Here is a 142,230-nt window from a genome sequence, read left to right as displayed (position 1 = left end):
AAGCCCAACCCCCGAGCAGCATCTGCACCAAAGGTGAGCCCTCCAGCATCTCCACGATCTGCGTGGGGCCCTTCTGCATTTTGCCACTCGACGCGCCTAACCGGTTGCTGGCCCGCTGGCTAGTGGCCATCTTGGCGACGAACTCTACGAAATACACTGCTGGTCTGGTTGCTCCAGACTGGCCCTTGCTCCCCTCCAAAGGAGCAATCCCTCTGACCTTGCTGGTCAGAACCAACAGCTGATTTCCGAATCCTCCTACAATTGCTTTTGCCAAGGCTTGTTTGCTTCGATCAAGTCGCCGACACTGCCGACAGCGAGAGCCTGCGTGGGACAGCTCGTGAGCCGACTCCTGGACGTCGTTGACCTTCAGGGACCACGTGGCTGCGGAGACAAGCTACCCCTCATCACCTGTTTGCACCCGACATCGCCTGGTACCCACCTGGTGCCACGCTGGTCACTGGCTAGTGACTGTGAACACTGTCCCCTCTGCTTACAGGTCTTCAACATCTCCGATCCACTCTTGGATCCACTGCATCTCTCCCGGACCGACCGCCTGCAGCATCTTTGTCTTCAAGCTCCACGGAACAGATAGAAGAAACCCGACGCACTTCGAGGCCTATGCACCCGCTTCCTGTGGGTGAGGTAAAGCTGGCACACCTGTGCCCAAGTGTAGTATTACATCTCTAGTGCCTGTGTTCCAAATCTTGAGTTCCTAGTCCATCCGGAAGATCCTCTTTGCAGTAACTTTGTACTTTTTACGCACCCATTGAAACCTATGGGAGCACGCGTGTGACTATTTGCTCTGCACACGCCACCCGTGGACCTCCTGGTCACTAACTGACGTTAGCTCCTTGTAGGCCCAGCGATTCTAGAGGCCCTAGGCCTTTTCCCTTTTCTGTTCGTGGTACTTATACCACTATTTTAGTATATGGTTTGAGTGGCCACCAGGGCCTATCCATATAACGTGCAACTTCTGTGTATTCTGTGATAATCTTGTTTGACGATTTGTGCTCCTGTGCTCATAAAGAGACTAGGGGTTACTTTGAGAAATAAATACATATATATTTTGAATATATATCTGTGTGGTGTCCTTTCATTGGTATAAAAGGGGGTTACATTTGGTAAAACAGCTGGCTTAACACGCTTCACGAGTTTAGCCTCAAAGACTGCTTAGCCTACGCTACCACTAGGGCAGCTAGTCCGAAAAGGTTGACTTACAACCACACCATAAGGGTTGCTTGGCATGGTACAAGGTGATCACTTTAACTAGTGAGCATCATATACCAGGCCAACTTCTCACATTGGTGAGCAGCGGTTGGATTTGAGCTTGCTGTGTTTTACCATTGTAATCTCTTGGTTACCAATTGAAAGATCACATAGGTACCTGTAGGTACATATAAAACAAGATTAGATATACATAAGTTCTACTGAACTTAGTTGTTGTAGAGCAAAGGGAGTAGCACACCCTGACTACAACTACTAGATAGGTTTAGTAGGTAAACACAAGTGTAGGTAGATTGCAACACATCCACCCACACTTAAGAGCAATGGCCGGGGCAGAGGGGTCCACTGTACCCATCTCTGTTGAGAGTGACCCCCAGAGGGCAACATCCAGCTTTGCTACCCTTAATCAGAATGAGCTCAGGCATTTGGCAACTCTTAGAGGCCTTAAACAGCCCAAGAACCCAAACTCTGCTGAGCTCAGAGAGCTCTTACAGAATGATGAGAATCAGAGAGCACTCAAGAAAGCTTCCCAGTTAGCCCCCTTAGGGTCAGGAACAGGAGGCCCCCCTTCTGAAGATACTACAGAGGTACCCAGTTCCAATAGCCATCCCTTAGATGAGAACCATACTACAGGGGAGGAAAGTGGTGAGGATACAGAAAGTAGTGATGATGAAGGGAGAACTAGCCCAGTGCCAAGTATTATACTTGGCCCAGCTAAACTAAGGCTATTGGGGACTGACAATGGGTTCACCCCATTGGATCTCCCCAGTGGACTTAACACAGGGCTTGGGAGGCAAAGGAATCGCTCAGGTGACTCCAATGCTTCTCATGGCTCTAGAGGCTCTCAAGGTCACTCCAGGAAAAGGATGACCACCCCTCAGAGGAGGGAACATGAGGCCAGAATGCAGGAAGCCCAGCTGAGGATCAGGAAGCAGGAGCTAGAAGTAGCCCTGATGGAAGAAAAACTGAACAAGGCTAGGCAACCTAGAGAGAGTGGGTCTATACCCACTGGTGGCAGCATTGTCCCTAAGGACAAAGATAGGGTCTTTGACAATAGGAACCTGTCTAAGGTTGTGCCCCCCTACAAAAGTGGGGATGACATCCACAAATGGATAACTGCTCTTGAGAGAGCCTGCAAAGTACAGCAGGTTCCTGAAGACCAGTGGGCAGCAATCCTCTGGCTCTCCTTTGAAGGAAGAGGCAGAGACAGACTCCTCACTGTTAGAGAAGAGGATGTCAGAAACTACAGAGTCCTGAAGAGTGTTCTGGTAGATGGGTTAGGCTTAACCACTGAACAGTACAGGTTAATGTTCAGAGACACCCAAAAGACACAGACTCAGGACTGGTCTGAATATGTTGAATGTGCCACTAAGGCTTTGGAGGGTTGGTTGCTGGGAAGTAAGGTATCTGATTTTACAGGATTGTATAATTTGATGATGAGAGAACAGATTTTAAATAACTGTCAAAACCAGCAACTGCATCAACACTTGGTTGACTCTGATCTGACCTCTCCCCAAGAATTGGGAAAGAAGGCAGGCAAATGGGTCAGAACCAGGGTTAAGCAAAAGAACCAGAACCAGGGCCAAGGGGGTGATCAGAAAAAAACAGACCAAAAGGGTGGAGATCAGAAACCTAAAGACCAGAAGTCTTCAACAGGGCCCCAAACTACTGCTAAGGAGGGTGGGTCCCAACAGTCCAAGAAGAAGAAAGAAGGTCAGAAGAAACCCTGGTGCAATCATTGTAAAAATACAACTCACTGGACTAGTGATTGCAAAAAGGGTGGAGCCCCCAACACTGTTGCCCCTAAGGCACCTGCTCCCAGTACTACTGTTAGCAGTGTTGGTCCCCAGACAAAGGGTGTAGTGGGAATCACTATGGGAACTGAAGGAGATTCTGACTTAGACAGAACCCTTACACAGGCAGTCTTGATCTGTGATGGGGACATTGATTTGTCCCTGACTGTGAGCCCCAGTAACCTGGGCAAGTACAGACAGACTCCTTTAATTAATGACAAAGTGGCTCAAGCCTACAGGGACACATGTGCCAGTGTCACTATGGTGACACCAGGCTTTGTGGACCCTGGACAGTACATACCAGGTGAGAACTACCTGGTGACCAATGCCAGCAATGCCACTACTTCACATAGTGTGGCAGTTGTTAACTTCTCATGGGGAGGGGTAACTGGCCTCAAAAGGGTTGTGGTTAGTGCAGACCTCCCAGTAGAATGTTTGTTGGGCAATGACCTAGAGAGTTCTCTATGGTCAGAAGTGGAGTACAGGACTCATGCAGAGATGTTAGGTATATCATCACATGTCCTTGCTGTGACCAGGTCACAGGCCAAAAAGTGCCTCACTGAACCTCAGGTCTTGGATCCTGGAACAATGGACCAAGCACCTACCAAGAAGAAGAACAGGAGGGTCAAGGCTGTGCCTTCCCCCCTGCCTCAGAGTGATGATCAGCCTTCCCAGGAAGCTGATCTAGAGGACCCTGAAGGAACTGTCCCTGAAGAGCTTGAACCTGATCAGGTTGAGTTTCTGGGGACAGGGGGACCTTCAAGGGCTGACTTGAGGCAGGCTCAGTTATCCTGTCCCTCTCTTGAACCCCTCAGACAGCTGGCTGCTGCTGAGGCTGCTGGGAATGCTCAAGGTACCCATAAAGTGTATTGGGATGAAGGGCTCCTTTATTCAGAGGCTAGAGACCCCAAGCCTGGTGCTACCAGGAGGTTGGTCATACCTCTGCAATTTAGGGGCTTCCTTCTTACCTTGGCCCATGACATTCCTTTAGCAGGACACTTAGGCCAGAACAAGACTTGGGACAGGCTTGTCCCTCACTTTCACTGGCCTCATATGAATGAAGATACAAAGGAGTTTTGTCGCTCCTGTGTCACCTGCCAAGCCAGTGGCAAATCAGGTGGCACAACAAAGGCCCCCCTAATCCCACTACCTGTGGTGGGGGTCCCCTTTGAAAGAGTGGGAATAGACATAGTGGGTCCCATGGATCCTCCCACTGCATCTGGGCACAGATTTATACTGGTGGTAGTGGATCATGCCACCAGGTATCCAGAGGCAATTCCCCTTAGGACCACTACAGCACCTGTTGTGGCCAGGGCCCTGCTGGGAGTATTCTCCAGAGTGGGGTTTCCTAAGGAGGTAGTATCTGACAGAGGTACCAACTTTATGTCAGGATACTTGACAGCTATGTGGAAGGAATGTGGTGTCAACTACAAGTTCACCACCCCTTATCACCCACAATGCAATGGGCTTGTTGAGAGATTCAACAAGACCCTAAAGGGTATGATCAAAGGATTACCTGAAAAGCTCAGGCGAAGATGGGACATCCTTCTACCCTGCCTTCTGTTTGCTTACAGAGAGGTCCCACAAAAAGGAGTTGGCTACAGCCCCTTTGAATTGTTGTTTGGGCACCCTGTGAGAGGCCCACTGTGTTTGGTGAAGGAAGGATGGGAGTTACCTCTCAAAAAGCCTAAGCTAGACATAGTGGACTATGTACTTGGTCTCCGCTCCAGGATGGCTGAGTGTATGGAGAAGGCATCCAAAAACCTTGAGGCAAGCCAGGCCTTACAGAAAGCTTGGCATGACCAAAAGGCTGTCTTGGTTGAGTATCAGCCAGGACAGAGGGTATGGGTGTTGGAGCCAGTGGCCCCAGCAGCACTCCAAGACAAATGGTCTGGACCCCATACAATCCTGGAAAAGAAGGGGGAGGTCACCTACTTGGTGGACCTAGGAACTCCCAGGAGTCCCCACCGGGTACTCCATGTTAACAGGCTTAAAGCATATGTTGACAGGGCAGACATGGGCTTGCTCATGGCTACAGATGAGGGACAGGAGGAAGAGAGTGACCCTCTCCCAGACCTGTTGTCTCAGAACCCTGAAGATGGCTCAGTTGAAGGAGTGACCCTTGGAGGCAACCTCACTGCCCATCAGCAGACTGAATGTAGACAGGTTCTACAATCATTTTCACATATGTTTTCCTTGATACCTAGTCAAACTGACTGGTGTACCCATGTGGTGGACACTGGTGACAGTCTGCCTGTAAAGAACAAGCTTTACAGACAACCTGACCACGTCAGGGACTGTATAAAGGCTGAGGTACATAAAATGCTGGAATTAGGTGTCATTGAACCCTCAGAGAGCCCCTGGGCTAGCCCAGTGGTTCTGGTCCCCAAACCTCACACCAAAGATGGCAAGAGAGAGATGAGGTTCTGTGTGGATTACAGAGGACTCAATGCTGTCACCAGGACAGATGCACACCCTATTCCAAGGGCAGATGAGCTCATAGACAAACTAGCTTCTGCAAAGTTTTTGAGCACATTTGACTTAACAGCTGGCTATTGGCAAATCAGATTAGCTAAGGAGTCTAAGGCCAAAACAGCATTCTCAACCCCAGGTGGGCATTATCAGTTTGTGGTGATGCCCTTTGGTCTGAAGAATGCACCTGCCACCTTCCAAAGGCTGGTGAACCAAGTCCTTACTGGGTTGGATGACTTTTGTGCAGCATATCTTGATGACATTGCTGTCTTTAGCTCCACCTGGGAGGATCACCTGATCCACCTGAAGAAGGCTCTTGAGGCCCTGCAGAGGGCAGGCCTCACTATCAAGGCTACTAAGTGCCAGATAGGGCAGAGTAAGGTTGTATATTTGGGCCACCTTGTAGGTGGAGGCCAAGTTCAACCACTGGAGAGTAAGATACAATCCATCAAGGACTGGTCCCCTCCAACCACCCAGACTCAAGTTCGAGCTTTCTTGGGCTTGACTGGGTACTACAGGAAGTTTGTTAAGAACTATGGGTCCATTGTGACTCCTCTTAATGATCTGACATCCAAGAAGATGCCCAAAAAGGTTCAGTGGACAGTAAGCTGTCAAAAGGCATTTGATGACCTGAAGAAGGCCATGTGCTCTGCACCTATCCTGAAAAGTCCTGACTACTCCAAAGAGTTTATTGTCCAAACAGATGCTTCTGAGTTGGGTGTGGGAGCTGTGCTGTCACAACTTAATGTAGATGGTCAAGACCAACCCATTGCTTTTATTAGCAGAAGGTTGACCCCCAGAGAGAAGAATTGGTCAGCTATTGAGAGGGAGGCCTTTGCTGTGGTGTGGGCCCTGAAGAAGCTGAGGCCATACTTGTTTGGCACTCACTTCAAGATTCAGACCGACCATAAGCCCCTCTTGTGGCTAAATCAGATGAAGGGTGAAAACCCCAAACTGCTTAGGTGGTCCATTTCCCTACAGGGGATGGACTTTACAGTGGAGCACCGGCCAGGTACTGACCATGGGAATGCAGATGGTCTCTCCAGGTACTTCCACTTAGGACATGAAGACGAGACTGGTCAAGGCTAGTTTAATGTCCCAGCGTTTGGGGGGGGGGGTTGTGTAGGAGAGTAGGGTCTGCTATCCTATGGTCACCCCAAATGTTTGCTTTTTGCTTCACTGGTTTTTGACATATTGAGGCTGTGGGCCTGCCAATCAGACCCCCAGCCTGCTGTTCTCTCTACTAAATTAAAACTATGCACCCTAGGTGCATAACCAATTGGAAGTGGATCACCCTGTCAGCCCCTGTACCAGTGTACACTAGGTACCCAGGGCATTGGTGTACCCAAGGCCTGCCAAGGGCTGCAGCATGTATTATGCCACCCCAGGCTTGGCCTAACAATCTGACACAACTGGCGGATCACTCAGCTGGGGTAAGTTGGTGTAATCACCTCTTACTTAGGTGTAGTATACCTATACCTAACCTTAAATGGGACACCTGGAAACCTATAAGTCACTCCTATGGCAGGCCTTAACAATCCTGAAGGCAGAGTGCTTGGTTCCATGTGAGATGGTGCTCTGGCATGAGCTGAGCCTGTCTGCAGTGGTCGGAACAACTTCCTTCTACTGTTTCCAGATATCGTCATACCATATACTCTTAAGTGCATTATGAACCTCGCGGTTAAATGCTATCTTTGGTTTGGCTTTATCAAAACATGTCGAGTAAGGTGTCATACGAATTGGAATACTAACCCCTCGCCAATTCTGGCGACGGGGTTAGCATTCCACCCTTCTAGAGGGACACGACATGTACAGTACCTGAAACCCGGGTAAAATCAGACATAGCCTCAGCTCCACAAAATGGATGCTGCCACCACAGACACAAGTCTGCCCTCCTGCTGCTGGGAGTCCTTCCAGCTTGGGAGGTGTGGACAAAGGGTTTCCTGCCAGGGGAGGTGCGTGCACCACCCCAGACAGGATTTTGTGTATTGGTCAGGTAGGGCTTGAAAGAAACCAGACATGCCTGTGGCTCACAAGGAGCCTCGGTGCATATGCCAGTTCAAACCGGTCCTGGGGCACACCAGTCCCGGGCCTGGGGCGAGCTGGACAAAGGATTGGGGGTGTAACCACCCCCCTTCCTGGTCCCACCCTTAGGGAGGGACCTAGCAGGTAGTCCGGCCCCTAGAATCCGCTTAAAGGTAGGAGCTGTGTCCTAAGACTTCAGACATCCTGGAATCAACTTGAAACTAAGAAGAAGACAGGAACTTCGACATTCTGCTGCACAGAAGACTGAAGAAAATCTCCCCTGTGGTCAGGGAGTGACCACCTTGCTAACGCAAGCACCATCCAGCGCATCAACGTCTGCTTTGCCGCCGCCTCCCGCCGGAGCCCGAGCCCAGAGACTGACAAGACCTGGACCTCCAGACCTCTCACCGCCCGATCCACAGTCCCTGAGAAGAAGAGACCCGTGGAGGCACCGAGACACGTGGAGCCAGCCATCTTGGAACGACTACGACAAGCTGACAAGTGCAACAACCGAGGCTCCCTCCAAGTTGTGCTTTGGGATCTGAGAAGCCCAACCCCCGAGCAGCATCTGCACCAAAGGTGAGCCCTCCAGCATCTCCACGATCTGCGTGGGGCCCTTCTGCATTTTGCCACTCGACGCGCCTAACCGGTTGCTGGCCCGCTGGCTAGTGGCCATCTTGGCGACGAACTCTACGAAATACACTGCTGGTCTGGTTGCTCCAGACTGGCCCTTGCTCCCCTCCAAAGGAGCAATCCCTCTGACCTTGCTGGTCAGAACCAACAGCTGATTTCCGAATCCTCCTACAATTGCTTTTGCCAAGGCTTGTTTGCTTCGATCAAGTCGCCGACACCGCCGACAGCGAGAGCCTGCGTGGGACAGCTCGTGAGCCGACTCCTGGACGTCGTCGACCTTCAGGGACCACGTGGCTGCGGAGACAAGCTACCCCTCATCACCTGTTTGCACCCGACATCGCCTGGTACCCACCTGGTGCCACGCTGGTCACTGGCTAGTGACTGTGAACACTGTCCCCTCTGCTTACAGGTCTTCAACATCTCCGATCCACTCTTGGATCCACTGCATCTCTCCCGGACCGACCGCCTGCAGCATCTTTGTCTTCAAGCTCCACGGAACAGATAGAAGAAACCCGACGCACTTCGAGGCCTATGCACCCGCTTCCTGTGGGTGAGGTAAAGCTGGCACACCTGTGCCCAAGTGTAGTATTACATCTCTAGTGCCTGTGTTCCAAATCTTGAGTTCCTAGTCCATCCGGAAGATCCTCTTTGCAGTAACTTTGTACTTTTTACGCACCCATTGAAACCTATGGGAGCACGCGTGTGACTATTTGCTCTGCACACGCCACCCGTGGACCTCCTGGTCACTAACTGACGTTAGCTCCTTGTAGGCCCAGCGATTCTAGAGGCCCTAGGCCTTTTCCCTTTTCTGTTCGTGGTACTTATACCACTATTTTAGTATATGGTTTGAGTGGCCACCAGGGCCTATCCATATAACGTGCAACTTCTGTGTATTCTGTGATAATCTTGTTTGACGATTTGTGCTCCTGTGCTCATAAAGAGACTAGGGGTTACTTTGAGAAATAAATACATATATATTTTGAATATATATCTGTGTGGTGTCCTTTCATTGGTATAAAAGGGGGTTACATTTGGTAAAACAGCTGGCTTAACACGCTTCACGAGTTTAGCCTCAAAGACTGCTTAGCCTACGCTACCACTAGGGCAGCTAGTCTGAAAAGGTTGACTTACAACCACACCATAAGGGTTGCTTGGCATGGTACAAGGTGATCACTTTAACTAGTGAGCATCATATACCAGGCCAACTTCTCACACCAGGCTAGTGCTGTGCTCTCAATGCCGATCATAGTCAAGCGTTCGATTAAGATTTTATGGGATATCGTATCGAACGCTGCCGACAAATCTAATAGTACCAGGATAACAGAATATCCTCTGTCCTGGTACATGTGAAGATCATCTGTCACCGATAACAGGGCAGATTCGGTACTATGTTTTGGTCTAAAGCCAAACTGAGAGTTGTCTAGCCTACCAGTCTGTTCAATATAGTTTGATACATGTTTATTGACGTGTTTCTCTATAAGTTTCCCCAAAAAAGGAAGTAGGGAGATAGGCCTAAGATTAGACATATCAGTCCAGGGAATGGAGGGTTTTTTCCTGATAGGCCTTACTAATGCTTTCTTCCATTCCCTAGGAACTTGACCCTCCATCAATGAGAGATTCACGAGACATTGAATCTGTGGGCTAAGAATCTTACCTACTATCGGTACAATTCTGGCCGGGATGATGTCTGAGGGGCTCCCACTCCTAATCTGGCCTAAATAGCATTCAGTCTCTACCAGGGAGATGGGGGGAAAGGAGTCCAAGGCCATCGATCCTAATTCTTTTCCTTCTTCCCAGAGTGAGGGCGTATCTCCTGTGATGGATAGATTGGATCTAGTAATGTCATCATGTATCCTATTTATTTTGTTGGTGAAAAACTGAGCGACTTCGTTGCATAGTTGTTGTGATGCTAGTTCAGAAGTTTCGCAAGCAGCTGGTTTCACAAACGACTGGAGGGTTTGGTATAGAATCCTGGGAGTATTTCCTGCGGCAGAGAGAAGAGACTCTATATGAGCTTTTCGGGCGCATCGAATTTCTTTGTGATAGGTGGTGAGAGCTGCCCAATAATGATTCCTGTCAGTTTCACCATGGGTCGTTCTCCACACCCTTTCTAGCTTTCTAGCCAGTTGTTTAAGTGATTTTAAATGCTCCGAAAACCATGCTTCTTGTTTACGAGCTAGGCGTGGTTTAAACGTTTTCATAGGGGCAATGCAATCGACCGCTTTAAGAATGGCCTGATTATAATTGGCTAAAACCGTATCAACATCATCTGCAGAGCCAATGAGAGGTACAGTAAATTGCTCCTGGAATACTTCAGGAGAGACCTTATGAAATTTGCCTGCGTCTAGTAGGAAAGGTTTGCACCTGCGAGGGGGCTTTACCTTGATGGGAGGTATGGAATTCCAGAACGAAATGATCTGCCCAATTTACTTGTGTTGGAGGAACACATGTCATGGTGGTAGATTTATTTGTAAAAATGAGATCCAGGGTCTGACCTGCTAAGTGTGTGGGACCAGTGTTCATATGAGCATCATGGGAAATGTAGTTTTATTTGCATACAAAACGTTGTTTATTGGCTGCTGTGAGTAGCAAATATAAGAAAGAGAAGCATAATCCTCGCCTCCGTGTCCTTAATAGAATTGAAAATTCTTGGCGCGAATGCTAGCTAATTTTTTATTCTTTTTATGATGCCGGTCTCTTAAGAGGTTGGTCCGAGAAGTGCTGTTTGCGTTCTAAATGTGGCACCCTAGTGTAGATGAAGCGCTGGCATATTAGATACTGCGTGCTCTGTGGGAACCCTGTATCCCTCGGGCTCTGCTGGCAGTCAGAACGAGCCTTATCAGATCAGAGAAACGACGAGAACAGTGCGAGTATAAATGAGCGCCAGGACTGCACTGTATAATAATGAGAAACTCTTGTGTACGCTTGGCAGACCACTTCAGCTTTTATACGACAGAGCCCAGCTATGTGTTTGCCAAAGATTTTGTGTTTCTGGAGCTTAGCAGCCAGAACGTTTGAAACCCTCTGTGGTGCCTCACATCGACTTAACTTTCATTGGGAGGTGGCTGCGAGTGTGGCTTCACTGTGCGAGGAAGCGGCTGCCTGTAGTGTGTGCCTTCACAGATGGGGAGACCTCTATTGTATGTCGCTTCACTCCTCTCGGATGGAGACCTCTGCAGTTGGTGACTCCGCTGCACGAAGGGAACTGTCAGACTCAGAGCGCGCCCATCACTGTGTAACTTCACGGGGCATGAGGTCTCTGCAGCGTGTAACCTCACTGCACAGAGAGGAAGCTCTCGGGCTGCTATGTGCGACACAAGTAAAGAGGAGTTAACTTGTGTCTGCAATGACTTGCCAGCAGAAGAGGGTAGCTCTATACAATGCGACCCCCAGATCTCTGTCTCCTCCCTTTCCCCCCGGCATTCTCTCCTGCTCTTCCGCTGTGCCTTATATTTCTTTTCCTTTTCACGCTCTCCCCCTCCTGTTCTCTCTGTCTGTCGACCCTCTTTACGTTTTCTTCCATCCCGAACTACTTCGAGTCCTTCTTCTAGTGTAGTTTGGTATTTCATCTCCTCCTCCTTTGGGTCCCCCACCACCCTTCAGTGGATTACCTGCATAGGGTACAGTACCTGGCCTTTCTTTCCAGATTGGGCTTCCTTGCGGATGACCGTTTCCTCTTATGCCAGTGTCAGCTGATAAGTTTTGTTCCTCCAAAACGGGCTTGTGTGCTTACAATTCAGAAGTTTATTCATTCATATATGCTCTAGTGCATTAACCTGAATTATTTATTACTGCTTTTGAAAACTTTGATGCTTTTATTTTTAATTGGCATTGTCATTGTGCTTGTGTGCTTTTGCTTCTCACTTGCCCCCCACCCCGTTGCAATCTAGGCAAGCACCAGACACTCCTCTGAAATGATGATGTTATATTCTCCATTTCTATCTATTCTCTTCTACTTTTTCTTCCTCCTTCTCTTCCTCTCCACCGTTTCCCTCACTTTGTTTTTGTCTCAGCCCTCACCTCTTTCTCACATACATTTCTTCCACATCTATTTCTTTGTTTTTTTGCCATTTATTCCTTTCCTTCCTTTCACTCCATTTCTGTCTCCTCTTTTTCCTTTTTCTCTCCAAGCACACCGTCTCTCCGTTCCCACTTTCTCTCTTCACTCTGTTTCCTGCCCGCCTCTGACCCAAACTCCCTTTCTCCCCAAAAATAAGTTCACTGCACAGAAGCAGATCACAGTAGTTTTTTTTTTTTTAAACTTTGTGATAATTTGAAACACCTTATGTGCAACTCCCTGCTTTTTCCATTGTGCCCAGTAAGTCAGTTAGATGTTTATTAACAACAGGGTGGTTCTAGATTAGCCCCACCAGTCTATAGCATGTAGGGCTCCGATTGGACACTGGCCATGTGATTGCTAAATTTGTGCCCCTATTAAATTTGGAATCTAGGCGTGTCCAGCAGGGGCATCTAGGTGAAGGATGACAGTTTAAGGATATTGCCAGTTTGGTCCTGGAAAGAGCCTATCACCTGAAACGGGTTCTCCTTTCATCCACCACTGATGATCTTCTAGGAGGCAGTTGCTGCTTTGTGCGTCACATAGATGCCTGCTGCAGAGTTGTTGCTGCTTTGTGCGTCACATGGATGCCTGCTGCACAATAGTTGCTGCTTTGTTTGTGAGTCACATGGATGCCTGCTGCAGAGTAGTTGCTGCTTCGTGCATCACATGGATGCCTGCTGCAGAGTAGCTGCTGCTTTGTGTGTCACATAGATGCCTGCTGCAGAGTAGCTGCTGTTGGGCACAGTCTGCCGAGGTGTATTTGCTTCTGGTCATAGACCATAGCTACTTGTCGAGGAACAGTTGCTCCTGGGTAAAACTCATAATTCAATTTTATAGTTGCCCCTGTTGCTCCTGTGGATGGCTCTCAGAACAGGTAAGACCCCAATATTTCTATTCTAAAAAAAATAGAGATACAAAGTACAGTACCATGGAAACTCCGAGAACGCTCAGTAAATGAATAAATCACTAAGGGGCCGATTCCGAATCCGGTCGGAGTCCTTCCGACCGATTCGGATCATGTCGGCCGGATTCTTTTCCGACCGAGCCATTCCGATGGGATCGGTTGGAAAGGAATCCGACACAGATTTCCGGATTGCGGACGACAGGTTCGGAGAACCCGTCCCCCGTCCGGAAATCTCCCAGTACTACCCCGGCCGCCTCTTTGTGACCGAGGGAGTACGATGGCAGTTTTTCACTGCCTTTTCGTGCCGGTTTTACCGGCATGAAAAGGCAGTCGGAAACTGTCTTTGGCGGCCCCAGTAGGGCCCCCATGGCTGTTGGTTGCCCCGAGTTGGCTGTTGGTTGCCCCGAGTGGACGCTTTGCTGACTTTGGAGGGTGGCACTGACGAGGCTCAACACACGGGACTGCGAGGCCCAGGGTGCAGGCTGCTAATTCTCTCAGCACACCTGGTGCCTCTTCCCGGCCCCGCCTCCCTTGACCAATCCGCGCCTCGCGGCCCCCGCTTCGCGGGAGCCGCTCGTAGGCTTCATCACTTCCTCGCCGCCATAAGTGCTGGTTCCTTCCTGGGATTGCTGTTGCTGTTGGTTGCCCCGAGTGGACGCTTTGCTGACTTTGGAGGGTGGCACTGACGAGGCTCAACACACAAGACTGCGAGGCCCAGGGTGCACGCTGCTAATTCTCTCAGCACACCTGGTGCCTCTTCCCGGCCCCGCCTCCCTTGACCAATCCGCGCCTTGCGGCCCCCGCTTCGCGGGAGCCGCTCGTAGGCTTCATCACTTCCTCGCTGCTATAAGTGCTGGTTCCTTCCTGGGATTGCTGTTGCTGTTGGTTGCCCCGAGTGGACGCTTTGCTGACTTTGGAGGGTGGCACTGACGAGGCTCAACACACGGGACTGCGAGGCCCAGGGTGCACGCTGCTAATTCTCTCAGCACACCTGGTGCCTCTTCCCGGCCCCGCCTACTCCTTGACATTGTAACTATTAGTAGTGCTCCCTCCCCATTCGCGCAAGCGGAACGCGCGCGGGACGTAGCTCGGGGCGAAGACCGGGCAAAGAGCGGGCCGTTTGTGGCCGTTCGTGGACGGGTGTGGACGGGACGGGCTACCCCTCTGAGATCGTTTGGACTAGAGTATAAACGGTAGCCTAACACTGTGCGCAAGTAGTATACAAGTTAGGTTGCTACCTGTGCGTTCCGAATATTCTGCTACTGTTTCGTTTAACATCCTTCACATTTGCAGGTAATTGTAATAGTTTGTACTTTTAGGGTTCTTGGTTACTGTCATAAGCAGTCCCCCCTCTTGTCCTTCTTCCTCCCTCACGAAGATGACATCACTAAGATCCGGTAGGAAGTTTGTGCAGGGTAACACGGGGGGTAGTATTTCAGGGACCCTAGATAATTTCATCACCAGAGCTGCTCGGGTCCTTGAACAAGAAATTTCTTTGACTGAAAAACGATTGTCATTAGAAATATCCGCCAAGAGATCGTCGCTTGGCAACATTATGGCAGCCACTTCCCCCGAACGCAGGAACTTACCTCTGGTGTCTGATTTGCCGCACAGTAATGCGCCTGGGTTGTTAAATATATCTTTACATAGTTCTCTGGACGATATTTCTTTGTACTATAACTATTCCCGAAGATAGTGGTATTCCCCCAAACCATAGTGCTATTCCTATACCGTCCCTTATTGAGCAGCCACGTTTAGTTACCCCGATTTTGACCAAAAAGTCCAAACCTATCAATGGGAAAAGCAAGTTAGCTTACTATTGGATTCTATGGGCCTAGGTATTCTTTGGACCGATCCAGTTTCCAACCTCTTCCCCCCCAAAAAAGTTTTTAAAAGCCTTTACTGGGCAATGGTCTACCAAAAACAACTTACCTTAGTCTCAGCGGAGTCCTTGTCAGGCAGGTTCCTTGTGGAGAAAAACGCCCCTATTTTAGAAGCATATTGGGACACTGTTACTAGGCCCATCGATAGAAAACTCTATCATCAATTTAGGGTTGGCAGCCTTCCTATTAAATCATTCACCAAAAATTGGAAGGGTGCGACCTCTGATTCCTGTCGCTGGTGCACAGAATGTAAAGAAACAGTGGGTCATATATTCTCCGTTTGTCCGGCTTATGCCGCTCCCCGGACTAAATGGCTTAAACCCATATGTCGCACTTTGGGCTCTAGACAGAGACTTGAGGCACTAAAAATCTTAAGATTTGATTCTAGTGAATGTATCGTAGTGGCTGTGGCCAAATTCTTGGGATGGGCCTGGATTATTAGAAACAAGAAACATTAGTCTGTAGAGTGTGTTTAATCATGGTTCTTATTTGATTTGTGTCTCTCAGACTTCTTTTTATACTTAATATTGTATGTATTGATCATTTTGTAAACTGTCTTTTTATGATGAAACTAATCGACAATAAAGACTAATGAAATGAAATGAATAAATCACTAAGGGGCCGATTCCGAATCTGGTCGGAGTCCTTCCGACCGATTCGGATCATGTCGGCCGGATTCCTTTCCGACCGAGCCATTCCGATGGGATCGGTTGGAAAGGAATCCGACACAGATTTCCGGATTGCGGACGACAGGTTCGGAGAACCCGTCCCCCGTCCGGAAATCTCCCAGTACTACCCCGGCCGCCTCTTTGTGACCGAGGGAGTACGATGGCAGTTTTTCACTGCCTTTTCGTGCCGGTTTTACCGGCATGAAAAGGCAGTCGGAAACTGTCTTTGGCGGCCCCAGTAGGGCCCCCATGGGTGCGAGGCCGCCAAATGGCAGCCTGGGGGCACCTATGGTGCCCCACTGTGGATCCCTGCACCCGGTGGCAGGCACCTTGGGGTGCCGCCCACAGGGTGCAGGGATGAACTGCACCCCTGCTTTCAAGGATGCAGGCATGCATTCCGCTCGGAATGCATGGCTGCATTGACTTGAATACGAGTGCGACCGAACCCTGTTCGGTCGCATCGTACTAGCAGGGCCGTAACCAACGACAGCAGGTCGGTCGGTTACGGCTCCCGGACCTTCCTTCCGACATCGGAATAGGCCCCTCAGAATTAAAAATAAATACCAAACTGAACTCGACTCTGTTAATTTCTGCTAATTCCTGTAGTACTTGTGCTGGCAGCATAAAACCACATAGGAACCTGACCTGTCCATAATTCCTCTGTCCATATTACTACACCTATTACCTGAACCTGTCCATAACTCCTCTGTCCATATTCCTGCACCCACCTATTACCTGAACCTGTCCATAACTCCTCTGTCCATATTCCTACACCTATTACCTGAACCTGTCCATAACTCCTCTGTCCATATTCCTACACCTATTACCTGAACCTGTCCATAACTCATCTGTCCACATTCCTACACCTATCACCTGAACCTGTCCATAACTCCTCTGTCCATATTCCTACACCTATCACCTGAACCTGTCCAGAACTCCTCTGTCCATATTACTGCACCTATTACCTGAACCTGGCTATAACTACTCTGTCCATATTCCTGCACCTATTACCTGAACCTGTCCATGACTCCTCTGTCCATATTCCTGCACCTATCACCTGAACCTGTCCATAACTCCTCTGCCCATATTCCTACACCTATTAACTGAACCTGTCCATAACTCCTCTGTCCATATTCCTGCACCTATTACCTGAACCTGTCCATAGCTCATCTGTCCATATTCCTGCACCTATTACCTGAACCTGTCCATAACTCCTCTGTCCATATTCCTGGCTAAACCCCACTGCATACTCGCTCTAGTTGTAATGACCCAGCATGAATAAGTATGTGCTAAAACACGTACATCTATACAACAAAGCTAACACAGTGCCCATTCCATAGCACAGTGCACTAGGCAACTAAAGAAGTACGGTAGGGCACACACACTTGAGAGCTTGCTCCCTCTTTACCGCCAAATCACAGATATCAAGAATTGCAAACTATCCATAACTAAAACATTAGCGTAAATTAACGATAACAACTAACTTCAATTTTTTACTATAAACACCATACAATAATTGGTCAGGCATTGTCTAATACTGTGACTTAATAAAGGGCTCACTGACATACTTGCAAGTAGCATTAGAATCTAACTCTGGACTCCATTGAGTAGCGTGCTACCAGTCTGCAAAGTGCTTCAAGGCCACTTCAGGATAGTAAGCACTTTATGAATTCACAATACCATATAATAACTACATTACTAATATTCTTTAAGGGACTTGAAGTTGTGTCTAGAGGACAAGAAGGATTGAAACTTTCTCAGTGCCCTTCAGAAGCATCTCCAAAAAGAACGGTCTTTTTGCCAATGTACGTGCCAAAAGTGCTTTTAAAGCCAGCACTGAATATTTTACTGAATATGAGAACATAGATGCCTCGGCTGATGCTGCATCTATTGTATAACTCTCCTGTCTCAGACGAGTGCCTCTTTCATAGAACTAGAGACGTGTCAACTTCTGGCCAGAGATTGGAACCCGCACAGCATCTCACGGCGCCTTCAGCTGCGCTTTGTGTGACCTTCAGTTAACAGGCTCGGTTCTTAGGGAAAGAGCAGCAGGTGTTTGCCAGGTTATTCACGTCTTCTACTCCTTGTCATCTTGCTTAATACGGCTCTGATCGTGCTGTTGATACATTGGATTCATTGTACGCATCATCTTGAGGATTACAGTGAGGTACCGATGTGTGTTCGTGAGGAACAGCTCAGCGCTTATAGCAGGTGTAGTACAGTATTGTAACTCTTCTGGCCGGTCTCCCCAAAACCCATCTCACCCTCTTCAAATGATTCTACACTCAGCAGCGCAGTTCGTCTGCGGGCCGAGAGAAAAGACAGCATTACCCCCATGCTGACCACTCTCCAAAGGCTGCCAACTGAAGCAGTCGGCGTGAACTAGAAAGCTATGGCAAAAACATAAATACCCAATTAAAAGGATCCTGTCGTGAGGTACATTAATTCATGCTAAGTGCTATTAATTTCTCCTGTGTCCAGCTTTCCACACACTGCCTGCCACCCATACTACCTACCTCCTCCATGTCCTTCTGCCCACACAGAGATTGGTCCATAGAAATTGTCTTCCACGCGCACCCGTAAATAATAATATTTTTTTCAAATCTTGTATTCCGAGTGATATGACCACGAAGGCCCTGATTCTATATTAAAAACACAGCTTTGGACTATACCATTTTCCGCTACAAGGCAATATTTCTCTCCACGTGTTCCCATACCTGAAGTGTCATGCAGTTTGGTGCTCTCGTTCCCTCCATATTAAAGAACAGTAGTGATTTCAGCACCCAGGCTAATGCGCTGCATAGATAAATACATATAAGGTCCCAAAGGCGAGACCGATGCATTGCAAATGCTTTTTATTCTTTGGCAGTGATTAGTGGCTTTGTTTCTTGCACAGGGTCTTCACCACCCTCACCTCTTTGCATTCTACCTGGATTCTCCACATATATCTGCTTCTAACCACAGCATTCTCTTGCACCTGGCTGATTCCACTCAGTGTAAATTCTGTGCCTAGTTATCACTGCTTCACGGTGCTTCTAATCGCAGCGTTACTTTGCAATTTACTGTCACTCTTTGTTGCTCTTTGAAAAATTGGTTGCATCCGCCTTTAGCATTATTGATTCGTATGATGTACAGCTCTATGTTGCATAGTGGCGGGGTGCCTCATTTTACAGCCATACCAGCAGGTTCATGGCCAATGATGTGCTGACTTCTCAGTGAAGCTTCGATTATTGTAAGTTGCTTCCGACCAGCTGGAGTGGGGGATTTTGACTCCACATACGGCAAATGTTGATTCTCCACTTCAACAGAGGCACACTTGGCACACGCAAGCAGTTTGTTGTCCCAAGGTAAAATCTCTGAGAGAGCCCTGTCAGGTTAAGTAACCCCTATCTTGTTGCCAGTTGTAGAGTCCTCCGAGCCTGGTTATATGCCACCGTCTACACCACACACTGAGCTTGGTATCACACATCTTTATACTTCTGCGTGCAACAGCGAACTCAGCATTCTAAACCTACATTCGCTTCACTACATTCGAACACTTACTTCACAGATCTACAGAGTCCATCAGGAGACAAAAGGGTTAATTCATTGCTAACTCACACAACACTACAGGCAGGCAGACAGTGGGGTGGTGTGGCGGCCAGTGATTGGTTGCTGATTTCGGGGTCAACGGGGTGCCTTGACACAGCAGGTTCAGGTCTAGGTTAGGGGGTCCAGTGTTTTATGCTGTGCTTGGGCTCCACTATGGCACAGCAGGTTCAGGTCTAGGTTAGGAGGTCTCAAAGTGTTTTATGCTGTGCTTGAGCTCCACTATGGCACAGCAGGTTCAGGTCAAGGTTAGCGGTCTCACAGTGTTTTACCTTGTGCTTGGCCTCCACTATGGCACAACAGGTTCAGGTCTAGGTATGGGGGTCTCACAGTGTTTTATGCTGTGCTTGGGCTCCAGTATGGCACAGCAGGTTCAGGTCTAGGTTAGGGGGTCTCACAGTGTTTTATGCTGTGCTTCGGCTCCACTATGGCACAGCAAGGTCAGGTCTAGGTTAAGGGGTCTCAAAGTGTTTTATCTTGTGCTTGGGCTCTAGTATTGGACAGCAGGTTCAGGTCTTGGTTAGGGGGTCTCGCAGTGTTTTATGCTGTGATTGGGCTCCAGTATGGAACAGCAGGTTCAGGTATAGGTTAGGGGGTCTCACAGTGTTTTATGCTGTGCTTGGGCTCCACTATGGCACAGCAGGTTCAGGTCTAGGTTAGGGGGTCTCATAGTGTTTTATGCTGTGCATGGGCTCCACTATGGCACAGCAGCTTCAGGTTTAGGTTAGGGGGTGTCACAGTGTTTTATGCTGTGCTTGTGCTCCACTATGGCACAGTAGGTTCAGGTCTAGGTTAGGGGGTCTCATTGTGTTTTATGCTGTGCTTGGGCTTCAAGATGGCATGGCAGGTTCAGGTCTAGGTTAGGGGGCCTCACAGTGTTTGACCTTGTGCTTGGGCTCCACTATGGCACAGCATGTTCAGGTCTAGGTTAGGGGGTCTCACAGTTATTTATGCTGTGCTTGGGCTCCACTATGGCACAGCAGGTACAGGTCTAGGTTGGGGGTCTCACAGTGTGGAATGCTGTGCTTGGGCTCCACTATGGCACAGTAGGTTCAGGTCTAGGTTAGGGGGTCTCATTGTGTTTTATGCTGTGCTTGGGCTTCAAGATGGCATGGCAGGTTCAGGTCTAGGTTAGGGGGCCTCACAGTGTTTTACCTTGTGCTTGGGCTCAACTATGGAACAGCAGGTTCAGGTCTAGGTGAGGGGGTCTCACAGTGTGTTATGCTGTGCTTCAGCTCCACTATGGCACAGCAAGGTCAGGTCTAGGTTAAGAGGTCTCAAAGTGTTTTATCTTGTGCTTGGGTTCTAGTATTACACAGCAGGTTCAGGTCTAGGTTAGGGGGGTCTCACAGTGTTTTATGCTGTGCTTGGGCTCCACTATAGCACAGCAGGTTCAGGTCTAGGTTAGCGGGTCTCGCAGTATTTTACGCTGTGCTCGGGCTCCACTATGGCACAGCAGGTTCAGGTCTAGGTTAGGGGGTCTCACAGTGTTTTATGCTGTGATTGGGCTCCACTATGGCACAGCAGGTTCAGGTCTAGGTTAGGGGGTCTCGCAGTGTTTTACCTTGTGCTCCACTGTTAGACCTGGCACCTTGGCGTGAGTTTCCCTTCCACTTTTTGCTGATGTGCCTCATGTGTTTTGTTGGTGTTGGCTGCTCAGAGCACTGTGCCACTGCCAATCAGTGCCACAGTGCAAGTGCTCCCTTATGAAAAATGTATACATTGATTGGTGTCCATGTTTGGCTTATTTGGTTTATTATCAGCCCCTAGTAAAGTGCACCAGGAGTGCCAGGGCTTGTAAATACAAATGCTGCTGGTGGGCTTGCAGCACTGGTTGTGCCACCCACAGAAGTGGCCTAGTAAAATGTGTCTAAGGCCTGCCACTGCAGAACCTGCGTGCAGTCTGGTACGGTTACGCTGACTGCGCAAGTGCACATACTTGCCAGTCCCTAAACCTTCCCTTAACTACATATTAGTCACCCCTATGGTAGGCCCAAGGGCAGGGTGCGTTGTAGGCATAAGGTAGGACATGCCCTGATGTGTGTGGCTTGTCTTAATAGTGAATTACAGCAATTTTTGTTTTTCACTATTGAAGGCTACCTGCTCTCCATAGGCCAGAATGGGCTGCTGGAATTACTACACGCTGTAATCCCAGTGGACTCATAGAGCATGGTAGAAAGTCAAGTTTAGTATGCCTGAACTCAGAATAATAAAATACTTCTTTTAGTAAAGTTTATTTTAATATCCTGTGTTTGTAAATACTACTTTTAGAAAGTTAGTATTTACTGACCTGGCCATTTCAGTCCGCCTCTGCTGTGTGTGTGTGTGCTGCCTAGTTTCAGTGGGCAGCAGGGCTGGGGAATTCCATGAGACAGGCTGGCTGCCAGGTGGTGGGTAGAGAGATTACACCAGGATGGGTGGGAGGAGTACACCTTGACTCTGAATAGATCTGTGCTCTGCCACCACAATGCCGGCTCCGCCCCCTTTGGAGCGGCTGATGTCTCTGCCCTGCTGCTGAAAGGAAAGAGCAGAGTCACCGCAACAAAGTGCTCCAAAACCGGAGTGAGCCAGGCCTAGACCCCTGGCAACAAAGAACAAAAGAATTGCTGTATAAAAGAAGGAGCCCTGCTCCTAAGAAATCAGATCCTGTTTGCGCCAAGAAGAAACTCTGCCTGAAGAGAAGGACCTGGGAAAGCTGCATGGAGGAGTACTGTCTCTAAGCCTGAGAGACAGTCTGTGGTGGGTGCCTTGCTGCTGGAAGGAGAGGAAAAGACTGAAGAAAAGACTTTTATTCAACTTGTGCTTTACAAACAATCTCCAAGGGCTTGCGTGTGAACTTGCCCCCTGAACTGCGTCCCAGGAACATTGGGCGCTACCTTTCCATGGAAGAAGAGGAAGCTGCTGTGGGTGACCCTGCAACGCTGACCCCAGAGAACCTGTGTGCCCCCATCTCGCTGAGCACCGTGATCTCTGGCTGCCCGGGCTGCTGTGAGCACTGTGAAGACCAGCCCGCCTGGCCTGACCAAAGCAAACAACTGCCCTCTCGAGCCGTAGCTCGCAACGTGAAGGGAGACGACCTGCGTCCAAGCGCCGAGCCTCTGCGACCCTGAGCCGCCGAGACCACTGTAAGGACCCAAGGTGCACTGTTCGCTGATCCTGGTGTCTGCCGACAGCGCGACGCGCTGAGAATCACCCCCGAGCTGCCCCTCCTCCTCCTGACCTCCGTGGTGTGCTGAGACATCCCCGAGCGCCCCCGAAGCATCGCCGTCCACGGAAGAGCCGGGACTGCAACGCGACGCGGGAGGCCCTTTGCGGGACTGCTGAGGCCGCCACGAACTTCCTAAAAAGATCCCAGGTACTGTGAGCTGAAAGCGCCCTCGTACGAACCGTACTTGCCTTTGTACGGTCTGTACCAGCGCTGGCATCGCGCTACGCTATTCACGCGTGAAGCGTGAGCTTGGGTACAGGTCGCACCAGCTGTACGGAGCGTCCCAGCGAAGGTACGGTCCGTACCGTTGAAAATATATAGACGTTGCTCACGCGGGAAGCGTGAGGAATGGCACGACGCGTCCAAGAACTCATCCGAAGCGTACCGAAGGCGCTACGAAGCGCACAGACCTCAAATAAGTATATTTTGAACCAAGACTTGCCATTTTAAGAACTGTGGACTCCTGAAAAGTCAGTACAAGTAACTGGAACCTGCTGTAAAGTGAAGAACTGTATTTTTAAAGCCTGCTTGAAGAAACCTTTTATATAAAGAGTTTATTTTTACAAAAATACAGTCTTGTGTCTCTGTGTGGTGGGTTGGTGGTTGTTGTGTGGGACATCTTGAATGCTTAACCTAATGCCCTCTGGAATCTAGCCTGACTGCTCGTGCCACGTTACCTAGAGGGTGAGCAGGGGTTATTTTCTCAGAGTAATCCTTCGCCCTGACTTAGAGGAAAGGGTCCCTGCTTGTCGCAAGTGCATACCTGCGCCAACCAGAGACCCCGGATTCTAACATTGGTGGCAGCGGTGAGGATTTACGGATTTGCATTCTTGGTGTCTGCGCCGTAATTACTAGCCATTACACAGTGAGGACAGTCCAGTAGCTTGAGCCACAGAACTTTAAATTTAATTTTCCTTGCCAAGAAATAAGATCCCTTGTGTTCGGAGTCATGCCGGGCCCAAACAGCATTGAGAAATCGGTCTCTGAAACCTCTGAAATAGCCGGAATGGAATGGGATGAGTCAAAGATGGACAACTACAAGAGAGATGAACTCAAATACTTCTGCAGGAAACTCAAGGTTCCCGATGCAGGGTGCAAGAACAAAACAGATCTCTACAAGGCGCTGAAAGCCTGGATTGAATCAAGGAATGCAACTGAGGAGATTATAGTAGTGGAACCAGCGGAGAGCGTCCATAGTTTTGGCAGAGGCCTGTCACCAGAGGAGCTGGCAGACAGACAGGCCGCCAGAGAACAAGAGGTCACTTTGGCAAAGCTGAAATTAAATGGCCAATTGGAACTAGAGAGCAAGAAAATGGCTCTTGAAGAAAGAAGAATGGAGTATGACCTGAAAATGAGGGAGCTGGAGATAAAGGCCAAAAGTTTGGAAAACCCTCCCTCTGGTGGCAGCGCAACGCCGGTGCAGGTAGAGTCAAGGGTGTACATGCCAAAAGATGTAGTTAAGGAATACTTTAAGAATGACGACATATCGATCGGCTGGGAGGAACTTAACCGGTCCCACTAAGATTGCGGTGCGCGTGTGGAGGGCTGCGAATGTGGCCATGGGCTGGAATGAGCGTTTGACGCGTGCGACCCCTCTGTTTGCGTCTGAAAGATTGGGAAGCCTCTGGACGACGAAGGGCTTCGAGCGTTGGGACACGATTGGCATCAGTAGAGTAGGTGACCTTTGGGTGAAGGGTGCGGTTAAATCCTTTGCTGCGTTGCAGAGTGAGTACGAATTGAGTGAGCGGGAGTTCTTTCGGTACGTCCAGGTTCGGCACGCCTTGCTCTCGGCCTTCGGGGCTGGGACTGCAGTCCCTGTGTCTTCGCCACTCGAGGACCGCATACTTGACGGTCACTTGCCCGACAGTACTATTTCCCTTATCTATAAAAAACTAATAAACGTGCGGGCGGATCTCCTCGTGCGCCTTCGGGAGGCGTGGACCGGGGATGGTGTGGAACTGGACGATGAGGACTGGCAGTCTGCGCTGTCCTCCCCTAAGGAAGTGGCCATACCCGCGCGTCTCCGTCTTGTCCAGCTTAAAATTCTCCACCGTGTCTACGTGACGGGCCCTCGTTTAGTTTTGATGGGTTTTTCTGAAGACGGGCTCTGTAGGCGCGGCTGTGGGCTCAGCGCCACTTTTCTCCATGTTCTCTGGGAGTGCTGTGAGGTAGCGGAGTATTGGCGCCGGGTGCATGCTGTCATGGAATGCGTCACTGGGGTCGCTTTGTTGCCCGAGGTTCGCCGATGTTTGTTGAACGTGTGGGAGCCTAATGACTATAATGCGGCTCAGGCTCGGTGGGCGGCCCTTGGGAACATTATTGCTAAGAGGGACATCGCACAGCGTTGGGGTTCCCGACGGCCTCCCACCGTGTCGGTATGGAAGGAGAGCATGGATTGGTGCATGTGCAGAGAGAAGACTGTGTATGTGTCTCGGGGTAAGCTGGGGGCGTGGGGTAGAATCTGGGGTCAGTGGAACGCGTACCGAGGGAACATCTGCACGCCCCCCCTCGTGGACACATCTGATGCTGCCTTGTCCCCCTGATCCTGAGGTTCCCGGACTATTACACTTTACCTGTAGACGGTTGTGGTTCTCCCGTCGCCCCCACCTCCCTCTTGCTCATCCTCATTGTCCACCTGCGGGTGGAGTTTGTATTGTGCAGTTCCCCGGATGTGGTTAGACGCCCCCTTTTTCGATGGTTTCCGCCTTGTTTTTTGGTGTTATTTTCTTTTTCTTTGTTTGTATTTTTAAAATCTATGTATCCTGATAATCTCTGTGGTGTACTCAGTAACTCGTTAATTCGGCTGGGCCCCAGGGGACTTGTTGCTGCCCTGATGTTGTTGATCATGTACATATTAGCGGCCGGCCCTGGTGGTTGTAGGCCCATGTTTGTATTGATTTTTATGTACAATAAAGGTTTTCGCAAAAAAAAAAAAAAAAAAAAAAAAAAAAGAATGACGACATAGGGCAATGGTTCAAAGCCTATGAGGTAGCCATGTCTTCCCACCGGGTCCCTGAGAGAGATTGGGGAGCGGGGTTGTGGGGGCGGTTCCTCAGTGAGGGGCGGGACACACTTTTAGATTTGCCCTCTGATGTCTACAATTCTTACCCCCACATGAAGGAAGCTTTAATGAATAGATATGGGCTAACTCCTGAATTATATAGACAGAGGTTCAGGGGGTGTACCAAGATTGCGGGGAGTACGTATGTGGAGTATGTAACCTTTTTCTGCAGAGCACTGGATGGCTAGGTGAAGGGTAGCAAAGTGGATGATTACCAAGGTCTCTTTGATTTGATTGCATGGGAGCACTTGTCGCTTAATTGTTTTCCTGAGCTACGCCAACACCTGATAGATAGCAAGCTGACCAACCCTAGGAAGCTTGCTGAAGAGGCGGACCGCTGGGTCAGCACCAGGGTCCACAAGGGTCAAGTGGGAGACTCCGCCAAGGGTGGGCAGGGTCCCCAGCAGAAGAGTGGGGGGGACAGGGGAAAACAGAAAGGGTTTCCAAAAGGCCCCCAAAGTAATACCCAAGGGAACCAGCAGAAAGGTTCTCAGCCTCCCCCACCCCCAAAGCCGACAGGGGCCCAGACAGGTAAACCTGTTCCCAAGGGGCCCCCTCAATGTTATAAATGTGGTGAACTAGGTCACTTTGCCAGTGATCCCAAGTGTCGCCAGTATGTGAAACCAGCACCCACTGGTGCTCTACCGAAGCAAGTGGCTACAGTAGCCTTTGGGGAGGAGGTAGAAGTCCCAGGTGGGTGGGACCCCATCCAGCTGACCTTAGTCTCACTAGGAGACAGTGAGATGGTCCCTAACGCCGACTTGCCCTCTAACACTAAGAAATATGGGCAAGTGGTTACCGTCAATGGGAAGAAGGTAGAGGCTCTTCGAGACACAGGCGCCAGTGTGACTTCAGTGCGGCAGCACCTGTTATCTCAAGAGCAGGTTGTACCCCATGCCTATTGTCGGGTTGTCAATGCTGACAACACAGAGAGTCATTGTCCAATGGCTCAAGTTCCCTTTGAGTGGGGGGTGGTCTCTGGTACTCTGCAAGTCGCTGTGAGAACTGCCATGCCTGTAGACTGTCTCCTAGGGAATGAGTTGGAGAGCTCCCCTTGGGAAAAGGTGGAGAAGACAGCTCACCTGGGATGGTGGGTTTACCTGATTGGGCGTGCGTGACCACCCCGTCAATGGCAGCCAGTAGGGGTGTGCAAGAGAACCTGGAGCCTGAGGGAGAGGCCCAGGAACCGGCTTTAGGGAGAGGGCGCAGGAGGCGCGGGAAACCGGCCCCTAAAGTTCCCACGGCCCAGGAGGAAGCAGACCTTGAGGGGGATGCCCTGGAGCCTACCGGGGACCAGATAGCCGAACTGGGGGACCTGCCTGAGCTGACCCATTGGCAGCAAGAAGGAGGCCCCACCGGGGAGGAATTCTGCAGGGACCAGAAAGAGTGCCCCTCTCTAGTAGGTATGCAGCAGCAGGCTGCAGCCCAGGCCAATGGTGATCAGTCCGGTACTCACTTAATCTACTGGGAGAACGACCTCCTGTACTCAGAGCCTAAGGTTGCTGAACCTGGGTCAGCCCGTGCGCTGGTGGTACCCCAGAAGTTCAGAGCCTTCCTACTGGGGCTGGCTCACGATGTGCCATTAGCAGGGCATTTGGGGCAGGACAAGACCTTTGAAAGGCTTGTCACCCACTTTTATTGGCCTCAAATGCGCAGGAGTTCAGACACTCACTGCAGGACCTGCCAGACTTGCCAGGCAAGTGGTAAGAGTGGAAGGAAGCTAAAGGCTCCTCTCCAACCTTTCCCTATGGTCAGTACCCCATTCCAGCGTGTGGGGATTGACATTGTGGGGCCACTGGACCCCAGGACAGCCATGGGCAACAGGTTTATCCTGGTCTTGGTGGACCATGCCACCCGGTACCCTGAAGCCATCCCTCTGAGGACAGTGACGGCCCCCGTGGTGGGACGGGCACTGATGGGAATTTTCTCACGAGTATGATTCCCTCTAGAGGTGGTGTCTGACAGGGAGACCAATTTCATATTGAAATATATGAAATCCCTTTGGCAAGAGTGTGGTGTGACATACAAGTTCACCACCCCTTACCATCTCCAAGGAAACGGGTTGGTTGAGAGATTCAACCGAACCATAAAGGGCATGATTATGGGTCTTGAGGAACCCATGAGGCGTAAGTGGGACGTCCTCTTACCATGCCTTCTCTTTGCATACCGTGAGGTGCCGCAGAAGTCTCTGGGGTTCAGTCCCTTTGAGCTTCTGTATGGCCACCCAGTACGAGGACCTCTTAGTCTGGTCAAGGAAGGCTGGGAGCAATCTCCCAGGAAACCTCCCCAGAATGTATATAGTTACATGCTGGCCTTTCAGAACCAGACTAGGCGTTTCAGGCAACTTGCTGAGGCAAATCTGGAAGCCAGCCAGGAAGAAATGAAGCGGTGGTACGACCAGAATGCCACTCTGGTTGAGCTTCAACCTGGGCAAAAGGTATGGGTCCTGGCCCCTGTGGAGCCTTGTGCACTCCAAGACAAGTGGACCGGACCCTTTGAGATTGTGGAGCGCAAGAGTTCTGTCACCTACTTGGTGGACTTGCAGTCTCCCAGGAACCCCTTGAGGGTCCTCCATGTCAATCGACTGGAGCCCCACTTGGAGAGGTCCGAAGTGGGCATGCTCTTGCCCACAGATGATGGGACGGAGGAGGAGTCTGAGCCTCTTCCTGTCCTCCTGGTAGCCTCAGAGCGAGACTGGTCAGTGGATGGAGTTAACCTCTCCCCCATCCTGACCCCTGAGCAACAGGATGACTGCCGCCAGCTGCTGGGGCAGTTTCCTGACCTGTTCTCCCTGGTTCCTGGTGTCACAGATTGGTACGTCCATGATGTGGACACAGGAGACAGCTTGCCTGTGAAGCACAAAGCTTACAGAGTAACTGACAGGGTCAGAGCCTGCATCAAAGAGGAAGTCTGAAAGATGCTTACTCTAGGGGTGGTTGAGTCCTCCAGCAGTCCTTAGGCCAGCCCAGTGGTCTTGGTCCCAAAGGCTGCAGCGACGGGTGCCACACCCGAACTCCGGTTCTGTGTGGACTACAGAGGACTCAATTCGGTCACCAAGACTGACGCGCACCCCATCCCCAGAGCTGATGAACTCATCGATCGGTTAGGGGCTGCACAGTACCTCAGCACATTTGATTTAACGTCTGGGTACTGGCAGATCGCCTTGACTGATGGGGCCAAGGAGAGGTCCGCAATCTCCACACCAGATGGGCATTTCCAGTTCCGGGTTATGCCATTTGGGATGAAGAATGCCCCTGCTACCTTCCAGAGGTTGGTCAACCAGGTGTTGGCTGGGATGACCGAGTTCAGCGCCGCCTACCTGGATGACATCGCAGTGTTCAGTGGTCTTCCTTAGTATCTAGGTCCCCACCTGTCACGATGGAGTTCCGGTTAGGCGACCTCGAGGGGTACACTGTAAGGCAACTGAGGGAATTCGGGCAGGGGATGGGGGTGCCTGGGGTGCGGAGGGCCAAAGGACTGGAACTCCGTACCGCCATAAGGGCATGGGTAGAGGCCCACCCAGAAGGGAGAGAGGATGAGGGACAGGAGGCGCCAGCTGCACCTCAGGAGGAGAGCGCCCAGGAATTCCTAGACATACTCAATGTGGATATGTCCGAAAATGTGCCCCCAGGGAGACGTTCTGGGGCCAGTAGTAGGACAGGGTCCAGGAGGAGCGCGTCTCCAGAGGAGTACGAGGACAGGAGGGAGGAGAGGCAGTTAAAGTGGGAGCTGGCCAAGTTGGAACAAGACAGAGAAAACAAGAGATGGGCAATGGAGGAAAAGAAGCTGGCGCACGAGCTTCAGCTGAAGGAGTTGGAGCTACGCCCCCTCCAGTTAAATGCGTCCAATAAGGACAATGGTGGCAGCGTACCAAGAGAGTCCCATGAGTCAAAATGTTATTTACCCAAAGAAGTCATTGCCAGCTACACAGTGGGGGATGATATTGCCAAGTGGTTGGAGGCATACGAGGTGGCCTTGACCGCCCATGGGGTTCCCGAGAGCAATTGGGGAGGGGGCATGTATCGCTATATACCTCCCAATGTCAGGGACACCCTGTTATACTTAGCCAAGGCGGACCAGGTCAGGTATGCCCCCATGAAAGAGGCCTTACTCAAGAAATTTGGTCTTAACCCCGAGAGGTACAGGCAGAAGTTCCGTGGCAGCCATAATCTGTCCACACAGACGTGGGTGGATTTTTTTGACTATGCCCGTAAGGCACTAGATGGTAGGGTGCGAGGCAGTGAGGTGCAGGACTACCAAGGGGTGTACAATCTTTTTTTACGGGAGCACCTCTTGGATAAGTGCTTTCCGGAGCTGCGCCAACATCTGGTGGACCGCAAGTTAACGGATTCCGTGAGCTTGCGGAGGAGGCAGATATTTGGGTGAGCACCCGGGTGTCTCACAAGGGCCCCGGGGGAGATGGCTCGAAAGGCGGACAGGGTTTCTCCCAGAAGAAAGAGGGGGAGATAAAAAGGTGGAGTTCTCAAAAGACCCCCAAAATAAGTTTGGGAAAGGAGTAGGAACCCCACCCCCGTCCAATTCCACAAAACCCACTTACCCTGACAGGAGTCAGCAGCCAAGGATTGTGAGGTGCTACGAATGTGGGGAGATTGGACACTACAAAGGAGATCCCAAGTGTCGCAAGCGACCCCCAGCCCCACCGGGCGGGAAGAGCCCGGGGTAAGTAGTGTAGCGCTTGGGGTGGAGCTGCCCTTAGATAGGGAAGGGGAGTGGACAGGCATGACCCTGGTTTCACTCGAGGATAGAGAGGTGGTCCCCGTAGTGTCCCTGACCCCGAACACTGCTAAATATCAGCAGAGGGTGAGAGTTAACGGGGAGGAGGTGGAGGCTCTGAGGGACACAGGTGCCAGCATGACCACCGTAGTAAGGCGGCTGGTGTCCCCAGACCAAGTAGTCCCCGAGGAGTTCCATCCGGCTGTATTGGCTGACGGCAGTGTGAGTCACTATCCAGTGGCTCGGGTTCCATTTGAGTGGGGAGGAGTCAAAGGCCTACTGAGAGTTGCGGTGAGCCCTGCATTGCCTGTGGGGTGCTTGCTAGGGAACGACCTGGAGCACACCAAGTGGAAAGATGTCGAGTTTCGAGCTCATACCGAGATGCTGGGATTACCAGGGTGGACTTGCGTAGTCACGCGGTCCATGGCTGCCTGGCATGGAACTCACCCCGGGTTGGAGCCTGGAATCATGGCCCAACCCAACGCCAAGTGTGGAGAGAAGAAGGTGGTAGAGGACACGCCCCGTGAGGTGGATGGGGAGGCCGCAGAGGTGCCTCCGGAGTCCGCGGAGGTGGATGTCATTCCCGTGGGGGACTTGCCGACCCTTGCCGACTGGCATGTGGAAGGAGGGCCTACCCGGGAGGAATTTTGTCAGGCACAAAGGCCGTGCCCCACGCTTGAAGGCATGCGGCGACAGGCCGAAGCCCAAGTGGCCAGTCAGGAGACGGGCGGGTATCATGTGTATTGGGAGGATGGCCTCCTGTACAGTGAGCCTAAGGTGCCGGTACATGGATCTTCGAGGGCCATAGTGGTCCCCCAATGTTACCGGGCCTTCCTGCTGGAGTTAGCGCACGAGATACCCTTAGCCGGACATCTGGGCCAGGACAAAACCTTTGCGCGGTTGGTCTCACATTTTTATTGGCCCAGGATGAGAATTGCCTCAGACACCTTTTGTAAGACCTGTAAGTCTTGTCAGGCAAGTGGCAAGACTGGGACTAAATTGAAGGTCCCGTTGGAACCGCTCCCAGTGGTCGGGACCCATTTTGAGAGGGTCGGCATAGACATTCTTGGGCCGTTGGACCCTCCGACCTCTGCGGGACACCGGTTCATTCTGGTATTGGTGGACCACGCCACTCGGTACCCAGAGGCTATTCCTCTGAGGACCATCACTGCACCGGTGGTGGCGCGGGTACTGTTGGGGATTTTTACCCGAGTGGGATTCCCCAAGGTCGTGGTGTCGGACAGGGGCACGAATTTCATGTCGGCCTATATGCAGGCCATGTGGAAGGAGTGTGGAGTGACCTACTCCTTACCACCCCCAGACTAACGGGCTCGTAGAGCTCTTCAACAAAACCTTGAAGGGAATGATCCGGAGCCTGTCAGAGGGCTTGAGGGGTAAATGGGACGTCCTCCTCCCTTGCTTGTTGTTCTCCTACCGGGAGGTACCGCAGAAGGGAGTCGGGTTCAGCCCATTTGAGTTGCTCTATGGCCATCCCGTTAGGGGTCCCCTCACCTTAGTGAAGGAGGGGGGGGAGAAGACTTCGCAGAAGCTTCCCCGTGACATTGTCAGCTACATGCTGGCGTTCCGCAGCCAGATGGCCAGGCTGTGGAAGGCGGCCTCAGAGAACCTAGAGGCTAGCCAGACCGTTATGAAGGAGTGGTATGACCGCAACGCTCGGACGGTAAAGTTGGACGTTGGACAAAAGGTGTGGGTCATGGAACCTGGGGAGCTTTGTGCCCTCCAGGACCGGTGGACTGGCCCGTATGACATTGTGGAGCGACGAGGCCAGACCACATACGTTGTGAATCTAAAGACCCCCCGACAGCCCCTGAGGGTGTTCCACGTCAACCGCCTGAAGCCGCACCATGAGCGATCAGAGCTTGCTCTCCTTATGGTGACGGATGGGAGCGATGAGGAAGAGAGTGAAGCTCTTCCTGACCTTCTAGCGGTATAGGAGAAGGATGGTACGGTAGAAGGTGTAGTCCTTTCCCCATCCTTGACCCCAGAGCAACAGAGGGACTGCCACCATGTCCTGGGACAGTTCGCCTCGTTGTTCTCCCTCACGGCTGGAATCACTCATTTGTGTACCCATGATATGGACAGAGGGGACAGCCCCCCGGTAAAGAACAAGTCTTACCGGCTCTCTGACCGAGTGAAGGATAGCATCCAGCGTGAGGTAGCCAAGATGTTGGAGCTGGGGGTGATAGAACCTTCCAGCAGCCCGTGGGCTAGTCCGGTGGTGTTGGTGCCGAAAGCGGCCCCACCGGGTACGACGCCGGAGCTTCGGTTCTGGGTGGACTACCAGGGGTTGAACTCTGTCACAAAGACTGATGCTGACCCCATGCCACGAGCGGACGAGCTGGTGGACCGGCTGGGAGCAGCCCGGTACCTCAGCACCATTGACCTGACATCCGGATATTGGCAGATTGCCATGGCCGATGGAGCAAGGGAGAAGACAGCATTTTCCACCCCGAGGGCCACTTCCAGTTCCGAGTGATGCCCTTTGGGCTCAAGAATGCTCCAGCCACATTCCAGCGGTTAGTGAATCAGGTACTATCTGGTCTGGAGTCCTTCTCAGCGGCCTACCTGGATGACATAGCTGTCTTCAGCAGCACCTGGGAGGACCATCTGCAGCACCTCCAGGAGGTATTGCAGGCGCTGCAACGCGCTGGCCTAACCATTAAAGCCAGCAAGTGACAGATTGGACAGGGATCTGTCGTGTACCTGGGACACCTGATGGGCGGAGGTAAGGTGCAACCCATCCAGGCCAAAATAGAGACCATCTTGGCTTGGGAGCCCCCCAAGACCCAAACAGAGGTCCGAGCTTTCCTCGGCCTCACTGGGTATTACCGCCGGTTTGTCAAGGGATATGGTACCATCGTAACCCCCTTGACAGAATTGACCTCGAAGAAGCAACCTCGCAAGGTTATATGGACAGCTGCTTGCCAGGAAGCCTTTGACACGCTGAAACATGCGATGTGTACCGCTCCAGTACTCGCCACTCCAGATTTTAGTAAGGAATTCATTGTACAGACGGACGCCTCAGAGCACGGCATAGGTGCGGTGCTCTCGCAACTCAACACCGAGGGCCAAGATCAACCAGTGGCCTTCATATCCAGAGGACTCCTCCCTCGGGAACGGCGATGGAGCACCATTGAGAGAGAAGCCTTCACGGTGGTCTGGGCGCTGAAGAAGTTGAGGCCATACCTCTTTGGAACTCACTTCCTAATTCAGACTGACCACCGCCCCCTTCGCTGGCTCATGCAGATGAGAGGCGAAAACCCCAAGTTGTTGAGGTGGTCCATTTCCCTACAGGGGATGGACTTTCGGGTGGAACATCGGCCCGGAGTTGACCACGCCAATGCTGACGGTCTCTCCAGGTTTTTCCGCCTTAGCGATGAGAACTCCCTAGAGGTTGGGTAGCTCTCCCCTCTTTCGGCTGGGGGGGACGCGTGTTAGACCTGTCAGCCCTAGGGTGGTCTCCCATCTATTTTTGATCGTGCCTCATTTTTTCCACCCTCATTTTTATGTTGGACTTAGGTCCCCGGGCGCCTTTTCATTGCCAACCAGTGTTAAGGTGCAGGTGCTCCCTTCTCCCAAGATGGCTGCCACAGGCCCCTGCTACTACGGAGTGGTCTTTATTAGTAGCACCCTAGCTGCCAGGAGCTGGCTGGAACCCCACAACAATGTTGCAACACCAGCCCACCTTTTTTGTCCCATAGGTAGAATGGGGAATCTCCTGGAATGTGCTGGAACCTTCTAGAAGGGAGGTGTGATTTTTACTTGTGCCGCCTTGGATAGAGGTCACCTGACCTAGGGCTACTTAACAGAGGGAGGGAACTTTTTCTGGTCAGTTGGCCAGTGGGAGTGAAGCAGACCTGGGGAACATCCATGCAGGAGTTTTAGGCGGTAGGGCCTAGCCAGGGACTTACGCCTCTGAAAGTGACAGGACTTAGGTACTGCCTTTTAAGTGAGTGAGGGATCCTGTACAGCCCACTGATCTAGCCCAGTGATAGGAGAACCCAGGGGCCATCTGCTAAGCTTGACTAGGAAGGAACTAGTCGCCAACTCAATCCCTAACCCCAAGGAACAGAACCCCCCAAGGGCGCCAGTGACATCTGCGCCACAAAGAACTGAATGCTGAAACTTCATGCCAGAACTGAATGCTGAAACCTCATGCCAGAACTGAATGCTGAAACTTCATGCCAAAACTGAATGCTGAAACCGATTACTGAAACTTCAAGTTACAACTGATTGCTGGACTGCTGGGGAACAAACAGGTACTAGCGCTGTGACCCCTGCGCTCCCTGACCTGGCCTGGGAACCCCTGTGTCAGTCCCACGCTGAGCGCTGAGCGCTTAATCATCGCGCTTAATTTGTCAACCCCCCCCTGGCGCGGGGACCAGAAGCGCGCTCACCGCCGCGGCCCAGAGGCCAGAGGTTGCCTTCAGCGAGTCGGGGCCCGCGGAGAAGCCCGGGGCTCTGTTGCTGCCGTCGCCGCCGCTGCCGGGGTCGTAAGAGGCTGTGGACCGTCCCCCGTCGCCGAGCGCATCACCTGTGGGGCCCGAAGCGGCGAAGAACGCCTGCCGCAGTAAAGACTCCGAGGACGCCGAGATCAAGGTAACTCCCGGGGGCTGGGAGGTAGCGTGGCCGTGCGGAGGCCTGGGACTCACCCCCCTGCTCTCCGGGAGGCTTGGGAAGGACCCGGTGCGCCCCCTGTCGACCGGGAGCGGCACCGCACTCGGAGACTCGGGATCCCCTCCGCAGCTTTCCCTCCTTGCATCAGAGACCCGGATTCCCCTCCGAGGGATTGCCCCCCCTTCCTTGAGACTGCCGCGTATCAAGAGACCGCCTGCTTGAGGCCTGTTAAGTACGGGTAGCGCTGAAGGTTCACGAACTGCTCAGAAGGGTGCAATGCTTAACGCCTGATTATTACGAGTAGTGCTATGTTCTTAGATCCTGCTCACAAGTGTTTAATGCTTGATTATCACGAGTAGCACTGTGTTCTTAAGGTCTGCCCAGAAACGTTTAATGCTTGATTATTACGAGTAGTGCTATGTTCTTAGATCCTGCTCAACAGTGTTTAATGCTTGATTATTACGAGTAGTGCTATGTTCTTAGATCCTGCTCAACAGTGTTTAATGCTTGATTATTACGAGTAGTGCTATGTTCTTAGATCCTGCTCAAAAGTGTCTAATGCTTGCTTATTACGAGTAGCGCTATGTTCCCAGTTCTGCTCCAACGCGCTTGACGCCTGATTAGTTCGAGTAGCGCTGCGACCTCCAGTCGAAGCGCCAGTGGTATCACGAGTAGCGGTAAGCCTGCGAAGTGTGCCCTGAGTCGCTACTAGTTCCCAGGTGTGGCGCTACGGTTCCCAGTCATATTTCATCGTGCTGATCATTACCAGACGCTGCGCGAAGTACCACGGCAGAGCGAAACGGCAGAGGTGGGAGGGGCGCAGCGCCAAGACTAACCGCTGTGTTTACCGCTCCCCCCAGGTTTGCCATGTATCACTAGTGAAACTATGAAGAAGGGCTCACGAGTCTGATGCTAAGGTTTACAGGTTCGGCCTAGTGCCTCTTAGTGAATCACTGGTGAATAGAATGCTGATGTATTCAGGTACTGCCTATGGCACCATCATGAAATGCTGGAGAATCATATGCTAATGTATTCAAGGAATGCCATTGCCATCTAATGAACTGCTTTTACATCTGACTGCTTAGATAAACTTGAGACATTTGCATAAATCCTACTGTGTGGCGTCCCTTATTGTGTGCATCTCCTGCTTCAGAGGATGTGTGTGTTGTATGGTCGCTTTACCCATAAGCCTTCGGGTGCCCAGCCGCTCGAGTCACGTTACCCCCTTAGGGCTTGGTGACCCCAGGTCTTACATGGTCAATCTCCCTACAGGGTATTGACTTTACGGTGGAGCATCGCCCTGGCACAGATCACGCCAATGCTGACGGTCTGTCCAGGTTTTTCCGCCTTAGTGAAGAGGAACTCCCTGGGGTAGGGTAGTTCCCCCCACATTTCAGCTGGAGGGGACACGTGTTAGACCTGGCACCTTGGCGTGAGTTTCCCTTCCACTTTTTGCTGATGTGCCTCATGTGTTTTGTTGGTGTTGGCTGCTCAGAGCACTGTGCCACTGCCAATCAGTGCCACAGTGCAAGTACTCCCTTATGAAAAATGTATACATTGATTGGTGTCCAAGTTTGGCTTATTTGGTTTACTATCAGCCCCTAGTAAAGTGCACCAGGAGTGCCAGGGCTTGTAAATACAAATGCTGCTGGTGGGCTTGCAGCACTGGATGTGCCACCCACAGAAGCGGCCTAGTAAAATTTGTCTAAGGTCTGCCACTGCAGAACCTGCGTGCAGTCTGGTACTGTCGCGCTGACTGCGCAAGTGCACCCACAGAAGCGGCCTAGTAAAATGTGTCTAAGGTCTGCCACTGCAGAACCTGCGTGCAGTCTGGTACTGTCGCGCTGACTGCGCAAGTGCACCCACTTGCCAGTCCCTAAACCTTCCCTTAACTACATATTAGTCACAACTATGGTAGGCCCAAGGGCAGGGTGCATTGTAGGCATAAGGTAGGACATGCCCTGATGTGTGTGGCATGTCTTAATAGTGAATTACAGCCATTTTCGTTTTTCACTATTGAAGGCTACCTGCTCTCCATAGGCCAGGATGGGCTGCTGGAATTACTACACGCTGTAATCCCAGTGGACTCATAGAGCATGGTAGAAAGTCAAGTTTAGTATGCCTGAACTCAGAATATTAAAATACTTCTTTTAGTAAAGTTTATTTTAATATCCTGTGTTTGTAAATACTACTTTTAGAAAGTTAGTATTTACTGACCTTTTCCGTTTCAGTCCGCCTCTGCTGTGTGTGTGTGTGCTGCCTAGTTTCAGTGGGGAGCAGGGCTGGGGAATTCCAGGAGACAGGCTGGCTGCCAGGTGGTGGGTAGAGAGATTACACCAGGATGGGTGGGAGGAGTACACCTTGACTCTGAATAGACCTGTGCTCTGCCACCACAATGCCGGCTCCACCCCCTGTGGAGCGGCTGATGTCTCGGCCCTGCTGCTGAAAGGAAAGAGCAGAGTCACCGCAACAAAGTGCTCCAAAACCGGAGTGAGCCAGGCCTAGACCCCTGGCAACAAAGAACAAAAGAATTGCTGTATAAAAGAAGGAGCCCTGCTCCTAAGAAATCAGATCCTGTTTGCGCCAAGAAGAAACTCTGCCTGAAGAGAAGGACCTGGGAAAGCTGCATGGAGGAGTACTGTCTCTAAGCCTGAGAGACAGTCTGTGGTGGGTGCCTTGCTGCTGGAAGGAGAGGAAAAGACTGAAGAAAAGACTTTTATTCAACTTGTGCTTTACAAACAATCTCCAAGGGCTTGCGTGTGAACTTGCCCCCTGAACTGCGTCCCAGGAACATTGGGCGCTACCTTTCCATGGAAGAAGAGGAAGCTGCTGTGGGTGACCCTGCAACGCTGACCCCAGAGAACCTGTGTGCCCCCATCTCGCTGAGCACCGTGATCTCTGGCTGCCCGGGCTGCTGTGAGCACTGTGAAGACCAGCCCGCCTGGCCTGACCAAAGCAAACAACTGCCCTCTCGAGCCGTAGCTCGCAACGTGAAGGGAGACGACCTGCGTCCAAGCGCCGAGCCTCTGCGACCCTGAGCCGCCGAGACCACTGTAAGGACCCAAGGTGCACTGTTCGCTGATCCTGGTGTCTGCCGACAGCGCGACGCGCTGAGAATCACCCCCGAGCTGCCCCTCCTCCTCCTGACCTCCGTGGTGTGCTGAGACATCCCCGAGCGCCCCCGAAGCATCGCCGTCCACGGAAGAGCCGGGACTGCAACGCGACGCGGGAGGCCCTTTGCGGGACTGCTGAGGCCGCCACGAACTCCCTAAAAAGATCCCAGGTACTATGAGCTGAAAGCGCCCTCGTACGAACCGTACGGTCTGTACCAGCGCTGGCATCGCGCTACGCTATTCACGCGTGAAGCGTGAGCTTGGGTACGGGTCACACCAGCTGTACGGAGCGTCCCAGCGAAGGTACGGTCCGTACAGTTGAAAATATATAGACGTTGCTCACGCGGGAAGCGGGAGAAACGGCACGACGCGTCCAAGTACTCGTCCGAAGCGTACCGAAGGCGCTACGAAGCGCACAGACCTCAAATAAGTATATTTTGAACCAAGACTTGCCATTTTAAGAACAGTGGACGCCTGAAAAGTCAGTACAAGTACCTGGAACCTGCTGTAAAGTGAAGAACTGTATTTTTAAAGCCTGCTTGAAGGAACCTTTTATATAAAGAGTTTATTTTTACAAAAATACAGTCTTGTGTCTCTGTGTGGTGGGTTGGTGGTTGTTGTGTGGGACATCGTGAATGCTTAACCTAATGCCCTCTGGAATCTAGCCTGACTGCTCACGCCACGTTACCTAGAGGGTGAGCAGGGGTTATTTTCTCAGAGTAATCCTTCGCCCTGACTTAGAAGAAAGGGTCGCTGCTTGTCGCAAGTGCATACCTGCGCCAACCAGAGACCCCGGATTCTAACATCCACTATGGCACGGCAGGTTCAGGTCTAGGTTAGGGGGTCTCACAGTGTTTTATGCTGTGCTTGGGCTCCACTATGGCACAATAGGTTCAGGTCTAGGTTAGCGCGTCTCACAGTGTTTTATGCTGTGCTTGGGCTCCACTATGGCGCAGCAGGTTCAGTTCTAGGTTAGGGGGTCTCACAGTGTTTTATGCTGTGCTTGGGCTCCACTATGGCGCAGCAGGTTCAGTTCTAGGTTAGCGGGTCTCACAGCGTTTTATGCTGTGCTTGGGCTCCACTATGGCACAGCAGGTTCAGGTCTAGGTTAGGGGGTCTCTCAGTGTTTTATTCTGTGCTTGGGCTCCAGTATGGCACAGCAGGTTCAGGTCTAGGTCAGGGGGTCTCACATTGTTTTATGAAGTGATTGGTCTCCACTATGGCACAGCAGGTTCAGGTCTAGGTGAGGGGGTCTCACAGTGTTTTATGCTGTGCTTGGGCTCCACTATGGCACAGCAGGTTCAGGTCTAGGTCAGGGGGTCTCACAGGGTTTTATGCTGTGCTTGGGCTCCACTGTGTCGCAGCAGGTTCAGGTCTAGGTTAGGGGGTCTCACAGTATTTTATGCTGTGCATGAGCTCCACTATGGCACAGCAGGTTTAGGTCTAGGTTAGGGGGTCTCACAGTATGTTATGCTGTGCTTGGGCTCTACTAGGGCGCAGCAGGTTCAGGTCTAGGTTAGGGAGTCTCATAGTGTTTTATGCTGTGCCTGGGCTCCACTAGGGCACAGCAGGTTCAGGTCTAGGATAGAGGGTCTCACAGTGTTTTATGCTGTGCTTGGACTCCACTATGGCGCAGCAGGTTCAGGTCTAGGTTAGGGGGTCTCATAGTGTTTTATGCTGTGCATGAGCTCCACTATGGCACAGCAGGTTCAGGTCTAGGTTAGGGGGTCTCACAGTATTATATGCTGTGCTTGGGCTCCACTATGGCACAGCAGATTCAGGTCTAGGTTAGGGGGCCTCATAGTGTTTTATGCTGTGCTTGGTCTTCAAGATGGCACGGCAGGTTCAGGTCTAGGTTAGGGGGCCTCACAGTGTTTTACCTTGTGGTTGGGCTCCACTATGGCACAGCATGTTCAGGTCTAGGTTAGGGGGTCTCACAGTTTTTTATGCTGTGCTTGCGCTCCACTATGGCACAGCAGGTACAGGTCTAGGTTGGGGGTCTCACAGTGTGTTATGCTGTGCTTGGGCTCCACTATGGCACAGCAGGTTCAGGTCTAGATTTGGGGGTCTCGCAGTGTTTTACGCTATGCTTGGGCTCCACTATGGCACAGCAGGTTCAGGTCTAGGTTAGGGGGTCTCACAGTGTTTTATGCTGTGCTTGGGCTCCACTATGGCACAGCAGGTTCAGGTCTAGGTTAGGGGGTCTCGCAGTGTTTTACCTTGTGCTCCACTATGGCACAGCAGGTTCAGGTCTAGGTTAGGGGGTCTCACAGTGTTTTATGCTGTGCTTGGGCTCCACTATGGCACAATAGGTTCAGGTTTAGGTTAGGGGGTCTCTCAGTGTTTTATGCTGTGCTTGGGCTCCACTATGCCGCAGCAGGTTCAGGTCTAGGTTAGGGGGGCTCACAGTGTTTTATGCTGTGCTTGGGCTCCACTATGGCGCAGCAGGTTCAGGTCTAGGTTAGGGGGTCTCACAGTGTTTTATGCTGTGCTTGGGCTCCACTATGGCGCAGCAGGTTCAGGTCTAGGTTAGCGGATCTCACAGTGTTTTATGCTGTGCTTGGGCTCCACTATGGCGCAGCAGGTTCAGGTCTAGGTTTGGGGGTCTCTCTGTGTTTTATGCTGTGCTTGGGCTCCACTATGGCACAGCAGGTTCAGGTCTAGGTTAGGGGGTCTCTCAGTGTTTTATGCTGTGCTTTGGCTCCAGTATGACACAGCAGGTTCAGGTCTAGGTTAGGGGGTCTCATAGTGTTTTATGCTGTGCATGAGCTCCACTATGGCACAGCAGGTTCAGGTCTAGGTTAGGGGGTCTCACAGTATTTTATGATGTGCTTGGGCTCCACTATGGCACAGCAGATTCAGGTCTAGGTTAGGGGGCCTCATAGTGTTTTATGCTGTGCTTGGTCATCAAGATGGCACGGCAGGTTCAGGTCTAGGTTAGGGGGCCTCACAGTGCTTGGGCTCCACTATGGCACAGCAGGTTCAGGTCTAGGTTAGGGGGTCTCGCAGTGTTTTATGCTGTGCTTGGGCTCCACTATGGCGCAGCAGGTTCAGGTCTAGGTTAGGGGGTCTCACAGTGTTTTATGCTGTGCTTGGGCTCCACTATGGAGCAGCAGGTTCAGGTCTAGGTTAGGGGATCTCACAGTGTTTTATGCTGTGCTTGGGCTCCACTATGGCACAGCATGTTCAGGTCTAGGTTAGGGGGTCTCACAGTTTTTTTTGCTGTGCTTGGGCTCCACTATGGCACAGCAGGTACAGGTCTAGGTTGGGGGTCTCACAGTGTGTTATGCTGTGCTTGGGCTCCACTATGGCACAGCAGGTTCAGGTCTAGATTAGGGGGTCTCGCAGTGTTTTACGCTATGCTTGGGCTCCACTATGGCACAGCAGGTTCAGGTCTAGGTTAGGGGGTCTCACAGTGTTTTATGCTGTGCTTGGGCGCCACTATGGCACAGCAGGTTCAGGTCTAGGTTAGGGGGTCTCGCAGTGTTTTACCTTGTGCTCCACTATGGCACAGCAGGTTCAGGTCTAGGTTAGGGGGTCTCACAGTGTTTTATGCTGTGCTTGGGCTCCACTATGGCACAATAGGTTCAGGTTTAGGTTAGGGGGTGTCTCAGTGTTTTATGCTGTGCTTGGGCTCCACTATGGCACAGCAGGTTCAGGTCTAGGTTAGGGGGTCTCGCAGTGTTTTATGCTGTGCTTGGGCTCCACTATGGCGCAGCAGGTTCAGGTCTAGGTTAGGGGGTCTCACAGTGTTTTATGCTGTGCTTGGGCTCCACTATGGAGCAGCAGGTTCAGGTCTAGGTTAGGGGATCTCACAGTGTTTTATGCTGTGCTTGGGCTCCACTATGGCGCAGCAGGTTCAGGTCTAGGTTTGGGGGTCTCTCAGTGTTTTATGCTGTGCTTTGGCTCCAGTATGACACAGCAGGTTCAGGTCTAGGGTAGGGGGTCTCGCAGTGTTTTACGCCGTGCTTGGGCTCCACTATGGCACAGCAGGTTCAGGTCTAGGTTAGGGGGTCTCACAGTGTGTTACCTTGTGCTCCACTATGGCACAGCAGGTTCAGGTCTAGGTTAGGGGGTCTCCCAGGGTTTTATGCTGTGCTTGGGCTCCACTATGGTGCAGCAGCTTCAGGTCTAGGCTCGGTCGTCTCATAGTGTTTTATACTGTGCTTTGGCTCCACTATGGCGCAGCAGGTTCAGGTCTAGGTGAGGGAGTCTCACAGTGTTTTGTGCAGTGCTTGGGCTCCACTATGGCACAGCAGGTTCAGGTCTAGGATAGAGGGCCTCACAGTGTTTTATGCTGTGCTTGGACTCCACTATCGCGCAGCAGGTTCAGGTCTAGGTTAGGGGGTCTCATACTGTTTTATGCTGTGCATGGGCTCCACTATGGCACAGCAGGTTCAGGTCTAGGTTAGGGGGTTTCACAGTGTTTTATGCTGTGCTTGGGCTCCACTATGGCACAGCAGATTCAGGTCTAGGTTAGGGGGTCTCATAGTGTTTTATGCTGTGCCTGGGCTCCACTAGGGCACAGCAGGTTCAGGTCTAGGATAGAGGGTCTCACAGTGTTTTATGCTGTGCTTGGACTCCACTATGGCGCAGCAGGTTCAGGTCTAGGTTAGGGGGTCTCATAGTGTTTTATGCTGTGCATGAGCTCCACTATGGCACAGCAGGTTCAGGTCTAGGTTAGGGGGTCTCACAGTGTTTTATGCTGTGCTTGGGCTCCACTATGGCACAATAGGTTCAGGTTTAGGTTAGGGGGTCTCTCAGTGTTTTATGCTGTGCTTGGGCTCCAATATGCCGCAGCAGGTTCAGGTCTAGGTTAGGGGGTCTCACAGTATTTTATGCTGTGCTTGGGCTCCACTATGGCACAGCAGATTCAGGTCTAGGTTAGGGGGCCTCATAGTGTTTTATGCTGTGCTTGGTCTTCAAGATGGCACGGCAGGTTCAGGTCTAGGTTAGGGGGCCTCACAGTGTTTTACCTTGTGGTTGGGCTCCACTATGGCACAGCATGTTCAGGTCTGGGTTAGGGGGTCTCACAGTTTTTTATGCTGTGCTTGGGCTCCACTATGGCACAGCAGGTACAGGTCTAGGTTGGGGGTCTCACAGTGTGTTATGCTGTGCTTGGGCTCCACTATGGCACAGCAGGTTCAGGTCTAGATTAGGGGGTCTCGCAGTGTTTTACGCTATGCTTGGGCTCCACTATGGCACAGCAGGTTCAGGTCTAGGTTAGGGGGTCTCACAGTGTTTTATGATGTGCTTGGGCGCCACTATGGCACAGCAGGTTCAGATCTAGGTTAGGGGGTCTCGCAGTGTTTTTCCTTGTGCTCCACTATGGCACAGCAGGTTCAGGTCTAGGTTAGGGGGTCTCACAGTGTTTTATGCTGTGCTTGGGCTCCACTATGGCACAATAGGTTCAGGTTTAGGTTAGGGGGTCTCTCAGTGTTTTATGCTGTGCTTGGGCTCCACTATGCCGCAGCAGGTTCAGGTCTAGGTTAGGGGGTCTCACAGTGTTTTATGCTGTGCTTGGGCTCCACTATGGCGCAGCAGTTTCAGGTCTAGGTTAGGGGGTCTCACAGTGTTTTATGCTGTGCTTGGGCTCCACTATGGAGCAGCAGGTTCAGGTCTAGGTTAGGGGATCTCACAGTGTTTTATGCTGTGCGTGGGCTCCACTATGGCGCAGCAGGTTCAGGTCTAGGTTTGGGGGTCTCTCTGTGTTTTATGCTGTGCTTGGGCTCCACTATGGCACAGCAGGTTCAGGTCTAGGTTAGGGGATCTCTCAGTGTTTTATGCTGTGCTTTGGCTCCAGTATGACACAGCAGGTTCAGGTCTAGGGTAGGGGGTCTCACAGTGTTTTACGCCGTGCTTGGGCTCCATTATGGCACAGCAGGTTCAGGTCTAGGTTAGGGGGGTCTCACAGTGTGTTACCTTGTGCTCCACTATGGCACAGCAGGTTCAGGTCTAGGTTAGGGGGTCTCCCAGGGTTTTATGCTGTGCTTGGGCTCCACTGTGGCACAGCAGATTAAGGTCTAGGTTAGGGGGTCTCACAGTGTTTTATGCTGTGCTTGGGCTCCACTATGGTGCAGCAGCTTCAGGTCTAGGCTCGGTCGTCTCATAGTGTTTTATACTGTGCTTTGGCTCCACTATGGTGCAGCAGGTTCAGGTCTAGGTGAGGGAGTCTCACAGTGTTTTGTGCTGTGCTTGGGCTCCACTATGGCACAGCAGGTTCAGTTCTAGGATAGAGGGCCTCACAGTGTTTTATGCTGTGCTTGGACTCCACTATCGCGCAGCAGGTTCAGGTCTAGGTTAGGGGGTCTCATACTGTTTTATGCTGTGCATGGGCTCCACTATGGCACAGCAGGTTCAGGTCTAGGTTAGGGGGTTTCACAGTGTTTTATGCTGTGCTTGGGCTCCACTATGGCACAGCAGATTCAGGTCTAGGTTAGGGGGTCTCATAGTGTTTTATGCTGTGCCTGGGCTCCACTAGGGCACAGCAGGTTCAGGTCTAGGATAGAGGGTCTCACAGTGTTTTATGCTGTGCTTGGACTCCACTATGGCGCAGCAGGTTCAGGTCTAGGTTAGGGGGTCTCATAGTGTTTTATGCTGTGCATGAGCTCCACTATGGCACAGCAGGTTCAGGTCTAGGTTAGGGGGTCTCACAGTGTTTTATGCTGTGCTTGGGCTCCACTATGACACAATAGGTTCAGGTCTAGGTTAGCGCGTCTCACAGTGTTTTATGCTGTGCTTGGGCTCCACTATGGCGCAGCAGGTTCAGTTCTAGGTTAGGGGGTCTCACAGTGTTTTATGCTGTGCTTGGGCTCCACTATGGCGCAGCAGGTTCAGTTCTAGGTTAGCGGGTCTCACAGCGTTTTATGCTGTGCTTGGGCTCCACTATGGCACAGCAGGTTCAGGTCTAGGTTAGGGGGTCTCTCAGTGTTTTATTCTGTGCTTGGGCTCCAGTATGGCACAGCAGGTTCAGGTCTAGGTCAGGGGGTCTCACATTGTTTTATGAAGTGATTGGTCTACACTATGGCACAGCAGGTTCAGGTCTAGGTGAGGGGGTCTCACAGTGTTTTATGCTGTGCTTGGGCTCCACTGTGTCACAGCAGGTTCAGGTCTAGGTTAGGGGGTCTCACAGTATTTTATGCTGTGCATGAGCTCCACTATGGCACAGCAGGTTCAGGTCTAGGTTAGGGGGTCTCACAGTATGTTAGGCTGTGCTTGGGCTCCACTATGGCGCAGCAGGTTCAGGTCTAGGTTAGGGAGTCTCATAGTGTTTTATGCTGTGCCTGGGCTCCACTAGGGCACAGCAGGTTCAGGTCTAGGATAGAGGGTCTCACAGTGTTTTATGCTGTGCTTGGACTCCACTATGGCGCAGCAGGTTCAGGTCTAGGTTAGGGGGTCTCATAGTGTTTTATGCTGTGCATGAGCTCCACTATGGCACAGCAGGTTCAGGCCTAGGTTAGGGGGTCTCACAGTATTTTATGCTGTGCTTGGGCTCCACTATGGCACAGCAGATTCAGGTCTAGGTTAGGGGGCCTCATAGTGTTTTATGCTGTGCTTGGTCTTCAAGATGGCACGGCAGGTTCAGGTCTAGGTTAGGGGGCCTCACAGTGTTTTACCTTGTGGTTGGGCTCCACTATGGCACAGCATGTTCAGGTCTAGGTTAGGGGGTCTCACAGTTTTTTATGCTGTGCTTGCGCTCCAGTATGGCACAGCAGGTACAGGTCTAGGTTAGGGGGTCTCGCAGTGTTTTTCCTTGTGCTCCACTATGGCACAGCAGGTTCAGGTCTAGGTTAGGGGGTCTCACAGTGTTTTATGCTGTGCTTGGGCTCCACTATGGCACAATAGGTTCAGGTTTAGGTTAGGGGGTCTCTCAGTGTTTTATGCTGTGCTTGGGCTCCACTATGCCGCAGCAGGTTCAGGTCTAGGTTAGGGGGTCTCACAGTGTTTTATGCTGTGCTTGGGCTCCACTATGGCGCAGCAGTTTCAGGTCTAGGTTAGGGGGTCTCACAGTGTTTTATGCTGTGCTTGGGCTCCACTATGGAGCAGCAGGTTCAGGTCTAGGTTAGGGGATCTCACAGTGTTTTATGCTGTGCGTGGGCTCCACTATGGCGCAGCAGGTTCAGGTCTAGGTTTGGGGGTCTCTCTGTGTTTTATGCTGTGCTTGGGCTCCACTATGGCACAGCAGGTTCAGGTCTAGGTTAGGGGATCTCTCAGTGTTTTATGCTGTGCTTTGGCTCCAGTATGACACAGCAGGTTCAGGTCTAGGGTAGGGGGTCTCACAGTGTTTTACGCCGTGCTTGGGCTCCATTATGGCACAGCAGGTTCAGGTCTAGGTTAGGGGGGTCTCACAGTGTGTTACCTTGTGCTCCACTATGGCACAGCAGGTTCAGGTCTAGGTTAGGGGGTCTCCCAGGGTTTTATGCTGTGCTTGGGCTCCACTGTGGCACAGCAGATTAAGGTCTAGGTTAGGGGGTCTCACAGTGTTTTATGCTGTGCTTGGGCTCCACTATGGTGCAGCAGCTTCAGGTCTAGGCTCGGTCGTCTCATAGTGTTTTATACTGTGCTTTGGCTCCACTATGGTGCAGCAGGTTCAGGTCTAGGTGAGGGAGTCTCACAGTGTTTTGTGCTGTGCTTGGGCTCCACTATGGCACAGCAGGTTCAGTTCTAGGATAGAGGGCCTCACAGTGTTTTATGCTGTGCTTGGACTCCACTATCGCGCAGCAGGTTCAGGTCTAGGTTAGGGGGTCTCATACTGTTTTATGCTGTGCATGGGCTCCACTATGGCACAGCAGGTTCAGGTCTAGGTTAGGGGGTTTCACAGTGTTTTATGCTGTGCTTGGGCTCCACTATGGCACAGCAGATTCAGGTCTAGGTTAGGGGGTCTCATAGTGTTTTATGCTGTGCCTGGGCTCCACTAGGGCACAGCAGGTTCAGGTCTAGGATAGAGGGTCTCACAGTGTTTTATGCTGTGCTTGGACTCCACTATGGCGCAGCAGGTTCAGGTCTAGGTTAGGGGGTCTCATAGTGTTTTATGCTGTGCATGAGCTCCACTATGGCACAGCAGGTTCAGGTCTAGGTTAGGGGGTCTCACAGTGTTTTATGCTGTGCTTGGGCTCCACTATGACACAATAGGTTCAGGTCTAGGTTAGCGCGTCTCACAGTGTTTTATGCTGTGCTTGGGCTCCACTATGGCGCAGCAGGTTCAGTTCTAGGTTAGGGGGTCTCACAGTGTTTTATGCTGTGCTTGGGCTCCACTATGGCGCAGCAGGTTCAGTTCTAGGTTAGCGGGTCTCACAGCGTTTTATGCTGTGCTTGGGCTCCACTATGGCACAGCAGGTTCAGGTCTAGGTTAGGGGGTCTCTCAGTGTTTTATTCTGTGCTTGGGCTCCAGTATGGCACAGCAGGTTCAGGTCTAGGTCAGGGGGTCTCACATTGTTTTATGAAGTGATTGGTCTACACTATGGCACAGCAGGTTCAGGTCTAGGTGAGGGGGTCTCACAGTGTTTTATGCTGTGCTTGGGCTCCACTGTGTCACAGCAGGTTCAGGTCTAGGTTAGGGGGTCTCACAGTATTTTATGCTGTGCATGAGCTCCACTATGGCACAGCAGGTTCAGGTCTAGGTTAGGGGGTCTCACAGTATGTTAGGCTGTGCTTGGGCTCCACTATGGCGCAGCAGGTTCAGGTCTAGGTTAGGGAGTCTCATAGTGTTTTATGCTGTGCCTGGGCTCCACTAGGGCACAGCAGGTTCAGGTCTAGGATAGAGGGTCTCACAGTGTTTTATGCTGTGCTTGGACTCCACTATGGCGCAGCAGGTTCAGGTCTAGGTTAGGGGGTCTCATAGTGTTTTATGCTGTGCATGAGCTCCACTATGGCACAGCAGGTTCAGGTCTAGGTTAGGGGGTCTCACAGTATTTTATGCTGTGCTTGGGCTCCACTATGGCACAGCAGATTCAGGTCTAGGTTAGGGGGCCTCATAGTGTTTTATGCTGTGCTTGGTCTTCAAGATGGCACGGCAGGTTCAGGTCTAGGTTAGGGGGCCTCACAGTGTTTTACCTTGTGGTTGGGCTCCACTATGGCACAGCATGTTCAGGTCTAGGTTAGGGGGTCTCACAGTTTTTTATGCTGTGCTTGCGCTCCAGTATGGCACAGCAGGTACAGGTCTAGGTTGGGGGTCTCACAGTGTGTTATGCTGTGCTTGGGCTCCACTATGGCACAGCAGGTTCAGGTCTAGATTAGGGGGTCTCGCAGTGTTTTACGCTATGCTTGGGCTCAACTATGGCACAGCAGGTTCAGGTCTAGGTTAGGGGGTCTCACAGTGTTTTATGCTGTGCTTGGGCTCCACTATGGCACAGCAGGTTCAGGTCTAGGTTAGGGGGTCTCGCAGTGTTTTACCTTGTGCTCCACTATGGCACAGCAGGTTCAGGTCTAGGTTAGGGGGTCTCACAGTGTTTTATGCTGTGCTTGGGCTCCACTATGGCACAATAGGTTCAGGTTTAGGTTAGGGGGTCTCTCAGTGTTTTATGCTGTGCTTGGGCTCCACTATGCCGCAGCAGGTTCAGGTCTAGGTTAGGGGGTCTCACAGTGTTTTATGCTGTGCTTGGGCTCCACTATGGCGCAGCAGGTTCAGGTCTAGGTTAGGGGGTCTCACAGTGTTTTATGCTGTGCTTGGGCTCCACTATGGCGCAGCAGGTTCAGGTCTAGGTTAGGGGATCTCACAGTGTTTTATGCTGTGCTTGGGCTCCACTATGGCGCAGCAGGTTCAGGTCTAGGTTTGGGGGTCTCTCTGTGTTTTATGCTGTGCTTGGGCTCCACTATGGCACAGCAGGTTCAGGTCTAGGTTAGGGGGTCTCTCAGTGTTTTATGCTGTGCTTTGGCTCCAGTATGACACAGCAGGTTCAGGTCTAGGTTAGGGGGTCTCATAGTGTTTTATGCTGTGCATGAGCTCCACTATGGCACAGCAGGTTCAGGTCTAGGTTAGGGGGTCTCACAGTATTTTATGATGTTCTTGGGCTCCACTATGGCACAGCAGATTCAGGTCTAGGTTAGGGGGCCTCATAGTGTTTTATGCTGTGCTTGGTCATCAAGATGGCACGGCAGGTTCAGGTCTAGGTTAGGGGGCCTCACAGTGCTTGGGCTCCACTATGGCACAGCAGGTTCAGGTCTAGGTTAGGGGGTCTCGCAGTGTTTTATGCTGTGCTTGGGCTCCACTATGGCGCAGCAGGTTCAGGTCTAGGTTAGGGGGTCTCACAGTGTTTTATGCTGTGCTTGGGCTCCACTATGGAGCAGCAGGTTCAGGTCTAGGTTAGGGGATCTCACAGTGTTTTATGCTGTGCTTGGGCTCCACTATGGCACAGCATGTTCAGGTCTAGGTTAGGGGGTCTCACAGTTTTTTATGCTGTGCTTGGGCTCCACTATGGCACAGCAGGTACAGGTCTAGGTTGGGGGTCTCACAGTGTGTTATGCTGTGCTTGGGCTCCACTATGGCACAGCAGGTTCAGGTCTAGATTAGGGGGTCTCGCAGTGTTTTACGCTATGCTTGGGCTCCACTATGGCACAGCAGGTTCAGGTCTAGGTTAGGGGGTCTCACAGTGTTTTATGCTGTGCTTGGGCGCCACTATGGCACAGCAGGTTCAGGTCTAGGTTAGGGGGTCTCGCAGTGTTTTACCTTGTGCTCCGCTATGGCACAGCAGGTTCAGGTCTAGGTTAGGGGGTCTCACAGTGTTTTATGCTGTGCTTGGGCTCCACTATGGCACAATAGGTTCAGGTTTAGGTTAGGGGGTGTCTCAGTGTTTTATGCTGTGCTTGGGCTCCACTATGGCACAGCAGGTTCAGGTCTAGGTTAGGGGGTCTCGCAGTGTTTTATGCTGTGCTTGGGCTCCACTATGGCGCAGCAGGTTCAGGTCTAGGTTAGGGGGTCTCACAGTGTTTTATGCTGTGCTTGGGCTCCACTATGGAGCAGCAGGTTCAGGTATAGGTTAGGGGATCTCACAGTGTTTTATGCTGTGCTTGGGCTCCACTATGGCGCAGCAGGTTGAGGTCTAGGTTTGGGGGTCTCTCTGTGTTTTATGCTGTGCTTGGGCTCCACTATGGCACAGCAGATTTAGGTCTAGGTTAGGGGGTCTCTCAGTGTTTTATGCTGTGCTTTGGCTCCAGTATGACACAGCAGGTTCAGGTCTAGGGCAGGGGGTCTCGCAGTGTTTTACACCGTGCTTGGGCTCCACTATGGCACAGCAGGTTCAGGTCTAGGTTAGGGGGTCTCACAGTGTGTTACCTTGTGCTCCACTATGGCACAGCAGGTTCAGGTCTAGGTTAGGGGGTCTCCCAGGGTTTTATGCTGTGCTTGGGCTCCACTATGGTGCAGCAGCTTCAGGTCTAGGCTCGGTCGTCTCATAGTGTTTTAAACTGTGCTTTGGCTCCACTATGGCGCAGCAGGTTCAGGTCTAGGTGAGGGAGTCTCACAGTGTTTTGTGCTGTGCTTGGGCTCCACTATGGCACAGCAGGTTCAGGTCTAGGATAGAGGGCCTCACAGTGTTTTATGCTGTGCTTGGACTCCACTATCGCGCAGCAGGTTCAGGTCTAGGTTAGGGGGTCTCATACTGTTTTATGCTGTGCATGGGCTCCACTATGGCACAGCAGGTTCAGGTCTAGGTTAGGGGGTTTCACAGTGTTTTATGCTGTGCCTGGGCTCCACTAGGGCACAGCAGGTTCAGGTCTAGGATAGAGGGTCTCACAGTGTTTTATGCTGTGCTTGGACTCCACTATGGCGCAGCAGGTTCAGGTCTAGGTTAGGGGGTCTCATAGTGTTTTATGCTGTGCATGAGCTCCACTATGGCATAGCAGGTTCAGGTCTAGGTTAGGGGGTCTCACAGTGTTTTATGCTGTGCTTGGGCTCCACTATGGCAGAATAGGTTCAGGTTTAGGTTAGGGGGTCTCTCAGTGTTTTATGCTGTGCTTGGGCTCCAATATGCCGCAGCAAGTTCAGGTCTAGGTTAGGGGGTCTCACAGTATTTTATGCTGTGCTTGGGCTCCACTATGGCACAGCAGATTCAGGTCTAGGTTAGGGGGCCTCATAGTGTTTTATGCTGTGCTTGGTCTTCAAGATGGCACGGCAGGTTCAGGTCTAGGTTAGGGGGCCTCACAGTGTTTTACCTTGTGGTTGGGCTCCACTATGGCACAGCATGTTCAGGTCTAGGTTAGGGGGTCTCACAGTTTTTTATGCTGTGCTTGGGCTCCACTATGGCACAGCAGGTACAGGTCTAGGTTGGGGGTCTCACAGTGTGTTATGCTGTGCTTGGGCTCCACTATGGCACAGCAGGTTCAGGTCTAGATTAGGGGGTCTCGCAGTGTTTTACGCTATGCTTGGGCTCCACTATGGCACAGCAGGTTCAGGTCTAGGTTAGGGGGTCTCACAGTGTTTTATGCTGTGCTTGGGCGCCACTATGGCACAGCAGGTTCAGATCTAGGTTAGGGGGTCTCGCAGTGTTTTTCCTTGTGCTCCACTATGGCACAGCAGGTTCAGGTCTAGGTTAGGGGGTCTCACAGTGTTTTATGCTGTGCTTGGGCTCCACTATGGCACAATAGGTTCAGGTTTAGGTTAGGGGGTCTCTCAGTGTTTTATGCTGTGCTTGGGCTCCACTATGCCGCAGCAGGTTCAGGTCTGGGTTAGGGGGTCTCACAGTGTTGTATGCTGTGCTTGGGCTCCACTATGGCGCAGCAGGTTCAGGTCTAGGTTAGGGGGTCTCACAGTGTTTTATGCTGTGCTTGGGCTCCACTATGGAGCAGCAGGTTCAGGTCTAGGTTAGGGGATCTCACAGTGTGTTATGCTGTGCGTGGGCTCCACTATGGCGCAGCAGGTTCAGGTCTAGGTTTGGGGGTCTCTCTGTGTTTTATGCTGTGCTTGGGCTCCACTATGGCACAGCAGGTTCAGGTCTAGGTTAGGGGATCTCTCAGTGTTTTATGCTGTGCTTTGGCTCCAGTATGACACAGCAGGTTCAGGTCTAGGTTAGGGGGTCTCACAGTGTTTTACGCCGTATTTGGGCTCCACTATGGCACAGCAGGTTCAGGTCTAGGTTAGGGGGTCTCACAGTGTGTTACCTTGTGCTCCACTATGGCACAGCAGGTTCAGGTCTAGGTTAGGGGGTCTCCCAGGGTTTTATGCTGTGCTTGGGCTCCACTGTGGCACAGCAGATTCAGGTCTAGGTTAGGGGGTCTCACAGTGTTTTATGCTGTTCTTGGGCTCCACTATGGTGCAGCAGCTTCAGGTCTAGACTCGGTCGTCTCATAGTGTTTTATACTGTGCTTTGGCTCCACTATGGTGCAGCAGGTTCAGGTCTAGGTTAGGGGGTCTCACAGTGTTTTATGCTGTGCTTGGGCTCCACTATGGAGCAGCAGGTTCAGGTCTAGGTGAGGGGGTCTCACAGTGTTTTATGCTGTGCTTTGGCTCCAGTATGACACAGCAGGTTCAGGTCTAGGGTAGGGGGTCTCACAGTGTTTTACGCCGTATTTGGGCTCCACTATGGCACAGCAGGTTCAGGTCTAGGTTAGGGGGTCTCACAGTGTGTTACCTTGTGCTCCACTATGGCACAGCAGGTTCAGGTCTAGGTTAGGGGGTCTCCCAGGGTTTTATGCTGTGCTTGGGCTCCACTGTGGCACAGCAGATTCAGGTCTAGGTTAGGGGGTCTCACAGTGTTTTATGCTGTTCTTGGGCTCCACTATGGTGCAGCAGCTTCAGGTCTAGACTCGGTCGTCTCATAGTGTTTTATACTGTGCTTTGGCTCCACTATGGTGCAGCAGGTTCAGGTCTAGGTGAGGGAGTCTCACAGTGTTTTGTGCTGTGCTTGGGCTCCACTATGGCACAGCAGGTTCAGTTCTAGGATAGAGGGCCTCACAGTGTTTTATGCTGTGCTTGGACTCCACTATCGCGCAGCAGGTTCAGGTCTAGGTTAGGGGGTCTCATACTGTTTTATGCTGTGCATGGGCTCCACTATGGCACAGCAGGTTCAGGTCTAGGTTAGGGGGTTTCACAGTGTTTTATGCTGTGCTTGGGCTCCACTATGGCACAGCAGATTGAGGTCTAGGTTAGGGGGTCTCATAGTGTTTTATGCTGTGCCTGGGCTCCACTAGGGCACAGCAGGTTCAGGTCTAGGATAGAGGGTCTCACAGTGTTTTATGCTGTGCTTGGACTCCACTATGGCGCAGCAGGTTCAGGTCTAGGTTAGGGGGTCTCATAGTGTTTTATGCTGTGCATGAGCTCCACTATGGCACAGCAGGTTCAGGTCTAGGTTAGGGGGTCTCACAGTGTTTTATGCTGTGCTTGGGCTACACTATGGCACAATAGGTTCAGGTTTAGGTTAGGGGGTCTCTCAGTGTTTTATGCTGTGCTTGGACTCCACTATCGCGCAGCAGGTTCAGGTCTAGGTTAGGGGGTCTCATACTGTTTTATGCTGTGCATGGGCTCCACTATGGCACAGCAGGTTCAGGTCTAGGTTAGGGGGTTTCACAGTGTTTTATGCTGTGCTTGGGCTCCACTATGGCACAGCAGATTCAGGTCTAGGTTAGGGGGTCTCATAGTGTTTTATGCTGTGCCTGGGCTCCACTAGGGCACAGCAGGTTCAGGTCTAGGATAGAGGGTCTCACAGTGTTTTATGCTGTGCTTGGACTCCACTATGGCGCAGCAGGTTCAGGTCTAGGTTAGGGGGTCTCATAGTGTTTTATGCTGTGCATGAGCTCCACTATGGCACAGCAGGTTCAGGTCTAGGTTAGGGGGTCTCACAGTGTTTTATGCTGTGCTTGGGCTCCACTATGGCACAATAGGTTCAGGTCTAGGTTAGCGCGTCTCACAGTGTTTTATGCTGTGCTTGGGCTCCACTATGGCGCAGCAGGTTCAGTTCTAGGTTAGGGGGTCTCACAGTGTTTTATGCTGTGCTTGGGCTCCACTATGGCGCAGCAGGTTCAGTTCTAGGTTAGCGGGTCTCACAGCGTTTTATGCTGTGCTTGGGCTCCACTATGGCACAGCAGGTTCAGGTCTAGGTTAGGGGGTCTCTCAGTGTTTTATTCTGTGCTTGGGCTCCAGTATGGCACAGCAGGTTCAGGTCTAGGTCAGGGGGTCTCACATTGTTTTATGAAGTGATTGGTCTCCACTATGGCACAGCAGGTTCAGGTCTAGGTGAGGGGGTCTCACAGTGTTTTATGCTGTGCTTGGGCTCCACTGTGTCACAGCAGGTTCAGGTCTAGGTTAGGGGGTCTCACAGTATTTTATGCTGTGCATGAGCTCCACTATGGCACAGCAGGTTCAGGTCTAGGTTAGGGGGTCTCACAGTATGTTAGGCTGTGCTTGGGCTCCACTATGGCGCAGCAGGTTCAGGTCTAGGTTAGGGAGTCTCATAGTGTTTTATGCTGTGCCTGGGCTCCACTAGGGCACAGCAGGTTCAGGTCTAGGATAGAGGGTCTCACAGTGTTTTATGCTGTGCTTGGACTCCACTATGGCGCAGCAGGTTCAGGTCTAGGTTAGGGGGTCTCATAGTGTTTTATGCTGTGCATGAGCTCCACTATGGCACAGCAGGTTCAGGTCTAGGTTAGGGGGTCTCACAGTATTTTATGCTGTGCTTGGGCTCCACTATGGCACAGCAGATTCAGGTCTAGGTTAGGGGGCCTCATAGTGTTTTATGCTGTGCTTGGTCTTCAAGATGGCACGGCAGGTTCAGGTCTAGGTTAGGGGGCCTCACAGTGTTTTATGCTGTGCTTGGGCTCCACTATGGCACAGCATGTTCAGGTCTAGGTTAGGGGGTCTCACAGTTTTTTATGCTGTGCTTGCGCTCCACTATGGCACAGCAGGTACAGGTCTAGGTTGGGGGTCTCACAGTGTGTTATGCTGTGCTTGGGCTCCACTATGGCACAGCAGGTTCAGGTCTAGATTAGGGGGTCTCGCAGTGTTTTACGCTATGCTTGGGCTCCACTATGGCACAGCAGGTTCAGGTCTAGGTTAGGGGGTCTCACAGTGTTTTATGCTGTGCTTGGGCTCCACTATGGCACAGCAGGTTCAGGTCTAGGTTAGGGGGTCTCACAGTGTTTTATGCTGTGCTTGGGCTCCACTATGGCACAATAGGTTCAGGTTTAGGTTAGGGGGTCTCTCAGTGTTTTATGCTGTGCTTGGGCTCCACTATGCCGCAGCAGGTTCAGGTCTAGGTTAGGGGGTCTCACAGTGTTTTATGCTGTGCTTGGGCTCCACTATGGCGCAGCAGGTTCAGGTCTAGGTTAGGGGGTCTCACAGTGTTTTATGCTGTGCTTGGGCTCCACTATGGCGCAGCAGGTTCAGGTCTAGGTTAGGGGATCTCACAGTGTTTTATGCTGTGCTTGGGCTCCACTATGGCGCAGCAGGTTCAGGTCTAGGTTTGGGGGTCTCTCTGTGTTTTATGCTGTGCTTGGGCTCCACTATGGCACAGCAGGTTCAGGTCTAGGTTAGGGGGTCTCTCAGTGTTTTATGCTGTGCTTTGGCTCCAGTATGACACAGCAGGTTCAGGTCTAGGTTAGGGGGTCTCATAGTGTTTTATGCTGTGCATGAGCTCCACTATGGCACAGCAGGTTCAGGTCTAGGTTAGGGGGTCTCACAGTATTTTATGATGTGCTTGGGCTCCACTATGGCACAGCAGATTCAGGTCTAGGTTAGGGGGCCTCATAGTGTTTTATGCTGTGCTTGGTCATCAAGATGGCACGGCAGGTTCAGGTCTAGGTTAGGGGGCCTCACAGTGCTTGGGCTCCACTATGGCACAGCAGGTTCAGGTCTAGGTTAGGGGGTCTCGCAGTGTTTTATGCTGTGCTTGGGCTCCACTATGGCGCAGCAGGTTCAGGTCTAGGTTAGGGGGTCTCACAGTGTTTTATGCTGTGCTTGGGCTCAACTATGGAGCAGCAGGTTCAGGTCTAGGTTAGGGGATCTCACAGTGTTTTATGCTGTGCTTGGGCTCCACTATGGCACAGCATGTTCAGGTCTAGGTTAGGGGGTCTCACAGTTTTTTATGCTGTGCTTGGGCTCCACTATGGCACAGCAGGTACAGGTCTAGGTTGGGGGTCTCACAGTGTGTTATGCTGTGCTTGGGCTCCACTATGGCACAGCAGGTTCAGGTCTAGATTAGGGGGTCTCGCAGTGTTTTACGCTATGCTTGGGCTCCACTATGGCACAGCAGGTTCAGGTCTAGGTTAGGGGGTCTCACAGTGTTTTATGCTGTGCTTGGGCGCCACTATGGCACAGCAGGTTCAGGTCTAGGTTAGGGGGTCTCGCAGTGTTTTACCTTGTGCTCCGCTATGGCACAGCAGGTTCAGGTCTAGGTTAGGGGGTCTCACAGTGTTTTATGCTGTGCTTGGGCTCCACTATGGCACAATAGGTTCAGGTTTAGGTTAGGGGGTGTCTCAGTGTTTTATGCTGTGCTTGGGCTCCACTATGGCACAGCAGGTTCAGGTCTAGGTTAGGGGGTCTCGCAGTGTTTTATGCTGTGCTTGGGCTCCACTATGGCGCAGCAGGTTCAGGTCTAGGTTAGGGGGTCTCACAGTGTTTTATGCTGTGCTTGGGCTCCACTATGGAGCAGCAGGTTCAGGTATAGGTTAGGGGATCTCACAGTGTTTTATGCTGTGCTTGGGCTCCACTATGGCGCAGCAGGTTGAGGTCTAGGTTTGGGGGTCTCTCTGTGTTTTATGCTGTGCTTGGGCTCCACTATGGCACAGCAGATTTAGGTCTAGGTTAGGGGGTCTCTCAGTGTGTTACCTTGTGCTCCACTATGGCACAGCAGGTTCAGGTCTAGGTTAGGGGGTCTCCCAGGGTTTTATGCTGTGCTTGGGCTCCACTATGGTGCAGCAGCTTCAGGTCTAGGCTCGGTCGTCTCATAGTGTTTTAAACTGTGCTTTGGCTCCACTATGGCGCAGCAGGTTCAGGTCTAGGTGAGGGAGTCTCACAGTGTTTTGTGCTGTGCTTGGGCTCCACTATGGCACAGCAGGTTCAGGTCTAGGATAGAGGGCCTCACAGTGTTTTATGCTGTGCTTGGACTCCACTATCGCGCAGCAGGTTCAGGTCTAGGTTAGGGGGTCTCATACTGTTTTATGCTGTGCATGGGCTCCACTATGGCACAGCAGGTTCAGGTCTAGGTTAGGGGGTTTCACAGTGTTTTATGCTGTGCCTGGGCTCCACTAGGGCACAGCAGGTTCAGGTCTAGGATAGAGGGTCTCACAGTGTTTTATGCTGTGCTTGGACTCCACTATGGCGCAGCAGGTTCAGGTCTAGGTTAGGGGGTCTCATAGTGTTTTATGCTGTGCATGAGCTCCACTATGGCATAGCAGGTTCAGGTCTAGGTTAGGGGGTCTCACAGTGTTTTATGCTGTGCTTGGGCTCCACTATGGCAGAATAGGTTCAGGTTTAGGTTAGGGGGTCTCTCAGTGTTTTATGCTGTGCTTGGGCTCCAATATGCCGCAGCAGGTTCAGGTCTAGGTTAGGGGGTCTCACAGTATTTTATGCTGTGCTTGGGCTCCACTATGGCACAGCAGATTCAGGTCTAGGTTAGGGGGCCTCATAGTGTTTTATGCTGTGCTTGGTCTTCAAGATGGCACGGCAGGTTCAGGTCTAGGTTAGGGGGCCTCACAGTGTTTTACCTTGTGGTTGGGCTCCACTTTGGCACAGCATGTTCAGGTCTAGGTTAGGGGGTCTCACAGTTTTTTATGCTGTGCTTGGGCTCCACTATGGCACAGCAGGTACAGGTCTAGGTTGGGGGTCTCACAGTGAGTTATGCTGTGCTTGGGCTCCACTATGGCACAGCAGGTTCAGGTCTAGATTAGGGGGTCTCGCAGTGTTTTACGCTATGCTTGGGCTCCACTATGGCACAGCAGGTTCAGGTCTAGGTTAGGGGGTCTCACAGTGTTTTATGCTGTGCTTGGGCGCCACTATGGCACAGCAGGTTCAGATCTAGGTTAGGGGGTCTCGCAGTGTTTTTCCTTGTGCTCCACTATGGCACAGCAGGTTCAGGTCTAGGTTAGGGGGTCTCACAGTGTTTTATGCTGTGCTTGGGCTCCACTATGGCACAATAGGTTCAGGTTTAGGTTAGGGGGTCTCTCAGTGTTTTATGCTGTGCTTGGGCTCCACTATGCCGCAGCAGGTTCAGGTCTGGGTTAGGGGGTCTCACAGTGTTTTATGCTGTGCTTGGGCTCCACTATGGCGCAGCAGGTTCAGGTCTAGGTTAGGGGGTCTCACAGTGTTTTATGCTGTGCTTGGGCTCCACTATGGAGCAGCAGGTTCAGGTCTAGGTTAGGGGATCTCACAGTGTGTTATGCTGTGCGTGGGCTCCACTATGGCGCAGCAGGTTCAGGTCTAGGTTTGGGGGTCTCTCTGTGTTTTATGCTGTGCTTGGGCTCCACTATGGCACAGCAGGTTCAGGTCTAGGTTAGGGGATCTCTCAGTGTTTTATGCTGTGCTTTGGCTCCAGTATGACACAGCAGGTTCAGGTCTAGGGTAGGGGGTCTCACAGTGTTTTACGCCGTATTTGGGCTCCACTATGGCACAGCAGGTTCAGGTCTAGGTTAGGGGGTCTCACAGTGTGTTACCTTGTGCTCCACTATGGCACAGCAGGTTCAGGTCTAGGTTAGGGGGTCTCCCAGGGTTTTATGCTGTGCTTGGGCTCCACTGTGGCACAGCAGATTCAGGTCTAGGTTAGGGGGTCTCACAGTGTTTTATGCTGTTCTTGGGCTCCACTATGGTGCAGCAGGTTCAGGTCTAGGTTAGGGGGTCTCACAGTATTTTATGCTGTGCTTGGGCTCCACTATGGCACAGCAGATTCAGGTCTAGGTTAGGGGGCCTCATAGTGTTTTATGCTGTGCTTGGTCTTCAAGATGGCACGGCAGGTTCAGGTCTAGGTTAGGGGGCCTCACAGTGTTTTACCTTGTGGTTGGGCTCCACTATGGCACAGCATGTTCAGGTCTAGGTTAGGGGGTCTCACAGTTTTTTATGCTGTGCTTGGGCTCCACTATGGCACAGCAGGTACAGGTCTAGGTTGGGGGTCTCACAGTGTGTTATGCTGTGCTTGGGCTCCACTATGGCACAGCAGGTTCAGGTCTAGATTAGGGGGCCTCGCAGTGTTTTACGCTATGCTTGGGCTCCACTATGGCACAGCAGGTTCAAGTCTAGGTTAGGGGGTCTCACAGTGTTTTATGCTGTGCTTGGGCGCCACTATGGCACAGCAGGTTCAGATCTAGGTTAGGGGGTCTCGCAGTGTTTTTCCTTGTGCTCCACTATGGCACAGCAGGTTCAGGTCTAGGTTAGGGGGTCTCACAGTGTTTTATGCTGTGCTTGGGCTCCACTATGGCACAATAGGTTCAGGTTTAGGTTAGGGGGTCTCTCAGTGTTTTATGCTGTGCTTGGGCTCCACTATGCCGCAGCAGGTTCAGGTCTGGGTTAGGGGGTCTCACAGTGTTTTATGCTGTGCTTGGGCTCCACTATGGCGCAGCAGGTTCAGGTCTAGGTTAGGGGGTCTCACAGTGTTTTATGCTGTGCTTGGGCTCCACTATGGAGCAGCAGGTTCAGGTCTAGGTTAGGGGATCTCACAGTGTGTTATGCTGTGCGTGGGCTCCACTATGGCGCAGCAGGTTCAGGTCTAGGTTTGGGGGTCTCTCTGTGTTTTATGCTGTGCTTGGGCTCCACTATGGCACAGCAGGTTCAGGTCTAGGTTAGGGGATCTCTCAGTGTTTTATGCTGTGCTTTGGCTCCAGTATGACACAGCAGGTTCAGGTCTAGGGTAGGGGGTCTCACAGTGTTTTACGCCGTATTTGGGCTCCACTATGGCACAGCAGGTTCAGGTCTAGGTTAGGGGGTCTCACAATGTGTTACCTTGTGCTCCACTATGGCACAGCAGGTTCAGGTCTAGGTTAGGGGGTCTCCCAGGGTTTTATGCTGTGCTTGGGCTCCACTGTGGCACAGCAGATTCAGGTCTAGGTTAGGGGGTCTCACAGTGTTTTATGCTGTTCTTGGGCTCCACTATGGTGCAGCAGCTTCAGGTCTAGACTCGGTCGTCTCATAGTGTTTTATACTGTGCTTTGGCTCCACTATGGTGCAGCAGGTTCAGGTCTAGGTTAGGGGGTCTCACAGTGTTTTATGCTGTGCTTGGGCTCCACTATGGAGCAGCAGGTTCAGGTCTAGGTGAGGGGGTCTCACAGTGTTTTATGCTGTGCTTTGGCTCCAGTATGACACAGCAGGTTCAGGTCTAGGGTAGGGGGTCTCACAGTGTTTTACGCCGTATTTGGGCTCCACTATGGCACAGCAGGTTCAGGTCTAGGTTAGGGGGTCTCACAGTGTGTTACCTTGTGCTCCACTATGGCACAGCAGGTTCAGGTCTAGGTTAGGGGGTCTCCCAGGGTTTTATGCTGTGCTTGGGCTCCACTGTGGCACAGCAGATTCAGGTCTAGGTTAGGGGGTCTCACAGTGTTTTATGCTGTTCTTGGGCTCCACTATGGTGCAGCAGCTTCAGGTCTAGACTCGGTCGTCTCATAGTGTTTTATACTGTGCTTTGGCTCCACTATGGTGCAGCAGGTTCAGGTCTAGGTGAGGGAGTCTCACAGTGTTTTGTGCTGTGCTTGGGCTCCACTATGGCACAGCAGGTTCAGTTCTAGGATAGAGGGCCTCACAGTGTTTTATGCTGTGCTTGGACTCCACTATCGCGCAGCAGGTTCAGGTCTAGGTTAGGGGGTCTCATACTGTTTTATGCTGTGCATGGGCTCCACTATGGCACAGCAGGTTCAGGTCTAGGTTAGGGGGTTTCACAGTGTTTTATGCTGTGCTTGGGCTCCACTATGGCACAGCAGATTGAGGTCTAGGTTAGGGGGTCTCATAGTGTTTTATGCTGTGCCTGGGCTCCACTAGGGCACAGCAGGTTCAGGTCTAGGATAGAGGGTCTCACAGTGTTTTATGCTGTGCTTGGACTCCACTATGGCGCAGCAGGTTCAGGTCTAGGTTAGGGGGTCTCATAGTGTTTTATGCAGTGCATGAGCTCCACTATGGCACAGCAGGTTCAGGTCTAGGTTAGGGGGTCTCACAGTGTTTTATGCTGTGCTTGGGCTACACTATGGCACAATAGGTTCAGGTTTAGGTTAGGGGGTCTCTCAGTGTTTTATGCTGTGCTTGGGCTCCACTATGCCGCAGCAGGTTCAGGTCTAGGTTAGGGAGTCTCACAGTGTTTTATGCTGTGCTTGGGCTCCACTATGGCGCAGCAGGTTCAGGTCTAGGTTAGGGGGTCTCACAGTGTTTTATGCTGTGCTTGGGCTCCACTATGGAGCAGCAGGTTCAGGTCTAGGTTAGGGGATCTCACAGTGTTTTATGCTGTGCTTGGGCTCCACTATGGCGCAGCAGGTTCAGGTCTAGGTTTGGGGGTCTCTCTGTGTTTCATGCTGTGCTTGGGCTCCACTATGGCACAGCAGGTTCAGGTCTAGGTTAGGGGGTCTCTCAGTGTTTTATGCTGTGCTTTGGCTCCAGTATGACACAGCAGGTTCAGGTCTAGGGTAGGGGGTCTCACAGTGTTTTACGCCGTGCTTGGGCTCCACTATGGCACAGCAGGTTCAGGTCTAGGTTAGGGGGTCTCACAGTGTTTTACCTTGTGCTCTACTATGGCACAGCAGGTTCAGGTCTAGGTTAGGGGGTCTCCCAGGGTTTTATGCTGTGCTTGGGCTCCACTGTGGCACAGCAGATTCAGGTCTAGGTTAGGGGGTCTCACAGTGTTTTATGCTGTGCTTGGGCTCCACTATGGTGCAGCAGCTTCAGGTCTAGGTTGGTCGTCTCTTAGTGTTTTATACTGTGCTTTGGCTCCATTATGGCGCAGCAGGTTCAGGTCTAGGTGAGGGAGTCTCACAGTGTTCTGTGCTGTGCTTGGGCTCCACTATGGCACAGCAGGTTCAGGTCTAGGATAGAGGGCCTCACAGTGTTTTATGCTGTGCTTGGACTCCACTATCGCGCAGCAGGTTCAGGTCTAGGTTAGGGGGTCTCATACTGTTTTATGCTGTGCATGGGCTCCACTATGGCACAGCAGGTTCAGGTCTAGGTTAGGGGGTTTCACAGTGTTTTATGCTGTGCTTGGGCTCCACTATGGCGCAGCAGGTTCAGGTCTAGGTTAGGGTGTCTCATAGTGTTTTATGCTGTGCCTGGGCTCCACTAGGGCACAGCAGGTTCAGGTCTAGGATAGAGGGTCTCACAGTGTTTTATGCTGTGCTTGGACTCCACTATGGCGCAGCAGGTTCAGGTCTAGGTTAGGGGGTCTCATAGTGTTTTATGCTGTGCATGAGCTCCACTATGGCACAGCAGGTTCAGGTCTAGGTTAGGGGGTCTCACAGTATGTTATGCTGTGCTTGGGCTCCACTATGGCACAGCAGATTCAGGTCTAGGTTACGGGGCCTCATAGTGTTTTACCTTGTGCTCCACTATGGCACAGCAGGTTCAGGTCTAGGTTAGGGGGTCTCCCAGGGTTTTATGCTGTGCTTGGGCTCCACTGTGGCACAGCAGATTCAGGTCTAGGTTAGGGGGTCTCACAGTGTTTTATGCTGTGCTTGGGCTCCACTATGGTGCAGCAGCTTCAGGTCTAGGCTCGGTCGTCTCTTAGTGTTTTATACTGTGCTTTGGCTCCACTATGGCGCAGCAGGTTCAGGTCTAGGTGAGGGAGTCTCACAGTGTTTTGTGCTGTGCTTGGGCTCCACTATGGCACAGCAGGTTCAGGTCTAGGATAGAGGGCCTCACAGTGTTTTATGCTGTGCTTGGACTCCACTATCGCGCAGCAGGTTCAGGTCTAGGTTAGGGGGTCTCATACTGTTTTATGCTGTGCATGGGCTCCACTATGGCACAGCAGGTTCAGGTCTAGGTTAGGGGGTTTCACAGTGTTTTATGCTGAGCTTGGGCTCCACTATGGCACAGCAGATTCAGGTCTAGGTTAGGGGGTCTCATAGTGTTTTATGCTGTGCTTGGGTTCCACTATGGCGCAGCAGGTTCAGGTCTAGGTTAGGGTGTCTCATAGTGTTTTATGCTGTGCCTGGGCTCCACTAGGGCACAGCAGGTTCAGGTCTAGGATAGAGGGTCTCACAGTGTTTTGTGCTGTGCTTGGACTCCACTATGGCGCAGCAGGTTCAGGTCTAGGTTAGGGGGTCTCATAGTGTTTTATGCTGTGCATGAGCTCCACTATGGCACAGCAGGTTCAGGTCTAGGTTAGGGGGTCTCACAGTATGTTATGCTGTGCTTGGGCTCCACTATGGCACAGCAGATTCAGGTCTAGGTTACGGGGCCTCATAGTGTTTTATGCTGTGCTTGGTCTTCAAGATGGCACGGCAGGTTCAGGTCTAGGTCAGGGGGCCTCACAGTGTTTTACCTTGTGGTTGGGCTCCACTATGGCACAGCATGTTCAGGTCTAGGTTAGGGGGTCTCACAGTTTTTATGCTCTGCTTGGGCTCCACTATGGCACAGCAGGTACAGGTCTAGGTTGGGGGGTCTCGCAGTGTTTTACGCTATGCTTGGGCTCCACTATGGCACAGCAGGTTCAGGTCTAGGTTAGGGGGTCTCACAGTGTTTTATGCTGTGCTTGGGCTCCACTATGGCACAGCAGGTTCAGGTCTAGGTTAGGGGGTCTCGCAGTGTTTTTACCTTGTGCTCCACTATGGCACAGCAGGTTCAGGTCTAGGTTAGGGAGTCTCACAGTGTTTTATGCTGTGCTTGGGCTCCACTATGGCACAATAGGTTCAGGTTTAGGTTAGGGGGTCTCTCAGTGTTTTATGCTGTGCTTGGGCTCCACTATGCCGCAGCAGGTTCAGGTCTAGGTTAGGGGGTCTCACAGTGTTTTATGCTGTGTTTGGGATCCACTATGGCGCAGCAGGTTCAGGTCTAGGTTAGGGGGTCTCACAGTGTTTTATGCTGTGCTTGGGCTCCACTATGGAGCAGCAGGTTCAGGTCTAGTTTAGGTGATCTCACAGTGTTTTATGCTGTGCTTGGGCTCCACTATGGCGCAGCAGATTCAGGTCTAGGTTTGGGGGTCTCTCTGTGTTTTATGCTGTGCTTGGGCTCCACTATGGCACAGCAGGTTCAGGTCTAGGTTAGGGGGTCTCTCAGTGTTTTATGCTGTGCTTTGGCTCCAGTATGACACAGCAGGTTCAGGTCTAGGTTGGGGGTCTCATAGTGTTTTATGCTGTGCATGAGCTCCACTATGGCACAGCAGGTTCAGGTCTAGGTGAGGGGGTCTCACAGTATTTTATGCTTTGCTTGGGCTCCACTATGGCACAGCAGATTCAGGTCTAGGTTAGGGGGCCTCATAGTGTTTTATGCTGTGCTTGGTCTTCAAGATGGCACGGCAGGTTCAGGTCTAGGTTAGGGAGCATCACAGTGTTTTACCTTGTGGTTGGGTTCCACTATGGCACAGCATGTTCAGGTCTAGGTTAGGGGGTCTCACAGTTTTTTATGCTGTGCTTGGGCTCCACTATGGCACAGCAGGTACAGGTCTAGGTTGGGGGTCTCACAGTGTGTTATGCTGTGCTTGGGCTCCACTATGGCACAGCAGGTTCAGGTCTAGATTAGGGGGTCTCGCAGTGTTTTACGCTATGCTTGGGCTCCACTATGGCACAGCAGGTTCAGGTCTAGGTTAGGGGGTCTCACAGTGTTTTATGCTGTGCTTGGGCTCCACTATGGCACAGCAGGTTCAGGTCTAGGTTAGGGGGTCTCGCAGTGTTTTACCTTGTGCTCCACTATGGCACAGCAGGTTCAGGTCTAGGTTAGGGGGTCTCACAGTGTTTTATGCTGTGCTTGGGCTCCACTATGGCACAATAGGTTCAGGTTTAGGTTAGGGGGTCTCTCAGTGTTTTATGCTGTGCTTGGGCTCCACTATACCGCAGCAGGTTCAGGTCTAGGTTAGGGGGTCTCACAGTGTTTTATGCTGTGCTTTATGCTGTGCTTGGGCTCCACTATGGAGCAGCAGGTTCAGGTCTAGGTTAGGGGATCTCACAGTGTTTTATGCTGTGCTTGGGCTCCACTATGGCGCAGCAGGTTCAGGTCTAGGTTTGGGGGTCTCTCTGTGTTTTATGCTGTGCTTGGGCTCCACTATGGCACAGCAGGTTCAGGTCTAGGTTAGGGGGTCTCTCAGTGTTTTATGCTGTGCTTTGGCTCCAGTATGACACAGCAGGTTCAGGTCTAGGGTAGGGGGTCTCACAGTGTTTTACGCCGTGCTTGGGCTCCACTATGGCACAGCAGGTTCAGGTCTAGGTTAGGGGGTCTCACAGTGTTTTACCTTGTGCTCCACTATGGCACAGCAGGTTCAGGTCTAGGTTAGGGGGTCTCCCAGGGTTTTATGCTGTGCTTGGGCTCCACTGTGGAACAGCAGATTCAGGTCTAGGTTAGGGGGTCTCACAGTGTTTTATGCTGTGCTTGGGCTCCACTATGGTGCAGCAGCTTCAGGTCTAGGCTCGGTCGTCTCATAGTGTTTTATACTGTGCTTTGGCTCCACTATGGCGCAGCAGGTTCAGGTCTAGGTGAGGGAGTCTCACAGTGTTTTGTGCTGTGCTTGGGCTCCACTATGGCACAGCAGGTTCAGGTCTAGGATAGAGGGCCTCACAGTGTTTTATGCTGTGCTTGGACTCCACTATCGCGCAGCAGGTTCAGGTCTAGGTTAGGGGGTCTCATACTGTTTTATGCTGTGCATGGGCTCCACTATGGCACAGCAGGTTCAGGTCTAGGTTAGGGGGTTTCACAGTGTTTTATGCTGTGCTTGGGCTCCACTATGGCACAGCAGATTCAGGTCTAGGTTAGGGGGTCTCATAGTGTTTTATGCTGTGTTTGGGCTTCAAGATGGCACAGCAGGTTCAGGTCTAGGTTAGGGGGCCTCACAGTGTTTTACCTTGTGGTTGGGCTCCACTATGGCACAGCATGTTCAGGTCTAGGTTAGGGGGTCTCACAGTTATTTATGCTGTGCTTGGGCTCCACTATGGCGCAGCAGGTTCAGTTCTAGGTTAGGGAGTCTCACAGTGTTTTATGCAGTACTTGGGCTCCACTATGGCGCAGCAGGTTCAGTTCTAGGTTAGGGGGTCTCACAGTGTTTTATGCTGTGCTTGGGTTCCACTATGGCACAGCAGATTCAGGTCTAGGTTAGGGGGTCTCATAGTGTTTTATGCTGTGCTTGGGCTTCAAGATGGCACAGCAGGTTCAGGTCTAGGTTAGGGGGTCTCACAGTGTTTTATGATGTGCTTGGGCTCCACTATGGCTCAGCAGGTTCAGGTCTAGGTTAGCGGGTCTCACAGTGTTTTATGCTGTGCTTGGGCTCCATCATGGCACAGCAGGTTCAGGTCTAGGTTAGGGGGTCTCTCAGTGTTTTATGCTGTGCTTGGGCTCCAGTATGGCACAGCAGGTTCAGGTCTAGGGTAGGGGGTCTCACAATGTTTTATGCTGTGCTTGGGCGCCACTATGGCACAGCAGGTTCAGGTCTAGGTTAGGGGGTCTCACAGTGTTTTACCTTGTGCTCCACTATGGCACAGCAAGTTCAGGTCTCGGTCAGGGGGTCTCACATTGTTTTATGAAGTGCTTGGACTCCACTATGGCACAGCAGGTGCAGTTCTAGGTTAGGGGGTCTCACAGTGTTTTATGCTGTGCTTGGGCTCCACTATGGCACAGCAGGTTCAGTTCTAGGTAAGGGGGTCTCACAGTGTTTAATGCTGTGCTTGGGCTCCACTATGGCGCAGCAGGTTCAGGTCTAGGTTTGGGGGTCTCTCTGTGTTTTATGCTGTGCTTGGGCTCCACTATGGCACAGCAGGTTCAGGTCTAGGTTAGGGGGTCTCTCAGTGTTTTATGCTGTGCTTTGGCTCCAGTATGACACAGCAGGCTCAGGTCTAGTGTAGGGGGTCTCACAGTGTTTTACGCCGTGCTTGGGCTCCACTATGGCACAGCAGGTTCAGGTCTAGGTTAGGGGCTCTCACAGTGTGTTACCTTGTGCTCCACTATGGCACAGCAGGTTCAGGTCTAGGTTAGGGGGTCTCCCAGGGTTTTATGCTGTGCTTGGGCTCCACTGTGGCACAGCAGATTCAGGTCTAGGTTAGGGGGTCTCACAGTGTTTTATGCTGTGCTTGGGCTCCACTATGGTGCAGCAGCTTCAGGTCTAGGCTCGGTCGTCTCATAGTGTTTTATACTGTGCTTTGGCTCCACTATGGCGCAGCAGGTTCAGGTCTAGGTGAGGGAGTCTCACAGTGTTTTGTGCTGTGCTTGGGCTCCACTATGGCACAGCAGGTTCAGGTCTAGGATAGAGGGCCTCACAGTGTTTTATGCTGTGCTTGGACTCCACTATCGCCCAGCAGGTTCAGGTCTAGGTTAGGGGGTCTCATACTGTTTTATGCTGTGCATGGGCTCCACTATGGCACAGCAGGTTCAGGTCTAGGTTAGGGGGTTTCACAGTGTTTTATGCTGTGCTTGGGCTCCACTATGGCACAGCAGATTCAGGTCTAGGTTAGGGGGTCTCATAGTGTTTTATGCTGTGCCTGGGCTCCACTAGGGCACAGCAGGTTCAGGTCTAGGATAGAGGGTCTCACAGTGTTTTATGCTGTGCTTGGACTCCACTATGGCGCAGCAGGTTCAGGTCTAGGTTAGGGGGTCTCATAGTGTTTTATGCTGTGCATGAGCTCCACTATGGCACAGCAGGTTCAGGTCTAGGTTAGGGGGTCGCACAGTGTTTTATGCTGTGCTTGGGCTCCACTATGGCACAATAGGTTCAGGTTTAGGTTAGGGGGTCTCTCAGTGTTTTAAGCTGTGCTTGGGCTCCACTATGCCACAGCAGGTTCAGGTCTAGGTTAGGGGGTCTCACAGTGTTTTATGCTGTGCTTGGGCTCCACTATGGCGCAGCAGGTTCAGGTCTAGGTTAGGGGGTCTCACAGTGTTTTATGCTGTGCTTGGGCTCCACTATGGAGCAGCAGGTTCAGGTCTAGGTTAGGGGATCTCACAGTGTTTTATGCTGTGCTTGGGCTCCACTATGGCACAGCAGGTTCAGGTCTAGGTTTGGGGGTCTCCCTGTGTTTTATGCTGTGCTTGGGCTCCACTATGGCACAGCAGGTTCAGGTCTAGGTTAGGGGGTCTCTCAGTGTTTTATGCTGTGCTTTGGCTCCAGTATGACATAGCAGGTTCAGGTCTAGGGTAGGGGTTCTCACAGTATTTTACGCCATGCTTGGGCTCCACTATGGCACAGCAGGTTCAGGTCTAGGTTAGGGGGTCTCACAGTGTTTTACCTTGTGCTCCACTATGGCACAGCAGGTTCAGGTCTAGGTTAGGGGGTCTCCCAGGGTTTTATGCTGTGCTTGGGCTCCACTGTGGGACAGCAGATTCAGGTCTAGGTTAGGGGGTCTCACAGTGTTTTATGCTGTGCTTGAGCTCCACTATGGTGCAGCAGCTTCAGGTCTAGGCTCGGTCATCTCATAGTGTTTTATACTGTGCTTTGGCTCCACTATGGCGCAGCAGGTTCAGGTCTAGGTGAGGGAGTCTCAGAGTGTTTTGTGCTGTGCTTGGGCTCCACTATGGCACAGCAGGTTCAGGTCTAGGATAGAGGGCCTCACAGTGTTTTATGCTGTGCTTGGACTCCACTATCGCGCAGCAGGTTCAGGTCTAGGTTAGGGGGTCTCATACTTTTTTATGCTGTGCATGGGCTCCACTATGGCACAGCAGGTTCAGGTCTAGGTTAGGGGGTTTCACAGTGTTTTATGCTGTGCTTGGGCTCCACTATGGCACAGCAGATTCAGGTCTAGGTTAGGGGGTCTCATAGTGTTTTATGCTGTGCTTGGGCTCCACTATGGCGCAGCAGGTCCAGGTCTAGGTTAGGGAGACTCATAGTGTTTTATGCTGTGCCTGGGCTCCACTAGGGCACAGCAGGTTCAGGTCTAGGATAGAGGGTCTCACAGTGTTTTATGCTGTGCTTGGACTCCACTATGGCGCAGCAGGTTCAGGTCTAGGTTCGGGGGTCTCATAGTGTTTTATGCTGTGCATGAGCTCCACTATGGCACAGCAGGTTCAGGTCTAGGTTAGGGGGTCTCACAGTATGTTATGCTGTGCTTGGGCTCCACTATGGCACAGCAGATTCAGGTCTTGGTTAGGGGGTCTCATAGTGTTTTATGCTGTGCTTGGGTTCCACTATGGCGCAGCAGGTTCAGGTCTAGGTTAGGGTGTCTCATAGTGTTTTATGCTGTGCCTGGGCTCCACTAGGGCACAGCAGGTTCAGGTCTAGGAAAGAGGGTCTCACAGTGTTTTATGCTGTGCTTGGACTCCACTATGGCGCAGCAGGTTCAGGTCTAGGTTAGGGGGTCTCATAGTGTTTTATGCTGTGCATGAGCTCCACTATGGCACAGCAGGTTCAGGTCTAGGTTAGGGGGTCTCACAGTATGTTATGCTGTGCTTGGGCTCCACTATGGCACAGCAGATTCAGGTCTAGGTTACGGGGCCTCATAGTGTTTTATGCTGTGCTTGGTCTTCAAGATGGCACGGCAGGTTCAGGTCTAGGTTAGGGGGCCTCACAGTGTTTTACCTTGTGGTTGGGCTCCACTATGGCACAGCATGTTCAGGTCTAGGTTAGGGGGTCTCACAGTTTTTATGCTCTGCTTGGGCTCCACTATGGCACAGCAGGTACAGGTCTAGGTTGGGGGTCTCACAGTGTGTTATGCTGTGCTTGGGCTCCACTATGGCACAGCAGGTTCAGGTCTAGATTAGGGGGTCTCGCAGTGTTTTACGCTATGCTTGGGCTCCACTATGGCACAATAGGTTCAGGTTTAGGTTAGGGGGTCTCTCAGTGTTTTATGCTGTGCTTGGGCTCCACTATGCCGCAGCAGGTTCAGGTCTAGGTTAGGGGGTCTCACAGTGTTTTATGCTGTGCTTGGGATCCACTATGGCGCAGCAGGTTCAGGTCTAGGTTAGCGGGTCTCACAGTGTTTTATGCTGTGCTTGGGCTCCACTATGGCACAGCAGGTTCAGGTCTAGATTAGGGGGTCTCGCAGTGTTTTACGCTATGCTTGGGCTCCACTATGGCACAGCAGGTTCAGGTCTAGGTTAGGGGGTCTCACAGTGTTTTATGCTGTGCTTGGGCTCCACTATGGCACAGCAGGTTCAGGTCTAGGTTAGGGGGTCTCGCAGTGTTTTACCTTGTGCTCCACTATGGCACAGCAGGTTCAGGTCTAGGTTAGGGGGTCTCACAGTGTTTTATGCTGTGCTTGGGCTCCACTATGGCACAATAGGTTCAGGTTTAGGTTAGGGGGTCTCTCAGTGTTTTATGCTGTGCTTGGGCTCCACTATGCCGCAGCAGGTTCAGGTCTAGGTTAGGGGGTCTCACAGTGTTTTATGCTGTGCTTGGGATCCACTATGGCGCAGCAGGTTCAGGTCTAGGTTAGCGGGTCTCACAGTGTTTTATGCTGTGCTTGGGCTCCACTATGGAGCAGCAGGTTCAGGTCTAGGTTAGGGGATCTCACAGTGTTTTATGCTGTGCTTGGGCTCCACTATGGCGCAGCAGGTTCAGGTCTAGGTTTGGGGGTCTCTCTGTGTTTTATGCTGTGCTTGGGCTCCACTATGGCACAGCAGGTTCAGGTCTAGGTTAGGGGGTCTCTCAGTGTTTTATGCTGTGCTTTGGCTCCAGTATGACACAGCAGGTTCAGGTCTAGGTTGGGGGTCTCATAGTGTTTTATGCTGTGCATGAGCTCCACTATGGCACAGCAGGTTCAGGTCTAGGTTAGGGGGTCTCACAGTATTTTATGCTGTGCTTGGGCTCCACTATGGCACAGCAGATTCAGGTCTAGGTTAGGGGGCCTCATAGTGTTTTATGCTGTGCTTGGTCTTCAAGATGGCACGGCAGGTTCAGGTCTAGGTTAGGGAGCATCACAGTGTTTTACCTTGTGGTTGGGCTCCACTATGGCACAGCATGTTCAGGTCTAGGTTAGGGGGTCTCACAGTTTTTTATGCTGTGCTTGGGCTCCACTATGGCACAGCAGGTACAGGTCTAGGTTGGGGGTCTCACAGTGTGTTATGCTGTGCTTGGGCTCCACTATGGCACAGCAGGTTCAGGTCTAGATTAGGGGGTCTCGCAGTGTTTTACGCTATGCTTGGGCTCCACTATGGCACAGCAGGTTCAGGTCTAGGTTAGGGGGTCTCACAGTGTTTTATGCTGTGCTTGGGCTCCACTATGGCACAGCAGGTTCAGGTCTAGGTTAGGGGGTCTCACAGTGTTTTACCTTGTGCTCCACTATGGCACAGCAGGTTCAGGTCTAGGTTAGGGGGTCTCACAGTGTTTTATGCTGTGCTTGGGCTCCACTATGGCACAATAGGTTCAGGTTTAGGTTAGGGGGTCTCTCAGTGTTTTATGCTGTGCTTGGGCTCCACTATGCCGCAGCAGGTTCAGGTCTAGGTTAGGGGGTCTCACAGTGTTTTATGCTGTGCTTGGGCTCCACTATGGCGCAGCAGGTTCAGGTCTAGGTTAGGGGGTCTCACAGTGTTTTATGCTGTGCTTTATGCTGTGCTTGGGCTCCACTATGGAGCAGCAGGTTCAGGTCTAGGTTAGGGGATCTCACAGTGTTTTATGCTGTGCTTGGGCTCCACTATGGCGCAGCAGGTTCAGGTCTAGGTTTGGGGGTCTCTCTGTGTTTTATGCTGTGCTTGGGCTCCACTATGGCACAGCAGGGTCAGGTCTAGGTTAGGGGGTCTCTCAGTGTTTTATGCTGTGCTTTGGCTCCAGTATGACACAGCAGGTTCAGGTCTAGGGTAGGGGGTCTCACAGTATTTTACGCCATGCTTGGGCTCCACTATGGCACAGCAGGTTCAGGTCTAGGTTAGGGGGTCTCACAGTGTTTTACCTTGTGCTCCACTATGGCACAGCAGGTTCAGGTCTAGGTTAGGGGGTCTCCCAGGGTTTTATGCTGTGCTTGGGCTCCACTGTGGCACAGCAGATTCAGGTCTAGGTTAGGGGGTCTCACAGTGTTTTATGCTGTGCTTGAGCTCCACTATGGTGCAGCAGCTTCAGGTCTAGGCTCGGTCATCTCATAGTGTTTTATACTGTGCTTTGGCTCCACTATGGCGCAGCAGGTTCAGGTCTAGGTGAGGGAGTCTCACAGTGTTTTGTGCTGTGCTTGGGCTCCACTATGGCACAGCAGGTTCAGGTCTAGGATAGAGGGCCTCACAGTGTTTTATGCTGTGCTTGGACTCCACTATCGCGCAGCAGGTTCAGGTCTAGGTTAGGGGGTCTCATACTTTTTTATGCTGTGCATGGGCTCCACTATGGCACAGCAGGTTCAGGTCTAGGTTAGGGGGTTTCACAGTGTTTTATGCTGTGCTTGGGCTCCACTATGGCACAGCAGATTCAGGTCTAGGTTAGGGGGTCTCATAGTGTTTTATGCTGTGCTTGGGCTCCACTATGGCGCAGCAGGTCCAGGTCTAGGTTAGGGAGACTCATAGTGTTTTATGCTGTGCCTGGGCTCCACTAGGGCACAGCAGGTTCAGGTCTAGGATAGAGGGTCTCACAGTGTTTTATGCTGTGCTTGGACTCCACTATGGCGCAGCAGGTTCAGGTCTAGGTTCGGGGGTCTCATAGTGTTTTATGCTGTGCATGAGCTCCACTATGGCACAGCAGGTTCAGGTCTAGGTTAGGGGGTCTCACAGTATGTTATGCTGTGCTTGGGCTCCACTATGGCACAGCAGATTCAGGTCTAGGTTAGGGGGTCTCATAGTGTTTTATGCTGTGCTTGGGTTCCACTATGGCGCAGCAGGTTCAGGTCTAGGTTAGGGTGTCTCATAGTGTTTTATGCTGTGCCTGGGCTCCACTAGGGCACAGCAGGTTCAGGTCTAGGAAAGAGGGTCTCACAGTGTTTTATGCTGTGCTTGGACTCCACTATGGCGCAGCAGGTTCAGGTCTAGGTTAGGGGGTCTCATAGTGTTTTATGCTGTGCATGAGCTCCACTATGGCACAGCAGGTTCAGGTCTAGGTTAGGGGGTCTCACAGTATGTTATGCTGTGCTTGGGCTCCACTATGGCACAGCAGGTTCAGGTCTAGGTTAGGGGGTCTCACAGTGTTTTACCTTGTGCTCCACTATGGCACAGCAGGTTCAGGTCTAGGTTAGGGGGTCTCATACTGTTTTATGCTGTGCATGGGCTCCACTATGGCACAGCAGGTTCAGGTCTAGGTTAGGGGGTTTCACAGTGTTTTATGCTGTGCTTGGGCTCCACTATGGCACAGCAGATTCAGGTCTAGGTTAGGGGGTCTCATAGTGTTTTATGCTGTGTTTGGGCTTCAAGATGGCACAGCAGGTTCAGGTCTAGGTTAGGGGGCCTCACAGTGTTTTACCTTGTGGTTGGGCTCCACTATGGCACAGCATGTTCAGGTCTAGGTTAGGGGGTCTCACAGTTATTTATGCTGTGCTTGGGCTCCACTATGGCGCAGCAGGTTCAGTTCTAGGTTAGGGAGTCTCACAGTGTGTTATGCAGTACTTGGGCTCCACTATGGCGCAGCAGGTTCAGTTCTAGGTTAGGGGGTCTCACAGTGTTTTATGCTGTGCTTGGGCTCCACTATGGCACAGCAGATTCAGGTCTAGGTTAGGGGGTCTCATAGTGTTTTATGCTGTGCTTGGGCTTCAAGATGGCACAGCAGGTTCAGGTCTAGGTTAGGGGGTCTCACAGTGTTTTATGATGTGCTTGGGCTCCACTATGGCTCAGCAGGTTCAGGTCTAGGTTAGCGGGTCTCACAGTGTTTTATGCTGTGCTTGGGCTCCATCATGGCACAGCAGGTTCAGGTCTAGGTTAGGGGGTCTCTCAGTGTTTTATGCTGTGCTTGGGCTCCAGTATGGCACAGCAGGTTCAGGTCTAGGGTAGGGGGTCTCACAATGTTTTATGCTGTGCTTAGGCGCCACTATGGCACAGCAGGTTCAGGTCTAGGTTAGGGGGTCTCACAGTGTTTTACCTTGTGCTCCACTATGGCACAGCAAGTTCAGGTCTCGGTCAGGGGGTCTCACATTGTTTTATGAAGTGCTTGGACTCCACTATGGCACAGCAGGTGCAGTTCTAGGTTAGGGGGTCTCACAGTGTTTTATGCTGTGCTTGGGCTCCACTATGGCACAGCAGGTTCAGTTCTAGGTAAGGGGGTCTCACAGTGTTTAATGCTGTGCTTGGGCTCCACTATGGCGCAGCAGGTTCAGGTCTAGGTTTGGGGGTCTCTCTGTGTTTTATGCTGTGCTTGGGCTCCACTATGGCACAGCAGGTTCAGGTCTAGGTTAGGGGGTCTCTCAGTGTTTTATGCTGTGCTTTGGCTCCAGTATGACACAGCAGGTTCAGGTCTAGTGTAGGGGGTCTCACAGTGTTTTACGCCGTGCTTGGGCTCCACTATGGCACAGCAGGTTCAGGTCTAGGTTAGGGGCTCTCACAGTGTGTTACCTTGTGCTCCACTATGGCACAGCAGGTTCAGGTCTAGGTTAGGGGGTCTCCCAGGGTTTTATGCTGTGCTTGGGCTCCACTGTGGCACAGCAGATTCAGGTCTAGGTTAGGGGGTCTCACAGTGTTTTATGCTGTGCTTGGGCTCCACTATGGTGCAGCAGCTTCAGGTCTAGGCTCGGTCGTCTCATAGTGTTTTATACTGTGCTTTGGCTCCACTATGGCGCAGCAGGTTCAGGTCTAGGTGAGGGAGTCTCACAGTGTTTTGTGCTGTGCTTGGGCTCCACTATGGCACAGCAGGTTCAGGTCTAGGATAGAGGGCCTCACAGTGTTTTATGCTGTGCTTGGACTCCACTATCGCCCAGCAGGTTCAGGTCTAGGTTAGGGGGTCTCATACTGTTTTATGCTGTGCATGGGCTCCACTATGGCACAGCAGGTTCAGGTCTAGGTTAGGGGGTTTCACAGTGTTTTATGCTGTGCTTGGGCTCCACTATGGCACAGCAGATTCAGGTCTAGGTTAGGGGGTCTCATAGTGTTTTATGCTGTGCCTGGGCTCCACTAGGGCACAGCAGGTTCAGGTCTAGGATAGAGGGTCTCACAGTGTTTTATGCTGTGCTTGGACTCCACTATGGCGCAGCAGGTTCAGGTCTAGGTTAGGGGGTCTCATAGTGTTTTATGCTGTGCATGAGCTCCACTATGGCACAGCAGGTTCAGGTCTAGGTTAGGGGGTCGCACAGTGTTTTATGCTGTGCTTGGGCTCCACTATGGCACAATAGGTTCAGGTTTAGGTTAGGGGGTCTCTCAGTGTTTTAAGCTGTGCTTGGGCTCCACTATGCCACAGCAGGTTCAGGTCTAGGTTAGGGGGTCTCACAGTGTTTTATGCTGTGCTTGGGCTCCACTATGGCGCAGCAGGTTCAGGTCTAGGTTAGGGGGTCTCACAGTGTTTTATGCTGTGCTTGGGCTCCACTATGGAGCAGCAGGTTCAGGTCTAGGTTAGGGGATCTCACAGTGTTTTATGCTGTGCTTGGGCTCCACTATGGCACAGCAGGTTCAGGTCTAGGTTTGGGGGTCTCTCTGTGTTTTATGCTGTGCTTGGGCTCCACTATGGCACAGCAGGTTCAGGTCTAGGTTAGGGGGTCTCTCAGTGTTTTATGCTGTGCTTTGGCTCCAGTATGACACAGCAGGTTCAGGTCTAGGGTAGGGGGTCCCATAGTATTTTACGCCATGCTTGGGCTCCACTATGGCACAGCAGGTTCAGGTCTAGGTTAGGGGGTCTCACAGTGTTTTACCTTGTGCTCCACTATGGCACAGCAGGTTCAGGTCTAGGTTAGGGGGTCTCCCAGGGTTTTATGCTGTGCTTGGGCTCCACTGTGGGACAGCAGATTCAGGTCTAGGTTAGGGGGTCTCACAGTGTTTTATGCTGTGCTTGGACTCCACTATCGCGCAGCAGGTTCAGGTCTAGGTTAGGGGGTCTCATACTTTTTTATGCTGTGCATGGGCTCCACTATGGCACAGCAGGTTCAGGTCTAGGTTAGGGGGTTTCACAGTGTTTTATGCTGTGCTTGGGCTCCACTATGGCACAGCAGATTCAGGTCTAGGTTAGGGGGTCTCATAGTGTTTTATGCTGTGCTTGGGCTCCACTATGGCGCAGCAGGTCCAGGTCTAGGTTAGGGAGACTCATAGTGTTTTATGCTGTGCCTGGGCTCCACTAGGGCACAGCAGGTTCAGGTCTAGGATAGAGGGTCTCACAGTGTTTTATGCTGTGCTTGGACTCCACTATGGCGCAGCAGGTTCAGGTCTAGGTTCGGGGGTCTCATAGTGTTTTATGCTGTGCATGAGCTCCACTATGGCACAGCAGGTTCAGGTCTAGGTTAGGGGGTCTCACAGTATGTTATGCTGTGCTTGGGCTCCACTATGGCACAGCAGATTCAGGTCTTGGTTAGGGGGTCTCATAGTGTTTTATGCTGTGCTTGGGTTCCACTATGGCGCAGCAGGTTCAGGTCTAGGTTAGGGTGTCTCATAGTGTTTTATGCTGTGCCTGGGCTCCACTAGGGCACAGCAGGTTCAGGTCTAGGAAAGAGGGTCTCACAGTGTTTTATGCTGTGCTTGGACTCCACTATGGCGCAGCAGGTTCAGGTCTAGGTTAGGGGGTCTCATAGTGTTTTATGCTGTGCATGAGCTCCACTATGGCACAGCAGGTTCAGGTCTAGGTTAGGGGGTCTCACAGTATGTTATGCTGTGCTTGGGCTCCACTATGGCACAGCAGATTCAGGTCTAGGTTACGGGGCCTCATAGTGTTTTATGCTGTGTTTGGTCTTCAAGATGGTACGGCAGGTTCAGGTCTAGGTTAGGGGGCCTCACAGTGTTTTACCTTGTGGTTGGGCTCCACTATGGCACAGCATGTTCAGGTCTAGGTTAGGGGGTCTCACAGTTTTTATGCTCTGCTTGGGCTCCACTATGGCACAGCAGGTTCAGGTCTAGGTTAGGGGGTCTCACAGTGTGTTATGCTGTGCTTGGGCTCCACTATGGCACAGCAGGTTCAGGTCTAGATTAGGGGGTCTCGCAGTGTTTTACGCTATGCTTGGGCTCCACTATGGCACAGCAGGTTCAGGTCTAGGTTAGGGGGTCTCACAGTGTTTTATGCTGTGCTTGGGCTCCACTATGGCACAGCAGGTTCAGGTCTAGGTTAGGGGGTCTCGCAGTGTTTTACCTTGTGCTCCACTATGGCACAGCAGGTTCAGGTCTAGGTTAGGGGGTCTCACAGTGTTTTATGCTGTGCTTGGGCTCCACTATGGCACAATAGGTTCAGGTTTAGGTTAGGGGGTCTCTCAGTGTTTTATGCTGTGCTTGGGCTCCACTATGCCGCAGCAGGTTCAGGTCTAGGTTAGGGGGTCTCACAGTGTTTTATGCTGTGCTTGGGATCCACTATGGCGCAGCAGGTTCAGGTCTAGGTTAGGGGGTCTCACAGTGTTTTATGCTGTGCTTGGGCTCCACTATGGAGCAGCAGGTTCAGGTCTAGGTTAGGGGATCTCACAGTGTTTTATGCTGTGCTTGGGCTCCACTATGGCGCAGCAGGTTCAGGTCTAGGTTTGGGGGTCTCTCTGTGTTTTATGCTGTGCTTGGGCTCCACTATGGCACAGCAGGTTCAGGTCTAGGTTAGGGGGTCTCTCAGTGTTTTATGCTGTGCTTTGGCTCCAGTATGACACAGCAGGTTCAGGTCTAGGTTGGGGGTCTCATAGTGTTTTATGCTGTGCATGAGCTCCACTATGGCACAGCAGGTTCAGGTTTTATGCTGTGCTTTATGCTGTGCTTGGGCTCCACTATGGAGCAGCAGGTTCAGGTCTAGGTTAGGGGATCTCACAGTGTTTTATGCTGTGCTTGGGCTCCACTATGGCGCAGCAGGTTCAGGTCTAGGTTTGGGGGTCTCTCTGTGTTTTATGCTGTGCTTGGGCTCCACTATGGCACAGCAGGGTCAGGTCTAGGTTAGGGGGTCTCTCAGTGTTTTATGCTGTGCTTTGGCTCCAGTATGACACAGCAGGTTCAGGTCTAGGGTAGGGGGTCTCACAGTATTTTACGCCATGCTTGGGCTCCACTATGGCACAGCAGGTTCAGGTCTAGGTTAGGGGGTCTCACAGTGTTTTACCTTGTGCTCCACTATGGCACAGCAGGTTCAGGTCTAGGTTAGGGGGTCTCCCAGGGTTTTATGCTGTGCTTGGGCTCCTCTGTGGCACAGCAGATTCAGGTCTAGGTTAGGGGGTCTCACAGTGTTTTATGCTGTGCTTGAGCTCCACTATGGTGCAGCAGCTTCAGGTCTAGGCTCGGTCATCTCATAGTGTTTTATACTGTGCTTTGGCTCCACTATGGCGCAGCAGGTTCAGGTCTAGGTGAGGGAGTCTCACAGTGTTTTGTGCTGTGCTTGGACTCCACTATCGCGCAGCAGGTTCAGGTCTAGGTTAGGGGGTCTCATACTTTTTTATGCTGTGCATGGGCTCCACTATGGCACAGCAGGTTCAGGTCTAGGTTAGGGGGTTTCACAGTGTTTTATGCTGTGCTTGGGCTCCACTATGGCACAGCAGATTCAGGTCTAGGTTAGGGGGTCTCATAGTGTTTTATGCTGTGCTTGGGCTCCACTATGGCGCAGCAGGTCCAGGTCTAGGTTAGGGAGACTCATAGTGTTTTATGCTGTGCCTGGGCTCCACTAGGGCACAGCAGGTTCAGGTCTAGGATAGAGGGTCTCACAGTGTTTTATGCTGTGCTTGGACTCCACTATGGCGCAGCAGGTTCAGGTCTAGGTTCGGGGGTCTCATAGTGTTTTATGCTGTGCATGAGCTCCACTATGGCACAGCAGGTTCAGGTCTAGGTTAGGGGGTCTCACAGTATGTTATGCTGTGCTTGGGCTCCACTATGGCACAGCAGATTCAGGTCTAGGTTAGGGGGTCTCATAGTGTTTTATGCTGTGCTTGGGTTCCACTATGGCGCAGCAGGTTCAGGTCTAGGTTAGGGTGTCTCATAGTGTTTTATGCTGTGCCTGGGCTCCACTAGGGCACAGCAGGTTCAGGTCTAGGAAAGAGGGTCTCACAGTGTTTTATGCTGTGCTTGGACTCCACTATGGCGCAGCAGGTTCAGGTCTAGGTTAGGGGGTCTCATAGTGTTTTATGCTGTGCATGAGCTCCACTATGGCACAGCAGGTTCAGGTCTAGGTTAGGGGGTCTCACAGTATGTTATGCTGTGCTTGGGCTCCACTATGGCACAGCAGATTCAGGTCTAGGTTACGGGGCCTCATAGTGTTTTATGCTGTGCTTGGTCTTCAAGATGGCACGGCAGGTTCAGGTCTAGGTTAGGGGGCCTCACAGTGTTTTACCTTGTGGTTGGGCTCCACTATGGCACAGCATGTTCAGGTCTAGGTTAGGGGGTCTCACAGTTTTTATGCTCTGCTTGGGCTCCACTATGGCACAGCAGGTACAGGTCTAGGTTGGGGGTCTCACAGTGTGTTATGCTGTGCTTGGGCTCCACTATGGCACAGCAGGTTCAGGTCTAGATTAGGGGGTCTCGCAGTGTTTTACGCTATGCTTGGGCTCCACTATGGCACAGCAGGTTCAGGTCTAGGTTAGGGGGTCTCACAGTGTTTTATGCTGTGCTTGGGCTCCACTATGGCACAGCAGGTTCAGGTCTAGGTTAGGGGGTCTCGCAGTGTTTTACCTTGTGCTCCACTATGGCACAGCAGGTTCAGGTCTAGGTTAGGGGGTCTCACAGTGTTTTATGCTGTGCTTGGGCTCCACTATGGCACAATAGGTTCAGGTTTAGGTTAGGGGGTCTCTCAGTGTTTTATGCTGTGCTTGGGCTCCACTATGCCGCAGCAGGTTCAGGTCTAGGTTAGGGGGTCTCACAGTGTTTTATGCTGTGCTTGGGATCCACTATGGCGCAGCAGGTTCAGGTCTAGGTTAGGGGGTCTCACGGTGTTTTATGCTGTGCTTGGGCTCCACTATGGAGCAGCAGGTTCAGGTCTAGGTTAGGGGATCTCACAGTGTTTTATGCTGTGCTTGGGCTCCACTATGGCGCAGCAGGTTCAGGTCTAGGTTTGGGGGTCTCTCTGTGTTTTATGCTGTGCTTGGGCTCCACTATGGCACAGCAGGTTCAGGTCTAGGTTAGGGGGTCTCTCAGTGTTTTATGCTGTGCTTTGGCTCCAGTATGACACAGCAGGTTCAGGTCTAGGTTGGGGGTCTCATAGTGTTTTATGCTGTGCATGAGCTCCACTATGGCACAGCAGGTTCAGGTCTAGGTTAGGGGGTCTCACAGTATTTTATGCTGTGCTTGGGCTCCACTATGGCACAGCAGATTCAGGTCTAGGTTAGGGGGCCTCATAGTGTTTTATGCTGTGCTTGGTCTTCAAGATGGCACGGCAGGTTCAGGTCTAGGTTAGGGAGCATCACAGTGTTTTACCTTGTGGTTGGGCTCCACTATGGCACAGCATGTTCAGGTCTAGGTTAGGGGGTCTCACAGTTTTTTATGCTGTGCTTGGGCTCCACTATGGCACAGCAGGTACAGGTCTAGGTTGGGGGTCTCACAGTGTGTTATGCTGTGCTTGGGCTCCACTATGGCACAGCAGGTTCAGGTCTAGATTAGGGGGTCTCGCAGTGTTTTACGCTATGCTTGGGCTCCACTATGGCACAGCAGGTTCAGGTCTAGGTTAGGGAGTCTCACAGTGTTTTATGCTGTGCTTGGGCTCCACTATGGCACAGCAGGTTCAGGTCTAGGTTAGGGGGTCTCACAGTGTTTTACCTTGTGCTCCACTATGGCACAGCAGGTTCAGGTCTAGGTTAGGGGGTCTCACAGTGTTTTATGCTGTGCTTGGGCTCCACTATGGCACAATAGGTTCAGGTTTAGGTTAGGGGGTCTCTCAGTGTTTTATGCTGTGCTTGGGCTCCACTATGCCGCAGCAGGTTCAGGTCTAGGTTAGGGGGTCTCACAGTGTTTTATGCTGTGCTTGGGCTCCACTATGGCGCAGCAGGTTCAGGTCTAGGTTAGGGGGTCTCACAGTGTTTTATGCTGTGCTTTATGCTGTGCTTGGGCTCCACTATGGAGCAGCAGGTTCAGGTCTAGGTTAGGGGATCTCACAGTGTTTTATGCTGTGCTTGGGCTCCACTATGGCGCAGCAGGTTCAGGTCTAGGTTTGGGGGTCTCTCTGTGTTTTATGCTGTGCTTGGGCTCCACTATGGCACAGCAGGGTCAGGTCTAGGTTAGGGGGTCTCTCAGTGTTTTATGCTGTGCTTTGGCTCCAGTATGACACAGCAGGTTCAGGTCTAGGGTAGGGGGTCTCACAGTGTTTTACGCCGTGCTTGGGCTCCACTATGGCACAGCAGGTTCAGGTCTAGGTTAGGGGGTCTCACAGTGTTTTACCTTGTGCTCCACTATGGCACAGCAGGTTCAGGTCTAGGTTAGGGGGTCTCCCAGGGTTTTATGCTGTGCTTGGGCTCCACTGTGGCACAGCAGATTCAGGTCTAGGTTAGGGGGTCTCACAGTGTTTTATGCTGTGCTTGGGCTCCACTATGGTGCAGCAGCTTCAGGTCTAGGCTCGGTCGTCTCATAGTGTTTTATACTGTGCTTTGGCTCCACTATGGCGCAGCAGGTTCAGGTCTAGGTGAGGGAGTCTCACAGTGTTTTGTGCTGTGCTTGGGCTCCACTATGGCACAGCAGGTTCAGGTCTAGGATAGAGGGCCTCACAGTGTTTTATGCTGTGCTTGGACTCCACTATCGCGCAGCAGGTTCAGGTCTAGGTTAGGGGGTCTCATACTGTTTTATGCTGTGCATGGGCTCCACTATTGCACAGCAGGTTCAGGTCTAGGTTAGGGGGTTTCACAGTGTTTTATGCTGTGCTTGGGCTCCACTATGGCACAGCAGATTCAGGTCTAGGTTAGGGGGTCTCATAGTGTTTTATGCTGTGTTTGGGCTTCAAGATGGCACAGCAGGTTCAGGTCTAGGTTAGGGGGCCTCACAGTGTTTTACCTTGTGGTTGGGCTCCACTATGGCACAGCATGTTCAGGTCTAGGTTAGGGGGTCTCACAGTTATTTATGCTGTGCTTGGGCTCCACTATGGCGCAGCAGGTTCAGTTCTAGGTTAGGGAGTCTCACAGTGTTTTATGCAGTACTTGGGCTCCACTATGGCGCAGCAGGTTCAGTTCTAGGTTAGGGGGTCTCACAGTGTTTTATGCTGTGCTTGGGCTCCACTATGGCACAGCAGATTCAGGTCTAGGTTAGGGGGTCTCATAGTGTTTTATGCTGTGCTTGGGCTTCAAGATGGCACAGCAGGTTCAGGTCTAGGTTAGGGGGTCTCACAGTGTTTTATGATGTGCTTGGGCTCCACTATGGCTCAGCAGGTTCAGGTCTAGGTTAGGGGGTCTCACAGTGTTTGATGCTGTGCTTGGGTTCCACTATGGCACAGCAGGTTCAGGTCTAGGTTAGCGGGTCTCACAGTGTTTTATGCTGTGCTTGGGCTCCACCATGGCACAGCAGGTTCAGGTCTAGGTTAGGGGGTCTCTCAGTGTTTTATGCTGTGCTTGGGCTCCAGTATGGCACAGCAGGTTCAGGTCTAGGGTAGGGGGTCTCACAATGTTTTATGCTGTGCTTAGGCGCCACTATGGCACAGCAGGCTCAGGTCTAGGTTAGGGGGTCTCACAGTGTTTTACCTTGTGCTCCACTATGGCACAGCAAGTTCAGGTCTAGGTCAGGGGGTCTCACATTGTTTTATGAAGTGCTTGGACTCCACTATGGCACAGCAGGTGCAGTTCTAGGTTAGGGGGTCTCACAGTGTTTTATGCTGTGCTTGGGCTCCACTATGGCACAGCAGGTTCAGTTCTAGGTAAGGGGGTCTCACAGTGTTTAATGCTGTGCTTGGGCTCCACTATGGCGCAGCAGGTTCAGGTCTAGGTTTGGGGGTCTCTCTGTGTTTTATGCTGTGCTTGGGCTCCACTATGGCACAGCAGGTTCAGGTCTAGGTTAGGGGGTCTCTCAGTGTTTTATGCTGTGCTTTGGCTCCAGTATGACACAGCAGGTTCAGGTCTAGGGTAGGGGGTCTCACAGTGTTTTACGCCGTGCTTGGGCTCCACTATGGCACAGCAGGTTCAGGTCTAGGTTAGGGGGTCTCACAGTGTTTTACCTTGTGCTCCACTATGGCACAGCAGGTTCAGGTCTAGGTTAGGGGGTCTCCCAGGGTTTTATGCTGTGCTTGGGCTCCACTGTGGCACAGCAGATTCAGGTCTAGGTTAGGGGGTCTCACAGTGTTTTATGCTGTGCTTGGGCTCCACTATGGTGCAGCAGCTTCAGGTCTAGGCTCGGTCGTCTCATAGTGTTTTATACTGTGCTTTGGCTCCACTATGGCGCAGCAGGTTCAGGTCTAGGTGAGGGAGTCTCACAGTGTTTTGTGCTGTGCTTGGGCTCCACTATGGCACAGCAGGTTCAGGTCTAGGATAGAGGGCCTCACAGTGTTTTATGCTGTGCTTGGACTCCACTATCGCGCAGCAGGTTCAGGTCTAGGTTAGGGGGTCTCATACTGTTTTATGCTGTGCATGGGCTCCACTATTGCACCGCAGGTTCAGGTCTAGGTTAGGGGGTTTCACAGTGTTTTATGCTGTGCTTGGGCTCCACTATGGCACAGCAGATTCAGGTCTAGGTTAGGGGGTCTCATAGTGTTTTATGCTGTGTTTGGGCTTCAAGATGGCACAGCAGGTTCAGGTCTAGGTTAGGGGGCCTCACAGTGTTTTACCTTGTGGTTGGGCTCCACTATGGCACAGCATGTTCAGGTCTAGGTTAGGGGGTCTCACAGTTATTTATGCTGTGCTTGGGCTCCACTATGGCGCAGCAGGTTCAGTTCTAGGTTAGGGAGTCTCACAGTGTTTTATGCAGTACTTGGGCTCCACTATGGCGCAGCAGGTTCAGTTCTAGGTTAGGGGGTCTCACAGTGTTTTATGCTGTGCTTGGGCTCCACTATGGCACAGCAGATTCAGGTCTAGGTTAGGGGGTCTCATAGTGTTTTATGCTGTGCTTGGGCTTCAAGATGGCACAGCAGGTTCAGGTCTAGGTTAGGGGGTCTCACAGTGTTTTATGATGTGCTTGGGCTCCACTATGGCTCAGCAGGTTCAGGTCTAGGTTAGGGGGTCTCACAGTGTTTGATGCTGTGCTTGGGTTCCACTATGGCACAGCAGGTTCAGGTCTAGGTTAGCGGGTCTCACAGTGTTTTATGCTGTGCTTGGGCTCCACCATGGCACAGCAGGTTCAGGTCTAGGTTAGGGGGTCTCTCAGTGTTTTATGCTGTGCTTGGGCTCCAGTATGGCACAGCAGGTTCAGGTCTAGGGTAGGGGGTCTCACAATGTTTTATGCTGTGCTTAGGCGCCACTATGGCACAGCAGGCTCAGGTCTAGGTTAGGGGGTCTCACAGTGTTTTACCTTGTGCTCCACTATGGCACAGCAAGTTCAGGTCTAGGTCAGGGGGTCTCACATTGTTTTATGAAGTGCTTGGACTCCACTATGGCACAGCAGGTGCAGTTCTAGGTTAGGGGGTCTCACAGTGTTTTATGCTGTGCTTGGGCTCCACTATGGCACAGCAGGTTCAGTTCTAGGTAAGGGGGTCTCACAGTGTTTAATGCTGTGCTTGGGCTCCACTATGGCGCAGCAGGTTCAGGTCTAGGTTTGGGGGTCTCTCTGTGTTTTATGCTGTGCTTGGGCTCCACTATGGCACAGCAGGTTCAGGTCTAGGTTAGGGGGTCTCTCAGTGTTTTATGCTGTGCTTTGGCTCCAGTATGACACAGCAGGTTCAGGTCTAGGGTAGGGGGTCTCACAGTGTTTTACGCCGTGCTTGGGCTCCACTATGGCACAGCAGGTTCAGGTCTAGGTTAGGGGCTCTCACAGTGTGTTACCTTGTGCTCCACTATGGCACAGCAGGTTCAGGTCTAGGTTAGGGGGTCTCCCAGGGTTTTATGCTGTGCTTGGGCTCCACTGTGGCACAGCAGATTCAGGTCTAGGTTAGGGGGTCTCACAGTGTTTTATGCTGTGCTTGGGCTCCACTATGGTGCAGCAGCTTCAGGTCTAGGCTCGGTCGTCTCATAGTGTTTTATACTGTGCTTTGGCTCCACTATGGCGCAGCAGGTTCAGGTCTAGGTGGGGGAGTCTCACAGTGTTTTGTGCTGTGCTTGGGCTCCACTATGGCACAGCAGGTTCAGGTCTAGGATAGAGGGCCTCACAGTGTTTTATGCTGTGCTTGGACTCCACTATCGCGCAGCAGGTTCAGGTCTAGGTTAGGGGGTCTCATACTGTTTTATGCTGTGCATGGGCTCCACTATGGCACAGCAGGTTCAGGTCTAGGTTAGGGGGTTTCACAGTGTTTTATGCTGTGCTTGGGCTCCACTATGGCACAGCAGATTCAGGTCTAGGTTAGGAGGTCTCATAGTGTTTTATGCTGTGCCTGGGCTCCACTAGGGCACAGCAGGTTCAGGTCTAGGATAGAGGGTCTCACAGTGTTTTATGCTGTGCTTGGACTCCACTATGGCGCAGCAGGTTCAGGTCTAGGTTAGGGGGTCTCACAGTGTTTTATGCTGTGCTTGGGCTCCACTATGGCACAATAGGTTCAGGTTTAGGTTAGGGGGTCTCTCAGTGTTTTATGCTGTGCTTGGGCTCCACTATGCCGCAGCAGGTTCAGGTCTAGGTTAGGGGGTCTCACAGTGTTTTATGCTGTGCTTGGGCTCCACTATGGCGCAGCAGGTTCAGGTCTAGGTTAGGGGGTCTCACAGTGTTTTATGCTGTGCTTTATGCTGTGCTTGGGCTCCACTATGGAGCAGCAGGTTCAGGTCTAGGTTAGGGGATCTCACAGTGTTTTATGCTGTGCTTGGGCTCCACTATGGCGCAGCAGGTTCAGGTCTAGGTTTGGGGGTCTCTCTGTGTTTTATGCTGTGCTTGGGCTCCACTATGGCACAGCAGGGTCAGGTCTAGGTTAGGGGGTCTCTCAGTGTTTTATGCTGTGCTTTGGCTCCAGTATGACACAGCAGGTTCAGGTCTAGGGTAGGGGGTCTCACAGTGTTTTACGCCGTGCTTGGGCTCCACTATGGCACAGCAGGTTCAGGTCTAGGTTAGGGGGTCTCACAGTGTTTTACCTTGTGCTCCACTATGGCACAGCAGGTTCAGGTCTAGGTTAGGGGGTCTCCCAGGGTTTTATGCTGTGCTTGGGCTCCACTGTGGCACAGCAGATTCAGGTCTAGGTTAGGGGGTCTCACAGTGTTTTATGCTGTGCTTGGGCTCCACTATGGTGCAGCAGCTTCAGGTCTAGGCTCGGTCGTCTCATAGTGTTTTATACTGTGCTTTGGCTCCACTATGGCGCAGCAGGTTCAGGTCTAGGTGAGGGAGTCTCACAGTGTTTTGTGCTGTGCTTGGGCTCCACTATGGCACAGCAGGTTCAGGTCTAGGATAGAGGGCCTCACAGTGTTTTATGCTGTGCTTGGACTCCACTATCGCGCAGCAGGTTCAGGTCTAGGTTAGGGGGTCTCATACTGTTTTATGCTGTGCATGGGCTCCACTATTGCACAGCAGGTTCAGGTCTAGGTTAGGGGGTTTCACAGTGTTTTATGCTGTGCTTGGGCTCCACTATGGCACAGCAGATTCAGGTCTAGGTTAGGGGGTCTCATAGTGTTTTATGCTGTGTTTGGGCTTCAAGATGGCACAGCAGGTTCAGGTCTAGGTTAGGGGGCCTCACAGTGTTTTACCTTGTGGTTGGGCTCCACTATGGCACAGCATGTTCAGGTCTAGGTTAGGGGGTCTCACAGTTATTTATGCTGTGCTTGGGCTCCACTATGGCGCAGCAGGTTCAGTTCTAGGTTAGGGAGTCTCACAGTGTTTTATGCAGTACTTGGGCTCCACTATGGCGCAGCAGGTTCAGTTCTAGGTTAGGGGGTCTCACAGTGTTTTATGCTGTGCTTGGGCTCCACTATGGCACAGCAGATTCAGGTCTAGGTTAGGGGGTCTCATAGTGTTTTATGCTGTGCTTGGGCTTCAAGATGGCACAGCAGGTTCAGGTCTAGGTTAGGGGGTCTCACAGTGTTTTATGATGTGCTTGGGCTCCACTATGGCTCAGCAGGTTCAGGTCTAGGTTAGGGGGTCTCACAGTGTTTGATGCTGTGCTTGGGTTCCACTATGGCACAGCAGGTTCAGGTCTAGGTTAGCGGGTCTCACAGTGTTTTATGCTGTGCTTGGGCTCCACCATGGCACAGCAGGTTCAGGTCTAGGTTAGGGGGTCTCTCAGTGTTTTATGCTGTGCTTGGGCTCCAGTATGGCACAGCAGGTTCAGGTCTAGGGTAGGGGGTCTCACAATGTTTTATGCTGTGCTTAGGCGCCACTATGGCACAGCAGGCTCAGGTCTAGGTTAGGGGGTCTCACAGTGTTTTACCTTGTGCTCCACTATGGCACAGCAAGTTCAGGTCTAGGTCAGGGGGTCTCACATTGTTTTATGAAGTGCTTGGACTCCACTATGGCACAGCAGGTGCAGTTCTAGGTTAGGGGGTCTCACAGTGTTTTATGCTGTGCTTGGGCTCCACTATGGCACAGCAGGTTCAGTTCTAGGTAAGGGGGTCTCACAGTGTTTAATGCTGTGCTTGGGCTCCACTATGGCGCAGCAGGTTCAGGTCTAGGTTTGGGGGTCTCTCTGTGTTTTATGCTGTGCTTGGGCTCCACTATGGCACAGCAGGTTCAGGTCTAGGTTAGGGGGTCTCTCAGTGTTTTATGCTGTGCTTTGGCTCCAGTATGACACAGCAGGTTCAGGTCTAGGGTAGGGGGTCTCACAGTGTTTTACGCCGTGCTTGGGCTCCACTATGGCACAGCAGGTTCAGGTCTAGGTTAGGGGGTCTCACAGTGTTTTACCTTGTGCTCCACTATGGCACAGCAGGTTCAGGTCTAGGTTAGGGGGTCTCCCAGGGTTTTATGCTGTGCTTGGGCTCCACTGTGGCACAGCAGATTCAGGTCTAGGTTAGGGGGTCTCACAGTGTTTTATGCTGTGCTTGGGCTCCACTATGGTGCAGCAGCTTCAGGTCTAGGCTCGGTCGTCTCATAGTGTTTTATACTGTGCTTTGGCTCCACTATGGCGCAGCAGGTTCAGGTCTAGGTGAGGGAGTCTCACAGTGTTTTGTGCTGTGCTTGGGCTCCACTATGGCACAGCAGGTTCAGGTCTAGGATAGAGGGCCTCACAGTGTTTTATGCTGTGCTTGGACTCCACTATCGCGCAGCAGGTTCAGGTCTAGGTTAGGGGGTCTCATACTGTTTTATGCTGTGCATGGGCTCCACTATTGCACAGCAGGTTCAGGTCTAGGTTAGGGGGTTTCACAGTGTTTTATGCTGTGCTTGGGCTCCACTATGGCACAGCAGATTCAGGTCTAGGTTAGGGGGTCTCATAGTGTTTTATGCTGTGTTTGGGCTTCAAGATGGCACAGCAGGTTCAGGTCTAGGTTAGGGGGCCTCACAGTGTTTTACCTTGTGGTTGGGCTCCACTATGGCACAGCATGTTCAGGTCTAGGTTAGGGGGTCTCACAGTTATTTATGCTGTGCTTGGGCTCCACTATGGCGCAGCAGGTTCAGTTCTAGGTTAGGGAGTCTCACAGTGTTTTATGCAGTACTTGGGCTCCACTATGGCGCAGCAGGTTCAGTTCTAGGTTAGGGGGTCTCACAGTGTTTTATGCTGTGCTTGGGCTCCACTATGGCACAGCAGATTCAGGTCTAGGTTAGGGGGTCTCATAGTGTTTTATGCTGTGCTTGGGCTTCAAGATGGCACAGCAGGTTCAGGTCTAGGTTAGGGGGTCTCACAGTGTTTTATGATGTGCTTGGGCTCCACTATGGCTCAGCAGGTTCAGGTCTAGGTTAGGGGGTCTCACAGTGTTTGATGCTGTGCTTGGGTTCCACTATGGCACAGCAGGTTCAGGTCTAGGTTAGCGGGTCTCACAGTGTTTTATGCTGTGCTTGGGCTCCACCATGGCACAGCAGGTTCAGGTCTAGGTTAGGGGGTCTCTCAGTGTTTTATGCTGTGCTTGGGCTCCAGTATGGCACAGCAGGTTCAGGTCTAGGGTAGGGGGTCTCACAATGTTTTATGCTGTGCTTAGGCGCCACTATGGCACAGCAGGCTCAGGTCTAGGTTAGGGGGTCTCACAGTGTTTTACCTTGTGCTCCACTATGGCACAGCAAGTTCAGGTCTAGGTCAGGGGGTCTCACATTGTTTTATGAAGTGCTTGGACTCCACTATGGCACAGCAGGTGCAGTTCTAGGTTAGGGGGTCTCACAGTGTTTTATGCTGTGCTTGGGCTCCACTATGGCACAGCAGGTTCAGTTCTAGGTAAGGGGGTCTCACAGTGTTTAATGCTGTGCTTGGGCTCCACTATGGCGCAGCAGGTTCAGGTCTAGGTTTGGGGGTCTCTCTGTGTTTTATGCTGTGCTTGGGCTCCACTATGGCACAGCAGGTTCAGGTCTAGGTTAGGGGGTCTCTCAGTGTTTTATGCTGTGCTTTGGCTCCAGTATGACACAGCAGGTTCAGGTCTAGGGTAGGGGGTCTCACAGTGTTTTACGCCGTGCTTGGGCTCCACTATGGCACAGCAGGTTCAGGTCTAGGTTAGGGGCTCTCACAGTGTGTTACCTTGTGCTCCACTATGGCACAGCAGGTTCAGGTCTAGGTTAGGGGGTCTCCCAGGGTTTTATGCTGTGCTTGGGCTCCACTGTGGCACAGCAGATTCAGGTCTAGGTTAGGGGGTCTCACAGTGTTTTATGCTGTGCTTGGGCTCCACTATGGTGCAGCAGCTTCAGGTCTAGGCTCGGTCGTCTCATAGTGTTTTATACTGTGCTTTGGCTCCACTATGGCGCAGCAGGTTCAGGTCTAGGTGGGGGAGTCTCACAGTGTTTTGTGCTGTGCTTGGGCTCCACTATGGCACAGCAGGTTCAGGTCTAGGATAGAGGGCCTCACAGTGTTTTATGCTGTGCTTGGACTCCACTATCGCGCAGCAGGTTCAGGTCTAGGTTAGGGGGTCTCATACTGTTTTATGCTGTGCATGGGCTCCACTATGGCACAGCAGGTTCAGGTCTAGGTTAGGGGGTTTCACAGTGTTTTATGCTGTGCTTGGGCTCCACTATGGCACAGCAGATTCAGGTCTAGGTTAGGAGGTCTCATAGTGTTTTATGCTGTGCCTGGGCTCCACTAGGGCACAGCAGGTTCAGGTCTAGGATAGAGGGTCTCACAGTGTTTTATGCTGTGCTTGGACTCCACTATGGCGCAGCAGGTTCAGGTCTAGGTTAGGGGGTCTCATACTGTTTTATGCTGTGCATGGGCTCCACTATGGCACAGCAGGTTCAGGTCTAGGTTAGGGGGTCGCACAGTGTTTTATGCTGTGCTTGGGCTCCACTATGGCACAGCAGATTCAGGTCTAGGTTAGGGGGTCTCATAGTGTTTTATGCTGTGCCTGGGCTCCACTAGGGCACAGCAGGTTCAGGTCTAGGATAGAGGGTCTCACAGTGTTTTATGTTGTGCTTGGACTCCACTATGGCGCAGCAGGTTCAGGTCTAGGTTAGGGGGTCTCATAGTGTTTTATGCTGTGCATGAGCTCCACTATGGCACAGCAGGTTCAGGTATAGGTTAGGGGGTCTCACAGTGTTTTATGCTGTGCTTGGGCTCCACTATGGCACAATAGGTTCAGGTTTAGGTTAGGGGGTCTCTCAGTGTTTTAAGCTGTGCTTGGGCTCCACTATGTTGCAGCAGGTTCAGGTCTAGGTTAGGGGGTCTCACAGTGTTTTCTGCTGTGCTTCGGCTCCACTATGGCGCAGCAGGTTCAGGTCTAGGTTAGGGGGTCTCACAGTGTTTTATGCTGTGCTTGGGCTCCACTATGGAGCAGCAGGTTCAGGTCTAGGTTAGGGGATCTCACAGTGTTTTATGCTGTGCTTGGGCTCCACTATGGCACAGCAGGTTCAGGTCTAGGTTAGGGGGTCTCTCAGTGTTTTATGCTGTGCTTTGGCTCCAGTATGACACAGCAGGTTCAGGTCTAGGGTAGGGGGTCTCACAGTATTTTACGCCATGCTTGGGCTCCACTATGGCACAGCAGGTTCAGGTCTAGGTTAGGGGGTCTCACAGTGTTTTACCTTGTGCTCCACTATGGCACAGCAGGTTCAGGTCTAGGTTAGGGGGTCTCCCAGGGTTTTATGCTGTGCTTGGGCTCCACTGTGGCACAGCAGATTCAGGTCTAGGTTAGGGGGTCTCACAGTGTTTTATGCTGTGCTTGAGCTCCACTATGGTGCAGCAGCTTCAGGTCTAGGCTCGGTCGTCTCATAGTGTTTTATACTGTGCTTTGGCTCCACTATGGCGCAGCAGGTTCAGGTCTAGGTGAGGGAGTCTCACAGTGTTTTGTGCTGTGCTTGGGCTCCACTATGGCACAGCAGGTTCAGGTCTAGGATAGAGGGCCTCACAGTGTTTTATGCTGTGCTTGGACTCCACTATCGCGCAGCAGGTTCAGGTCTAGGTTAGGGGGTCTCATACTTTTTTATGCTGTGCATGGGCTCCACTATGGCACAGCAGGTTCAGGTCTAGGTTAGGGGGTTTCCCAGTGTTTTATGCTGTGCTTGGGCTCCACTATGGCACAGCAGATTCAGGTCTAGGTTAGGGGGTCTCATAGTGTTTTATGCTGTGCTTGGGCTCCACTATGGCGCAGCAGGTCCAGGTCTAGGTTAGGGAGACTCATAGTGTTTTATGCTGTGCCTGGGCTCCACTAGGGCACAGCAGGTTCAGGTCTAGGATAGAGGGTCTCACATTGTTTTATGCTGTGCTTGGACTCCACTATGGCGCAGCAAGTTCAGGTCTAGGTTCGGGGGTCTCATAGTGTTTTATGCTGTGCATGAGCTCCACTATGGCACAGCAGGTTCAGGTCTAGGTTAGGGGGTCTCACAGTATGTTATGCTGTGCTTGGGCTCCACTATGGCACAGCAGATTCAGGTCTAGGTTACGGGGCCTCATAGTGTTTTATGCTGTGCTTGGTCTTCAAGATGGCACGGCAGGTTCAGGTCTAGGTTAGGGGGCCTCACAGTGTTTTACCTTGTGGTTGGGCTCCACTATGGCACAGCAGGTACAGGTCTAGGTTGGGGGTCTCACAGTGTGTTATGCTGTGCTTGGGCTCCACTATGGCAAAGCTGGTTCAGGTCTAGATTAGCGGGTCTCGCAGTGTTTTACGCTATGCTTGGGCTCCACTATGGCAAAGCAGGTTCAGGTCTAGGTTAGGGGGTTTCACAGTGTTTTATGCTGTGCTTGGGCTCCACTATGGCACAGCAGGTTCAGGTCTAGGTTAGGGGGTCTCGCAGTGTTTTACCTTGTGCTCCACTATGGCACAGCAGGTTCAGGTCTAGGTTAGGGGGTCTCACAGTGTTTTATGCTGTGCTTGGGCTCCACTATGGCACAATAGGTTCAGGTTTAGGTTAGGGGGTCTCTCAGTGTTTTATGCTGTGCTTGGGCTCCACTATGCCGCAGCAGGTTCAGGTCTAGGTTAGGGGGTCTCATTGTTTTATGCTGTGCTTGGGCTCCACTATGGCACAGCAGGTACAGGTCTAGGTTGGGGGTCTCACAGTGTGTTATGCTGTGCTTGGGCTCCACTATGGCACAGCAGGTTCAGGTCTAGGTTAGGGGGTCTTATTGTTTTATGCTGTGCTTGGGCTCCAATATGGCACAGCAGGTACAGGTCTAGGTTGGGGGTCTCACAGTGTGTTATGCTGTGCTTGGGCTCCACTATGGCACAGCAGGTTCAGGTCTAGATTAGCGGGTCTCGCAGTGTTTTACGCTATGCTTGGGCTCCACTATGGCAAAGCAGGTTCAGGTCTAGGTTAGGGGGTCTCCCAGGGTTTTATGCTGTGCTTGGGCTCCACTGTGGCACAGCAGATTCAGGTCTAGGTTAGGGGGTCTCACAGTGTTTTATGCTGTGCTTGGGCTCCACTATGGTGCAGCAGCTTCAGGTCTAGGCTCGGTCGTCTCATAGTGTTTTATACTGTGCTTTGGCTCCACTATGGCGCAGCAGGTTCAGGTCTAGGTGAGGGAGTCTCACAGTGTTTTGTGCTGTGCTTGGGCTCCACTATGGCACAGCAGGTTCAGATCTAGGATAGAGGGCCTCACAGTGTTTTATGCTGTGCTTGGACTCCACTATCGCGCAGCAGGTTCAGGTCTAGGTTAGGGGGTCTCATACTGTTTTATGCTGTGCATGGGCTCCACTATGGCACAGCAGGTTCAGGTCTAGGTTAGGGGGTTTCACAGTGTTTTATGCTGTGCTTGGGCTCCACTATGGCACAGCAGATTCAGGTCTAGGTTAGGGGGTCTCATAGTGTTTTATGCTGTGTTTGGGCTTCAAGATGACACAGCAGGTTCAGGTCTAGGTTAGGGGGCCTCACAGTGTTTTACCTTGTGGTTGGGCTCCACTATGGCACAGCACGTTCAGGTCTAGGTTAGGGGGTCTCACAGTTATTTATGCTGTGCTTGGGCTCCACTATGGCGCAGCAGGTTCAGTTCTAGGTTAGGGAGTCTCACAGTGTTTTATGCAGTACTTGGGCTCCACTATGGCGCAGCAGGTTCAGTTGTAGGTTAGGGGGTCTCACAGTGTTTTATGCTGTGCTTGGGCTCCACTATGGCACAGCAGATTCAGGTCTAGGATAGGGGGTCTCATAGTGTTTTATGCTGTGCTTGGGCTTCAAGATGGCACAGCAGGTTCAGGTCTAGGTTAGGGGGTCTCACAGTGTTTTATGATGTGCTTGGGCTCCACTATGGCTCAGCAGGTTCAGGTCTAGGTTAGGGGGTCTCACAGTGTTTGATGCTGTGCTTGGGTTCCACTATGGCACAGCAGGTTCAGGTCTAGGTTAGCGGGTCTCACAGTGTTTTATGCTGTGCTTGGGCTCCAGCATGGCACAGCAGGCTCAGGTCTAGGTTAGGGGGTCTCTCAGTGTTTTATGCTGTGCTTGGGCTCCAGTATGGCACAGCAGGTTCAGGTCTAGGGTAGGGGGTCTCACAATGTTTTATGCTGTGCTTGGGCGCCACTATGGCACAGCAGGTTCAGGTCTAGGTTAGGGGGTCTCACAGTGTTTTACCTTGTGCTCCACTATGGCACAGCAAGTTCAGGTCTAGGTCAGGGGGTCTCACATTGTTTTATGAAGTGCTTGGACTCCACTATGGCACAGCAGGTGCAGTTCTAGGTTAGGGGGTCTCACAGTGTTTTATGCTGTGCTTGGGCTCCACTATGGCACAGCAGGTTCAGTTCTAGGTAAGGGGGTCTCACAGGGTTTAATGCTGTGCTTGGGCTCCACTATGGCGCAGCAGGTTCAGGTCTAGGTTTGGGGGTCTCTCTGTGTTTTATGCTGTGCTTGGGCTCCACTATGGCACAGCAGGTTCAGGTCTAGGTTAGGGGGTCTCTCAGTGTTTTATGCTGTGCTTTGGCTCCAGTATGACACAGCAGGTTCAGGTCTAGGGTAGGGGGTCTCACAGTGTTTTACGCCGTGCTTGGGCTCCACTATGGCACAGCAGGTTCAGGTCTAGGTTAGGGGCTCTCACAGTATGTTACCTTGTGCTCCACTATGGCACAGCAGGTTCAGGTCTAGGTTAGGGGGTCTCCCAGGGTTTTATGCTGTGCTTGGGCTCCACTGTGGCACAGCAGATTCAGGTCTAGGTTAGGGGATCTCTCAGTGTTTTATGCTGTGCTTGGGCTCCACTATGGTGCAGCAGCTTCAGGTCTAGGCTCGGTCGTCTCATAGTGTTTTATACTGTGCTTTGGCTCCACTATGGCGCAGCAGGTTCAGGTCTAGGTGAGGGAGTCTCACAGTGTTTTGTGCTGTGCTTGGGCTCCACTATGGCACAGCAGGTTCAGGTCTAGGATAGAGGGCCTCACAGTGTTTTATGCTGTGCTTGGACTCCACTATCGCGCAGCAGGTTCAGATCTAGGTTAGGGGGTCTCATACTGTTTTATGCTGTGCATGGGCTCCACTATGGCACAGCAGGTTTAGGTCTAGGTTAGGGGGTTTCACAGTGTTTTATGCTGTGCTTGGGCTCCACTATGGCACAGCAGATTCAGGTCTAGGTTAGGGGGTCTCATAGTGTTTTATGCTGTGCCTGGGCTCCACTAGGGCACAGCAGGTTCAGGTCTAGGATAGAGGGTCTCACAGTGTTTTATGTTGTGCTTGGACTCCACTATGGCGCAGCAGGTTCAGGTCTAGGTTAGGGGGTCTCACAGTGTTTTATGCTGTGCTTGGGCTCCACTATGCCGCAGCAGGTTCAGGTCTAGGTTAGGGGGTCTCATAGTGTTTTATGCTGTGCTTGGGCTCCACTATGGCGCAGAAGGTTCAGGTCTAGGTTAGGGGGTCTCACAGTGTTTTATGCTGTGCTTGGGCTCCACTATGGAGCAGCAGGTTCAGGTCTAGGTTAGGGGATCTCACAGTGTTTTATGCTGTGCTTGGGCTCCACTATGGCACAGCAGGTTCAGGTCTAGGTTTGGGGGTCTCTCTGTGTTTTATGCTGTGCTTGGGCTCCACTATGGCACAGCAGGTTCAGGTCTAGGTTAGGGGGTCTCTCAGTGTTTTATGCTGTGCTTTGGCTCCAGTATGACACAGCAGGTTCAGGTCTAGGGTAGGGGGTCTCACAGTATTTTACGCCATGCTTGGGCTCCACTATGGCACAGCAGGTTCAGGTCTAGGTTAGGGGGTCTCACAGTGTTTTACCTTGTGCTCCACTATGGCACAGCAGGTTCAGGTCTAGGTTAGGGGGTCTCCCAGGGTTTTATGCTGTGCTTGGGCTCCACTGTGGCACAGCAGATTCAGGTCTAGGTTAGGGGGTCTCACAGTGTTTTATGCTGTGATTGAGCTCCACTATGGTGCAGCAGCTTCAGGTCTAGGCTCGGTCGTCTCATAGTGTTTTATACTGTGCTTTGGCTCCACTATGGCGCAGCAGGTTCAGGTCTAGGTGAGGGAGTCTCACAGTGTTTTGTGCTGTGCTTGGGCTCCACTATGGCACAGCAGGTTCAGGTCTAGGATAGAGGGCCTCACAGTGTTTTATGCTGTGCTTGGACTCCACTATCGCGCAGCAGGTTCAGGTCTAGGTTAGGGGGTCTCATACTTTTTTATGCTGTGCATGGGCTCCACTATGGCACAGCAGGTTCAGGTCTAGGTTAGGGGGTTTCACAGTGTTTTATGCTGTGCTTGGGCTGCACTATTGCACAGCAGATTCAGGTCTAGGTTAGGTGGTCTCATAGTGTTTTATGCTGTGCTTGGGCTCCACTATGGCGCAGCAGGTCCAGGTCTAGGTTAGGGAGACTCATAGTGTTTTATGCTGTGCCTGGGCTCCACTAGGGCACAGCAGGTTCAGGTCTAGGATAGAGGGTCTCACAGTGTTTTATGCTGTGCTTGGACTCCACTATGGCGCAGCAAGTTCAGGTCTAGGTTCGGGGGTCTCATAGTGTTTTATGCTGTGCATGAGCTCCACTATGGCACAGCAGGTTCAGGTCTAGGTTAGGGGGTCTCACAGTATGTTGTTGCAGGGATTCTGCTTATACACAGAACTATGCGTAGAACCCCAGGACCTCAGTGAGTTGTGGTGTACCAGAAACTCACCTCAGAACCCAGAACCCAGTATCCGGCTAGCATAAGTGTCCCATTCGTTATCCGAGATTTAGCTCGGAGGTCCCAATGAAAAGACAACCCAGAACACGCGACTCAGTACATACTCAGGAATGGTGGGAATCGGAAATACCTGTTCGTATATTATTCTCACATCAGTCCACAACAAGAATCAACAGAGACACGGTGAAAATAAAAAGAGTTTATTTTTATAGACCACGTGTCCTAATATGCAGTACTTTGGCTAATACAAGCAGACAAATGATTAAAATCAAAACCATCAACATAGTTACAATTCCATAGAATATAAAAGGGGTGATCATGTTATAATGACAGTGGATACTACCACTTTCCCTTTACTAAGAAGCTAATATTATTATTAGTCTAACAGAAGGTCTCTTAGGCTTGAATAGGGGACCCCATACCTCAAAGATCAGCTTAGTGAAATCACATCACAGGAGCATCAGGAGTCTTCTCGCAGGAAGGCTCGTCTTCGGTCTGAATAATAAACATGATGTCCGTGATATTAAAAGCACCAACTTACAGGTATGTGCAGCTGCTCGTGTGTTATGACTAAATAGTGGGTCGATCAACCTAGAGTGGAAAACATGCATTGTCTAACAACTCAGACTGTTTGTCACATCGTGTGCAGACCAAGGTCGCTTCGCAGAGCTCGGGATGGTAACAACAGATTGCTCTCGTGTGAGGCAAAACTCGAGTCAGCAGTTCGTTTAAGCAATAACATGTGAACGCAGTGTCGTGTGCAAAAGCAGCAAGATGGCTTTCTAACTTCTGACGTGGTTATGCTAACTTAACAATGTATGTACGTATTAAGGGAGTCCTTACTACATGCCCCCTTGATCGAAGCACTACTTAGTATGCAAGAAAAGAGAGAACGCAGAGTTCAAGCGCGACAGAGCAGAACAAGGCGTATCCAATTTAAAAAAGAACTGGTCAGTTCAGGCAAAGTTCGAACAGAAAAAAACAAAAAAAGATAGAAAAAACAAAAAACCTCAAACGTGCCGTGGGGGGTGAAAAAAGGAAAAAACGCCTCACCGGGCTGAAGTGCAGACGTACAGGGACAGTTCAAGACACGTGAGGAAAACACAGTGGACGAAAGTTCACTCAATCCATGAAAGTATATGCAGCATACGTGGCCACAGCCTCCAGCAGAAAATCATTGGCACGGCCACTGAAGGTTTCAGCCATCCAGTTAAGTAAAGAAAAGGAACATACGTGTTCTTCTATCAGCGGAGCCTCTAGCACCATCAGAGGGCAACCAGCGTGTACTTCCAAGTAACTCATATTCAAGAAGTCATATGCCGCTCTCACGATGTCCCAATTACCCAGGATACCATGCGCCGCACCGCAGGCCATAATCCGAACACCAGAACAGGCAGACTCGTGAGACACTAAGGGCCTCATCAGTCGATCAAAATCCGGGTCCGGAGACACCATGTTGGTTAAGCACAAATCCATGGGCCATTCAAAGGGACACTCTAGGCAATGGAAGACAGGTTGCACGCAGGTGAAGTAGGAATACCGGAAGGATAATCCATATGCCAGGCTCAAAGTCGCCAACGGCAGGACACCATAGTAATCAAGCATCCTGTCACGAAGAAGCTGCAGACGGGACAGGCTGACGTGTGGCACAGAAAGAGCAGCCATTCCGCAAGATGAAAAGTAAAAGTAGCACACCTGCCACTAGAGCCAGAATTAACGGGACACCTCCAAAGACGCTGGAGAAAATAGAATGAAAAAATGCCGGAATCACACCAAAAATAGTTTGGAAAGAGGTCACGAGGCCCGAGCCCACAAGTTTAAAAAAATGAGCCAGGCCAGTCGTGGACGAGGCATTGAAAATTGTTTGGATCAAAGCTCCAAAATGCAGGGGGAGGTCAGTATTCAAAAGCGCCTGTACCTCGGTGCGCGTATTTGCTACGTGAAGGACAAATGTTTCCCGGGAGGAAGTCAATGGCACCTCCTTTTGGGACAATAGCGCTCTTATTCTGCTCATCTTGTCGAACTCTGCTTTCAAGGTTGGAATTGAAGGCCAGATAGAAGCATCCAGCCTCCCCTGCGGGGGTGGAAACAGGACGTTATTGCAGCAGACAACCCTCTGTGTTACAGTTACTATATACGGGATCCCTACTAACATCCCGCAGCAAGCTTCATTGTTTAAAATTAAATAACTACAGTTTGCAAGCAGCGTGAAAGATGGCGTAATCACTGGTACCGGGATACCTTTGAGGACGCAGGCCAAATTCGGAGCGTGTACATTACAAGCACCGTGCAATTGAATGTGCCTACACACAACAGAATGATCAGGTGACGTTGTACATTCTTCACACTTCAGATAAACCTCAGTACCGTCCCTTGTACATCTATACGTAAAGGGGAGGGACCAGACTTCATGTATGAAAGCGGTACCCAGCTGTTCATATCTACCCAGAGCATAGTGTTTCATACAAGAGGTAAACTTAAAAAGCGCAAACGGTAGACTTATCAATCCGTGTAAGAGCCACACAGCGGAGTCGACTTCCGCAACAGAAAAAGGTAACGGCTCCAATTTCTCAATATGGAGCAAGGAATATGTAGCATCCTTCATGGACATGAACTGCTGTTTGTCAGTAAGGTTATAGGGAAGAAATAACGATGTTGTATTCAGATAGTCCCAAGGGACCTTCCCTGCCTTCAATGTTTGTAATGTCCATGCAAACTGCATAACAGAACGCAACTGGTTTTGACCATGATACAACACAGACATATCATCCTGCACAATATCCACAATTGAAGAAATAATATTATCTAATGTATAAATGCGAGAAGAAAGAGTGTTAATGCTGTTATCAATAACTGCTAATACTTTTTCCATATTAGCCTGATCAATAGCTCTCAATCTTGAAGCTGCCTCAATTTGCGACAGCTTCCATACTTCGTTGTAAATAGCATACGCCCATCTCTTGGATCTGCCACCCACAGGACCTTTAACAAAATCATTCAAATCTATTTTGTCATGTAACTTTGATAAATGAACTTTGACAGATGCCAAGGTGGAATGTCGCAGCCAGGACTGACATAATTTCCCTACAGAGTATGTAGTCACTGTATGTGACGACTCAAACCGGGGGTCCACGCGATCTTGAGTATACCCCGGTTTCAGTCCTAGAAAACGACGTTGACAGGTATCAGAACTGCTTTGCCAAATTAACCATCCCTCACTATTAAATTTCGAAATATTGAAAGACGAATTAGAAACCAATAACTGCAAAGCAGGAAGGGACAGATCTGTGTGATTATACCAATTCGGGTAAGCACCCAGATCCGGCACAGAAGGCGAATTTAGTTTTTTAGAAGTGGCCAATCCGAAACAGGTGGTTTGGAAGATGGTTGCATTTAAAAACAACATATGATTTGGTACTAGACAGGCACGATGTAAAGCTTCAGTTCCCTGAACCTGCCACGGTTTGGAACCCCAAACAGACTTAAGATCAATAGTAGCCTTCCATAGATCATAACCTTTGATTGACAACTCATCCATAAAGGACTTAGAATATAGCAATTTGGTGTGTGTCAGTCTAACCTTGGAGGCAGACTCAGGCTTAACTTTAAAATAAAAGGATGCCGGGGCTGAAACACCGAAATCAGTAAAATAAGTAAACTTATCAACTAATGTATGTGAACTGCCAAACGAGGGGGTGGGACAGTGTTCCCACTGTGTAAAATTTACAACATTTCTAAACGTATTTGCTTTATGCAGGAAGTGATTGCCATAATGTTGAAAACAATACTGTTCTGCATAATTAGCCGCATTGTCATACAAATCCTCTGCATCAAAGGCGGCATAATATTTCAAATCTGAAAACAGTGCTTCAATGGCGTGTACATCCCAATCATCAGAACGTATGTTCTGTTTAACTACATCACCCATAGAAACACGAAATACATTAGGCACATTAATGACCTCTGTAGGCCCATGAATTTGAAATTTAACTGCATCCCATGCGATTCCATCCATGACGGGCCAGGCAGTAATATTCACAAAAGTCTGGTCCCTTTTCATGATGTGGGATGAGGAGTGGGGGGCCAAAGTTCCATTGATAAGTCTAATTGTCGATCTCTCTTTGAGATAATGGCCATCCACCAAACGGAAGAAAACTACAACAAATCCAATGGACATAAACAAAAAAATACCAAAAAGCATCAACCAGATGTATGTCCAAGGGGCTATCAAAAAATGTTTCTTAAACCAGCTCACAAAAACAGCAATGTTTGATGGGGGAGTTGAGGGCAAAGAGTTAGTGTCAAAGGAAAAACGGGACTGGCCAAGTGCTGTAGATTGTAAAACAGGCGAAGGTCCACGTGTAGGATAAGCATACTCAGTCTCATCGGGCAAACCACCAGCCGGTGGTATCAGCAAGGGATCAGTAACCGAATGCATCTCGATTGCAACATCAGACAAGGTGGTAGAAGCAGGAACCATCATTGAATTTTTTTGCATTGTCTGGCATTAAACTGCCGGAGTCATACTAAGAAGTATCGGCCACTCGCTGAAGTTTGACATTGTCAATAGAGATGTACCTGTTTTCTTTGCGACCAGGAAGTGGAGGTAAAATGACTGTTCTTGTACCCTGCACTCCAAGCACTGGAACTGGTGCACGATAAGAGGGGCCGAACTCCTTCTTGTTCTCCACCTTCTCACGGACCAGATCACCAACTCGGGGTAGCCAGCCGACTACCGGAATCTGAACCTCAGCTTCAGACGTGGAGGGCAAATGTTCTTTCGAAAGAGAGTCTCTGGCTTCTTGTAGAGTCTGCAAAACAGCACAGTGATCATCTACGTCAAAGGGTGCGGTCGACGCCGCAATGTCTAGACCATCAAGGTCTGGAACAAACATTCTGATTCCGAAGAGCATCATGTATGGGGTCCGCCCACCCAGAGACCTTCTAGGGAGATTATTAAGTGCACGTTGGACGTTATACAAATGGGCTAGCCAGTTCCGGCCTGTGCCTAAAACACGTGCTGTCAATGATTGCTTTAAGTCACGGTTCATTCGCTCCACCACACTATTACCCTCAGGTCGGTAGGGAGACGAAAATTTGACAAGGACCCCCAAATTTTTCATAGCCTCCTTGTAAGCCTTAGAGGCGAACGCAGGGCCCTGATCAGAATGGAAGGTACCACACGCAAAAGTTCCCACAAAGACACGCAAATCCCTGATGACAGTCCGCGAGTCAGCACTCCTTTGTGGCCATACCCATAGAAAACGCGTGCACGAATCCACTGCAACCAAGATGTACTTGTACGCAGTATCAGAAGAAAAAGGACCGCAGTGATCTAAATAAACACAACCAAATGGCTTATTAGAGATGTACAGGTGTGACTGTGGTGGGCGCGCAACAGTAGAAGGTTTAATCTGTTGGCAAATGTCACAATCAAGAACATAAGCGCGCGCTTGTTTATATAAACCAAACCACCAGTAACGTTGTTGTAGCAGAGATATTGTAGCTGACACACCGGCGTGGGCTGACGCCAACCCCTCGTGCGCAGCCAAGATCAGTGCTGGTCTGCAGTCCGCGTTGGGAATTATTCTATCACCAACGTCGTTAATCCTCACTAATGGGACGTTATCAGGACTTGAATGATAAATATACCGAGAGGGAAAACCCTTCGGGTAATCTCCTCCCTTCTCTGTAGCAGCAATAGCTGCCAAGATGTCATCATCAATCTTACTTTTGGATCTTGTAACTGCTGCCACTAAGTATGTAGCCACTGCTGTTTTCGCTGCCTCGTCAGCTAAGCTGTTGCCGACAGCATGGACACCAAGCCGCTGGTGACCAAGAGTGTGAATAACACTTACGAGAGGGAGACGTTCTTTAAAGTCCGCCACTCGAACCCAAAGCGTTTTATGCTTAATTGTGCTACCTTTAGTGTCGCGGTAATCATTCTGAGACCAGAAGTGTAAATTGTCATTGTAGGACTGGACACAGTAGAAGGAGTCACTCACTATAAGAGTAGTGACTCGGGGATCAGCAAACTCCAGCGCAAGCACCAGAGCCCGGAGCTCCGCCAATTGCGCGGTACAATCACCCAATGACTGCGTATGCACTGCATCAGATTGGAATTCACCATTTACGAATGTACCTACGACAATTGCGCAAGCCGCAGAATAAGCGTGCTTCGATCCAATTGCGGGTTGCGCAGACCCGTCAGTGTAGATGACACAATGGTATTCTTCGAGCGGGCGCAAAAACAGAGATGCCGGATGCACGAATTCATACTGCAAGTACTCTTGAGTCTGTAATGAGGCATCAAAGATGTAAGTGACGTCTGGCGACGTCAGTGTTGTAGCCCATTGTATCCACCGTGGATGCAAAGCTTTAGAATTGGGTACACTTGCTTTAGTCACTGCCTCTAAAGCAGGATATGGAGTTACAACCAGAATCTGTTTCCCATGCGACAGTGCGCGTTCCTTGAGGATCGCCATCTGCACAGCAGTCAGAACTTTTTCGACCGTGGAAAAACGTAATTCAGCAGAGGTGTACAAGTGGGATTTGTACGCAATGGGGACTGTGTCGCCCTCATTAAACGTCAAATACGTGAACCCCACGGCGCCCGGTACTATTCTGATTACCAGGTTAGTGCGGTTATCACGTGTCAGCAAGTATTGTGAAGCAAGAAGGTCAGCCTGTAAAGACTGTAAAATTGCAGAGTGTTCTAGCTGCCAGCTAGATTTCGAAAACGAAGGCTGTACCAAGGCGTAAAGCGGCTTGATACGCTGGGCATAATCAGGAATGTACGTACGGCCGAAATTCAGAAAACCCAGCAGAGATTGTAATTTCTTCAGTGTCGTAGGAGCACTTAAGCGTGCACACTTTTCCAGAAAGTGGGGGGCTAACCCCTTACCTTCATTGTTGAGCTCGTAGCCCAAAAACAACACCGTATATTCTGCGATGTGTGACTTCGCAAAATTGAATTTGTAGCCATAGTCAGCAAAACTCACGATAATATTGTCAACCCGAGACAGATGCGGCATCAGCTCATCATCCGTAAGATAGATATCGTCAACATAGGAGTATGCTTCGGGGTCTATTCTTTCTAAAAGAGAAACCACGCGAGCAGAAAAGACGCCAGGGCTATTTTTGTAACCCATGGCTAATCTTGTAAACTGTTTTTGTTTTCCGCCTGAAGTAAACGCTGTCCACTGGCTACTCAGTGTGGACAAGTTGTGGCTAAAAAAGCCGTTGGAAATGTCAAGTGTCGTTTTAAATCTTTTACGCACGAGACTGTCGACCAAAGCCGAGCTATGTGTATTTTGTACCGCGCAGGTCCGGCAATGGGAGTTTAGGTGCCGGTAATCCAAAACTAAACGGTACGAGCCGTCAGGCTTCGTTACAGTGAATAAAGGGTTATTCATAGGGGACACACATGTTTCAATAACACCCTGATATTCCAATTGTTCAAGGATAGCCGCGACGTGGGGTCTAGCTTCACGACGCATGGGATATTGAGGTTGAGGCTGGGGCATAGACCGCAATGGAATCTCATGGCAGGGGGACAATCTGTCCCATCCCACCTGAGTACGATACACCGCCGGCGCAAGCGCAAGCGCCCACTCCTCAGCATACACTTCAGCTTGGTCCTTAGGCACTGTGTGCGCAAAGGACGGGAGGATTACTTCCTCCCCTCTAGGAGCCTCTAAAATGAAAGCTGGGGGCCAATCTGCCTCCGCTAGGAGGATATCATAGGTGGTGGTCAGATTATCCCAAAAAATCCCTTTTATTGTACGTTGTATGTCACCCTCTATTAATAAGACTATTTCATAAAGTCTGTCAGGGGGAGCCACTCTGGTGTCAGCTGTTTCCACAGTAACCAATATATCAGTTGCTGTCACCGCCAGAAATGGACGCAGAGCTTGACGGACTATGGTAATTTCCGATGCGCTGTCCAGGAGCGTCAGCGCCCATGTCCGGTTCCGAAGCTGTGTCCGCACTATCTGAGCCATACCTTGCCGTCAGAGCCGCCACTTTCTTCTTCTGAAACGGGGGTCTTTGTCGTGCAAATTCGTCCTGCTTGCCTTTACCCTCAGTCTGTCGGGGCTGGTCACGCTGTTGTGGAGCACCCCGACCTTTGCCACCGCCTCCACCACCGGACTGTGTAGCCGATGTTTCCTGTGAAGAACGAGGAGAGCGCTGTTCAGAAACCTGAAATCTATCAGGAGACTTTATAGCAGCACGATCGCGCAGATCATAAGTGCGTTCACTACTAGACTGTACGGGAGAGGCAGGCCGAGAGCCCTGTTTCTGTTGCTGCTGCTTTCCCTGTTGTTTAACCTGCCATTTTTGTTTAGGAAAAAAGGGCCGTTCGTCCTTACCAGACGTTTCTGCCTTACCCTGCTGTTTTAGATCGGGATTCTTTATTACAGGCTTAACTCCTAAAGAGCTACGACCCAAATCCCGATATGCCTCCGCGATTATTTTCGCAAATTCCTGCGGTTTGTCCTCCTCAGCAACTCGTTTCAGTTCATTACGAACCTGGAAATGCAAAGCATCACCCTTCAGGTTACCAATTATCATGGTAGCCACCAGGTCAAATTGCCCGAGGAGCCGCATCCCTAACTCTATCGCAGACTCCGCACCATGGTTCTCTTGAACTCTTTTGATAACGGAGGGCAGCTGCAACATAGACGGAGTGCCAAAGCACTGCGCGTACGTCGCTGCAAAGACCTTGCCCCAATTTACACAATCATCAATGTGGGGGACCAAGTCCTTAGGCAAACTAATGGTGAGGATCCTGTGTTTCTCCACAGGAGTAGTATTCGGGTAAACCGCTTCTATTTGGTCAAATTTTTCAGCAAGCCAAAAGGGGAAATCATCCCGATTTTGGGGGCGCTTGCCCATACCAGAATTAACCATAACAGGACTAATGACCACCGCGTGATGATCAGTAGGCTGTCCCGCAACAGCAGGTGCCCCCGCCTGCATATTGCGCGACACATACTGCACTAACGCCCTATATACCGTAATGAGGGCAGTGTGTAGTACACGGAACTCAGCCACCGTCACCGTGAGGTAACGGGGATGAGGCGTAAATCCGGCTAGTACCGGCCAAGTGGCCCCTGCAATCGATAAAGGGCCAATTCTCGGCGGTATAACCACATGGGGAAGGGCGCCATTAAACCAAATATGGTGCTGCCAAGCAGATATTGGTATTTCCTGTGTCCTATACGGCGTATAGTTCGCCGGCACTGCAGCGGCAGTGTAAGAATGAAAGGTGTCATCATCCCCCACCGCTGAAATCGTCACCCAAGAGTAGAACAACTCATAGGGATGAGCCGCATCGGCTCCCACTACAAAGATGACGTTCATACCAGTGTCCGGTACCCCATACTGCGTCAAATGACGTTTCACAGCCGCACGGCTGTGCGCCGCAATCTCCACCGACATTAGGACAACACACACTTGAAACTATCAGTAGCACAAGGGTTCAATAACCTTTTTAATTATCAAGCTTGAAAGAACCTATATCAATAGACCTAGGTAGGTTTTAAATCCGTCAGACGTGTTATCCGGAAACAAGAATGAGGGTGTTGTGGACAAACGCGAGCACTACTAAGGCGTTTCAACTCATAGACCAAACGTTAGGTGCGCCATGTTGCAGGGATTCTGCTTATACACAGAACTATGCGTAGAACCCCAGGACCTCAGTGAGTTGTGGTGTACCAGAAACTCACCTCAGAACCCAGAACCCAGTATCCGGCTAGCATAAGTGTCCCATTCGTTATCCGAGATTTAGCTCGGAGGTCCCAATGAAAAGACAACCCAGAACACGCGACTCAGTACATACTCAGGAATGGTGGGAATCGGAAATACCTGTTCGTATATTATTCTCACATCAGTCCACAACAAGAATCAACAGAGACACGGTGAAAATAAAAAGAGTTTATTTTTATAGACCACGTGTCCTAATATGCAGTACTTTGGCTAATACAAGCAGACAAATGATTAAAATCAAAACCATCAACATAGTTACAATTCCATAGAATATAAAAGGGGTGATCATGTTATAATGACAGTGGATACTACCACTTTCCCTTTACTAAGAAGCTAATATTATTATTAGTCTAACAGAAGGTCTCTTAGGCTTGAATAGGGGACCCCATACCTCAAAGATCAGCTTAGTGAAATCACATCACAGGAGCATCAGGAGTCTTCTCGCAGGAAGGCTCGTCTTCGGTCTGAATAATAAACATGATGTCCGTGATATTAAAAGCACCAACTTTCAGGTATGTGCAGCTGCTCGTGTGTTATGACTAAATAGTGGGTCGATCAACCTAGAGTGGAAAACATGCATTGTCTAACAACTCAGACTGTTTGTCACATCGTGTGCAGACCAAGGTCGCTTCGCAGAGCTCGGGATGGTAACAACAGATTGCTCTCGTGTAAGGCAAAACTCGAGTCAGCAGTTCGTTTAAGCAATAACATGTGAACGCAGTGTCGTGTGCAAAAGCAGCAAGATGGCTTTCTAACTTCTGACGTGGTTATGCTAACTTAACAATGTATGTACGTATTAAGGGAGTCCTTACTACAATGTTATGCTGTGCTTGGGCTCCACTATGGCACAGCAGGTTCAGGTCTAGATTAGCGGGTCTCACAGTGTTTTACGCTATGCTTGGGCTCCACTATGGCAAAGCAGGTTCAGGTCTAGGTTACGGGGTTTCACAGTGTTTTATGCTGTGCTTGGGCTCCACTATGGCACAGCAGGTTCAGGTCTAGGTTAGGGGGTCTCGCAGTGTTTTACCTTGTGCTCCACTATGGCACAGCAGGTTCAGGTCTAGGTTAGGGGGTCTCACAGTGTTTTATGCTGTGCTTGGGCTCCACTATGGCACAATAGGTTCAGGTTTAGGTTAGGGGATCTCTCAGTGTTTTATGCTGTGCTTGGGCTCCACTATGCTGCAGCAGGTTCAGGTCTAGGTTAGGGGGTCTCATTGTTTTATGCTGTGCTTGGGCTCCACTATGGCACAGCAGGTACAGGTCTAGGTTGGGGGTCTCACAGTGTGTTATGCTGTGCTTGGGCTCCACTATGGCACAGCAGGTTCAGGTCTAGATTAGCGGGTCTCGCAGTGTTTTACGCTATGCTTGGGCTCCACTATGGCAAAGCAGGTTCAGGTCTAGGTTAGGGGGTCTCACAGTGTTTTATGCTGTGCTTGGGCTCCACTATGGCACAGCAGGTTCAGGTCTAGGTTAGGGGGTCTCGCAGTGTTTTACCTTGTGCTCCACTATGGCACAGCAGGTTCAGGTCTAGGTTAGGGGGTCTCACAGTGTTTTATGCTGTGCTTGGGCTCCACTATGGCACAATAGGTTCAGGTTTAGGTTAGGGGGTCTCTCAGTGTTTTATGCTGTGCTTGGGCTCCACTATGCCGCAGCAGGTTCAGGTCTAGGTTAGGGGGTCTCACAGTGTTTTATGCTGTGCTTGGGCTCCACTATGGCGCAGCAGGTTCAGGTCTAGGTTAGGGGGTCTCACAGTGTTTTATGCTGTGCTTGGGCTCCACTATGGAGCAGCAGGTTCAGGTCTAGGTTAGGGGATCTCACAGTGTTTTATGCTGTGCTTGGACTCCACGATGGCGCATCAGGTTCAGGTCTAGGTTTGGGGGTCTCTCTGTGTTTTATCCTGTGCTTGGGCTCCACTATGGCACAGCAGGTTCAGGTCTAGGTTAGGGGGTCTCTCAGTGTTTTATGCTGTGCTTTGGCTCCAGTATGACACAGCAGGTTCAGGTCTAGGTTAGGGGGTCTCCTAGTGTTTTATGCTGTGCATGAGCTCCACTATGGCACAGCAGGTTCAGGTCTAGGTTAGGAGGTCTCACAGTATATTATGCTGTGCTTGGGCTCCACTATGGCACAGCAGATCCAGGTCTAGGTTAGGGTGCCTCATAGTGTTTTATGCTGTGCTTGGTCTTCAAGATGGCACGGCAGGTTCAGGTCTAGGTTAGGGGGCCTCACAGTGTTTTACCTTGTGGTTGGGCTCCACTATGGCACAGCATGTTCAGGTCTAGGTTAGGGGGTCTCACAGTTTTTTATGCTGTGCTTGGGCTTCACTATGGCACAGCAGGTACAGGTCTAGGTTGGGGGTCTCACAGTGTGTTATGCTGTGCTTGGGCTCCACTATGGCACAGCAGGTTCAGGTCTAGATTAGGGGGTCTCGCAGTGTTTTACGCTATGCTTGGGCTCCACTATGGCACAGCAGGTTCAGGTCTAGGTTAGGGGGACTCACAGTGTTTTATGCTGTGCTTGGGCTCCACTATGGCACAGCAGGTTCAGGTCTAGGTTAGGGGGTCTCGCAGTGTTTTACCTTGTGCTCCACTATGGCACAGCAGGTTCAGGTCTAGGTTAGGGGGTCTCACAGTGTTTTATGCTGTGCTTGGGCTCCACTATTGCACAATAGGTTCAGGTTAAGGTTAGGGGGTCTCTCAGTGTTTTATGCTGTGCTTGGGCTCCACTATGCCGCAGCAGGTTCAGGTCTAGGTTAGGGGGTCTCACAGTGTTTTATGCTGTGCTTGGGCTCCACTATGGCACAGCAGGTTCAGGTCTAGGTTAGGGGGTCTCATACTGTTTTATGCTGTGCATGGGCTCCACTATGGCACAGCAGGTTCAGGTCTAGGTTAGGGGGTTTCACAGTGTTTTATGCTGTGCTTGGGCGCCACTATGGCACAGCAGATTCAGGTCTAGGTTAGGGGGTCTCATAGTGTTTTATGCTGTGCCTGGGCTCCACTAGGGCACAGCAGGTTCAGGTCTAGGATAGAGGGTCTCACAGTGTTTTATGCTGTGCTTGGACTCCACTATGGCGCAGCAGGTTCAGGTCTAGGTTAGGGGGTCTCATAGTGTTTTATGCTGTGCATGAGCTCCATTATGGCACAGCAGGTTCAGGTCTAGGTTAGGGGGTCTCACAGTGTTTTATGCTGTGCTTGGGCTCCACTATGGCACAATAGGTTCAGGTTTAGGTTAGGGGGTCTCTCAGTGTTTTAAGCTGTGCTTGTGCTCCACTATGCCGCAGCAGGTTCAGGTCTAGGTTAGGGGGTCTCACAGTGTTTTATGCTGTGCTTGGGCTCCACTATGGCGCAGCAGGTTCAGGTCTAGGTTAGGGGGTCTCACAGTGTTTTATGCTGTGCTTGGGCTCCACTATGGAGCAGCAGGTTCAGGTCTAGGTTAGGGGATCTCACAGTGTTTTATGCTGTGCTTGGGCTCCACTATGGCGCAGCAGGTTCAGGTCTAGGTTTGGGGGTCTCTCTGTGTTTTATGCTGTGCTTAGGCTCCACTATGGCACAGCAGGTTCAGGTCTAGGTTAGCGGGTCTCTCAGTGTTTTATGCTGTGCTTTGGCTCCAGTATGACACAGCAGGTTCAGGTCTAGGGTAGGGGGTCTCACAGTGTTTTACGCCGTGCTTGGGCTCCACTATGGCACAGCAGGTTCAGGTCTAGGTTAGGGGGTCTCACAGTGTTTTACCTTGTGCTCCACTATGGCACAGCAGGTTCAGGTCTAGGTTAGGGGGTCTCCCATGGTTTTATGCTGTGCTTGGGCTCCACTGTGGCACAGCAGATTCAGGTCTAGGTTAGGGGGTCTCAAAGTGTTTTATGCTGTGCTTGAGCTCCACTATGGTGCAGCAGCTTCAGGTCTAGGCTCGGTCGTCTCATAGTGTTTTATACTGTGCTTTGGCTCCACTATGGCGCAGCAGGTTCAGGTCTAGGTGAGGGAGTCTCACAGTGTTTTGTGCTGTGCTTGGGCTCCACTATGGCACAGCAGGTTCAGGTCTAGGATAGAGGGCCTCACAGTGTTTTATGCTGTGCTTGGACTCCACTATCGAGCAGCAGGTTCAGGTCTAGGTTAGGGAGACTCATAGTGTTTTATGCTGTGCCTGGGCTCCACTAGGGCACAGCACGTTCAGGTCTCGGATAGAGGGTCTCACAGTGTTTTATGCTGTGCTTGGACTCCACTATGGCGCAGCAGGTTCAGGTCTAGGTTAGGGGGTCTCATAGTGTTTGATGCTGTGCATGAGCTCCACTATGGCACAGCAGGTTCAGGTCTAGGTTAGGGGGTCTCACAGTATGTTATGCTGTGCTTGGGCTCCACTATGGCACAGCAGATTCAGGTCTAGGTTAGGGGGCCTCATAGTGTTTTATGCTGTGCTTGGTCTTCAAGATGGCACGGCAGGTTCAGGTCTAGGTTAGGGGGCCTCACAGTGTTTTACCTTGTGGTTGGGCTCCACTATGGCACAGCATGTTCAGGTCTAGGTTAGGGGGTCTCACAGTTTTTTATGCTGTGCTTGGGCTCCACTATGGCACAGCAGGTACAGGTCTAGGTTGGGGGTCTGACAGTGTGTTATGCTGTGCTTGGGCTCCACTATGGCACAGCAGGTTCAGGTCTAGATTAGGGGGTCTCGCAGTGTTTTACGCTATGCTTGGGCTCCACTATGGCAAAGCAGGTTCAGGTCTAGGTTAGGGGGTCTCACAGTGTTTTATGCTGTGCTTGGGCTCCACTATGGCACAGCTGGTTCAGGTCTAGGTTAGGGGGTCTCGCAGTGTTTTACCTTGTGCTCCACTATGGCACAGCAGGTTCAGGTCTAGGTTAGGGGGTCTCACAGTGTTTTATGCTGTGCTTGGGCTCCACTATGGCACAATAGGTTCAGGTTTAGGTTAGGGGGTCTCTCAGTGTTTTATGCTGTGCTTGGGCTCCACTATGCCGCAGCAGGTTCAGGTCTAGGTTAGGGGGTCTCACAGTGTTTTATGCTGTGCTTGGGCTCCACTATGGCGCAGCAGGTTCAGGTCTAGGTTAGGGGGTCTCACAGTGTTTTATGCTGTGCTTGGGCTCCACTATGGAGCAGCAGGTTCAGGTCTAGGTTAGGGGATCTCACAGTGTTTTATGCTGTGCTTGGGCTCCACGATGGCGCATCAGGTTCAGGTCTAGGTTTGGGGGTCTCTCTGTGTTTTATCCTGTGCTTGGGCTCCACTATGGCACAGCAGGTTCAGGTCTAGGTTAGGGGGTCTCTCAGTGTTTTATGCTGTGCTTTGGCTCCAGTATGACACAGCAGGTTCAGGTCTAGGTTAGGGGGTCTTCTAGTGTTTTATGCTGTGCATGAGCTCCACTATGGCACAGCAGGTTCAGGTCTAGGTTAGGAGGTCTCACAGTATATTATGCTGTGCTTGGGCTCCACTATGGCACAGCAGATCCAGGTCTAGGTTAGGGTGCCTCATAGTGTTTTATGCTGTGCTTGGTCTTCAAGATGGCACGGCAGGTTCAGGTCTAGGTTAGGGGGCCTCACAGTGTTTTACCTTGTGGTTGGGCTCCACTATGGCACAGCATGTTCAGGTCTAGGTTAGGGGGTCTCACAGTTTTTTATGCTGTGCTTGGGCTTCACTATAGCACAGCAGGTACAGGTCTAGGTTGGGGGTCTCACAGTGTGTTATGCTGTGCTTGGGCTCCACTATGGCACAGCAGGTTCAGGTCTAGATTAGGGGGTCTCACAGTGCTTTACGCTATGCTTGGGCTTCACTATGGCACAGCAGGTACAGGTCTAGGTTGGGGGTCTCACAGTGTGTTATGCTGTGCTTGGGCTCCACTATGGCACAGCAGGTTCAGGTCTAGATTAGGGGGTCTCGCAGTGCTTTACGCTATGCTTGGGCTCCACTATGGCACAGCAGGTTCAGGTCTAGGTTAGGGGGACTCACAGTGTTTTATGCTGTGCTTGGGCTCCACTATGGCACAGCAGGTTCAGGTCTAGGTTAGGGGGTCTCGCAGTGTTTTACCTTGTGCTCCACTATGGCACAGCAGGTTCAGGTCTAGGTTAGGGGGTCTCACAGTGTTTTATGCTGTGCTTGGGCTCCACTATGGCACAATAGGTTCAGGTTTAGGTTAGGGGGTCTCTCTGTGTTTTATGCTGTGCTTGGGCTCCACTATGCCGCAGCAGGTTAGGTCTAGGTTAGGGGGTCTCACAGTGTTTTATGCTGTGCTTGGGCTCCACTATGGCGCAGCAGGTTCAGGTCTAGGTTAGGGGGTCTCACAGTGTTTTATGCTGTGCTTGGGCTCCACTATGGAGCAGCAGGTTCAGGTCTAGGTTAGGGGATCTCACAGTGTTTTATGCTGTGCTTGGGCTCCACTATGGCGCAGCAGGTTCAGGTCTAGGTTTGGGGGTCTCTCTGTGTTTTATGCTGTGCTTGGGCTCCACTATGGCACAGCAGGTTCAGGTCTAGGTTAGGGGGTCTCCTAGGGTTTTATGCTGTGCTTGGGCTCCACTGTGGCACAGCAGATTCAGGTCTAGGGTAGGGGGTCTCACAGTGTTTTACGCCGTGCTTGGGCTCCACTATGGCACAGCAGGTTCAGGTCTAGGTTAGGGGGTCTCACAGTGTTTTACCTTGTGCTCCACTATGGCACAGCAGGTTCAGGTCTAGGTTAGGGGGTCTCCTAGGGTTTTATGCTGTGCTTGGGCTCCACTGTGGCACAGCAGATTCAGGTCTAGGTTAGGGGGTCTCACAGTGTTTTATGCTGTGCTTGGGCTCCACTATGGTGCAGCAGCTTCAGGTCTAGGCTCGGTCGTCTCATAGTGTTTTATACTGTGCTTTGGCTCCACTATGGCGCAGCAGGTTCAGGTCTAGGTGAGGGAGTCTCACAGTGTTTTGTGCTGTGCTTGGGCTCCACTATGGCACAGCAGGTTCAGGTCTAGGATAGAGGGCCTCATACTGTTTTATGCTGTGCATGGGCTCCACTATGGCACAGCAGGTTCAGGTCTAGGTTAGGGGGTTTCACAGTGTTTTATGCTGTGCTTGGGCTCCTCTATGGCACAGCAGATTCAGGTCTAGGTTAGGGGGTCTCACAGTGTTTTATGCTGTGCTTGGGCTCCACTATGGCACAGCAGATTCAGGTCTAGGTTAGGGGGTCTCATAGTGTTTTATGCTGTGTTTGGGCTTCAAGATGGCACCGCAGGTTCAGGTCTAGGTTAGGGGGGCCTCACAGTGTTTCACCTTGTGGTTGGGCTCCACTATGGCACAGCATGTTCAGGTCTAGGTTAGGGGGGTCTCACAGTTATTTATGCTGTGCTTGGGCTCCACTATGGCGCAGCAGGTTCAGTTCTAGGTTAGGGGGTCTCACAGTGTTTTATGCTGTGCTTGGGCTCCACTATGGCACAGCAGATTCAGGTCTAGGTTAGGGGGTCTCATAGTGTTTTATGCTGTGCTTGGGCTTCAAGATGGCACAGCAGGTTCAGATCTAGGTTAGGGGGTCTCAAAGTGTTTTATGCTGTGCTTGAGCTCCACTATGGTGCAGCAGCTTCAGGTCTAGGCTCGGTCGTCTCATAGTGTTTTATACTGTGCTTTGGCTCCACTATGGCGCAGCAGGTTCAGGTCTAGGTGAGGGAGTCTCACAATGTTTTGTGCTGTGCTTGGGCTCCACTATGGCACAGCAGGTTCAGGTCTAGGATAGAGGGCCTCACAGTGTTTTATGCTGTGCTTGGACTCCACTATCGAGCAGCAGGTTCAGGTCTAGGTTAGGGGGTCTCATACTTTTTTATGCTGTGCATGGGCTCCACTATGGCACAGCAGGTTCAGGTCTAGGTTAGGGGGTTTCACAGTGTTTTATGCTGTGCTTGGGCTCCACTATGGCACAGCAGATTCAGGTCTAGGTTAGGGGGTCTCATAGTGTTTTATGCTGTGCTTGGGCTCCACTATGGCGCAGCAGGTCCAGGTCTAGGTTAGGGAGACTCATAGTGTTTTATGCTGTGCATGAGCTCCACTATGGCACAGCAGGTTCAGGTCTAGGTTAGGGGGTCTCACAGTATGTTATGTGTGCTTGGGCTCCACTATGGCACAGCAGATTCAGGTCTAGGTTAGGGGGCCTCATAGTGTTTTATGCTGTGCTTGGTCTTCAAGATGGCACGGCAGGTTCAGGTCTAGGTTAGGGGGCCTCACAGTGTTTTACCTTGTGGTTGGGCTCCACTATGGCACAGCATGTTCAGGTCTAGGTTAGGGGGTCTCACAGTTTTTTATGCTGTGCTTGGGCTCCACTATGGCACAGCAGGTACAGGTCTAGGTTGGGGGTCTGACAGTGTGTTATGCTGTGCTTGGGCTCCACTATGGCACAGCAGGTTCAGGTCTAGATTAGGGGGTCTCGCAGTGTTTTACGCTATGATTGGGCTCCACTATGGCAAAGCAGGTTCAGGTCTAGGTTAGGGGGTCTCACAGTGTTTTATGCTGTGCTTGGGCTCCACTATGGCACAGCAGGTTCAGGTCTAGGTTAGGGGGTCTCGCAGTGTTTTACCTTGTGCTCCACTATGGCACAGCAGGTTCAGGTCTAGGTTAGGGGGTCTCACAGTGTTTTATGCTGTGCTTGGGCTCCACTATGGCACAATAGGTTCAGGTTTAGGTTAGGGGGTCTCTCAGTGTTTTATGCTGTGCTTTGGCTCCACTATGCCGCAGCAGGTTCAGGTCTAGGTTAGGGGGTCTCACAGTGTTTTATGCTGTGCTTGGGCTCCACTATGGCGCAGCAGGTTCAGGTCTAGGTTAGGGGGTCTCACAGTGTTTTATGCTGTGCTTGGGCTCCACTATGGAGCAGCAGGTTCAGGTCTAGGTTAGGGGATCTCACAGTGTTTTATGCTGTGCTTGGGCTCCACTATGGCGCATCAGGTTCAGGTCTAGGTTTGGGGGTCTCTCTGTGTTTTATCCTGTGCTTGGGCTCCACTATGGCACAGCAGGTTCAGGTCTAGGTTAGGGGGTCTCTCAGTGTTTTATGCTGTGCTTTGGCTCCAGTATGACACAGCAGGTTCAGGTCTAGGTTAGGGGGTCTCCTAGTGTTTTATGCTGTGCATGAGCTCCACTATGGCACAGCAGGTTCAGGTCTAGGTTAGGGGGTCTCACAGTATTTTATGCTGTGCTTGGGCTCCACTATGGCACAGCAGATCCAGGTCTAGGTTAGGGTGCCTCATAGTGTTTTATGCTGTGCTTGGTCTTCAAGATGGCACGGCAGGTTCAGGTCTAGGTTAGGGGGCCTCACAGTGCTTTACCTTGTGGTTGGGCTCCACTATGGCACAGCATGTTCAGGTCTAGGTTAGGGGGTCTCACAGTTTTTTATGCTGTGCTTGGGCTCCACTATGGCACAGCAGGTACAGGTCTAGGTTGGGGGTCTCACAGTGTGTTATGCTGTGCTTGGGCTCCACTATGGCACAGCAGGTTCAGGTCTAGATTAGGGGGTCTCGCAGTGTTTTACGCTATGCTTGGGCTCCACTATGGCACAGCAGGTTCAGGTCTAGGTTAGGGGGACTCACAGTGTTTTATGCTGTGCTTGGGCTCCACTATGGCACAGCAGGTTCAGGTCTAGGTTAGGGGGTCTCGCAGTGTTTTACCTTGTGCTCCACTATGGCACAGCAGGTTCAGGTCTAGGTTAGGGGGTCTCACAGTGTTTTATGCTGTGCTTGGGCTCCACTATGGCACAATAGGTTCAGGTTTAGGTTAGGGGGTCTCTCAGTGTTTTATGCTGTGCTTGGGCCCCACTATGCCGCAGCAGGTTCAGGTCTAGGTTAGGGGGTCTCACAGTGTTTTATGCTGTGCTTGGGCTCCACTATGGCGCAGCAGGTTCAGGTCTAGGTTAGGGGGTCTCACAGTGTTTTATGCTGTGCTTGGGCTCCACTATGGAGCAGCAGGTTCAGGTCTAGGTTAGGGGATCTCACAGTGTTTTATGCTGTGCTTGGGCTCCACTATGGCGCAGCAGGTTCAGGTCTAGGTTTGGGGGTCTCTCTGTGTTTTATGCTGTGCTTGGGCTCCACTATGGCACAGCAGGTTCAGGTCTAGGTTAGGGGGTCTCTCAGTGTTTTATGCTGTGCTTTGGCTCGAGTATGACACAGCAGGTTCAGGTCTAGGGTAGGGGGTCTCACAGTGTTTTACGCCGTGCTTGGGCTCCACTATGGCACAGCAGGTTCAGGTCTAGGTTAGGGGGTCTCACAGTGTTTTACCTTGTGCTCCACTATGGCACAGCAGGTTCAGGTCTAGGTTAGGGGGTCTCCCAGGGTTTTATGTTGTGCTTGGGCTCCACTGTGGCACAGCAGATTCAGGTCTGGGTAAGGGGGTCTCACAGTGTTTTATGCTGTGCTTGGGCTCCACTATGGTGCAGCAGCTTCAGGTCTAGGCTCGGTCGTCTCATAGTGTTTTATGCTGTGCTTTGGCTCCACTATGGCGCAGCAGGTTCAGGTCTAGGTGAGGGAGTCTCACAGTGTTTTGTGCTGTGCTTGGGCTCCACTATGGCACAGCAGGTTCAGGTCTAGGATAGAGGGCCTCATACTGTTTTATGCTGTGCATGGGCTCCACTATGGCACAGCAGGTTCAGGTCTAGGTTAGGGGGTTTCACAGTGTTTTATGCTGTGCTTGGGCTCCTCTATGGCACAGCAGATTCAGGTCTAGGTTAGGGGGTCTCACAGTGTTTTATGCTGTGCTTGGGCTCCACTATGGCACAGCAGATTCAGGTCTAGGTTAGGGGGTCTCATAGTGTTTTATGCTGTGTTTGGGCTTCAAGATGGCACAGCAGGTTCAGGTCTAGGTTAGGGGGCCTCACAGTGTTTTACCTTGTGGTTGGGCTCCACTATGGCACAGCATGTTCAGGTCTAGGTTAGGGGGGTCTCACAGTTATTTATGCTGTGCTTGGGCTCCACTATGGCGCAGCAGGTTCAGTTCTAGGTTAGGGGGCCTCACAGTGTTTTATGCTGTGCTTGGGCTCCACTATGGCACAGCAGATTCAGGTCTAGGTTAGGGGGTCTCATAGTGTTTTATGCTGTGCTTGGGCTTCAAGATGGCACAGCAGGTTCAGGTCTAGGTTAGGGGGTCTCACAGTGTTTTATGATGTGCTTCGGCTCCACTATGGCTCAGCAGGTTCAGGTCTAGGTTAGGGGGTCTCACAGTGTTTGATGCTGTGCTTGGGTTCCACTATGGCACAGCAGGTTCAGGTCTAGGTTAGCGGGTCTCACAGTGTTTTATGCTGTGCTTGGGCTCCAATATGGCACAGCAGGTTCAGGTCTAGGTTAGGGGGTCTCTCAGTGTTTTATGCTGTGCTTGGGCTCCAGTATGGCACAGCAGGTTCAGGTCTAGGTTAGGGGGTCTCACAGTGTTTTACCTTGTGCTCCACTATGGCACAGCAAGTTCAGGTCTAGGTCAGGGGGTCTCACATTGTTTTATGAAGTGCTTGGACTCCACTATGGCACAGCAGGTGCAGTTCTAGGTTAGGGGGTCTCACAGTGTTTTATGCTGTGCTTGGGCTCCACTATGGCACAGCAGGTTCAGTTCTAGGTAAGGGGGTCTCACAGTGTTTTATGCTGTGCTTGGGCTCCACTATGGCGCAGCAGGTTCAGGTCTAGGTTAGCGGGTATCACAGTGTTTTATGCTGTGCTTGGGCTCCACTATGGCGCAGCAGGTTCAGTTCTAGGTTAGGAGGTCTCACAGTGTTTTATGCTGTGCTTGGGCTCCACTGTGGCGCAGCAGGTTCAAGTCTAGGTTAGCGGGTCTCACAGTGTTTTATGCTGTGCTTGGGCTCCACTATGGCACAGCAGGTTCAGGTCTAGGTTAGGGGGTCTCTCAGAGTTTTATGCTGTGCTTGGGCTCCAGTATGGCACAGCAGGTTCAGGTCTAGGTCAGGGGGTCTCACATTGTTTTATGAAGTGCTTGGACTCCACTATGGCACAGCAGGTTCAGGTCTAGGTGAGGGGGTCTCACAGTGTTTTATGCTGTGCTTGGGCTCCACTATGGCACAGCAGGTTCAGGTCTAGGTCAGGGGGTCTCACAGGGTTTTATGCTGTGCTTGGGCTCCACTGTGGCACAGCAGGTTCAGGTATAGGTTAGGGGGTCTCACAGTATTTTATGCTGTGCATGAGCTCCACTATGGCACAGCAGGTTCAGGTCTAGGTTAGGGGGTCTCACAGTATATTATGCTGTGCTTGGGCTCCACTATGGCGCAGCAGATTCAGGTCTAGGTTAGGGAGTCTCACAGTGTTTTATGCTGTGCTTGGGCTCCACTAGGGCACAGCAGGTTCAGGTCTAGGATAGAGGGTCTCACAGTGTTTTATGCTGTGCTTGGACTCCACTATGGCGCAGCAGGTTCAGGTCTAGGTTAGGGGGTCTCGTAGTGTTTTATGCTGTGCATGAGCTCCACTATGGCACAGCAGGTTCAGGTCTAGGTTAGGGGGTCTCAAAGTAGTTTATGCTGTGCTTGGGCTCCACTATGGCACAGCAGATTCAGGTCTAGGTTAGGGGGCCTCATAGTGTTTTATGCTGTGCTTGGTCTTCAAGATGGCACGGCAGGTTCAGGTCTAGGTTAGGGGGCCTCACAGTGTTTTACCTTGTGGTTGGGCTCCGCTATGGCACAGCAGGTTCAGGTCTAGGATAGAGGGTCTCACAGTTATTTATGCTGTTCTTGGGCTCCACTATGGCACAGCAGGTTCAGGTCTAGGTTAGGGGGTCTCCCAGGGTTTTATGCTGTGCTTGGGCTCCACTGTGGCACAGCAGATTCAGGTCTAGGTTAGGGGGTCTCACAGTGTTTTATGCTGTGCTTGGGCTCCACTATGGCGCAGCAGGTTCAGGTCTAGGTTAGGGGGTCTCACAGTGTTTTATGCTGTGCTTGGGCTCCACTATGGAGCAGCAGGTTCAGGTCTAGGTTAGGGGATCTCACAGTGTTTTATGCTGTGCTTGGGCTCCACTATGGCGCATCAGGTTCAGGTCTAGGTTTGGGGGTCTCTCTGTGTTTTATCCTGTGCTTGGGCTCCACTATGGCACAGCAGGTTCAGGTCTAGGTTAGGGGGTCTCTCAGTGTTTTATGCTGTGCTTTGGCTCCAGTATGACACAGCAGGTTCAGGTCTAGGTTAGGGGGTCTCCTAGTGTTTTATGCTGTGCATGAGCTCCACTATGGCACAGCAGGTTCAGGTCTAGGTTAGGGGGTCTCACAGTATTTTATGCTGTGCTTGGGCTCCACTATGGCACAGCAGATCCAGGTCTAGGTTAGGGTGCCTCATAGTGTTTTATGCTGTGCTTGGTCTTCAAGATGGCACGGCAGGTTCAGGTCTAGGTTAGGGGGCCTCACAGTGTTTTACCTTGTGGTTGGGCTCCACTATGGCACAGCATGTTCAGGTCTAGGTTAGGGGGTCTCACAGTTTTTTATGCTGTGCTTGGGCTCCACTATGGCACAGCAGGTACAGGTCTAGGTTGGGGGTCTCACAGTGTGTTATGCTGTGCTTGGGCTCCACTATGGCACAGCAGGTTCAGGTCTAGATTAGGGGGTCTCGCAGTGTTTTACGCTATGCTTGGGCTCCACTATGGCACAGCAGGTTCAGGTCTAGGTTAGGGGGACTCACAGTGTTTTATGCTGTGCTTGGGCTCCACTATGGCACAGCAGGTTCAGGTCTAGGTTAGGGGGTCTCGCAGTGTTTTACCTTGTGCTCCACTATGGCACAGCAGGTTCAGGTCTAGGTTAGGGGGTCTCACAGTGTTTTATGCTGTGCTTGGGCTCCACTATGGCACAATAGGTTCAGGTTTAGGTTAGGGGGTCTCTCAGTGTTTTATGCTGTGCTTGGGCCCCACTATGCCGCAGCAGGTTCAGGTCTAGGTTAGGGGGTCTCACAGTGTTTTATGCTGTGCTTGGGCTCCACTATGGCGCAGCAGGTTCAGGTCTAGGTTAGGGGGTCTCACAGTGTTTTATGCTGTGCTTGGGCTCCACTATGGAGCAGCAGGTTCAGGTCTAGGTTAGGGGATCTCACAGTGTTTTATGCTGTGCTTGGGCTCCACTATGGCGCAGCAGGTTCAGGTCTAGGTTTGGGGGTCTCTCTGTGTTTTATGCTGTGCTTGGGCTCCACTATGGCACAGCAGGTTCAGGTCTAGGTTAGGGGGTCTCTCAGTGTTTTATGCTGTGCTTTGGCTCGAGTATGACACAGCAGGTTCAGGTCTAGGGTAGGGGGTCTCACAGTGTTTTACGCCGTGCTTGGGCTCCACTATGGCACAGCAGGTTCAGGTCTAGGTTAGGGGGTCTCACAGTGTTTTACCTTGTGCTCCACTATGGCACAGCAGGTTCAGGTCTAGGTTAGGGGGTCTCCCAGGGTTTTATGCTGTGCTTGGGCTCCACTGTGGCACAGCAGATTCAGGTCTGGGTAAGGGGGTCTCACAGTGTTTTATGCTGTGCTTGGGCTCCACTATGGTGCAGCAGCTTCAGGTCTAGGCTCGGTCGTCTCATAGTGTTTTATGCTGTGCTTTGGCTCCACTATGGCGCAGCAGGTTCAGGTCTAGGTGAGGGAGTCTCACAGTGTTTTGTGCTGTGCTTGGGCTCCACTATGGCACAGCAGGTTCAGGTCTAGGATAGAGGGCCTCATACTGTTTTATGCTGTGCATGGGCTCCACTATGGCACAGCAGGTTCAGGTCTAGGTTAGGGGGTTTCACAGTGTTTTATGCTGTGCTTGGGCTCCTCTATGGCACAGCAGATTCAGGTCTAGGTTAGGGGGTCTCACAGTGTTTTATGCTGTGCTTGGGCTCCACTATGGCACAGCAGATTCAGGTCTAGGTTAGGGGGTCTCATAGTGTTTTATGCTGTGTTTGGGCTTCAAGATGGCACAGCAGGTTCAGGTCTAGGTTAGGGGGCCTCACAGTGTTTTACCTTGTGGTTGGGCTCCACTATGGCACAGCATGTTCAGGTCTAGGTTAGGGGGGTCTCACAGTTATTTATGCTGTGCTTGGGCTCCACTATGGCGCAGCAGGTTCAGTTCTAGGTTAGGGGGCCTCACAGTGTTTTATGCTGTGCTTGGGCTCCACTATGGCACAGCAGATTCAGGTCTAGGTTAGGGGGTCTCATAGTGTTTTATGCTGTGCTTGGGCTTCAAGATGGCACAGCAGGTTCAGGTCTAGGTTAGGGGGTCTCACAGTGTTTTATGATGTGCTTCGGCTCCACTATGGCTCAGCAGGTTCAGGTCTAGGTTAGGGGGTCTTACAGTGTTTGATGCTGTGCTTGGGTTCCACTATGGCACAGCAGGTTCAGGTCTAGGTTAGCGGGTCTCACAGTGTTTTATGCTGTGCTTGGGCTCCAATATGGCACAGCAGGTTCAGGTCTAGGTTAGGGGGTCTCTCAGTGTTTTATGCTGTGCTTGGGCTCCAGTATGGCACAGCAGGTTCAGGTCTAGGTTAGGGGGTCTCACAGTGTTTTACCTTGTGCTCCACTATGGCACAGCAAGTTCAGGTCTAGGTCAGGGGGTCTCACATTGTTTTATGAAGTGCTTGGACTCCACTATGGCACAGCAGGTGCAGTTCTAGGTTAGGGGGTCTCACAGTGTTTTATGCTGTGCTTGGGCTCCACTATGGCACAGCAGGTTCAGTTCTAGGTAAGGGGGTCTCACAGTGTTTTATGCTGTGCTTGGGCTCCACTATGGCGCAGCAGGTTCAGGTCTAGGTTAGCGGGTATCACAGTGTTTTATGCTGTGCTTGGGCTCCACTATGGCGCAGCAGGTTCAGTTCTAGGTTAGGAGGTCTCACAGTGTTTTATGCTGTGCTTGGGCTCCACTGTGGCGCAGCAGGTTCAAGTCTAGGTTAGCGGGTCTCACAGTGTTTTATGCTGTGCTTGGGCTCCACTATGGCACAGCAGGTTCAGGTCTAGGTTAGGGGGTCTCTCAGAGTTTTATGCTGTGCTTGGGCTCCAGTATGGCACAGCAGGTTCAGGTCTAGGTCAGGGGGTCTCACATTGTTTTATGAAGTGCTTGGACTCCACTATGGCACAGCAGGTTCAGGTCTAGGTGAGGGGGTCTCACAGTGTTTTATGCTGTGCTTGGGCTCCACTATGGCACAGCAGGTTCAGGTCTAGGTCAGGGGGTCTCACAGGGTTTTATGCTGTGCTTGGGCTCCACTGTGGCACAGCAGGTTCAGGTATAGGTTAGGGGGTCTCACAGTATTTTATGCTGTGCATGAGCTCCACTATGGCACAGCAGGTTCAGGTCTAGGTTAGGGGGTCTCACAGTATATTATGCTGTGCTTGGGCTCCACTATGGCGCAGCAGATTCAGGTCTAGGTTAGGGAGTCTCACAGTGTTTTATGCTGTGCTTGGGCTCCACTAGGGCACAGCAGGTTCAGGTCTAGGATAGAGGGTCTCACAGTGTTTTATGCTGTGCTTGGACTCCACTATGGCGCAGCAGGTTCAGGTCTAGGTTAGGGGGTCTCGTAGTGTTTTATGCTGTGCATGAGCTCCACTATGGCACAGCAGGTTCAGGTCTAGGTTAGGGGGTCTCAAAGTAGTTTATGCTGTGCTTGGGCTCCACTATGGCACAGCAGATTCAGGTCTAGGTTAGGGGGCCTCATAGTGTTTTATGCTGTGCTTGGTCTTCAAGATGGCACGGCAGGTTCAGGTCTAGGTTAGGGGGCCTCACAGTGTTTTACCTTGTGGTTGGGCTCCGCTATGGCACAGCAGGTTCAGGTCTAGGATAGAGGGTCTCACAGTTATTTATGCTGTTCTTGGGCTCCACTATGGCACAGCAGGTTCAGGTCTAGGTTAGGGGGTCTCCCAGGGTTTTATGCTGTGCTTGGGCTCCACTGTGGCACAGCAGATTCAGGTCTAGGTTAGGGGGTCTCACAGTGTTTTATGCTGTGCTTGGGCTCCACTATGGCGCAGCAGCTTCAGGTCTAGGCTCGGTCGTCTTATAGTGTTTTATACTGTGCTTTGGCTCCACTATGGCGCAGCACGTTCAGGTCTAGGTGAGGGAGTCTCACAGTGTTTTGTGCTGTGCTTGGGCTCCACTATGGCACAGCAGGTTCAGGTCTAGGATAGAGGGCCTCATACTGTTTTATGCTGTGCATGGGCTCCACTATGGCACAGCAGGTTCAGGTCTAGGTTAGGGGGTTTCACAGTGTTTTATGCTGTGCTTGGGCTCCTCTATGGCACAGCAGATTCAGGTCTAGGTTAGGGGGTCTCACAGTGTTTTATGCTGTGCTTGGGCTCCACTATGGCACAGCAGATTCAGGTCTAGGTTAGGGGGTCTCATAGTGTTTTATGCTGTGTTTGGGCTTCAAGATGGCACAGCAGGTTCAGGTCTAGGTTAGGGGGTTTCACAGTGTTTTATGCTGTGCTTGGGCTCCTCTATGGCACAGCAGATTCAGGTCTAGGTTAGGGGGCCTCACAGTGTTTTACCTTGTGGTTGGGCTCCACTATGGCACAGCATGTTCAGGTCTAGGTTAGGGGGGTCTCACAGTTATTTATGCTGTGCTTGGGCTCCACTATGGCGCAGCAGGTTCAGTTCTAGGTTAGGGGGTCTCTCAGTGTTTTATGCTGTGCTTGGGCTCCACTATGGCACAGCAGATTCAGGTCTAGGTTAGGGGGTCTCATAGTGTTTTATGCTGTGCTTGGGCTTCAAGATGGCACAGCAGGTTCAGGTCTAGGTTAGGGGGTCTCACAGTGTTTTATGATGTGCTTCGGCTCCACTATGGCTCAGCAGGTTCAGGTCTAGGTTAGGGGGTCTCACAGTGTTTGATGCTGTGCTTGGGTTCCACTATGGCACAGCAGCTTCAGGTCTAGGTTAGCGGGTCTCACAGTGTTTTATGCTGTGCTTGGGCTCCAAATTGGCACAGCAGGTTCAGGTCTAGGTTAGGGGGTCTCTCAGTGTTTTATGCTGTGCTTGGGCTCCAGTATGGCACAGCAGGTTCAGGTCTAGGGTACGGGGTCTCACAATGTTTTATGCTGTGCTTGGGCGCCACTATGGCACAGCAAGTTCAGGTCTAGGTCAGGGGGTCTCACATTGTTTTATGAAGTGCTTGGACTTCACTATGGCACAGCAGGTGCAGTTCTAGGTTAGGGGGTCTCACAGTGTTTTATGCTGTGCTTGGGCTCCACTATGGCACAGCAGGTTCAGTTCTAGGTAAGGGGGTCTCACAGTGTTTTATGCTGTGCTTGGGCTCCACTATGGCGCAGCAGGTTCAGGTCTAGGTTAGCGGGTATCACAGTGTTTTATGCTGTGCTTGGGCTCCACTATGGCGCAGCAGGTTCAGTTCTAGGTTAGGGGGTCTCACAGTGTTTTATGCTGTGCTTGGGCTCCACTGTGGCGCAGCAGGTTCAGGTCTAGGTTAGCGGGTCTCACAGTGTTTTATGCTGTGCTTGGGCTCCACTATGGCACAGCAGGTTCAGGTCTAGGTTAGGGGGTCTCTCAGTGTTTTATGCTGTGCTTGGGCTCCAGTATGGCACAGCAGGTTCAGGTCTAGGTCAGGGGGTCTCACATTGTTTTATGAAGTGCTTGGACTCCACTATGGCACAGCAGGTTCAGGTCTAGGTGAGGGGGTCTCACAGTGTTTTATGCTGTGCTTGGGCTCCACTATGGCACAGCTGGTTCAGGTCTAGGTCAGGGGGTCTCACAGGGTTTTGTGCTGTGCTTGGGCTCCACTGTGGCACAGCAGGTTCAGGTCTAGGTTAGGGGGTCTCACAGTATTTTATGCTGTGCATGAGCTCCACTATGGCACAGCAGGTTCAGGTCTAGGTTAGGGGGTCTCACAGTATATTATGCTGTGCTTGGGCTCCACTATGGCGCAGCAGATTCAGGTCTAGGTTAGGGAGTGTCACAGTGTTTTATGCTGTGCTTGGACTCCACTATGGCGCAGCAAGTTCAGGTCTAGGTCAGGGGGTCTCGTAGTGTTTTATGCTGTGCATGAGCTCCACTATGGCACAGCAGGTTCAGGTCTAGGTTAGGGGGTCTCAAAGTAGTTTATGCTGTGCTTGGGCTCCACTATGGCACAGCAGATTCAGGTCTAGGTTAGGGGGCCTCATAGTGTTTTATGCTGTGCTTGGTCTTCAAGATGGCACGGCAGGTTCAGGTCTAGGTTAGGGGGCCTCACAGTGTTTTACCTTGTGGTTGGGCTCCGCTATGGCACAGCATGTTCAGGTCTAGGTTAGGGGGTCTCACAGTTATTTATGCTGTTCTTGGGCTCCACTATGGCACAGCAGGTACAGGTCTAGGTTGGGGGTCTCACAGTGTGTTATGCTGTGCTTGGGCTCCCACTATGGCACAGCAGGTTCAGGTCTAGGTTAGGGGGTATTGCAGTGTATTACGCTGTGCTTGGGCTCTACTATGGCACAGCAGGTTCAGGTCTAGGTTCGGGGGTCTCACAGTGTTTTATGCTGTGCTTGGGCTCCACTATGGCACAGCAGGTTCAGGTCTAGGTGAGTGGGTCTCGCAGAGTTTTACCTTGTGCTCCACTATGGCACAGCAGGTTCAGGTCTAGGTTAGGGGGTCTCACAGTGTTTTATGCTGTGCTTGGGCTCCACTATGGCACAATAGATTCAGGTTTAGGTTAGGGGGTCTCTCAGTGTTTTATGCTGTGCTTGGGCTCCACTATGCCGCAGCAGGTTCAGGTCTAGGTTAGGGGGTCTCACAGTGTTTTATGCTGTGCTTGGGCTCCACTATGTCGCAGCAGGTTCAGGTCTAGGTTAGGGGGTCTCACAGTGTTTTATGCTGTGCTTGGGCTGCACTATGGAGCAGCAGGTTCAGGTCTAGGTTAGCGGATCTCACAGTGTTTTATGCTGTGCTTGGGCTCCACTATGGCGCAGCAGGTTCAGGTCTAGGTTAGGGGGTCTCTCTGTGTTTTATGCTGTGCTTGGGCTCCACTATGGCACAGCAGGTTCAGGTCTAGGTTAGGGGGTCTCTCAGTGTTTTATGCTGTGCTTTGGCTCCAGTATGACACAGCAGGTTCAGGTCTAGGGTAGGGGGTCTCACAGTGTTTTACGCCGTGCTTGGGCTCCACTATGGCATAGCAGGTTCAGGTCTAGGTTAGGGGGTCTCACAGTGTTTTACCTTGTGCTCCACTATGGCACAGCAGGTTCAGGTCTAGGTTAGGGGGTCTCACAGTGTTTTATACTGTGCTTTGGCTCCACTATGGCGCAGCAGGTTCAGGTCTAGGTTAGGGAGTCTCACAGTGTTTTATGCTGTGCTTGGGCTCCACTATGGCACAGCAGGTTTAGGTCTAGGATAGAGGGCCTCACAGTGTTTTATGCTGTGCTTGGACTCCACTATCGCGCAGCAGGTTCAGGTCTAGGTTAGGGGGTCTCATACTGTTTTATGCTGTGCATGGGCTCCACTATGGCACAGCAGGTTCAGGTCTAGGTTAGGGGGTCTCACAGTGTTTTATGCTGTGTTTGGGCTCCACTATGGCACAGCAGATTCAGGTCTAGGTTAGGGGGTCTCATAGTGTTTTATGCTGTGTTTGGGCTTCAAGATGGCACAGCAGGTTCAGGTCTAGGTAAGGGGGCCTCACAGTGTTTTACCTTGTGGTTGGGCTCCGCTATGGCACAGCATGTTCAGGTCTAGGTTAGGGGGTCTCACAGTTATTTATGCTGTTCTTGGGCTCCACTATGGCACAGCAGGTACAGGTCTAGGTTGGGGGTCTCACAGTGTGTTATGCTGTGCTTGGGCTCCACTATGGCACAGCAGGTTCAGGTCTAGGTTAGGGGGTATTGCAGTGTATTACGCTGTGCTTGGGCTCTACTATGGCACAGCAGGTTCAGGTCTAGGTTCGGGGGTCTCACAGTGTTTTATGCTGTGCTTGGGCTCCACTATGGCACAGCAGGTTCAGGTCTAGGTGAGGGGGTCTCGCAGAGTTTTACCTTGTGCTCCACTATGGCACAGCAGGTTCAGGTCTAGGTTAGGGGGTCTCACAGTGTTTTATGCTGTGCTTGGGCTCCACTATGGCACAATAGGTTCAGGTTTAGGTTAGGGGGTCTCTCAGTGTTTTATGCTGTGCTTGGGCTCCACTATGCCGCAGCAGGTTTAGGTCTAGGTTAGGGGGTCTCACAGTGTTTTATGCTGTGCTTGGGCTCCACTATGGCACAGCAGGTTCAGGTCTAGGTTAGGGGGTCTCGCAGTGTTTTACCTTGTGCTCCACTATGGCACAGCAGGTTCAGGTCTAGGTTAGGGGGTCTCACAGTGTTTTATGCTGTGCTTGGGCTCCACTATGGCGCAGCAGGTTCAGGTCTAGGTTAGGGGGTCTCACAGTGTTTTATGCTGTGCTTTATGCTGTGCTTGGGCTCCACTATGGAGCAGCAGGTTCAGGTCTAGGTTAGGGGAGCTCACAGTGTTTTATGCTGTGCTTGGGCTCCACTATGGCGCAGCAGGTTCAGGTCTAGGTTTGGGGGTCTCTCTGTGTTTTATGCTGTGCTTGGGCTCCACTATGGCACAGCAGGTTCAGGTCTAGGTTAGGGGGTCTCTCAGTGTTTTATGCTGTGCTTTGGCTCCAGTATGACACAGCAGGTTCAGGTCTAGGGTAGGGGGTCTCACAGTGTTTTACGCCGTGCTTGGGCTCCACTATGGCACAGCAGGTTCAGGTCTAGGTTAGGGGGTCTCACAGTGTTTTACCTTGTGCTCCACTATGGCACAGCAGGTTCGGGTCTAGGTTAGGGGGTCTCCCAGGGTTTTATGCTGTGCTTGGGCTCCACTGTGGCACAGCAGATTCAGGTCTAGGTTAGGGGGTCTCACAGTGTTTTATGCTGTGCTTGGGCTCCACTATGGTGCAGCAGCTTCAGGTCTAGGCTCGGTCGTCTCATAGTGTTTTATACTGTGCTTTGGCTCCACTATGGCGCAGCAGGTTCAGGTCTAGGTGAGGGAGTCTCACAGTGTTTTGTGCTGTGCTTGGGCTCCACTATGGCACAGCAGGTTCAGGTCTAGGATAGAGGGCCTCACAGTGTTTTATGCTGTGCTTGGACTCCACTATCGCGCAGCAGGTTCAGGTCTAGGTTAGGGGGTCTCATACTGTTTTATGCTGTGCATGGGCTCCACTATGGCACAGCAGGTTCAGGTCTAGGTTAGGGGGTTTCACAGTGTTTTATGCTGTGCTTGGGCTCCACTATGGCACAGCAGATTCAGGTCTAGGTTAGGGGGTCTCATAGTGTTTTATGCTGTGTTTGGGCTTCAAGATGGCACAGCAGGTTCAGGTCTAGGTTAGGGGGTCTCACAGTGTTTTACCTTGTGGTTGGGCTCCACTATGGCACAGCATGTTCAGGTCTAGGTTAGGGGGTCTCACAGTTATTTATGCTGTGCTTGGGCTCCACTATGGCGCAGCAGGTTCAGGTCTAGGTTAGGGAGTCTCACAGTGTTTTATGCAGTACTTGGGCTCCACTATGGCGCAGCAGGTTCAGTTCTAGGTTAGGGGGTCTCACAGTGTTTTATGCTGTGCTTGGGCTCCACTATGGCACAGCAGATTCAGGTCTAGGTTAGGGGGTCTCATAGTGTTTTATGCTGTGCTTGGGCTTCAAGATGGCACAGCAGGTTCAGGTCTAGGTTAGGGGGTCTCACAGTGTTTTATGATGTGCTTGGGCTCCACTATGGCTCAGCAGGTTCAGGTCTAGGTTAGGGGGTCTCACAGTGTTTGATGCTGTGCTTGGGTTCCACTATGGCACAGCAGGTTCAGGTCTAGGTTAGCGGGTCTCACAGTGTTTTATGCTGTGCTTGGGCTCCATCATGGCACAGCAGGTTCAGGTCTAGGTTAGGGGGTCTCTCAGTGTTTTATGCTGTGCTTGGGCTCCAGTATGGCACAGCAGGTTCAGGTCTAGGGTAGGGGGTCTCACAATGTTTTATGCTGTGCTTGGGCGCCACTATGGCACAGCAGGTTCAGGTCTAGGTTAGGGGGTCTCACAGTGTTTTACCTTGTGCTCCACTATGGCACAGCAAGTTCAGGTCTAGGTCAGGGGGTCTCACATTGTTTTATGAAGTGCTTGGACTCCACTATGGCACAGCAGGTGCAGTTCTAGGTTAGGGGGTCTCACAGTGTTTTATGCTGTGCTTGGGCTCCACTATGGCACAGCAGGTTCAGTTCTAGGTAAGGGGGTCTCACAGTGTTTAATGCTGTGCTTGGACTCCACTATGGCGTAGCAGGTTCAGGTCTAGGTTTGGGGGTCTCTCTGTGTTTTATGCTGTGCTTTGGCTCCAGTATGACACAACAGGTTCAGGTCTAGGGTAGGGGGTCTCACAGTGTTTTACGCCGTGCTTGGGCTCCACTATGGCACAGCAGGTTCAGGTCTAGGTTAGGGGCTCTCACAGTGTGTTACCTTGTGCTCCACTATGGCACAGCAGGTTCAGGTCTAGGTTAGGGGGTCTCCCAGGGTTTTATGCTGTGCTTGGGCTCCACTGTGGCACAGCAGATTCAGGTCTAGGTTAGGGGGTCTCACAGTGTTTTATGCTGTGCTTGGGCTCCACTATAGTGCAGCAGCTTCAGGTCTAGGCTCGGTCGTCTCATAGTTTTTTATACTGTGCTTTGGCTCCACTATGGCGCAGCAGGTTCAGGTCTAGGTGAGGGAGTCTCACAGTGTTTTGTGCTGTGCTTGGGCCCCACTATGGCACAGCAGGTTCAGGTCTAGGTTAGGGGGTCTCATACTGTTTTATGCTGTGCATGGGCTCCACTATGGCACAGCAGGTTCAGGTCTAGGTTAGGGGGTTTCACAGTGTTTTATGCTGTGCTTGGGCTCCACTATGGCACAGCAGATTCAGGTCTAGGTTAGGGGGTCTCATCGTGTTTTATGCTGTGCCTGGGCTCCACTAGGGCACAGCAGGTTCAGGTCTAGGATAGAGGGTCTCACAGTGTTTTATGCTGTGCTTGGACTCCACTATGGCGCAGCAGGTTCAGGTCTAGGTTAGGGGGTCTCATAGTGTTTTATGCTGTGCATGAGCTCCACTATGGCACAGCAGGTTCAGGTCTAGGTTAGGGGGTCGCACAGTGTTTTATGCTGTGCTTGGGCTCCACTTTGGCACAATAGGTTCAGGTTTAGGTTAGGGGGTCTCTCAGTGTTTTAAGCTGTGCTTGGGCTCCACTATGCCGCAGCAGGTTCAGGTCTAGGTTAGGGGGTCTCACAGTGTTTTATGCTGTGCTTGGGCTCCACTATGGCGCAGCAGGTTCAGGTCTAGGTTAGGGGGTCTCACAGTGTTTTATGTTGTGCTTGGGCTCCACTATGGAGCAGCAGGTTCAGGTCTAGGTTAGGGGATCTCACAGTGTTTTATGCTGTGCTTGGGCTCCACTATGGCACAGCAGGTTCAGGTCTAGGTTTGGGGGTCTCTCTGTGTTTTATGCTGTGCTTGGGCTCCACTATGGCACAGCAGGTTCAGGTCTAGGTTAGGGGGTCTCTCAGTGTTTTATGCTGTGCTTTGGCTCCAGTATGACACAGCAGGTTCAGGTCTAGGGTAGGGGGTCTCACAGTATTTTACGCCATGCTTGGGCTCCACTATGGCACAGCAGGTTCAGGTCTAGGTTAGGGGGTCTCACAGTGTTTTACCTTGTGCTCCACTATGGCACAGCAGGTTCAGGTCTAGGTTAGGGGGTCTCCCAGGGTTTTATGCTGTGCTTGGGCTCCACTGTGGCACAGCAGATTCAGGTCTAGGTTAGGGGGTCTCACAGTGTTTTATGCTGTGCTTGAGCTCCACTATGGTGCAGCAGCTTCAGGTCTAGGCTCGGTCGTCTCATAGTGTTTTATACTGTGCTTTGGCTCCACTATGGCGCAGCAGGTTCAGGTCTAGGTGAGGGAGTCTCACAGTGTTTTGTGCTGTGCTTGGGCTCCACTATGGCACAGCAGGTTCAGGTCTAGGATAGAGGGCCTCACAGTGTTTTATGCTGTGCTTGGACTCCTTATCGCGCAGCAGGTTCAGGTCTAGGTTAGGGGGTCTCATACTTTTTTATGCTGTGCATGGGCTCCACTATGGCACAGCAGGTTCAGGTCTAGGTTAGGGGGTTTCACAGTGTTTTATGCTGTGCTTGGGCTCCACTATGGCACAACAGATTCAGGTCTAGGTTAGGGGGTCTCATAGTGTTTTATGCTGTGCTTGGGCTCCACTATGGCGCAGCAGGTCCAGGTCTAGGTTACGGAGACGCATAGTGTTTTATGCTGTGCCTGGGCTCCACTAGGGCACAGCAGGTTCAGGTCTAGGAAAGAGGGTCTCACAGTGTTTTATGCTGTGCTTGGACTCCACTATGGCGCAGCAGGTTCAGGTCTAGGTTAGGGGGTCTCATAGTGTTTTATGCTGTGCATGAGCTCCACTATGGCACAGCAGGTTCAGGTCTAGGTTAGGGGGTCTCACAGTATGTTATGCTGTGCTTGGGCTCCACTATGGCACAGCAGATTCAGGTCTAGGTTACGGGGCCTCATAGTGTTTTATGCTGTGCTTGGTCTTCAAGATGGCACGGCAGGTTCAGGTCTAGGTTAGGGGGCCTCACAGTGTTTTACCTTGTGGTTGGGCTCCACTATGGCACAGCATGTTCAGGTCTAGGTTAGGGGGTCTCACAGTTTTTATGCTCTGCTTGGGCTCCACTATGGCACAGCAGGTACAGGTCTAGGTTGGGGGTCTCACAGTGTGTTATGCTGTGCTTGGGCTCCACTATGGCACAGCAGGTTCAGGTCTAGATTAGGGGGTCTCGCAGTGTTTTACGCTATGCTTGGGCTCCACTATGGCACAGCAGGTTCAGGTCTAGGTTAGGGGGTCTCACAGTGTTTTATGCTGTGCTTGGGCTCCACTATGGCACAGCAGGTTCAGGTCTAGGTTAGGGGGTCTCGCAGTGTTTTACCTTGTGCTCCACTATGGCACAGCAGGTTCAGGTCTAGGTTAGGGGGTCTCACAGTGTTTTATGCTGTGCTTGGGCTCCACTATGGCACAATAGGTTCAGGTTTAGGTTAGGGGGTTGTGGTAAATAAAATATCACGCTGTCATAATTTTTCAGATATCAATAAGATCATGCATAAAGCAAGAGGCTGAGTCTGTGGTATCAGATTCATAAAGGGATTTATTCCAATAACTCGAGTCAAAGGGAGAATATTTCCATCACCAAAATTGGATCTGGAAAGGGGCTCAAAAGTATTCTCAATATTCTCAAAACATTATTCACAGAGTACAGTATATATACATTTCTCAATTGTATGTAAGCAAAAAGAGCAAGAGAGAATGAGATAAGAGCATGTGGGCGTGTAAGTAGGCGTGAAGGTGGGCGTCCATGTGGGCGTCCACTTGATGATAATGGGTAATTTGTCATGTGTGGGTGGATACCTGGAGATGATTTCGCAATGTCAGCAGAAATACTTGGCAGAGATGCGCGCGCAGCAGCATGACGTGTGATTGACGCGCAACTAGAGGGTGAAGGGGACTTGACATTTAGCTCTACATGTGGAGACAAAAAGTCTGGGGGGTCAAGTCAACCTAATCCCAAATCATATCTAACATCCTATGTTTAAAGAACTATGTTATCCATAAAAGAAGGGCTCTCGGACAAAATCTATTCTATACTGACTGTGAGTGCGTGTACAAGCGTCTAAGTGTCTACACTAAATGCGAGGGGGTAGGAATATTCCATGGTAACAGGACTATGAATTACTTGCATAAAGACAGAGAAGTCGGGCCTTTTGCTCGGTAACTGGAAAGAATGTTTACTTAAACTACTAGGCAGGAATGCATCGGCTGAGGGGGAAGCAGATAATTCGAAGGTGAAATACAGTTCTTGGCAGAGAATAGGCTGATGTCAGGCTTCGTGAGCCGCGCAGAGAATGAGACAAAGTTCATGGTCACAGATGCAGGCTCAGACTGGAGCTTTCAGAGGCAGAAGGCAAGAAGAGTTTGATGACAGAATCAGGGCCTACTTGCCTGGACTGTAAAATGGCATAAGTGAGCCATATAAAGGCGGTGGCCTTTCGTACTTAGGAAGGGAATATCCGGCCTATTCATGGCGGATCTGACAGAGGGCATGTTGACGGTGGACGCACATGTGTTTGCGTCTTCATAACTGGAACTGGAGGGAACATACATGTACTTGTGATTCATACATGAAACCGTTGGGGTCCAAGATAGGGGACATAACTGATCAGAAAAATCCATATTTCCACATTCCCTCCTTGTCCCCTACTTGCCCGTTAAGAGATATCAATCTTCATCAATCCATTGATCTGTTCATATAACATCATTTGTTCTTCTTTCTTCTTCCGGGATCTTGAATGAAAATCTTGATGTGGAATGCACGATGTGGCACACAGACCACAAATCGCTGGTCCACATTGCAGGCATAAGCAGCAACTGAATAGTATGAGAAGGCCAATACCTAGGAAGGATAGGACCCTCCATCCAAAGGTAGATAATACACTCCAAAACCAACCGGACCAAGTCCAGGTGCCTGGATTCTGGTGTATCTGGCTTACAATCTTATGAAGGCGAGTTATGGCTTTATATACAGATGGCGAATTTTCTGGTATGAAAAATGCAACAGCTTGATTTGATGACCCTACAAGCTCCGCCCCTATCGGCCAGGATAACGTCAAGGACAAGACTATTTTGAAGCACAACAATCCGCATAGCAGACTGCTCTTCTGTTAAATTGCCTAAGGCGGAAATAGTTTCGTTCACTACTGCTTCAAGGGTTCTGGTTAATCTACGTATCAGCTTACTATTGGTAACTGTACCTATATAGGGAAAGAAACCTTTATTGAAATCTGTGTATTTTTCCCATGCTGTTTCAGTGTAATCGACAATTGGGAGATCTCTCTGCTGTCTATTGTGTACTAAATGAGTATTTCTATGATAATCAGGAGGAGCTAGGAAAACAGGTGGTAGGAGGAATGCTATGTAACAGGTACCATCCCAATCTAGAGGTAGGCGTATATATGCGGTCTGGCCACATATAAAGTAGGAATGACGAGAAGCTCTAAATGTAGACTTGCCTTGATCACTGAATTTTATTACAGTGGTGCATTTACTATGGCCCATGTGTATGGAGCCATTCTTTCTTATACATAATTCCCCTTTTACTGGGAATACGGACATGGCGGGCAAGATTGGTGTAGCTTCAGATTCAACGTTCAGGATCATGAGGTTGAGTGTAAAATTACCTAATCCATATACTTCATTTCTTAGATCAGTTCCTGTTCTTTTGGGAAGTCCCTCCTTGTTAGGGTAGCAGACTTTAAGCAAAACTAAGTTCAGGTTTCCCCATACCCAGTTGTCTTGATAAACTGCGGAATTCGAATCTAGGGAATTAATCAAACTAAACCATGCTCCACAGGAGCCATTGTGTGTGAACGGATAGAGAAAGAGGGGCAAAACTCCCTTATAGTTCTGATAGGGGGGGAGTCGGCCACAGACCCAGCAGTCTGTAGCATTGCTAGTCTGATGTGAATGGTGCAGCATCTGAATAAAGGTATTGTTGCGTAAGGCAAGTCGATATGATAGCTCATAGGATGGCAGATCACTAAATGTGTGCTTTATGGTATCATTAGTGGAGGAGTATAAGAGTGAGGCAATAGGAGGAAAAATAGCATGTAGTATTAAGCTGATACATATTATCGTGATGCACATCTTGCTCTTTGTTTTTAATATTATAGTCCAAGATCTTATGCAAGCCAGAATACATGTTCAACCGCTTCACCACCTAGTGGACTTAATTGATCAAACGGGTTCTGACTTTTTTTTAGATCTAAGTTTAGCTTTGTGGAAACTGCAGGGGAGTCTCCTCTAGAAAATGGTGTTCAAAATCCAAAATTCAAGTTCAAAGTCTTTTTCCTTTGTAAAAGAGTGGTGAAGGTGCACTTTGACTTTAACGGCCGTCCCCGTGGTCCAGAGCACTGACTTTGGCGCCTTTCATCCAGGAGCGATGGAGTATTCTTTGACCTGGGTGTTGTCAGGGAAGGCGGCAGCAACCTGCGAACAACAAGAGAGTAGTGCAGACATCAAGGAAGCCAGGTAATCTGTCAGCATGTTACTATTAACATCAGTAATCTTTTAGGCATTGGAGTGCCCCACATATTTGGTGGTCTACCAAAGACCACTTCATAGGGAGATAAGCCTGTTCTAGAATGAGCTACAATTCGCATGTAAAAGAGGGCAACCGGCAGGGCTACCATCCAGTCTATACCTTTGTCTGCGCAAATTTTTAATGTCTGATTATGTCTTTCTACAAGGCCTGCTGCTTCAGGATGTCGCACACAATGGAATTTCCAGGTATACCCTAACAGAAGGGACACCTGCTTCATTAGTACCAGAACATATTTGTAACCTCTACATCTGTTTATTTGGATATAATCCATTTGGAGCACTTCAAAAGGGTGGTCAGGTGGATGGAATCCACCTTGTTCCATCGGAATGCCTTTACCTGGATTGAATTGGCAACAGATCATACATGTTCTGACCTTTTGTTTCGCTGCTGCACGCAGGTGCTTGTTGAACCATATATTCTGTAAGCTATCTATCATTGCTTTCTCTCCTAAGTGTGTGGGACTATGTGCGGTATTTATAATCACTTGTACCATGGTATCAGGAAGAAACCATGTGGATTTGCCCTTATTCATCCAACCCTGATCAGTCAGTACCCCTCCTTGTTCCGACCATTTCTTTAATTCGTCCATAGTAGCATGTGTCTGTATGTCTTGTACATCCTTGGAAGGATCCCTAACTGTCATGGCTTTGGACACTTATTGAACCTGTAACTTTGTCATGTCTAGTGGGGTCTGAGCTGTCTGTTTAGCTGTTCGGTCTGCCAGATCATTGCCTTGGGAAATGGTATCTGTGGCTCTAGTATGTGCTTTACATTTTAGGATAGCTATGGCTGTTGGTAAATGTATTGCTTCCAGTAGGGCTTGAATATGGGGGCCATGCTGTATCTTGGCCCCATGAGAGGTCAAGAAACCTCTTTCTCGCCAGAGAATCGGTGTAAATGTTTACTCTCAGGTGCTTAGCTCTTATGCACGCTTGTGTCAGGGTGATGAGCTCTGCTGCTTGTGCTGACAATATGTCTATTCTTTTAGTCTCTATTATTACAGTATCAGTAGTCACTGCATATGCTGCCACTAATTCTCCCGCCCCTGTCCTCATGCATGAGCCGTCAACTTATAGTGTTAGGTCGGGGTCTGGGAGTGCAACGTCTGTCAAGTCTTGTCTTGGCTTAGTCACGGTATGTATTACTTCAACATAGTCATGTGGTGAAACGCTTTCTGTACTGGAGGGCAAAAGGGTAGCGGGATTCAGTATGTTGCATCGTCTGATCTCTATGTGTGGTTGAAATAACGTCAGCTCATAATCTGTCAGTCTAGCTACAGTCAGGTGTTGTGTTTGTATCCGGTTCAAGAGAACCTCTACTGCGTGTGGTACTTGTACTGTCAGAGGGTGGCCCAGCACTATCAAGTCACTTTGTCTTATGGCTAAGGCCGTTGCTGCAACTGATTTTAGACACGCAGGCAAAGCCTGTGCTACTGGGTCTAATGTACTAGAAAAATAAGCACAGGGCTCGTGTTTTCCTGCATGATCTTGTGTTAGGACAGATAGTGCTGTTCCATCCCGCTCTGTCACAAAAAACATAAACGATTTGTTGTAATCAGGGTTTGCTAAAACTGGTGCTTGACATAAAGCTCTCTTTAATTCTTCAAATGCCACAGTATGTTCTTGTGTCCAAGGGAGGACTTTAGTAGAAGCTGTATTAGGGGCTTGGACTAATTCCCCTGAAAGATCACAATAAAACATGAGAAAAAGGGGAAAGCACCATACCTATTTCCTCGACTTAATTTCAAAAGGGGGCTAATTTCTAAGGGGCTTAATTTCTTAAGGGGCTAGCGGGAAGCGAACCTCCTCAGGGGCCAGCAGAAAGCCAATATTCTCCTCCTTCCCCCCCTTTTTGACAGGAGGAAATCTGAAACAGATTTCACTGCTGTCAAACACTATCAAACCCTGTGTCTTGTCAACACTATTAATCCCTGTGTGTAGCTACTGGGCGTAAGCAAAATTATAGGAGATACACAGCGTATTTGAAACGGCGAGAAATCCTTCAAATTAATGTACAAACCTCATTGTGTTAGCTCATAAGCTGGCCAAATGACATCTCATATGCAAATGTCCCTATTACATGAACCTACACCAACCTGAAGTCAATATTAATGCTAGTAGGCCCTAATAGGAATGCTAAATTACCTAAATATTCGGAAAACCAAGTTTAAGAACAGTTGTTAATGTTGATAATTAATAATTTATCTGCTAAAGAAATCAGTCATTTTGCAATAATTTCCACCTATACAATAAATAGCCTAATTTAAAAACAAGTCAACTTTTGGGGCCACCACTTACAAGAATGAGCTTACTAAAGCAAACTTTAAAAAGGAAATCCTGTCAGATATTTTCTCATTACCCTAAATACCGAGCCTTATTTGTCACTCTGTGGTGGCAGTCTTTATTTAAAACAGGCCTTTCAAGAGTTAAGATGCGAGTGCACAGATCATAATTGTTCCTTAATGTCCAATCTGGAAACATATGACCGAGGCTGCCTGTCTATAAGAGAAAGGCAGTCATGTGAAAAATATTTTAGTCTTGCATAATTTTTCCATTTATTTCATTCATCACCAACACCAATTAGACATACACTGATAACGTGTTGTCTGCTATTTTGACAGCATGACAAAGGTAATATCACGTCTGTGAAATTTAGTAATTGTGAACAAGTTCCAGCCAAGCGCTGTGCAAAGATCGCCGTCGTCACGACTATCTCTGTACTTGCACAGGAGAACTTGGTATTAAACGCTAAACAGACTGGTCAATACAACACAAAAACAAAACATATATAAAATACATATGCCAAGCCATCAGTATACCAAGCACAGAAAGCATAGACAATTGCACTAACATATATAAATGAGCAGCGATGCGCAATTACAGTACCTACAGCTCAGAGGCGAACATTCTGGCCGGCTTAATTTGTCAGGCTTTTAATCAATAATTGATTTACCTGCCCTATACACCCCCATCTGAAATCACCGTGTCAAGTCTGACACACAGAATCAGCAATAATAATCAAAAACGAAGAACACACGAACCTGTTTGTTTTCTTTTATAAAAATGAGCTATGCATCTTCGTCAACACAATGTACCCTAATGTCCCAGACGAAGACGCACCTCTCATCTCTCCTCACAGACTTTTAACCACTGGATCATTTATCCAATGCAACTGGTGGCAGCTTGTGGCCACAATTCAAAAATGTCTGAATTTGAAAATCGTTTTTATATAGGCACATAGCCCTTAAAATTCCAAGCAAGAGCAACATTTTACTTTCTGGCCAGAAGCAATATAACAATTGCTAAAAAATAAAACAAATCGTCTCCATAGACATTTCCTCGGGGCACTCGTTTTGCACAGAATAGAACAAGGGAATCTTTCTCGACTTACATTTCTCAGCTGCCCTGTCTTATCAGAGAAGTTAAAAATAGCCCCTCAGCGCGGCCTGAGCCTGGGCTGCCAGCCATCTTTTTTTGTTTTTCTTACTCCTTGCCCCCAAGGCTCTCCGCCTGCAGGCATTACACAGATGCGATGTCAGAGAAGCTTTCTAAGCAGTGCCTCTGTTCTGCTCCTCTCACCGGCCCCCACCTACACTGGCTACAAGGTCAGAATCTGTCTCCGATTTCTGTATCACATACTGCTCTACACAGCCCCCACCTTCTCCTCACTCTGAAGCTGTCAAAGACAAAAAGACTACTCAATTCCATAAAAACTGCAATAATACGCTCAATTGAAAAATTATTTTTACATACAATTTGCACTCAGGGGGTCATAATCTCACCGACTTGACCCAGCACATTGGCTCACTGGACCACCAAGAACACAAACCTGTATTCTTGAACAATTTGCAAATTCGAAATACCCACAATTCTTTTTTTTTTTTTTTTTTTTTTTCAAGCTAAACTTTTCAAAAATTACTTTTTCATAAGAGTGTTTCGTTGTCCATCTACTTGTTCTGCTTTTACTCGGATACCTTCCTCAACTAACATATTTTCTCGAACTTTATTTGAATTCTCCTTACTCTTCTCTTCCTGTCTACGTGCTTTTTCCGTACGTCTATACGATTCTTTTCGCCATAAATCAATGGCGTCTTTCTGTTATTGTCTAGCTTTCCTTTTCCATAATTCTTCCTCTACTTTCACGATGCAATCTGCATCCCAGGTCCCAGCTGCGGGCCACCTGTGACTTTCTGATAATTCTTTGGTGTAGTCCACCCATAAATCAAGAAATAGTATGGCGTCTAAGCCATGTTTGTGATACATGAAGTGCCCTGGAGTGTCCCTAGGAGGAAATAGGAACAGCTTCTTCGAGTACCCCTTTTCTAGTTGTGATCTGTCTTAATTTCGAAAAGAGCGGCATATTGACAACTGATCTGATACTTAATCTTGAACACACCTAATACAAAAAACACAATAATGAACAGTCATTCATACCACAATATGCAGGACGTTTTAACACATTAAACATTTAACATTTAAATGAACAACAATGATGATCGTCTGCAAAACTAAATCACCAAGCATAATTCTCGACAATAACTAGATACTTCGGAATACTTGATATACTGCTAAACAGTACATATACACTGCTGAAACAGTGCAGACCGGATTTGTGTACCCAAACCCGTCTTGACCGGCACAACCTATGTGCACGTCAGAAATGCCTCCCCAGCAATGGTACTCACCGGGTAGCTTCGGAAACGGAAGGCCTCAGAAACTTGACTGAACTGGACTGGACCGGACTGGACTGGACTGGACCCGACTCGTGACCTGGATACTTCAGAACTTCGGAATCTGGTGGGCCTCTGTATACCTCGGACACAGCTCTCTCGCAGGTGGGCTCTGGGTAGGACAATCTGCGGTCCTCACCGCCTCGTATGGATGCCTGGTCGCAGTCTGTCCCCTTCATTGGCCTGAGGGAGTTGGCGGGAAGACCCGCGACGTGCGCGCTTGAAGTCCATCACGGCTATGGAAGGGGGCAAAACTGGACCTTCATCTCCGGCGTGTGGGGAAAGAGATTAAACTGTTCGGGCGCCATTATGTGGTAAATAAAATATCACGCTGTCATAATTTTTCAGATATCAATAAGATCATGCATAAAGCAAGAGGCTGAGTCTGTGGTATCAGATTCATAAAGGGATTTATTCCAATAACTCGAGTCAAAGGGAGAATATTTCCATCACCAAAATTGGATCTGGAAAGGGGCTCAAAAGTATTCTCAATATTCTCAAAACATTATTCACAGAGTACAGTATATATACATTTCTCAATTGTACGTAAGCAAAAAGAGCAAGAGAGAATGAGATAAGAGCATGTGGGCGTGTAAGTAGGCGTGAAGGTGGGCGTCCATGTGGGCGTCCACTTGATGATAATGGGTAATTTGTCATGTGTGGGTGGATACCTGGAGATGATTTCGCAATGTCAGCAGAAATACTTGGCAGAGATGCGCGCGCAGCAGCATGACGTGTGATTGACGCGCAACTAGAGGGTGAAGGGGACTTGACATTTAGCTCTACATGTGGAGACAAAAAGTCTGGGGGGTCAAGTCAACCTAATCCCAAATCATATCTAACATCCTATGTTTAAAGAACTATGTTATCCATAAAAGAAGGGCTCTCGGACAAAATCTATTCTATACTGACTGTGAGTGCGTGTACAAGCGTCTAAGTGTCTACACTAAATGCGAGGGGGTAGGAATATTCCATGGTAACAGGACTATGAATTACTTGCATAAAGACAGAGAAGTCGGGCCTTTTGCTCGGTAACTGGAAAGAATGTTTACTTAAACTACTAGGCAGGAATGCATCGGCTGAGGGGGAAGCAGATAATTCGAAGGTGAAATACAGTTCTTGGCAGAGAATAGGCTGATGTCAGGCTTCGTGAGCCGCGCAGAGAATGAGACAAAGTTCATGGTCACAGATGCAGGCTCAGACTGGAGCTTTCAGAGGCAGAAGGCAAGAAGAGTTTGATGACAGAATCAGGGCCTACTTGCCTGGACTGTAAAATGGCATAAGTGAGCCATATAAAGGCGGTGGCCTTTCGTACTTAGGAAGGGAATATCCGGCCTATTCATGGCGGATCTGACAGAGGGCATGTTGACGGTGGACGCACATGTGTTTGCGTCTTCATAACTGGAACTGGAGGGAACATGCATGTACTTGTTTTATGCTGTGCTTGGGCCCCACTATGCCGCAGCAGGTTCAGGTCTAGGTTAGGGGGTCTCACAGTGTTTTATGCTGTGCTTGGGCTCCACTATGGCACAGCAGGTGCAGTTCTAGGTTAGGGGGTCTCACAGTGTTTTATGCTGTGCTTGGGCTCCACTATGGCACAGCAGGTTCAGTTCTAGGTAAGGGGGTCTCACAGTGTTTTATGCTGTGCTTGGGCTCCACTATGGCGCAGCAGGTTCAGGTCTAGGTTAGCGGGTATCACAGTGTTTTATGCTGTGCTTGGGCTCCACTATGGCGCAGCAGGTTCAGTTCTAGGTTAGGGGGTCTCACAGTGTTTTATGCTGTGCTTGGGCTCCACTGTGGCGCAGCAGGTTCAGGTCTAGGTTAGCGGGTCTCACAGTGTTTTATGCTGTGCTTGGGCTCCACTATGGCACAGCAGGTTCAGGTCTAGGTTAGGGGGTCTCTCAGTGTTTTATGCTGTGCTTGGGCTCCAGTATGGCACAGCAGGTTCAGGTCTAGATCAGGGGGTCTCACATTGTTTTATGAAGTGCTTGGACTCCACTATGGCACAGCAGGTTCAGGTCTAGGTGAGGGGGTCTCACAGTGTTTTATGCTGTGCTTGGGCTCCACTATGGCACAGCAGGTTCAGGTCTAGGTCAGGGGGTCTCACAGGGTTTTATGCTGTGCTTGGGCTCCACTGTGGCACAGCAGGTTCAGGTCTAGGTTAGGGGGTCTCACAGTATTTTATG

The sequence above is a fragment of the Triturus cristatus genome, unplaced genomic scaffold, assembly GCF_964204655.1.
Source record: "Triturus cristatus unplaced genomic scaffold, aTriCri1.1 SCAFFOLD_230, whole genome shotgun sequence".
NCBI lineage: Eukaryota > Metazoa > Chordata > Amphibia > Caudata > Salamandridae > Triturus > Triturus cristatus.
Note: the sequence above shows the minus strand (reverse complement) of the source record.